General features: G+C 44.5%; 4 protein-coding genes and 1 pseudogene across 8 annotated transcripts; 2 read left to right on the top strand and 3 right to left on the bottom strand.

Moving 5' to 3' along the window:
- Positions 1-19059: 19059 nt before the first annotated feature.
- Positions 19060-47665, bottom strand: Slc13a5 (solute carrier family 13 member 5). 2 transcript variants are annotated; one of them, XM_005337326.5, is made up of 12 exons: positions 47200-47660; positions 41662-41790; positions 41265-41401; positions 38615-38802; positions 37157-37325; positions 35518-35640; positions 31034-31246; positions 30164-30264; positions 28965-29083; positions 26704-26865; positions 23108-23245; positions 19060-21954 (listed from the first exon to the last, which is right to left on the bottom strand). In XM_005337326.5, exons 1-12 carry the CDS (start codon positions 47299-47301, stop codon positions 21823-21825), a joined length of 1713 nt encoding a protein of 570 aa, XP_005337383.2. In that variant the 5' UTR covers positions 47302-47660; the 3' UTR covers positions 19060-21822. The 2 variants fall into 2 exon arrangements, with proteins under 2 accessions (XP_005337383.2, XP_040125454.2); XM_040269520.2 differs by lacking the exon at positions 23108-23245 and having other exon boundaries at positions 47200-47665.
- A 10664-nt stretch (positions 47666-58329) lies between these two features.
- On the bottom strand, positions 58330-58969 carry LOC101958340 (large ribosomal subunit protein uL16-like; annotated as a pseudogene).
- A 20583-nt stretch (positions 58970-79552) lies between these two features.
- Xaf1 (XIAP associated factor 1) lies at positions 79553-95558 on the top strand. Of its 2 annotated transcripts, XM_005337391.5 has the most exons (8): positions 79556-79691; positions 79967-80035; positions 81695-81830; positions 82868-83063; positions 84242-84327; positions 92274-92615; positions 95193-95260; positions 95405-95558. In XM_005337391.5, exons 2-7 carry the CDS (start codon positions 80004-80006, stop codon positions 95247-95249), a joined length of 849 nt encoding a protein of 282 aa, XP_005337448.2. In that variant the 5' UTR covers positions 79556-79691; positions 79967-80003; the 3' UTR covers positions 95250-95260; positions 95405-95558. The 2 variants fall into 2 exon arrangements, with proteins under 2 accessions (XP_077898825.1, XP_005337448.2); XM_078042699.1 differs by lacking the exons at positions 95193-95260; positions 95405-95558 and adding an exon at positions 89982-90051 and having other exon boundaries at positions 79553-79691; positions 92274-92353.
- On the bottom strand, positions 91107-141411 carry Tekt1 (tektin 1). 3 transcript variants are annotated; one of them, XR_013436282.1, is made up of 12 exons: positions 141044-141411; positions 139300-139505; positions 130355-130520; positions 127888-128016; positions 127335-127478; positions 125192-125414; positions 118243-118439; positions 117567-117776; positions 102244-102335; positions 96403-100110; positions 92266-92436; positions 91107-92184 (listed from the first exon to the last, which is right to left on the bottom strand). XR_013436282.1 is itself a non-coding variant. In XM_078042697.1 (8 exons), the coding sequence occupies exons 2-8, from the start codon at positions 139487-139489 to the stop codon at positions 117569-117571; spliced, it is 1257 nt and encodes a 418-aa protein (XP_077898823.1). In that variant the 5' UTR covers positions 139490-139505; positions 141044-141411; the 3' UTR covers positions 117509-117568. The 3 variants fall into 3 exon arrangements, 1 of the variants encoding a protein (XP_077898823.1); XR_013436281.1 differs by having other exon boundaries at positions 96403-102335; XM_078042697.1 differs by lacking the exons at positions 91107-92184; positions 92266-92436; positions 96403-100110; positions 102244-102335 and having other exon boundaries at positions 117509-117776.
- On the top strand, positions 99643-103180 carry Fbxo39 (F-box protein 39). Its single transcript, XM_078042700.1, has 3 exons — positions 99643-100668; positions 101946-102122; positions 102716-103180. Exons 1-3 carry the CDS (start codon positions 99643-99645, stop codon positions 102842-102844), a joined length of 1332 nt encoding a protein of 443 aa, XP_077898826.1. The 3' UTR covers positions 102845-103180.
- Positions 141412-141714: the final 303 nt, after the last annotated feature.

Genomic DNA, 141714 nt, shown 5'->3' with positions numbered 1-141714 from the left:
GAGTTTGATCCTCAGCACCACATTAAAAAATAAATAAAGGTTAAAAAAAAGTGGGAGAGAGGGCTTAAGTAAATTGTTCCATAATATGAATTCATTGATGAGACACCTTTACTGGATTCAAGGCCACTTCATCTATTAGTTACTAGAAGCTGTTATTCTAAGTCCTGTAAAGTTTACAAGGGCCTACAAAAAATAGCCAAGGTCTAAAACTTCATTGGCTTCAAAATACAAACAGGAAACAAAATTGAAATTAATAAACTCCCAATGTGATTAAATTCTAATATGTACCGTATGATAGGGATCAAGACCTCCAAAAATTAGAATGTATAGAATCCAGGAAGGTCTTCAAATGGCTCTGCCAAGGCATCTACACACTGATACCTGGGTCTCAATAGGTGAGCCTCTCTCCAAAACTGGTAAGACTGATAGACTTAGCACAAGTTTGGCCAGTGGTGCCTAAGATGCCACATTTCTTCTCATTGAGGTATTTGGGCAACTATGATTACTGGGTGGCCTCAGATAAATGATCTCACCTCAAGGGGGCTCACTTCCCCCACTAAATTGAGGTGTTTGGAAAAATCCCTAGATCTATGATTCCCCAAGTGAGGAATGGTATGCAAGGTGATTCTTAGGAGGTATAAAAACAAGCATTTTTATTTTGATAGCTAAATATTTATTTCAGTATGCTCTGAGGGGTAAAATATAACTAGCCCTTCAAATCTGTAGTTTTGCCAATATTTTACATAGGCTATATAACAGGCACTTAAAATGTTTAAGTGAATTTGTTTAAAGAAAAGATAATTGATTCTATAAACAATTGGACTTGATGTGACTCAAGGTTTGAAAGTGGTACAGTGCACACTGCCTGAAGTTTGGGAAACTATTGTACTCATTTAGTAACTGAATCAGTATTTTCAAGTTCCAGAAAACCTGGCAATTCGAATCAACATAGTAGATTGCATCTAGCCTTTTTGTTATTAATAAAATCAAATATAAAAGTATAGAAAATACCAGAGTGCTCACTCACAGTAAAGGTGAAATTTGTTCTATGAAATTTTTGTAGACAACATCACAGGGTAAAAATGTGTTTCTTGTTAAGAGTCACTCTCAGGGGCTGGGGTTGTAGATCAGTGGTAGAGCACTTGCTTCGTACATGTGAGGCATTGGGTTTGATCCTCAGCACCACATAAAAATAAATGAATAAAATAAAGATATCGTGTCCATCTGTAGCTAAAGAAAAAAATTTAAAAAAAGAGTCACTGTCAAAAAAAAGTTGGAGAAAAGTGTATCTGTGAAGTGCCTTCCTATAAGTGTTCCCAGGAATCCATGACCATCTTTAACTTTGTGCAATAACAGATAGTGGACAGCAGAGGTCAGCCAAGCGCCACCTGCATTGGCAGCACTTTGACAGAACTCGGAATTCTGGAGTCTTGGAACCGTGGGGTGGGGATAGATATCTACCTGGTAGAACAGAAGCCTGAGTTTGTCAACAGGAAATCCAGCTTGCTACCTCCAGTAGTGACAGTTCTGAATGAGACAGCACAAGTACCCTGGCCTGCCCCAGCATTGTAGCTCTTTTGGGGTCTTCACCCCCAGGTTTGATTCTTGTCTCGAGACTTTTCTGAACCTCCTGGGGATGTTTCAGGTGTCCAGTTTTTCTCAAACTGGATCCTGTGATTCAGGGTTGGGCCATAATCATTGTTCACTTGGAAAATCAAAGCATCTTCGTGGGACATGCCCACCTAGATTTGGAAGGACTCACGTCCTCTCCCAGTTCTTGGGGAATGTTTCAACATTCCCTTCCCAAAGGTGCTTGGGCACCTAAGAACAGTGAACCTGGGCTGAGCACTCACCCCAGCACCACCACCCTCACCCAGCACCGTTCAGAGCACTCTGTATTCTAACTCATGCCTCTGCACATTTGGGTGAAAGGGTCAGGACACTAGGGGTGGAGAGGTTAAGTGCCTTGCCCCATGTACTGGCCAGGATGAAGCAGAGCCAGAATCCAAACCCAGGCAAGCTGGCTCCAGGCCTGGTACTCTTAACCACCAGCTGCTGTTGTGTAAGGGTCAATGCCTTGTCCTCAATGTGACGTATCAATTTCTAAGGACAGTCAGGGTACAGAGCTCTCAAGAGAAATCCTGGGCAGAGGTCATCAGAAGAGCAGGGATGATCAAGCCCAAGACAGAAAGACACTGCTTCGTTCTCTATCGGTAAGGGCTGTCTTTATCAGAGGCAGCCTTGAGAGCAAAGCTGCCTCTGCTCAAAAGATAGGATCAAAAGGTAAAAAAGTCAAAGAGACACGTTTGGGCTCAGAAAAAAAGGAAGTGTTTTAAAAATATATTTATTATAAAATCCTAAATCTACAGACAGACCTAGAAAGCAATACCCATCAGCCAGTTCCATTTGAAATCCCAACCCTATGCCACATGGTGTCAGATCCATAAGGAAATTTTCTCTAAGGGTTGAGCTGTTCTCGTGATGGGCTTGGCTGCTTCCTGACACACAACAGTGAGCGCACTCCATCCCCTTCAGCAAGAACAGACAAAGGCTGGGTAACTTACTGAGGAAGACAGGCACAGAGGGAATTTATGTTGTCATTGCCTGCGATGCCTGGAAGATCCCCAGCAACTCGGGGAGGGAGAGAAAAAGGAAGCCCTGGGTCACATCTCCCTGGCCAGTCTTTGGCCTGTCCCCGTCCTCCTACTTCCTCACGAATGGCAACACAATGCTTCATCACCCGCTCTGCCCAAATTGGAGACCCTTTTCTGTACCTCTGGCTAGCCCCACCCCACTCCTTAACCCCAGTTCATTTTATGTTATTGTCTCCCAGATTCTTCAAAGAACTGTCTGTACTCATTGCTTATATGTCCCATCCTGATTATCTCTCTCCCCAAATCTGTCCTCCCTGATGTCTCTTCCCACTAGTCTCAATGTCAGATCCACTGGTCTCTCCTCAGTCTCCATCCTTCCTGAACTTCCTATAGCTTCAGACTTGGGAAATTCCCTTCTCAAAATTTTATCCACCACTGTTTCCGCGAACCTGAACTGTCTGACCCCCTCATCTTTCCATGTTCTCTTCTCCCACCCCAAACCCTGCATATGGCCCCAGAATTCTTGTCTTGGCCTTATTTTCTTATTTTGCACACACTGCCTCAGTCCTCACAGTGTCAACTGCTGCCTGATTGCTGATGTCCCTCCCATCCAGATGCCTCTCTTGAGCCCCAGACCTTCACAGCCCCAAGGTCTCATCCTGGATGAACTAGATTCCAAGAGGCCCAAATGCCCATCTGCTTCTTGTCCCCAACTCTCCACCTTTGGCCCTGTTTCCACATTCCTCTGCCTGCCTTTCCTCAGTAGAACCACCTGTAGTCAGCTACAGATTGCTAGTAGAATCCCGTTACCTTTGACTTCTCTTAATCACCTCATGACCCACAGGAGTCAGCCCGATGGACCTGTCCACTCTGTTTCTTGAAGCCAGCCCCAGAGTCATTGTCCAAACTCAGGGTTCTGTCCTCTCTCTGCCTAGTTTCCTTTCCTCCTTTCCGAGCCATCTCCAAAATGCTTCCAAAATCATGTTTTTAAAACACATGTCACACCTTCCTTCACCCCCTTCCTTAGACACTTTTGAGGCTTTCCTGCCTCCCACGCTGTACCCAGCCTGCTCTTCAGTTCTCTGGCATCGCCCATTACTGGGTCCCTCTCTGCTCTCCATGCCACATGTTGCCAGTGCTCACTTCTGAGGGGCACACTCAGTGTGATCTGGCTTCAGGAACAGGAAGAGGAGAGCCCCAGGCATGGGAGTTGGTGAAACCACAGAAACTACAGGGTCCGGTGTCCTGTGGAGGCAGCATGCTGGGCTTGTCCATTGTCCTTATCTGACCCAGCAGGCACTTCTGGATGAGGACGTGGCCCATACCAGCACCCAGGCAAGCACATCAGTGTACAGAGCCCGGATCCAGTCTCGAGACCTTGAACATAAGGCAGAAGCTGGCTGTGATGCAGGAGGTGCTGCGATTTCCTTGAGCCCAGGAACCAGCCCCGTGGTCTGGCCTGGCTTTCCACTGCTTCTGTTCTCATCACCAGCCACCTCCTCTCCTTCCCCCTTGCCCACTGCTAGAGTGTAAATGTTGAGTACCACCACCCTCAAGGCCCATGGATTAAAGACTCGGTCCTTGGTAGTGGTGCTGAGAGGTGGTGGAACCCTTCAGCAGGGGGGCCTAGTAGGAGGTCCTTAGGTCATTGGAGGCATGCTGTTGAATGGAATTATGGAACTCTGGCCCCTTTCTCTTCCTATTTTGCTTCCTGGCCGCAAGGCACACAGTTTGTCCCCTCATGCCCCCTCCATCATTACCATCTTAAACTCCTTCCAGAGGCCTAAAAGCAATGGGTCCTCTGTAGACTAGAACCTCTAAAGCCAAGAGCTAAAATAAACCTTTTTTCTTCATAAGTTAATTATCTCAGAAATTTGTTACAATATCAGAAGGCTAACACATTCCACTTTGCTCACCTTCATAGAATTCTTCCTTTTTTCCTTCCTTTCTTTCTTTGGTATTAAGGATTGAACTCAGGGACACTCAACCATTGAGCCACATCCCCAACCCTATTTTTGTATTTTATTTAGAGACAGGGTCTCACTGAGTTGCTTAGCACCTTGTTTTTTGCTGAGGCTGGCTTTGAATTCACAATCCTCCTGTCTCAGCCTCCCAAGCTGTTGGGGTTACAGGAGCGCATCACCACATCTGGCTCATAGAATTCTTAAACATGCCAAGTTTATCCCTGCCTCGGGGCCTTTACATTTGCCATGTATGCTGCCAAAAATGTTCTTTCCTAGATTTTTGAATGGTTTGTCTCATCACATCAGGTATCACATCAAATATAGCTTTCCTACCCAGGTTTCCCCTGATTAAATGCTCCCTCTAGGTCTCCCACATTCACCAATCTTATCTCCCAACCCTTATTTTCTTTCTCCATAGCACTTATCACAATGGGGTCATTTCTATTATTTGCTAATTATATAATTGCTGATGGTCTTATGTTCCCCAACAGAGGACAAGGACTTTGACTTTTAACCACTAAATTCCCGAACCTATAATGGTACCTTGTACAGAGCAGGTGTGCAGTAAATTTTGAGGAATGAACAAATGAACAAATGTCCCAGGTGAGTTGCAGGGCCCTTAGCAGTCCAGATGCAGACTGAGGCCACCATCATACTCTCTGCCTCAATCTGGGCCAAACTGGCTGGCACTGAGCCAAGGTCATTGGTGGGTTCGAGGACCAGAAGCTGGGGGAGGCCAAGGTGCATGTAACCCTTGCCCCAGGACCTCCCAAGTTCCTCATGTCTGGTAAACTGCTTGTCCCCAAGGCCCTATCCTAAGAAGCCTAGCCAGCCCTCTGCCCCACCTGAGCCCACACCCTCTGTGTCTACATTCCTGCTGCTGCCACCTCTTTTCACAGCCCCCATGTGACTGTTCCATCAATTATTCTTTGCCATTTACTCCTGTCTCTCCCTTGAGATTGAAAGCACATCAAGGGCAGGGGTTGTCATAAAGCCTCTTTGTGTTCAGCAATTTCCCGTAGAAAGAACGAACAAGGTTGGGCTTGTCTGGATGCGGGTATGGTCACCGAATGTTCCCAACCTCTGTATGGCCAGGGCATCCCTTGGCAGTAAGCAGGGCAGGCACAAGGGGTGTAGCATCCCCAGAACATGATTAGGGGCACATTTGGAAAGCTGGACAGGCTTTGAATAAAGAGGGAATTGTCCGGTGACACATGCTCATTCATGTACTGCAGGGTCTTATCCCCTTTGCCTTTTCATTCACCCACGATTTACTGAATTCCACTGACTGCCAGCTCTTATGATAGATCCGGATGATTCAGGTTCAGAGTCAGTAGTGCCTACTGTTGGGTCAGGGGAGGTGGGGAAAAGTGATGTCTCTTCCTCCCTCTGACTTCAATCTGTACTAAGCTGCCTCCACCCCATGATGGAACAGCAGGGAGGCAGGAGCCCAGGAGGCAGCTCTCAGCCAGCTTAAACAGATTGCTGTGCTTGCAAATAGCAAGACACTTCAGAACCTGCAAAACCACTTTATCCCTTTCCTTTCCTACTGGCACCATGCCTTTTCTGGTTTGGCCTCTCAAGGTGTGACGTCAGCATCCCTCCAAATCCCAAGGGGTCACCATATGAGCTGGCCAGGTGGGCAGGCTCCCCTGAGGCTGACTCCCTCCCCATCAGCCTGAGTTCTGAGGATTAGGCTTCAAGGAGGGGCAGCTCCAGACAGGGAGCGGCAGGGCAGACCTCCCCCCCACACAGGTAGACAGGAGTGTCTGGATAGGCAGCCAGGGGTCAAGGAAGCTCACTGTTCACCAGCAAGGATGCTCCCCCCCCTCCCCATCCCGCAAGCTCCGGATCAACTGCCTTATGTAACTATTAATGTACAGATGCTTTTATTTTCCACTTACTTTCACATAAAAATCCTGAAATGTTATCATGTGGTCCTCGTATTCCCTCTTTTAAAAAATATTCATAAAGGCCGACTCCAGAACATTGGGTGCCTTACAAGGCACTTTACTTACATCTTTATGCACAAATCCTTTATTGTTGTGTTGAATTACTTCCCTGCAACACATTCCCAGGAGTGGAATTACCATGTAAAAAGGTCTGAGCATTTTAATAGCTCTGGAGCCCCATTGCCCAACTCCTTCCCTAAAAAGCTGTGTTGATTCACACTGACACTGGCAGGGTGCTTAGGCTGGTCTTACCACAGCCTCAGTAGCATGAGATGTTATAATTTTGCTAATGTTTGCTAATTCAGTAGGTGTAAAATGGCACATCAGGGTTCCTCTAATTTGCATTTCCCTGATTATAGCTAGGACGAGCCTGTCTGTAGGTACTGATGTGAGTCTGCCCTTGTTGATGTCCTCACCACTTCTCAGCCTGTTTTCTCTGTCTTTTTACATTTGTCAGCCTCTGGCTGCCTTTTGTCATATTCATTCATATTCTCTCTCTCTCTCTCTCTCTCTCTCTCTCTCTCTCTCTCTCTCTCTCTCAAACCTGCCTGTCTCTGTCTCCCACCCAGCTCTTTCTCTGGTTCCTAATTGGCCAGGCATGTGGCTGGTTCCTGGAGGTCCAACCAAGCCCTAACAAGCCACCAGCTAGACCCTGGGCACCAAGCTCTGGGCGCCCAGCTCTAGGCCTGAGGCTCTAGGCTCTGACCACTGAGACCTCCCTCCCTGGGGAGGTACACTGCTGCACTCAGATGGTGCCCTTCCTTCTACCAGGCCTCCTCAAGGTCCTCCTTCCTCTCTCCTGATGGCTTCATCCAGGCTGACCAGCTAGGTCAGACCCAGTGTTTCTAGATTCAAGAAGTAGCTGAGAGTGACAAGACTGTCCTTCTGTGACCCCCTCCAATAAAGTGTTCCAGGTGCTCTACCAATGCAACTTGCTGCTCTATGGAGCTGCATGCCGAGGCAGTTGGGAATATGTGCTCTGAGGAACCAATGGGATCTCCTGAATCCAGAGGTCCATGCAAAGGGGTTTGCAGAGGGGGCAATGACTATGCTCACCTGCCTGCCTGCCTGCTGCACCAACAAGTTCCTTACCTGAAGTGTCAGAAAGCTCACGTGGAGGGCCACCAGCCACCCTTGGAACAGCTGGGGCAGAGCAGGACTCTCATACTGCCCCACTTCCAGTGGCATTGGAAAGACTTCAGAAAGATTAAGGAATGTGGTTGACCTTGAGGGAAGTCTATGCAGATGCCCTAGGTGAGCCCCAGGCCGGGCAAGCTGACTCCCAGCACTGGACCTGCCCTACCGCTACTGGTCAGAGAGGCTGGTGGGTCGTGAGAGTTTGGGTCTCTGCTGTCACCCTTCAGGCCCTGCAGGTGGTCCCAGAGCACTAGAATCAGATTGTTGAAAGTCAGGAGGGAACTCAGACATCAAGTTCTATTCTCATTTAACTTTTAACATGCATCTTTTTTAAAAGAAAATCGTTATTAAGTAATATAAGCCCATTTCTTGGATATTTAGAAAATATAAAAAAAACTACAAAAAAAGAAAATAGCAACCCCCCTTAACAGCTCATTATATAACTGCTATTATATTTCCATCTCAGCTTTGTTCTATGCTCATCTATATTTTTATTATCACTGAGATCACATGGCATATGTAGTTTTGCATCTGCTTTCTTTACCTTACCTTATAAGCATTTTTGACATAATAAAATACTCTGCATAATCACTTTTACTGACCACTTTATAGTCTTTAGCTGACACACTTTACTGTTACCCAGATGCTGGGCAGTTATGAATTCAGGGTTTTAAGAATCTAAAAAGATACTAACATAAACATCTTCACACATAAATCTTTGTCCGCAATTCAGTTTTTCCCTTAGTTTAGAGAACTGCTCATGGGATATAAATATGTTTTAAGACTCTGCATATGTATTTCTATTTTGCTTTCCTGAGAAGTTGAACTAACGCATGCCCAGCTCACCACACACCATCAATTATACCACAAAATACCATTAAAAAAAAAAAAACCCACACATTTACTGATTTGAAAGTCAGTAAGTCTACTGCCTCCTTTTCATGGTAAGGTAGTGGAGGTTTGGAGAGGAAAAGGGACATCTCTAGGGCCACGAGGAAAGTGTTGTCTCATTCAGACTTGATGGCAACTTCCCACCACCAGTGAGAGGTGCCGCCATCCTCTCTAGGTGGAAGAGTTCAAGCACACAGACAAGCAGCCTGCTCAGACTCTCGAGGTTCTTACCAGGTAGAGCCTGGGCAGGATCTCTGCAGTGGGACTCCAGGGCCCTCATACTTCACTCGATTCTATAGCCCTTCTAGTTATGGAGGAACTTAAGAGTTGGGGTTTACCCTACAGACAGAGGTGCACCTTAGTGGATTCTTAAGCATCAAGGCCAAGTTTGACAAGGACATTTCTGGTGGACTGGCCTGGGGGAGATCGGAAACAGGGAGACCAGTTGGAGAGACACCGCATCCAGCTAATGGACTTGACCTAGAGGACTGGCACAGATGCATACGTGTATGTGTGGTTGTGGGCAGGGGGCAGTCGGGAACATTAGGGGTCTGGGGAGGCCTCCCACCATGTCTTCTTTGCTGGGAAAGGGCCATTTTTATCTGCTACACGTCAGGCAAAAACCTACGCCAACTGCCAAAGTCTTCACCTCAAATCTAGCAAATAAGAGAGAAGACGGTATGGATTACGTTATATTTAAAACAAGCCCACACAATGCCTGTAATTTTTTATTCTGACTCCATAATTATAGCTCAAGACCAGTCAGATCATAGTTATCCCCACACCGACCCACTGTTGGGACACATTGAATTAAAGGGTTTGCTGCCCTGGAAGATTCTATTTTGGATGCCAAGCACTGGCAGGTAACAGGGCTCTCACAAGGCCCGTCTTGTCGGAGTCCCTCCCTGGGCAGCCTTCATGAAGGCCAAGTCAGCACCAGGTTTTCAAAAGACCACTGATGGTTTGCGACCTGTTGGGGTGCTGTGCATTGCCCAACCTAAGCCTTGGGCCTCAGGTCTGAGCCAGAGGCCTGGAGGGCTGAGGTGAGCATGATCCTGGGAGCAGGCCTGGGTCAGGCCCTGGAACACTGCTCTCTCCTTGACTCTGATCTGGGTCCCAGGGGTGGGTGGGCCAACCCCTGCTGTTTGGGACAGCGGTCCCAGATAGGCCAGTATTGCCCAAAGAGACTAGTTCACAAAAGAAGGAAAAGAAGGAAAGAAAGGAAAGAAGAAAGATCAGGGGAGATGGGAGAAATAAAGATAGAGACAAGGAAGAAAGAAAAAAACAGAGAGACTCAAAGAGTTAAGCTTATGTGGACAGCCCCTGTGACTAACCATACCTGGGCCAACGAAGGTTCCCCTCCTGATGCAGGTCCATCAGAGAACACCAGCTCTCAGCCCCACAGTGACACTCCAGACAGAGTAAGGGTGGGATTGGGTCCCACACATTGACCTGGAGCAACAGAGAGGTCAGTAGGACATACTGTCCTTCCACCTGGGCCTCCCAGGAGAGTCCGGCCCCACCCTACATCCCTGCAAGGAGGTAACACGCCTCCCATCCATCCAAAAGCTGCAGGACCCTGCTCTGCCCAAGGCCACCGGCATATGCATTTTCTCACTTACTCCTCACACAGCCCTGCCAGCTAGGTGTGACCAGTGTCACCTCAGTTTCCATTAGAGACATAAGGACATGATGCAAGAAGAGAAGTGTGCTGCTTGAGGACACACAGTTCACATGTGAAGGAGCGAGGCTGGGATACAGTTGTCCCAACACTCCCAGCTCATCCACAGACTGAAACCACCAGTCCTGCCCCTACTGCCCCTTGGCTGCCCCCATGCTAAGCACTGGGACCTAACAAAGTCCAATCCAGGATCTGTCTCCCAGGGTGACTTCTCCTGGTACTTACTGTTCCCTTGCCCTATCAAGCCATAGGACAAGCCAGCACCCAAACAGGCCCTTGCTCTCCACATGGAGTGGTGGTTCCTTCTTCCTCCTCAATGCAATTTACACACACACCTACTTTTACCCAGACAACATCATATCACCACCATTTACATGACTATCTCCAGCTAGACTTCTCAAGGCAGGGTTTGCACCTGTCTCTTTGTGACGAGGTCAATACATGGCACACGTTATATGCGCAGTAACTATTCTTTGCAAGAAAAAAGGAAAGTCTGAAGAATGAGTCATCTTCAAAATTCTGCTTGGAATCCATCCAAGGAAACCTCCCTGGAGTCACAAGATTGACCTTGGCCTCCCCTGTATGATTCAATCCATAGAATGATTGTCGACTTAGGCATATCCTCCAGGGCAGGGACAGAGCCTGCTTCTTCTCTGTGACCCCCATCCCTCAGCACAGCCCTGGCAATTAGCAGGGATCAGTCAAAGTAGAACTGAATTGTTCTTTGCAATTGCAAACACTTTCTTTCTATGTCTCTCTCTCTCTCACACACACCCTCACATAGGTTCACATACACACTCATATGCATCTACCATCTCACACAACCACATATGTACATGCACACACTCATACACACTGCCTCAGATTAAGGGCACCATGACCCGAATCAGCCAGCTGCCCGTGTCACTTGACTAAAACCACCCCAGAGGCACACCGGGGATGTTTGTGGAGGAAAGGAACACTGAAATAAATCCTGACTTTAAAAAAGACACACACACACCCCATAGGTATTCTATTTATGTGACAACCTTCTCCATTTTTAGGTCACAGCCCTCTGGCCTCACCTCCTCAAGGTGGGCCCTGCCCTCCCACAGATCCCTTCTACTCACCACCCAGTAATCATGGCCCTACCTGCCCTCCTTCCCTCTTCATTTTCCCTCTGGGGTTTCCCTGGATTGCAGGGTGTGCGCTTCCAGACATCATCACAAGAGCCCTTTCCTGCCTGGCCCCAGACTCCTTCTCTCCCTCCCTGCCTCTCTGACCTGGGAGTGAGTGAGGAGCAGGTCAGAACCAGGCCTGGGGCCCTGGGGCAGATGGGGCAAGCGGGGACAGGGGAGAGTCAGGCTGCAAGGAGAGGTGTCCTCCACTGACCCAGAGCAGGCAGGGTCATGGCTGGGTGCACAGGAGTAGCCGGGCCTGCTTCTCCCAGCTCTCAGGCCAGTTCAGACAGCACACAGTGGTACAGAAAAAGGAAAGGGAACTCTGGAGTCAGGGTTATGTCCCCGTCCTGGTTCTACCATGGTTGCCAGAGGACTCCTCTACCTCCCTAAACCACCCTGAGTCTAGGACTTCTCTATGATCGATGATCGATGACCAATGATCGAGGAGTGTCACCTGCTGAGAGGACCAATTGAGTCATATTGGGAGGCAGGGAAGTCACAGGACTGGCCAGTGGCAGGAAAGAAACCTGGACTGGAGAGCAGCAGCTTTAGTAGCTGGGTCCTCATCTTGATGTTTCCTGATTTTTCTCAAAATCTAAAGAAGCTCAAGTATGAGGTAATCAGCCTTGGTCCCGTGAGCCCCATGGTAGCCCACCCTGGCTCCTGGAAGCAGACAAGGAGCCAGTGACTCTGAAATCAGCACTGGCCTTGGCACTATGGGGGCCAAGTGGCCTTCTGTCACTGGCTCCTTCTTCTCCGCCCATAAGCCCTTGGGTTCAAATGTCCCCCTGGGGCTAAAGGGGCATCCTGTGCTCCGGCAGAGTTCCTACTTCTAACAGAACAGCAGATAGGGAAGGGGTTCCAAGGGACCCTCAGGATGCTGACCGTTTCCACCACCCTCGGCAAGGACCTAGGAAGAGACCTGGGCAAGCCCAAGGCTGGGGGCTGGGCTCTCCAACCCAGGAACATTTTGAGCCCCCCTCACAGCTCAGCACTTGGACAGCCTCCCAACAAACCACAGCTGAGGTTTCTAGAGAGCTAGGTCTCCCACCGCAGGGACAGGAAACTGAGAAGCTCTGTAGCTATAAATGTGAAGTGGCGAACCGCCGGACACTGCCGCAGCCCAGCAGTGGGTAGGAGCCTGCTCCCAGCCGCCCTGCAGGCTGCAGGCCTGACCTGCCAAGCCTCCCAAACAGCCCAGACCGCCTACTAGGTCCTCAGCAGGGCTACTGGGGTTCCTGTGGAAGGGGGGGTCCCGGAGACAGAGCAAGGCCCAGCTTGGGGTACAGCAGACAGGATGCCAGACAACAGTTTCTACACCAACCGTCAGTGACAAGGATTCACCTCACAAGCATCATCTTGCTTTCTGTCGACTTACCCAAAAGAAGGGGGTGAGGGTCCCATTTTGGTGCCCAGTGCTTCTCAAGGTCTCACTACCTCCCCAGGAGGCACCAGGTCATAGCTTCAGACCTATATCTCTGGTGCATGGGGCACAGTCAGGGTTTCTTTGGTGGGCCTGAGACTCATGTAGCCTTAGCAGGCATCTCATCTGGACTGTAGAAAAGGAGACCCTGGGAGGAGCAGCCATGAGAATGCTCTCAGAGCCTTTGAAGTAGCCACTTCACAGGTGAGAAACTGCACCCAGAGAAGGATCTTCATCCCAGCCATGCCTCCAGTCTTCCACAACATGTCAGGCCTAGACTTCCACACCATCTAGGGAAGACATTGAGGGGGTGAGCAGTCATCTGGCAGGGCCCCTCCTGTTGGGCTAGGGAGCTGGCCAGGAAAGATGTTCTCCTGAGCCTGTTCATCTCCTGGCCTGCAGAACTCCAAAGAGCATCACAATTTACAGAAGGGAACCCAGGGGTACACCAAGCAGCCCTTCCCAGAGGCTGACTTGCTGAGGCCAGTGTCCTTGGGGAAGATTCTTCAGTAGGATCATCCTGAATAAAGTCTCTTTAGTGTCCCTTGGGTACAGTCCCCTTAGATGGAGGGGTAGAGATGGTTACTTAGGATGGCCAACAGAGGCTGTGAGAAAAGCACTCAGGGCTGAGGAAAGAGAACCTAAGAGGACTCCATACAACAGTCCTGACAGTCACCCAGCTGGGGAATTCACAAGACCTGGCCTCCTGGTAATAGCCCATCCCCTTCCCCAGCTAGTTACACAGTTTAGCAACCCAAATCCACTAAGAGGGAAAATAAAAAACAGAATTGGTACATATTTACTACAAAAAATTCAAAACTTTCATTCATAAGAAATTTTTTAATGTTACAGGGCTAGGGATATGGCTCAGTGGTAGAGCATTTGCCTAGCATATGTGAGGCCCTGGGTTCCATGCCCAGACTGAAAATTTAAAAAAAAAAAATAATCAAAATAAAGCATTACAGAGGAGAGGAAAGAAAACTTTAACATAAGGGGTAGTGCCGTTTTCTTACATAAGATATGATATTGTAAAGACATAATTTCATTATCAGACAGGGACCTGAGTTGGTCCCTCTAAGGGGAAAGTAGGATCTCAACTCAGACTTGGGTTCTTGACTTACACTGTGAAAAGAATTTTAGGATGTTTCAAAAGCAAGTCACAATCAAAGATCAATTCCAAGACAGCAAAGCAAAGATACACACACTCCAAAGGCAACATGTGGATGGAGGCCCCTTTTTTCTCAGAGAAGAGGAGATGAACAACATATCGAGGGTTGACCTCTCCAACTATATATGGGACTTTCTTGGGAAGAAATGTGCGGGTTCTCAGGCAAGCTCTTGTGAAAATCAAATCCCATGTCAATCAAATGATATTTGATATTTCAGAATGTTTCTTCTTGTTTGGGTAGTCTAGCCATAAATCAATTGAGGGCACATTGTGTAAGTCTTTGAATCTGATCACATTTAAATTGATTTTGTTTTTTTCTCATTGATCTGGTTCAAGCATACACTGGAGGTTTTGTTCATCTAACTAAAGACACAGGTGTGGCTGGTCACACTCATAGATCTGGGGCTCCCAGAAAGCCCATCTATCTCAATTTTTCACCTAACAATCCACAATCCAACCTGATGCATTCATTCATCCAATACTGATGGTGTGCTTGCTGATGCCTGATGTATTCTAGGCACAAAAGACCCTGAGGTGGACACAAGCGCCCTCAGGCTTATGTTCTTAAAGACAGGGGAGTCACAGACAAAATACAGAAGAGGTAAATTATATAGCATGTTAGAAGGTGAAAAGGGCAGTAGAGAAAAATCAAGGTCATGATGGAGAATGCGGAGCAGGGAGAGGAGTAACTATTAAAAATAGGCTGAGAAGACATTTAAGCAAAGAATCAAGGCAATGAAAGGACAGGAGTAGATTTCTCCTACTCTTGTGCAGCTAGATCAGAGGGAGTCGGTGGTTCTCAATCATAGGTGGTTTTGTCCTCCAAGAGACACTTGGCAATGTCTGAAGACATTTTTCATAGTTACACCTGGAGTCGGGGTGAGGCAAGCCAGGATGCTGCTCAGTACGCTACAGCGCACAGAACAGCCCCATATAACAAAGAATTATTTGGTTCAAATGTCAGTAATGCTAAGGTCAAGAAACCCTGGAGTGAGTGAGGGGAACAGGAACAGGAAATAGAGCCAGAGAGGTAAATGCCAACTGGAGAATCAGAATTTTTTTTTGAAACCGGAGAAGCTGATTCAGAAATTCTTATGGAAAAATATGCAAGAGTAGCTAGGGGTGGGGAGTGAGAAAGAAGAATACAGAGTAGGGGCTGGGGATGTGGCTCAAGCGGTAGCGCGCTCGCCTGGCATGCGTGCGGCCCGGGTTCGATCCTCAGCACCACATACCAACAAAGATGTTGTGTCTGCCAAATACTAAAAAAAATAAACATTAAGAAAAAAGTTCTCTTTAAAAAAAAAAAAAAAAAAAAAAAGAATACAGAGTAACTAGCATCAGCAGATCTTTGCATATAAAAATTCCTATGATAGACAAATGGCTAATTTCTTTAATACATAAAGAGTTCTTACACATGAATATGAGAAAACCTGTTTTTTTTTTTTTTAAAAAAAAGCTCTTGGAAAAATGAACAAAAGACAGGGAGATCTCAGAAAAAGACCCACAAACAGATCATATACATGTGAAAAAATAGCCAACATTACTTACTTATTTAAACAAATACAGGGTTGGGGATGTAGCTTAGTGGGAGAGCATGTGCCTAGCATGCATCAAGACTCCAACACCACCAAAGAGTAAAAAATAGAACAATTAAGAAATATGAACAAAAGTCACAAGATAACATTTTCAATGAGCCAAGATTAAAATATAACATGGAGTTGCTAAGGGTTGCCAAGATCTACTCTTATGCACAGTTCTTAAGAACATACCTTGGCACAGCCTTTTGGAAAACCATTAGGCAACATCTCTCCCAGAATTAAATACACATCCCTTGGAGCGTCATGTTGTTCTAGGAAATCATTCTTCTCACAAAGTAGATGCACAGCATAACATATGCAAGAAAAATATGCACAGCATCATTTATGATAGCATTAACAATACACTGGAAGCAACCTGAATGTCCATCAATAGGGAACTGTTTATTTTACAGTACATATTTACAATGGAATACTGCCCAGCTTTTAGAAAGACTGAGGCTCCATCTTAGGCACATATCCAAGAGAAATGAAAACCCATGCCCACCAAAAAGAATCGCATAGAGGAATGTATAACAACTTTACCCAGAATAGCCCAAATGTCCACCAATCAGAGACTAGAAAAATTTTGGTATATTCATACAATGAAGCACTACTTAGAAACAACAATAAGAGAAATAAATAGTTATGCACAGCAATAGGAGTGATGTTCAAAAATATTCTGTTAAGCAGGATAAATCAGGCACAAAACACTGTGTACTGGGTGATTCCATTTATATTAGGTTCAAGAGACAAACCCAATCCATGGCAACAAATCAAACCCTACTTGCCTATGGGAGGAACAGATTGCTAGAAGGGACAGGGAGAACTCGTGGGTGGAGGGTGATAGAATTGGAGTATTGCTTGTAAGGTGTACACCATTCATCAAAATTATTGTGCAAGTCACTGATTTGATTTTATCTCAATTTAAACACCAAATTACCTATTGAATGAAAAAAAAAACACTAGCTAAACTTAATGTGTCCTGAGATAGAATGATCTCCAAATAAATATTAAGTGTAGGGTGGAGGGGTAGAAACAAAGACAAACTATATATAATATACTCCCATATGTTATAAAGGGATTATGTGTTTGTTGCATAATCGTGTATATGGAAATTTCTAGAAGGATGTTTAAGAAATTGTTGACAGCAGTTTCCTTTCTGGACGGAGTCTGGGGGACTCAAGTTTTGAGGTGGGAGGGACATGTTTCAATACCTTTTTTTGTAGTATTGGAATTTTTTCTTACATTCATATTAATTTTTTGCTATGAAACTTAGTTAAACCTTCTTTTTTTTTTTTTAGTCGTAATTGGACACGATACCTTTATTTTATTTATTTATTTTTATGTGGTGCTGAGGATCGAACCCAGGACCTCACATATGCTAGGCAAGTGCTCTACCACTAAGCCACAACCCCAGCCCCAGTTAAACCTTCTTGATTGGATAAAAACATAAGGATGCTTTGAGTTGAATTTTGATATGTCTCTACCTTTGAAAGCTGGACGCAATGGGCAGCTGTGTCTCCATAAGGGGAGTGGACATCTGGAAAGGCAGACCAGGGAAGCATGTGGAAGATCCTCTTGGGGCGGGAAAATGAGCGCCAGAGTCCTGCTCAGGGCTCCAAATGAAATACAGAAAATTTCAGATTTCAACCTCAATGGCAACCTTCTGGGTGCACAATGTCAAAGCTCATCCAATGATGTGCAAGATTTATCTGGGTGAAACTTTTCTTTTTTCATGTGAAGAGATCAAAAGCTTTTCTGGTAGATTTGAAGATGAGGCCTTTAAGAGGCCATGGGACTAAGGGAGAGTCTATCTGGAAGAAGAGATTTTAGCCAGGTGTAGTTTTTAACCTAGCAATCCAATATCTGGTTTATTTATTTTTTATATTTTTATTTTTTAATTTTTTGGGTGTATCAGGGATGGAACTCAGAGGCACCCAACCACTGAGCCACATCCCCAGCCCTACTTTGTATTTTATTTAGAGGCAGGATCTCACTGAGTTGCTTTGCACCTCACCATTACTGAGGCTGGCTTTGAACTCATGATCCTCCTGCCTCAACCTTCTAAGCTGCTGGGATTACAGGCATGTGCCACTGTGCTTGGCAGTATTTGGTTTATTTTTTAATGCATTATAATTATGCATAATAGTGGGGTTCATTTTGACATATTCATAAATGCCTATAACATAAATTGACTCCATTTTAATCCCTAGTACCTCTTTTTTCCTCCTCTCTGCCCTCTCCCTGATGCCTTTACTCTATTGGTCTTCATTATATTTATTTATTTATTTTTTATTTGGTGCATTATAGTTATATATAAATTCGACCTTTAGTCCCACAAAAAAGAACCTTCCATCGAGGGTCTTACCAAGAACATCCTTATTCATTTCAAGGACAAGATTCTGCCAGTGAGTTGATGTGCTGCTTGGAGTTTGCAGCCAGACCTCTCTAGAGTGTGCAAGAGATGCCCAGAGGAAAAGAGAGAAGATCTCACCTGTTCTAGGCAGATGGATGGCCCTGCCAGAAGGGGAGGCCCTAGTCCTTCCCAAGAAAGCTCTTGGCTCAGGGACAGACATGTGGCCTGCTGCTCCTAATTCCGGAATCGGAGGGTAAGGAGCCTAGGGGCTTGACATTCTTGTGGAGATGTGAGTCCCGGCAAAAACAAACAAAACAGTCATTCCAGTCAGAATTATGTGCTCAGTTAACCTTGGGCCCAGATGTCTGATTAAGACACCAGGAAGAGAGAATGCAAGCATCTAGAGGTGGAAGTTCTTTACAAAACATTTCAGGCAAAATATAAATGGGAAAAAGGCCCGAGACAGCAAGGGCTGAGTCCCAGATGGGAGCAGGGAGTGGGCCCGTGAAATAGGCTGTAAACTGAGATTTCGTGGCGGGTGGGCATGGGGGTTGAGGGTGGGGAACTGCATCTGGCACAAGCAAAGGGAAGCCAACTGGGATAAGGAGATCTATGGCTCGGGGCAAAGGCCCTTAAAGGCCCTCTAGTTTGTCCCCTTCTGGATGGAAATGGAGTCTCAGAGAGAATGGCTTGCTCATTGTCGGATGTTAGGACTGAGCTAGCCATGGTTCAGACTCTGGCCTCCAAGTCTAGTGGGTCCCTCAGAGGAAGACTGGCCTTTGGGAAATGGAGGCATTGCCGAAGCTCTTAACCAGACAGCCACAGGCTCTCTTGCTACCTGGCAGCCATGGTTCTACTGAATTCCACAAAAATGGGAGCCACTTAAACAACCTAGAGCAGTAACCCCAGGCGCTGTCCATCATCTACCGGCAGCTTCCCCAACCTCCCCTCCTTTGCTCTTCCAGAACCCAGATATTTATTTATTTTTAGTGAATGGAAATACTTTAATTTCAGGAAGCATAGGCCAATTCCCCAACAGCGAGAGACAAGTCTCTATCAGTCTTACAGTGTTCCAACCCTCCTTTGTCAATGCTTGCTGAACGGGTGGGTCTGTGACCTGGTTCGAGCCAAGAAGGCACAAAGAGGAGTCTGCATGGAGCTTCTGAGGAAGGTTTTATTTTCCTAATAAAAGGGGAAAGTGCACCCTGGCACCACCAGGCTTCACTTACACCTCTCTCTTCCTGCCTTGAGGGAACTGAGATGCATACACAGTCTGAGGGTCCAGCCTGAGGGTAAAGTGAGATTCCCCTGAAGATGACAGAGTGAACTATGGAGCCCAAGTTCTTGGTGGCCTAAATAAGCTGCCAGACCATCTCCCTCCTCCAGACTTCTATTAGGTCAACATTAAATGTCGCTATGGTTTCAGCCACTGTGCACAGGTTTTCTCTTATTTGCAGTCAAATGCATTTCTCAATAGCACAGGCCATAATGTTTGGGCAACTCCCGTTGATTGCAAGAGACATTGCTTAGAAATAGCCTTTGCTCGACCTCATCAGCTGTGGGTTCTGCTCTCCTGAAGCCCTCCACCCAGCTCCCTTGTCAGCCCTCAGCCAGATGGTGTCTGGTAGAGTCCCTTCACACCTGGCCATCACTCATTTTTTAGTGACCACCTTGGATGATCTTCACTGACCAACAACTGTGTGCCCATTGAGCATACAGATCAATGACCACTTGGATCAATCGTTCATTTATCAGTCGTATTCATCACAGCCTGCTCTGGGCTCAGCCAGAGTTCCTGGCTCTAGACCCAGCAAGAGTTAAAGTCCTCAGTCTTGTGGGCCAGGCCAGTCAACAGTGATGGTGGCAGAGAAGTGAGATGGGTAGATAAAAAGGAAGCAATAATTTGACTTTGGTGTGTGTGTGTGTGTGTGTGTGTGTGTGTGTTGGTGGCGGGGGAGGTAGCCATTTCTATAACACTCTTCCCTGTCAAATATTTGATGTCTTAGGGCAGGGATCGCCTCTTATTTAGCACAGTCCTGAGCCCATCTCAGAAGAGGCAATATAAAGGAATCATGTTTGGTGATCTTCCCTGGACAAGCAGAGGTTTAAGGTGGACTTGCTCTTGGTTACTCACCCTTCTCTACAAGACCTAGAAAGCCAAAGCCCTTAAAGAATAGAGGGATGAACAGTGGGCACAGAGCCGAAAGATCTTTGCTGTAACCGTAACTGCCACTAACTTGATGCAGGACTTAAGACATATCACTTTGGCTTCTCTGAGCCTTGGTTTTCCTCCGTGACAAACAAGGATAATAACAACTGCATGTCTCACAGGGTTGCTGCAAAGATCAACGAAGATAACTAGTGGATTCACCAGGTACAGGAGAGAAGCGGCGAGGCAGTGTCCATGCATCCACCTCCCCCACCCCCCATCACACAGCAGAAAACCAGAAACCAGTCAGGACAGTGGAACTTTCCATGGGAGATAGAGCATTTAACGAGGGCAAGACCTTGACGGTGTGGTCAGGAATCATCCCTCCCAAGGAACCTAGACACACATTTGGTCCTTTGATGGGGTTTCCTTAGGTTTTTATACGTTTCCCTGCCCTGGAAAATGCCATCCAGGGACCTCATCTATCTGCCCCTGCCCCTCTCCCAGGGCAATACAAGAAGGAAAGAAAATGGAATTGAGGAACGAGAGGTGGTGACCTCTCCTGTCTCCCTCATGGGCTTCTGAGGGTTCTCATGGCCAGTCTAGAGTCATTGCCCAGTAACTTCAGGAAGATTCACTCAAGGGCAGGAGTGTGTACTCAGGGACCTCCAAGCCCTGATCATTTTCAATGGTGCTCTGTTGCTGTCAGGCAGGGCTGCAATGGCCAGTCAACAAAGAGGAGGCTTTCCAGAGTACCTCAGACTTTAGCATGACTAACTCTGAGGTGACCCGGCTATTGGAAATTAACTGTGGTGTCCACTCTGGGTCTGCAGTTGAGGGATGACCTAGATACCCCACTGGAGTCCGCAAAGAGCCACCGCTACCATACTTGGAGTGTGACCCCAGCTGTGTGGGGTGGCAGAAAAAGTATTTCCCAGAAAAGCCAAACTGACCTGCCTGGGAGAAAAGGTGGGGACCCTGAGGCCCTCGCAAGAGGATTTAAGCAGCTTCAGGCCCAGACAACAAATGGACCCAGGAGTTGAAGGAGGCTCATTGGGGAGCTAGGGTATAAATGGTTAGTCAAAATGGAACAAGGTAAGGAAGGGAACAGGTCGGCCAGGAGTAAGCTGCAGAAGGGGAAGCAGGCATCATCCTGAAGTTTTGGCACCTCAAATTGTTCATCCTTTGGTGGTGATGCCATGCAAGAGTCTGAAAGTCCCCAGGAGGTGCTGACTCTCACTGTCACTCCAGCAGTGGGAGGCCACCCAAGACCACACACTCTGTCCTGGTTGGGTGGTGCCCTTTAGAGTGACAGAGATGATCTGAGGCAGCTGAAAGAGGCGCAGGCACTGGCAGGTTATTTTCTCAGCTCCCATCTTGGAGATCTATCTGATTCCCAGGTGGACTACTTGGGACTAAGCAGGTGAGAACCAGAAACCATCATGGGGCCTGCACGGTGGCCACTAGAGGGCGCATGACATAGGAGCCTGCATCCTAGTCTCTCTGTAGCCTACCCAACTCAGAGAGATGATGACAAGCCCTGAGCCTGTGGAGGGGCTCCCCTCACTTCAGAGCCTGCCCTCCAATTGCCCATCACCGTCTCTGAATCCGGGTCTGGAGGAAGAGGTGGCCGGTTGGCTGGGTCTTGCAGGGATGTGGGAATCTCTGGGTCACTTTGGGGTACGATCCCCAAAGCTCTGTGCAAGGCATGCCAGAAGCTTTGTAATCCTCAGGAGGGAAGGGACGGTGGGCTTGGTCTGGTGGCTCTTCCTAAGTCTCCATATGTGTCACATTAGCCCAGTCAGGGAAATGATCCAAGTCAAATAGGGCCCGTCCCCAGGTGTTGACCGCCAAAAACACACACAAGATTCCAATCAAGTTCATCATTAGTCCTGTTTTCACCTGGAAGAAAATAAAAACAGGGTCAGAGTCAGTCCCTTCAGGTCTGCCTGTGGTCAGGACAGAGCGAACGAGACACTGGGAACCAGTCCTTTTGGAGAGGTGTTTGCTAGGCCTCGACGTCCCTGAGTCATGTTCTGAGCTCCCCCCTGCCCCAGACAAAGCAACATCATGTCCACTAAGTGTCATCAAATGCTCACAGTGTCCTTGGGAGGGACGCCAAGACAGATAGATGGGTTCTCTATGTCCAAGTGGGCATTGGAAAATGGCCTCAGGGAGGTGACATGAGGCAACAGCCACTAAGGGAGAGTGTGGCAGAGCCTGGGGTGTGACTCTAGGTTCAGTGGTCACCCCAGTGCCTTAACTGCCCCACAAATGCTGGCTTCCCTGTGGCCCTCCTCTAGCTCTTTCTAATGCTGTCTCTGTGTTCTTTCTTACCATTGCTTGAATGTCCTGTTGTAGACTTTTTACAGGAGACTGGAACCAGGTTTGCAATCCATGGTTTCAGAGATCGACCTTCTTTGTAAAAAATGCTCCATGAAGTCCCAAAGATACCCAATGGAGGCTCCACATTAACTAACAACTGACTGGTCCCACACAAGGACCTTTGCTTCTGATTTCCTTGGTTCACCTACTTGCCCATCCCTCATCCAGAGTTGTGCAAAGCTGCCTTTCCCCCATCAGAGGCGATGAGAGTTCTTCCTGTGACAGAGTTTGCTTCCAATCCGTAGTCTCTCATTCCCCCTACCCCTCACTTCTTCTACCTCTTCAGACACCTCTACAAGTCTCTATCATTGCATTCCCCCCAATATAAGCCTTGCACCTCCCCAACTTTCCCCAGGGTTCTTGCTGGCCTGTGAAGTCCATCCTTGGCCATGTGAGTCCCCCACCTCTTCCAAGCGCTTTGCCAGGGCCCCCTGGTGCCTACACAGGCTTCTCTCAGTGGGAGATTCTATAATCCAACTTGGGGAGAGAACAGCCTATGAAGTTTGAGATCATTTCAAAAAAGAAAAGCTGTATTATAAACACCAATGACAACTATAGATTGGGACATTCGGTGGTATTTCCAAATCACATACCATCCTTTGGAAATTCACATGCCATTCATCATATATACCAATAGCATCATAAAAGTAAACAGAAGCGGCTGTGTTACCATGTCAGAAACCTTGAGGTGTCCATAGGCAAACACGATGGCATTAGGCGGGGTGGCCACGGGCAACATGAAGGCAAACGACGCACTCAGGGTGCAGGGGAGCATGACGTACAGTGGGTGGAGGCCGATGGAACGAGACTGGGGAGAAACAGCACAGAAGCTCACAGCACAGAACATAAAAGCTCCTGGGCCCTCATTCTAAAAAAGCATTCCCTGCAGGCACCGGGTAAGTTCCAACTTCCAAGCCTTTGTCTTGCTGGTTGCTCTGGGTTTTGCCACTTCCTTGGCCAATGACACTATTGAACACTGGAGGCTGAGCTCAAAGGTCCCCCACCCCCCAGAAGTCTGTCTGAGTCTCCACAATTCATTCACCATTTATGCCTTTCACCTCTGCTATGTGCCAGAGACCATGCTGGACCTCTGGATTGCACTGAATCTCACAATGCCATGTGGACATCTCTTTCTGTCCTGTCACAGACTGAAAGAACATACAAGGAAGGGACCGGGTCTCCTCATCTATGGATGTATGTGTTTTTATACACAGTTGTGATCATTTTATGTCTGCAATTTGCTATTCACTTCTTTCATTCTACATTTTAAAATTCAGCTACTCTAAAAGCACAGGAGCAGGCACTCATTAGGTATCTGATGAAGAATGAATGATATAATTATAATATCGGTTAAAATGAACCTTTATCATGCATGTGAGGGTAAATACATAGGCAAAGATGTTCACTGCAACATTGTAACAGCAAAACATAGAAAACAGACTCCATGGCCATCAGTAGCAAGATGATCAAATAAAATACAGTATATACAAAAGATGAAATAACATGCAGATGTAAAGATGGTTTCATGTGCTAATATGGAAAGATATCCAAGACCTATAGTTAGATTCAAAAGAAAAAAAATTAAAGTCTATAACATGTCCATACAATGATCCCATTTCTTTGAAAAGAGTGTGTATTCCTGGTGCAGTGATGCACACCTTTTATGACAGCAACCTTGAGAGGCTGAGGCAGGAGGATCTCAAGTTCAAAGCCAACCTCAGCCACTTAGTGAGACCCTATCTCAAAATAAAATTTTTTTAAAAAATTTTTTTAAAGGGCTGGAAATGTGGCTTAGTAGTTAAGGTCCCCTGGATTCAATACCTGGTACTCCTACCCTCCCCCCAAAAAGATGAAAAGAGTGTCTGTATGTTTGTATGTGTGTAATATACATATGTATAATTTATTCAGAAAAACGTCTAAGAAATTAAGACACCTTGTCTCTTAGGAAAGAGTCTAGAAGATTAGAGTCTGTATACTTTTCTATATCAATTTTGCAATTTTTAGCCCCATGTATATTTTACATTTCAACTTGAAACAATCAAAGCATAATCATGTTCCCAGTTTATTAAATAACCTTCAAAACTGATTGTTAGTGGCTTGATAATATTACATGATACAAACATTTGGTCATTTATTTCACCAACCCCTGATTATTATGAATATATCTTATAAAAAACATTTCAGTGCCACATATTGTAATAATGATGTACTTACAGGCAACTCTGATTATTTTCCTAGGACCTAGTCCCAGATGGGAAATTGCCCAGACAAAGGGTCTGAGCAGGATTAAGGTCACAGCTCCTGTTGGTTAACAGTCCTCTGAAAAGGCTGTGTACCCTTTGAGAATTGCTGAGAGGTCCCAGATAGGGCCAGGCTGTGTCCTCGTCCCCCTCTACATCTTCATTTCCCTTGGCTTTGTGTAGCACGCGGTGTCTGCAGCCCTCATTCCTCGATAACACAGCTGGATGACCACCACCTTTCCCTTTCCCACATGGGCGCCCAGGCAGAGGCATAAGGGGCCTTAGAGGTAGCTCTGGGACACCTAATTCAGGGTTTCTGGTTCTAGACAAGCTTGTTTCCAAAGAGCTCAGCCACCCTCCTTGGGTTAAGGCCTGCATTTGTGTGGCTAGGGCCATTGGTGCTCACAGCGAGGGCTGGAGATGTCAAAGCCAAGGCCTTTCTCGGGGAAAGGAGGCACCCCCAACACACGCCCATCAGAAAAAGACTCTGCACCACACCATCTCCCTCCTTCTCCACCTCTTCCTCCTTGGCATCTGCTTGGCAGCCTGCTTAGGGGGAGAAGAGAGGCCACCTTGCTATTTTTAACACTTTCATCTTCACTTGGAATGGAAGGAAAAAACCACTTAGGTTTGCTTTTTTATGCACATGGACGCCCAGGCAGCTGGATGGAAATTTACCAACTTCAATGGTCTGTTTGGGCCTTTTGTGAGTCTGTCTCCTGGCTCCAGAATAACTACAGCATTTCCTACGCTCCTTCTGCAGTCTACAGAGGCTTTTCATAGCCCCATCTGACAGACACCCAGCACAACTCTAGGAGGAAAGATCTTAAGGGATGTGTTGGGGGAACTCAGGTCTTTTGGCTCCAAGCCCAGGGCTCTTCCCATACCACCCCGAAGGCAGTACTGCTTTGCAATGAAGGACAAAAGAAATGTGAGAAATGATGACAACTGACTTTTCTATTAATTCTGTTTTCATCTCAATTCCAGTTCAAAATCATGCTTGCCCATGAACAGAATGCTCCAGCTGGCCCTCAGGAGGCCCTTTTCCACTACCAAAGACCTCTATGGCTCAGCTCACATGGACCTCTCATCCCTGAGCTCTCTAAGCAAAGCTGTGGGAAGTCCTCAGTCCTGCCATACCATACCCTTCAGAGGCTGCTTAGAATGTTCTCTCCTTCCTACCCATCCCTAAGCCCTTCCTTCTCTAAGGCCTCTTTCTGAGGAGTCCCAGTCAATGATATTCCCAGGGGTGCTCTGCAGTCCTCCTGCGCACCTTCGTGACATACTCAGCAACCACATCCTGGCCCCGCCTCCTGGGCACAAGTCCTGTCTCCCCAACTCGAAAAACAATCCAGTGAGATTTATAAAGTAAAGTTTGATGCTGGGTGCAGTGTGACACTCCCATGACTCCAGCTACTCAGCAAGCTGAGACAGGAGAATTGCAAGTTTGAGATCAACCTCGGCAAGAAAGCAAGTCCCTATTTTAAAATACAAAAAAAAAAAAAAGGACTGGCATGTGCAAGGCCTAGGTTCAACTCCCAGCATTCTGAAAGAAAAGAAGAAGAAAAAGAAGAAGAAGAAGAAGAAGAGGAGGAGGAGGAGGAGGAGGAGGAGGAGGAGGAGGAGGAGGAGGAGGAGGAGGAAGGGGGGAGGAGGAGGAGGAAGGGGGGAGGAGGAGGAGGAGGAGGAGGAAGGGGGGAGGAGGAGGAGGAGGAGGAGGGGGAGGAAGGGGAGGAGGAGGAGGAGGAGGAGGAGGAGGAGGAGGAGGAAAAGTCCATATTTGATGCTTTGACCAACAGACAAAATACAAAGAGGAAATAGAAAACAGTGAGGGCCTCAGGACCAGGGTCGTCAAGGGCACACAAGTCTAGGTCAGAACCAGGGCCAGATCCAGCTCTCTGAGCCTGGTCAAGCTCTGGTGCCTGATTTTACCACCTGTCTAGGGACCCAGAATATCATCATGGGTTGACAGCTTCCTGTGAAATGACATACCACCCTCTCCACCCCCACTGGCATGGCTACTTACCATGGAGGCAAAGATGGGCAGAAACAGGGTGGTGGTGGCCACGTTGCTTGTACACTCCGTGGACACAGCAACAAGCAAGGATAAGATCAAGGTGATGGCGGCAGGAGGCACTGTTTGCAAGGGCTCCATCTGCTTCCCCATCCACTCGGAGAGTCCTGAGGCCTGGGAAGCAGCAGGAGGCCAGTGACTTCAGGGCTTCTGGCTTTGTAGTTCCTCCAGGGCCAGGGTGTGGGGGAGCACAGCTCATTCTCTACTTCCAATCCCTCATGCATATCCCATAAGTGATCTCATTCACCCCCACTTCATCCTCACTCTGCAATCTCCTGAATCTTTATTTTCTTTTCAGCTGGTCTACTATCTGCATTTAAACATCCATATGCCTTCAAGATATTCGCACCCAGGTGTCCTGTGAGCACTATGCTCAACATGCTCCAACCAGAACCGCTTTAGCTCAGAATCCACTTCTCCCTCTGGACTCACCATCTGTTGCTGTTCAACAAGAAGTATGGGAGTCACACAGACAGGTCTCTGTCCCCTTCCTCCTTGCACCCAGTCACCACATCACCCAAAACATCTCACTCACATCCATTCTCCGCTCAATCTCCCACAGTTCTTAGAGCCCAGGAGAATGATTTGGGCCAGAAATTTGGATGTAAATTTAGAACTTTGGGATGAGAAGGGACTGAGCAGGCAGAGAATGAAAAGTAAACAGATCAGTGATACAGGCCAGAGCCTGAGAAAACAATCATAATTCAGGGAGAAAGGAAGAGAAATCAGTCAGCAAAGGAGGCTGAGAGGGAACAGTCAGAAGGAAATCAGGCCAAAATGGGGGAAGGTGTGAAGGAGAGAATGACCTAAGAGTCCACGTTCTCAGATTGAGTTAGGTGAAGACTAAAAGGCATTTGCTTGCCCTGCCCCAACTCCTGCCTGCCCCAAGTCTCCACTTCAAACATCAGAAAGATTTTTCTCAAATGCACATGAGGCCAAGTCACTCCCCTGGCCTCTCCTCTTCAGTGGAACCTCCACTATCTCCACATATGCTATTCTGAATTCAAGACTCCAGGACAAAGGCTTCTCCACCCTCATGTGCTCTCGAACCAGATATCTTGTGTTTTTCCCTTGCTCATGAGTCACTTCCTCCTGAAATGTCCTTCCAGGTAAACCCCCCTGTTTTGGCTATGAGGTGTTAAAAACAGGGACCATGTCTCAGTCTCCTCCATAATCCCTGTACCTAACCTAACACTAGTGGGATGTAATGGGAATGTTTGAGGAATGTAAAAATGATAGATGGAGAAATGAACAGGTAGGTGGAGGAATGGTGGAAAGGCGACTTGATGGATGGATTTGCTCATCCCAAAACTATGTATTGGGCTGGGGATGTAGCTCAGTGGCACAGCACTTGCCTAGTAGGCATGGGGCCTTGGGTTTGGTCATATATGTATATATGACGATATACATATATATCGATATCTCTGTGTGTGTGTGTGTGTGTGTGTGTGTGCATCCACTACATACCAGATTCTGTCCTAGATGTTAAAGAAACAGAAAATACAAGATAGACCAAGCCTATCTATTATCTTCCATTCCTGGATAGATGGAAAGAAAAAAGGAAGGGAGGGAGGGAGGGAGGGAGGGAGAATAGCAGCACTGAGCTAGTTCATCTCCCTCTGTCTCATTTCTTCCCCAAGGGGTAAGAAAGAAGGTAGAGAAAGGTACCTTTTGGTGTATTTTTCCCTTAAAAGCTGTTCCTTTCCCCTATATTGTTAAATACTTAGCTAGAGAAAAAAAATTGAAATTTTGAAACCATGGGCAACGAGAGAGTCAGCATATAGAAGAACCAAAGGAAATGCTGAAAATATTCATGAAGACTTGAAGGAAAGATTTCCCTAAGATAATCAAAGCAGAGATTATTATTACCAGACCCCAAAGTGGGCCCAACAGTGTGTTCTTGGCTTGTGCGTGTGTGTGTGCGTGTGTGTGTGTGTGTTGTGTGTGTGTGAGAGAGAGAGAGAGACAACTGAGGTCACTTATCCACTCATTTCTATAGACACTCAAGAGGGGTCCCTCGCTTCCAGGCACTGTCTGTGGTACAGGGTTCTCAGATGACAAGAGAGAGTTCTTGCCTTCACAGCATGTGCAGTTTTGTAGAGGAGACAGAACTACAGGAGCCCAGGGATGGAGGAGTGGAGGAATGTGGCACCTCTGGCCTCCCTCCTGGTAGGAATCTGAGGGCCCCAGGCAGTGGTGGCTGATGAAGTTACCTCGCATCCTTTAGCCAGAGCAAATCCGCCCCCCAGTAGCAGCACGATGCCCCATGGCACCTTCTCCTGGGTCACCTTCCAATCCAACAGTGCCGGGGGATAAAATGGAGTTTCTCTTTCTGAGAAGAAAAAGCAACACACACACACACACACACACACACACACACACACACACACACACACAGCCAAGAACAGTGTTAGAAGACAAAAAAGAGTCATAATCAAAGGAGAATAAAGCTAAAAAGAATAATGAGATACCAGCTTATATCTGTAAATTAGCTAAAATTTACGATAATACTTGTTACCAATGCTGGTGAGAGTTTGGTAAGATTGTTCCATGCTGGCCTTTTAAAATGGAAGAAGCTTTTCGAAAAAAAAAAACAAAAAACATTTGGCCCAACATTTTAAAAGCCATTAAGACATTTATGTTCTTTTAATTCAGCAATATCATGGCTAGAAATTTATCCTAAAGAAAAACACCCCCAAATGAAAAGCTATGCACAAGAAAACATCAATTTATACTAACAAAAAATTGTTAGTATAAATCCTATCGTCCCTCCAGGCATAGGATGCTGTCACTAAACACAGTGAATCTGGAGACCGTGGTCATAGTGAGAAATGTTTCTAGTATAGTACCAAATTAAGACAAAGATCCTAAACAACAAAGAAATAAGGTTCAAATTGCATGTCTTTTTATTAAATCTACATAACTTATATTAACAAAGACAGGCAGGAAGATATGAAAAAATACTGGTGGCATTAAGGGAAATCCAAAACACTTTTTGTCCCTGTGTGACAATAAATAAGATTTTAAATATTTAAAAAGCACAAAAAGAAAAGATTTTGTGCCGGGCATGGTGACACACGCCTGTAATCCCAGCAGCTCAGGATGCTGAAGCAGGAGGATTGAGAGTTTAAAGCCAGCTTAACGAGGCCCTAAGCAACTAAGCAAGACCCTGAGCTGGGGATGTGGCTCAGTGGTTAAGCACCCCTGGGTTCAACCCCTGGTACAAAAGAAAAAGAAGAGATTTTGCTCTAAATAATAATTGGCTTGAAAATCTCATCTCCCTAAGCTTTTCTAACATGATTGGTGGAACAAGATTTTTCTCCCCACTAGGCCCAGGGCTTATCTTATGATAATCGTTTGCTGCCAGGTCCCGATCCTGATGAACTGGGAGGTCAGGACAGAGAGGCCTTACCTTCCTCTGTCTGGCTGCAGAAGTTGAACTTGGGCTTTTGTGAAGGCACAATGAAAAGCAAGATGGCCACAAAGATGGCCACGGTGGCATCAGAGATGTACCTAGGTGGGAAAGAGGACACAGGGGTTTAGCCCAGCTCTGCGGCCGCAGTGACAGTTAACCAAGAAACATGTTTTGACTCTGTCAGTTCTGTGTCTAAATCCTCCTACATGAAGAAACAGGCTCAACTGGGTGTGAAAACTGGAGCTCCCAAAGTCAAGGTCAAGGTGGTGTAGAAGACTTGTGTTCTGGCTAAAAACAAGATGCTCATATTCTTGGGCACGTAATTTGGATGAGTTTCAGGATCCCACTTCCCTCTTTTAGCCTGCACTGCTCCATGGGTGGACTTCTGCACCAGTTTCTTTAGAATTGCATGTTCACTAGGGTGACCACAAGGTCTTTTTGGAATACCCAAGCAGATCAAAATAGAATATCCAGTTTCAGGCAGTCATCTCTCTGCCCATATCTCCTGTCTTTCCTAGGATTTACAAGTTTCTCAACCTTCGCTCTGATGACAACATCAGAGCCAGGAAAGACTCTACATATACTCCCTTTGCTCTAGGAGACCTACTCCTAACCCAAGAAACTCTCAGGCCACTCTGCCTGACCATGCATTTTCTGCTCAGTTCATTGCAGGAGAGGATGCTGAAGAAAGAAATACATCCGCATTTTCATCATGAAGATCCATCAGAATAAAATGACTCATAAAACCCACCATTCCAGAACCAAGAGCCCAACCCTGGACCTTCCTCTGGCCACCTATGATGGAGAATAACAGCATTCTGGTTCTGATGAACGAAGCCAGGGGCTTTAGCCAAACGAACAACTTACTTTTTCTCACCCTCCACCCAGGCAAGCGACAGCCAGCCGGGCATGAAGCCGGGGTCCCGGGAGAACCACAAGATGATGAGCAGGAGGAAGCAGATCAGGACATTGATCTCCGCGAAGGAGAAAGGCCCCAGCTTCTGGTACTCCTCCCGCAGCACCTTGTAGGCGGCCTTCTCCTTAGTCTTCTCTACCCCACAGCTGCAGGAGTTTTTAAAACTAGAGAATGAAAAGATGAGCGTGAACGCTGTGCAGCAGAATATGGCAGAAGGACACATGGTGGGGCAAGCCCTTCCTCCCTCTTTCTATACTTTCATCTGCCTCCCCAGCTTCCCAGGATGTCCTGGGGAAAGTCTGTGGAGAGATAAAGGGCTGAGTTCCCCAGAGCATGCCCCAGGGACACCTCCAGAGCTAGGGTGTGTTCCTAGAGGAAGCCTGAGATGGCACCAATGAGGATGCAGGTCTTAGGGACAGTGGAGGCAGGAAAGGAGAGGATGGCCAGAAGGATCAAAGGCAGAGTGGAACCAGGGGAGTGGACAGGAGAATACACGCAGAAACAAGCAGAGCTCAGGCTGTCACTAGCAAAGGTGCCTGGTCCCCTGGAGACTGCTCCAGGGTCACCAGTGAAGAAGGCCAGAAAAAGTTCTGGAACCTGCCCAGAGTGGGGGCAGGGGTCCCTCACATGCTTCCCAAGCCCTCCTACTCTCACCACAGCCCTTGACAGTCCTGGAATGACAGACTCCATCACCAAGGTGACTCAGGAGGGGACAGGGAGCAAGGAGAGATCCCAGCAGACCAGGCCAGGAGGGGACAGGAGTTGAAGATGTGTGTGGGATTCGGATCCAGGAGACCCTGGAGTTAGTAGCTAACTCTTGCTGGAGCAGGAAAGAAATCACCAGGGACTGTTACTGGATGGCCCGTTGGTAGAAGGGGCCTGCTAGGCTGCCCTGCAGAATCTCCCGTGGGTGGTATTGGTATGGAGGTGCAGAAAGAAAGAAGGATCTGTGGAGGAGGTATAGAAGGTCACTCAGGCGCAGGGAAGGGGTAACTGGGGCCACTGGTGCACTGGCTGCAGGCCCTGAGATACTCTTTGAGGGTTCCATTCACCCATTCCTACCACTGTCGGTCTGAAGGGAGCAGAGAATGTCAAGAGCATTGTCCCTGGAGAGCCTTCTCCATGACAGTCTTCCTAGGGCCTAAGACAAGATTCACAGAAGGGCTGGGGTTGGTGGAATAGATGCTGATTACAAATCCACTGCTGGATGTGAACCACCTTTGAGATCATGAGAGTCATGCTGGCAATGGTGGCATGGCTTGCAGCACAGGGAAACTAGGACGTCAGGACATGGCCTCCTGGGGTGCCCAGAGGTAGGAAAATGGGCAGGAGTGTTGGACTCTCAGGTCTGCAGTCAGCTGGGATCTCCTTGCTGGACGTAGGGCAAAGCCCCAGGTCATGAGATCATTAGGAGTGGGGATGATATAGGAGGGGACCTTCCTTGGCTCCATAGAGTCCATGTTCTTCCAAGCATTGACCTGCTGCCATCTGTCATCCTAGTGACTTTGGAGCTGTGCCAGGGGCCTCAGGTTTCCAGAATAAGGAGTGACCTTGGTATTCCTAGCTGTCCAGCAATAAGGAACAATAAGGACTGGCCATAAGGAGCTGAGCCCATTTGGTTCTGGTAACACATTCCCAACAACACAGTGGCTACAGACTCTGGGGCCGCATCAAATATGCAGTCACTGACCCTGGCCTCCCGTACTGGTGCCACCAAGCCTTCCGATCCTCCTATGTTAAGCAATTTAGCTATTGTTTCTAGGTTAATTTCATCAGGTGTCTGCTGAGCTGGCATGAGAGGCAGGTACATGGGTCCAGTTGGCCTGCAGGAGCCCAGGATTGGGGTGGTGACCACAGCATCCTGTAGCAAAATGGCCTTCACTGTGATGCATCGTGGTAGACGTGGACTGACTATGCTGCAGAGCCAAGGACAGGGCATGAGATCTTTGAGCCCCCATATGCCTCTACATGGCAGGGGTTGGGAAGAGCATTCTTCCCCTTTTTGGCCTGGTTGGAACAGTTGGGTAGCAGCCAGCAGTAATATCCCATGTTCTTGGCAGTCCTGGGTGAGGGTCTGTGGCCCCATTGGCAGAATGTAGCCAGGAAGCTGCCCATAATTTCAACAAGACAGTTTTCCTGGATTAGGCTAGAGGATGAGATCTTGACGTTGTTCTCCACAGCCATGCACATGAGAAACTCGAGTGAGAGTGAGGCTTGCTAGATTGTAGAGGTGGTTCCTGTGGCGAAGACATGCACTCCTCATCCTTAGGTGATATGGTCCCAGAGGCCAACGAGGCAGAAGGGAATCTCCAGGTCCTGGTTTGCACCGGATGTGACCTGTCCCCATCATTCCAGCCAAGAGGAAAATGCTGTCCTCCACCTTCAAGATCTGGAACTGAAACTAGTTGACCTGTGAGCCACCCTCTGCTCTGTGTCCAAGCTAGAGTAGCACATAGGGGAAGGGTGGAATCAGATGGCTGCCCAGCTCCTCCACCACCACCAAGCTCCCAAAGTCCCCATGCTGCATGGTAGCTGCTCTCCAGGCTCCCTGATGGCCCAGAAGAGCTGAGGGAGGCTGCACCAGGCTGGGTGAACTGTAGCATCAGGTTCCTGGCTGAGTTTTCAGGGGCCTGGTATTCACCTCAGCTGATGAATGAGAGGCTGACTATGTTCCTGTGGTCTTGATGTCAGGTCAGTTCCTTCTTCTTACTTGGCCCTTGGGCTTTAGGGATGCCCCCAGACCACTACTAGTGCTCTTGACACCCGGTCATGCTTGGCTTGGTGGCAGTTCAGCACAGCAACCTTTGACCTCCCCAGAAGGAGATGGATGTAGGGTTGTAGGTCAAGGGCACAGACTCCAGAGCCAAACTTCCAGGGTTCCAATTTCAGGCCATCTACTTCCATATCACACAAACTTGCATAGGCCATTTAACCTCTGCAGACCTCAGTTACCTCATCTGTAAATTGGCAATAATAATTATAATAATATTTGCTTCACAGATTGTTGTAAAGATTAAACAAATTCATAAATGCAGAGTGTTTGAATGAGGTCTGGCACATAATAGGCACCGGATTAAACATTAGTCATTGATATTTCTATTGTCCATGAATGGACACAGGTGCCCCCTGCAGAAGGTCCTGGGGACTGTCTGCTGACAGGCCTCCCTGGTTGATATGAGCAAACCAGCTGGACTTTAGTCCTTGCACAGTTTCAGAAAGAAGAGCAAAGAAAGCTGCTGTCAAAGTCAAGTTGTGCAGCAGGTGATCATGGAAGCGCGTCCCTTTCCCAGAGAGTGGGGGACTGGACCCCAGGCGGGGTGGGTAGAATGGAGCCCTGCCTACTATTATGATCATTAAAGTGACTGTTTTGAACATGTGTAGCAAATTTTAAAAGGCAGCTTCTGAACAGGTCCTCCTTCAAAAGAAAACAAAGAAAAACACCTGTTTCCCCCATTAAGTTACAGGCTTGTAGGCACTTCTGTACCTTTACTCTGAGTCCCTTCCCTACGGTCCTACAGGGTCCTGCGTCTCACTTGACTCAAGCTCCCTGTGAAGTGGGGCACAGCACACACGCTTAGCTCCTAGCTGAGTACTTTCATCCTAGAGTGGCATGATCACCTTTTGCCACAGATACATTTGTGTCTTTTAAAATAACAACAACTTTTTTTTTTTTTTTTTTAGGTATTTGTCAGCTGCACGTCACAGTTTCTGTCCAAAGTCTGGCCCCAGTGAAGGTTGACTCCAGGTGAACTTGACAGTGTGCTGGGAAGAGGAAGGTAAACTTTCCAGGATGAGCAATCTGTTGGGAACATCGTAGGCCTTTGGTAAAGGTCTGGGCTTGGATTGATTTAGATGATATCAGGAGGGTTTTTGTTTTTTTGTTTTTTGTTTGTGACCTGGTCTAATGGAGCCAGGTGGCCAAGTGAAAGTTTGTTCACATGGGTCAAATTTCTGCTTTAGCCCAAGTTGATGGCATACTTGCCCTTTCTCCCTGGGCCAGGAGCTATGCTGGGTGCCAGGGTCAGAGAGGTCCTGGAAGAGTTCACGGTCAAGGGTAAGAAGCAGCACTGGAACACAGACAGGTAGCAAAGGATAGGGCCGTGATATGCCCAGGGGCATCTCAGAAGAGAGGGGAGCAAGTGTTCTTCTGAGATGGAATGGAGGTGAGAGGAAGCCTGGGAAGGAGTAGCCGGGGAAGTAGCACTTGAACTGGCCTTGAAGGCTAAGGAGGTGAGCAACTGGGAAAGCAGGAAATGGCTTTCCAGACAGAGGGAACAATGTGCGCAAAGCCACATTGAGCAACTGGGGATGGTGGGAATGGGAGGGCAGCCTAGCTAGAGATAGAGCTGCAGAAACAGGGCCAGAACTGAAGGACATTTCTGCAGGGACGGGGTGGCACAATTGGAATGGCATCTTGTGAGCAGCTCTGACTTACCTGAATCTCAGATAAATGCACTGCAACCACAACCAGGAAAGCAGCAACATTATCAGCATGTTGGGGAAGGCAAATCCAAACCAAGAGGCAAAGTTCAAGAGGTCCTTACTGCCAGGAAACAATCTGAAAGGAGAGATACTGGCCTACACCTCAACCCAGGCTGAGCTGTGCAGAGCAAGCCAGCAATGAGCAGAGGCTGAGCAGTAGCTGGATCCTGAGAGATGGGTAGGATTCAGGGCCACATCCTCCTGAGGTCCAGTCATCCAAGTTCATTGTCTTGTAACACTATGCTCTGATCAAGTGGGGAGGCCAGAGCACAAGACAAGGTTGAAGAATGACCAATAAACATTTCCTATGGATCCCAACCCTGCTAGGCATCTCATCAAGTTATGGCTCCATCCCGCAAGATAAGCCCACTTTTGCAAACATATGCATGTAATTTGATTGACAGCTTCAGGGGTCTGTGTATGCCTGTAACCCCCTCACCCTGTAGGTTTCTAAGCAATCTCAAAAATATTTCCCAGGGTGGAACAAAAAGATGTTCCTTAGGCCCGCCTCCCAACCCAAGCCAGCACTAGTAGCCCCAAGGCCCCCGGTAGCCCAAGGTTGTCAAAGCAGACACAGATTTTTTTTCCCACTCAGCCCAGACAGGCTGTTTTTCCCAGAGGAATTGCAGGGAGAAGCCTAAGGATATAGTTAGAGAAAACCCTCCCAGGATTAAAAACACTCTGGCTGCTGAACCTCAGTATCTGCCCTAAGGACTGCTGTCCTATCTTTTCTGTCTCCCAACTCCTGTGCCAGCAGTTTTCCTTGCCCCTGACCATAGCTCTTGTCTGCATTTATTTTTTATTCCAACACCTGACAATTATCCATACCTCAATTAAGGTGTTTATTTACCAGACCCACCTGTAGCTCCTTGGCATCTGGCACCCTCAGCAGACCATGAAAGCCCCAGGCAGGGCCCAGGCTTCTCTCACTTCCATGATCCCAGCCCCATGCAGCACAAGGCTGGGCACAGAGAGGGAATCCTCATGGCCTGTGTCCCTTTCTGGCCAAGGTTAAAAAGTTCCAAACTACCCTTGCGGTCCACCTGGAGCCTCACAAGGAATATGTCACCTCCAGGACAATGAGTGGGGTTAGAGTGAGTGAGATAGTAAGATAAAAAATGACCCAACCCTTCATACCATCAGTAGAACCTCCATATCTTGGAACCATGGCCATTAACCCCCCTGTTAGTGAGTCAAGGGAGTGGGGGAGACTCTTAGAGATGTCTAATTCCTGCAAATTTTAACTCAGGTATCTGTGACTACACTGTCATCTCCCATGACTTGAGCTGAGAATTCAATTCACAGTCCCTGTCTGAGCTGGAATTTCTGAGCCCAGGAAAGAAAGATGGAACTCACTCCAAGAGAGAAAGCATCCCTGCCCATTAACTCCTTTGGCAACAGGTTCCCACGTCCTCTGAGTGTTTCTGAGTGGTTGCAGTGGTGCTGGGACATAGAGGCTAGATGGGACACATCTTCCCATTCCTCCTGGCCTCCCAGCTCCAAGGGCCCAGCTGAGGTGGGAGAGATGAGTAGGGGTCCCTCCAGCCCCAGGGCCCACTTTGTTTTCCCTGAAGTTGTGGCCAGTGACTCACTCTTGCATCTGGCCCAGAAGCACCACATTGGGTCCGGTCCCAGTCAGGGTGGCCGTGCCCCCAATGCTGGCTGCGTAGCACACACACAGGTTCATGGCCTTGCACATGCTTTTCTTGTATTGGTCCTCCTGCTTCTCCATGGCAGATCCATCAAAAATCCCTTGGTTTCCTGTGGTGAACACAGCAATGTTAGCTGAGGCCAGTCACTGGGGGCTACCTAGCCAACCTCAAATCCTGACTCTGCTCCTAACCTCAGGAAGGGGAGATCCCCCACCCCCTGGCAGGTCCTTCCACATGCATTCCTCAGCTTCCGAACTAAAGTCATGGTCAGGTCCCATCTGCCTTCCCACAGTCATTTCCCAAGACTTCCCTAAGTCTTCTCCATGCTCCTGTCAAATCCAGCAATTTTTTTTCCAGTTCTGGGGATTGAACTCAAGGCCTCATTCCTGCTGGGCAAGCACTCTCCCACTGAACGACACTCTCAGCCCCCAAATCAGCAACTTGAGACGCATATCCCCTCTTCTCTAGTTCCTTGCTGTTGCTCGAGATGCTCCCTGCATCTAGTGGGAGTGTAAATCTACCTCCAGTGTCTTTCCTCCCAACAAGGCTTCTCATTTTTTTCCTGAGCTCCCTCAAGCATCTGGTTTATGGCTTGCCCATGGCTTCTTCCAAGTCACATAATTTGTTTGAGGGACCCATTGATGCCATCCCACTGGACTCCACAAGAGTTGGTGGTTGGAGTGTACCCCATCACCTCGGTAGCCCCAGGTCCCCACCCAGGGTCAGGTAATCAGGACATCAATCATGGGTCTGAGTTCACAATGCAGGGTTTTGGGATAGGCAGAGAAGAGACAGCGTAAGACAGATGCTATCTTATATTCCCTGAGCTCTGAACCTAATACGAAGCAAAGGCAGGACACAACCCCAAGATCTGTGAGAGTAGAGCAGAGGAATTTGGCATGCTCTGGGTCAGAGAAGGTCTCCCTGAGGATGGTAGGAGTAGCAAGGGTTGAGGAGTACCCAGTAGGTGTTCAAAAGATACTCAAATGAATAAAATGAACACTTAAACACTAATTTCTGTGGTTGGAAAGAACTAGGGGTAGGATTTTCTTATAAGCTTTTTTTTTCTTTTTTTGCAGTGCTGGGGATGGAACCCAAGGCCTCATACATACTAGGCAAGTGCCCTACCATTGAGCTACATCCCCAGCCCCATTATAAGCTTTTACTCATGGAAATGAAGTGTTATAGCTCTCCCAGAACATTTATGCAAAAGTGTCAATTGATGCAAAATTGACATTTCTAAAACGTATGAAAACAGTACTTCCTAATATTGTTCTCTATGCATGTTTAGAGTTGGGCTCCAGGAAGGAGGAAAGGATAAGAAGGTAGCCAAAATGTTTGGCAATGGAGGGGAAGGCTGGGACTGTAGCCCATGCACTGACCCAGCCTGGGGCTCACCTGGCAACTCGCTGGCCTTGCCCTTGTCCACTAACTCCAGTGCCTCCAGATTGGTCTTAGTAGCTGCTCTTGTGGCTTCCATCTGCTGCAGCATGGCTTCCACAATGGGTACCATCATGGCCGTGGTGGCTGTATTGCTGATCCACATGGACAGGAAGGCAGTGACGCTCATAAAGCCCAGCATCAGCCTGCAGAGACGGGGCACGAGAGGAAAGCCAGAGAATCCCCCACTCCCCAACCCCTTCATCCCCAGGAGCAACCAGAGGCTAGGTCCAACCCTGCAGGCCAATTCAAGACTGGATATTCCAATAGAATATTACAGTTTGGGTGCTTCTCTCTTTTCCTCCTTCCCTTCTTTCCTCCCTACCCTCTTTCCTCCCTTCCTGCTACTCCTTTCTGTCAAACATGACATCTACTCTGCTGGCTAATAGAACAGCAAGACTCCAGAGGCAGCTGTGGCTAGGAGGAAAGGCATAAACACTCAGAGGGTGTCAACTCAGTATGGAGTATGACCCTAGGGGTGTGCTGGAGCACCCCTGTGTGCAGGCATGTGTATCCAAAAGAGCCACATTTCAGCCTCAGCTCTCCTCTCTTTAGTTCAGAAGAGCTATGAAGAATCTGCCTGGAGAGGTAGGGATAGCGGGGTGGGAGCTAAGGGAACTGTGACCTTCCTGATGGCTGGCCCTCTTCTGGCCAGCTCCCTGTACCTGCTCACTCTGTAGTAAACCAGATTAAACTAGTCTTACTCTGTAGTAAACAAGGTTAAACTAACAGTGTTTAGAAAATATGTTCCCTTTGCTTATAAACCCTCATTCTCCACTGCTGCTCCCTCTCTTCTTTTTACCCCACTGTCCACCTGGAGAGCTCCTATTGGTTCCCCCCAAGTGGACTCAGACAACAACCCTCCTCTGTGGCCACCTCCAAGTGTGTGCCAAGTAGAGCTGTCACACCCTTCTCCATCCTCCCTCTACACTCATCACTTAGTGGCATTTGGAAGATCAGTTTCCATGTGAGCTCTCTGCTTAGGCTATAGTGGGGATAGGGCCTGACTCTTCTCCATGGCTCTACATCCCCCAGCTGCATGATGCAGGAACAGAAGGTTCTCGGGGAGGCTGGCTGAATGGAACTCAACTGCTCTAGGTCTCTAAAGCCCTCTGCCATCAGACTCCTCCTTGGGGATACTAATGTGCCTGAGGGCTGGATTATGAAGAAGGGACCAGGGGACTGAGCTACACTAAGGCTCAAGTTGATGTCCATACAGGTTGACCTCATGGACCCGTAAAGTCAAAGACTGGAATCCAGGCCTGGAGGAGATGATAGTCTGGTGAGTGCAGGTGGTCTCAGAAGGACCACGGCTTCTGTGCAAAGTTTCAAGGCACCAAGAAGACCTCTGCATACAGGTCCACCCCAGGACAGCTGGAAGCCAGGCCCCGAGGAGGATCCAGGTGGCAGGAAGGAGCAGAGAAGACAAAGCTTCCAGCAAAGGCTGCTATGGTGGCTTCCCACCTGCTGAGGGCCCCAAGCTAGCCACTTAAAGTTTCCAAGAGAAGAATGCTGAGGGGACCAAGATCCACTTTCCTGAGCACTTGTGTTTCTAAAAAATACAATGATTTGTGATCTGACCCTATAAACCCATCACCAGAGAAGATCTATGCCACGAAGAAGTCAGCGACTCACAGAGTTCTCTGCTCAGGTGAGTCAGTGGCAGGCACCAAGGGAGACCCAGGCATGGTCACCTAAAAAGCCAGCTAGGATCTGTGTGTGCTCATGGCCCAGGAAAGTCCCTGAGACATGGACATCTCAGGAGGTATTTACTGGGAACTAACCCACAGCTGCCTCCCAAGGGCTGGGTGGAGAATGCACCATTAATTACAGAGCACATCTTTTCAAAAGATGCGCCCTGAGTTCCCTATTTGAGGGTCACAGTCTGTATCAGACATACTGAGTCCAACCCCCATGTGACTGTCAGCAAGTCACTTCCCCACTTTCTGCCTCAGATTCCTCATAATACCCAACACTCAGAGTTGTAATAAGAGTTAAATAAGGTGATAAATAAGTTCCCAAAGTCATGCCTGGGGCCTTGGAGACATCCACTGTGCCATTATGATTGTAATAAGAGTATACTGGCCCCATGGGATGGCTAGAATACCCTGTGTGCTGATTGGAAGGGGGATCTTAGGAGGTACAGAGGGATGTAGGGGGAAGTGAGGTAAGGAGCTACCCATTCAGGTACACGGCCAAGCTTTGAAGGAAAGACCTTTCTGCTTCCCTCTGAGCTGAGTAGCGGAACCATCTCAGGTCTGCTTTCCAACCTCCATCCAACTTGGTCCCTGTGGAACCCCATAGCCACTTCCCTTGGGAAACCTCTGGAACCTGCAAAGGTTCTTGCTAGCCAATCTGCCCTTGGAGGCAGAGAACCTTTGCCTACTGCTGTTCACCATCTGCAACCACCCCTCAGGCACCTGGTCTCCCAGCTAAGATTGGAATGTGCCCCACCCAGAGGCCAGCCTGCCATGTCCCGAGAAGCAGTGGCCAGCCCTCCTGCACTGACTGAGGGTGATCTGGTCTGTGCCACACTCCACTCCTCAGCCCTGGGGGCCCACGCAGAGCCACATGGCCATAGAGAGAGAGAGAGAGAAGACTTAATTACCGTGCAGGCTTGGCCCCTATCCAGAGGAGGGTGCGCAAGGCGATCCTCTTATGTAGATTCCAGCGCTCCACGGCCACAGCCACTATGAGGCTTCCAAGAAACAGCATGTTTGTATCCTTCATGTACTGGACACACACCTAGAGGGCAGCATGGAGGGCCCAGGAGGATTGTTCCACATACTGCTTGGACCCAGGGCTACCTGTCAGCAGGGACAGGCAAGCAGACCAGATGCTGACTTCAGGAGCAGCTTGGGGTGGTATGTTTTCACACCAGGGAGAATCCACCAGTGGGGTTTATCTGGCCACCCCCACCCCCAGGCCCCCCAGAGATGGACTTGGAGAAGGAAGGGGTCCACGAGAGAATTGGGAAGTCACCAGGACCCCCTGAGTTGGCTCACCTGCTTAGAGTCCAATATCTGCAAGAGCGGAAAGAGCAAGACAGGCAAGAGGGAAGTGACAGCCACCGGGATGACATCCGTGCACCAGTAAATGGCCATGAGGATGATGACGTAGGCACACCTGACAAACTGAAGAGACCGCCCTGAGACCTCACGAGCCTCACCGCCCCCACCGCCCTATCCCACCAAAGGGGAAGGGAGCCGGTGGGGACTCCGCTAAAGGGATCCTGTGCCCTGCCTCTGCCAGCACAGCTCTCCAGGCTCAGGACTGGATTTGTCATCAGAAAACTCCAGCCCCACTCCTAACCACCCTATGCCTTCCCCTTCCCAGCTGCATAGTCCCAGGCAAGTTCTTTCATCTTTTCAAACCTTGGACTAGTCACCATCTCTCCCATTACAAAGGTGTCTCGTTTTATGTTTAATTTAACAGATGGTCAAGTCACATTCATTAGCCACTTAGCCACCAGACTCTTAGCTCTGCAGTGAGGCAGAACTGGGTTCCAATGCAAGCACCTGCCATCCTGGTCCTCATTCGCTGTAGGACTTGGAGTAAGTCATTAAACCACCTTGGCCCTCGGTTTCGTCACCTGTTAAAATGTGGACAATAAGTCCTACATCCCTAGCTGTTTCATGTTTCACTGGCCCTCTCCCTCATTCTAGCCCCCTCCACAAAACCAGTCACCAAGGCTTCTATCCCTTATTTGCAGGCCTCGTCCCCTTTTCTACCCTTTATCCTGTTATTTAAAAATTATAGACCATTGTTTTGGACCAGCCTCCTGCACCAGGTCCCAAGAGACCAGACAAAAATCAGACTGGAGTCACTAGCGCTGGGGTTTCATGTCATCAAACCCAAACCAAGTTCTTATCTGATCTTCTGAGAAATCAGGAGAGATAAGAGCCAAGTTTCCCAAACAGGCCAAGTTCAATCTGAATGATAATGAAGTTCCCCTCTCCTTTAGTCCTTACAAAATAGTCACCTGAAATTTACCAATCAGTTATTTTTCTACTGTTCTGTCTCCCTGTCCCCACCTTCAAAGAAAGCATCTTTAAAATGACCAATCTATCTTTGTTCTTTGTTTCTGCTTTGTGCCCTTCCTAGAAGCAACACCCCCTACACTAGATTTGCCTCGTTCACTTCACCTTCTCCCCGCCCCTACCCAGCACCACCATCCAATCATGCCATTTGAGGAAACAAGCAATATTTGTAGATTCAGTCTGTCCTCAGCATCCTGCGTAGTCTCAGCACTTGGTAGATGCTGAGCAGGTGCTCAGAGAAGGAACCAAATAGCATCAGCTGAGAGGAGAAATAAATCTTTCTTCAGCATCCCACAAGCAACTCAGGATACCTTCCTACTGCTCCAAGCAGGAAAGTTTAGGGTTTCTAAACCCTGGCACATTGACTTTTCAAGTCTGATGATTCTTTGTTGCTAAGACTGTCTCGTGAGGTTTAATAGCATCCTTGCTTCCCACCCAAGAGACTCTGGTTGCAACTTCAAAAAGGCCACTCCATCATTTGTCCCTTGCTGTGAGAAGGACAGATGATTGAAGAAGTCCAGAGACTGTCACCCCCAAAATATGGTGCCCTGGCATGCTGATTATTTTAAATTTAAAAAACTCAGAGCAGCAGATGCAGGAAGGGATGCTACTCTGATATCTCCATGTCTACTTAAAGTCCCATCCCACCAAGGAAGAAACAACCGCCTCTGGTCCCTTCCCTGAGTTTTCATTAACTGAACCCATGTTGCAGAAGAAAGGCAGATGGACAGACATTTATCACACAGCATTGTCCTCTATTTTGGTTCCATTCAATATTCCAAAGAGAATCACTTACAACCCATTGTATGCTCTATGGGCCCAATGAACTTTATCTCAGGACATTGTACATTCCTCCAAGCTCCCTGAATTCCCCTAAAAATCATTTACTATTTCCCTAAAAAAACTGTCTACATTCTCTATTGTACCCTTCCCTTATGGAAGAGGGTATATAAGATTCAAAACCATGTTGGGCTAATAGGGAATCACACTTTGTAATTGCCTCCATGCACCTAATGAATTTGTATATCTTTTCTCCTATTTAATCTGTCTATTGTCAGTTCATGGCAATGAACCTTCAGAGCCCAAAGGGAAGCCTTTCCTTTCACCCCAACAGAATCAATGCTGGCTGAGAGCCACTGGACTTAAGTCAGAATAGCAGTACGGTTAGAAGCCAGGCTTTGCCACCAGCCAGCCTGATCAATGTCCAGTGTCCACCATTATCTGACCTTCAGTAGTCACTTAAGTTCTCTGAGCCTTGGGGTCAGGGGTGTGCCATGAATAGAGGGAAGGATTCCCTCCAGGTGTGGGCAAGAGGGTGCATTGTAGAGAATTTTAAAACAATACTACTAAAAAAATCAGTCTGCTTTTATGATCATCACGTGATAGAAATTCTAAACAATATCATTGATAAATTACATCTTTTGCTCCCAATCCTAGCCCCTCTCCAAGGTCATTTCATGTCCTCATCTATAAGTTGGGGATTTCAGAGGGCCTATTCTTAATGACTGGCACTCAGAAAGACCTTGGTAATTTTTTATTATTTAAACTTAGAAGCAGTGGATGACACATGTAACCAATTTTCATTGTGAGCTCCTGGAGAAACCAGAGATAAACATTAGAAAAGAGGTTGGGACACAAGGAAAATTGTTCCTTCACCTCAATTACACTATTAGAAAGTCTAGGAAGTGCCTCAGGCCTGACTAATAATACCAGCAACAAACTTGACCCTCCCTATTTCCAGAAAGCTCCCATGGCATCAATGGAGAGGTAGAGTCTACCTTCAGAGAGGATCCTGGATTTTGGTATACAACTTCAGAACACTTTCCTGCAACTGATAAGGGGCTGGAAAAATCACTAAAGAAGAGATAAAAGTAGGCCATGGGATTTAAAAGTCAGTACTCAGCACCGAGCCTAACACATAGAGGGGCCATGTGCACAACTGAGTGCACATGTGAATAAATGCACAATTGAATAAAAACAGGAGTCATTGTTGATATGATGACAATCACATATTGCCTAGCAATGGGGGCACATTCTAAGAAATGTGTCCTCAGGCAATCTCCTCATGGTGTGAATATCACAGTGTGCATTTACAGAAACTAGAATGAACACGATGTCCCTAGGTGATACAATCTTATGGGGTCACTGTCATATATGTGGTCCAGCATTGTTCAAAACATTGCCATGTGACACATGACTGTATCCACCAGCAAGAGTGTCCTCAATGTGTTGTATTAAATATATATATATATATGCAAAACAATCTCTCTCTCTCTCTCTCTCTGTCAGTGTGTGTGTGTGTGTGTGTGTGTGTGTGTGTGTGTGTCTAATGAGAAAAGATTAATTATTGGTTTCTAGAAAGATTTCTAACAAAATATTAAATGGTCATGGGATTTGAGGACATTTTCATTTTTACTTTATACTTTACAAACTTGTAAAAAAGAATTGTTTATGATTTTAATAAAGTAAATCACTTATTTCATTAAAATGATTTTTTAAAGGGACCAAGAGAAAGAGTTTTAAAAAAAAAAAAAGCAGAACAAAGATGAGCCCAGGAAGCAAACAAGGTAGATGAAAGAAAAGAAAGAAGAAAGCCTGGTGGAGAGGGGCTGGGCAACAGCAGAGGGCGGTGTGACCTGGGAGTCGCCACTGGGTGAAGACAGCGCTGCCCCAGCTGCCAAGCTCCTTCTGTGCCTTGTACCTCTGGATTTCCTTGCACAAAGTGGGAGGTGAGAGGACATGGAGGGTGAGGGAGGGTGAGGGAGCTCTCAAAACAGATGCACACAAAGGGAGAAAACGAGAAGCCAGGGACCCAGGCTTCCAAGCCCCCAGCCCAGCATGGGCTGCAGGGAGCCATGGGAAGGTAGCCTTGGAAGAACTCTCACTGGTGTCTCCTCTCTTCTCTTAAGCACTCACTTCCCTTAAGCCTCACTGCCAGGGCGGTTAATTGACACATGCACATATATCTGAGTAGGGATCTCAGTTCAGAACCCACCTGTGTGTGTGTGTGTGTGTGTGTGTGTGTGTGTGTGTGCGCGCGCGCGCGCGCCCAAGTGGGATCTCAGTCACACTGCCCCGGAGCAGGAAGGTCAATCAAGCAACTATAATTATTCCTGCCAGCAGAACTAAAATCACAGCGCTCCTGCCTGGCTCCCTCCCACGGGCTGTAACAGCCCTAAATCTCTTCAATGAGGAACTATGGCTGCTCACTGATGGTGTACAGAGCTGTCAGAGTTCAATCTACTGTCTTTGGCCCAACCAGGGGCTCTGCTCCACTATACCAAGGGCTCCTCCCAGTCTTTCCTCCTACATCCCGGGAACTAACAATCTCTTTTGACAACCAAAACAAGTGTCAGAATCAAACCACCCCATTATAGTGCACCAAGACCCAAGAACACAGGGTCTTGGCTAAAGTCGTGAGATTAAGGGAATGGTGGAAATCCAGTTCTTTTGCAGGTTGGCTTCCTGATACCCCAATGCACCCCTTTCCTCCAGGATCCCTGCTGGAGCATCCCTTGAGGAGTTCTGTTTCTCAAACCTGCCTGGGGAGGGGACACAGGAACTGAAGGTTTCCTGTCAGGGCTCAGAGTGAAAGGATTGAAAAAAGGAAGGAGGAAGAAGAAGCCAGCAGCCACAAAAGGCTTCAAAGCGCTCGGGCCTCTGCCAAACTGGCTGTGCACAGCACAAGTGAGTCTGGGCCAGGCTGAGCAGGCCACCCTGCCCCCACCCCGCCACCAAGGCCATTCATTCATTCTCTCCCTCCTTCCCAGAAGCACTAGGAGGCCAAGGCAGCTTCTCTGCTACCCAGGACCATGCCACCCAAGGCGTGAGCTCTGGGAACATGTCCCACCTCCTGCCACAGCCACAGCAGGCAGCAGGCAAAGAGACCAACTCTGACCTGCTTTTCATCCTAGAGCAGGACTTTTGAATCAGATGTGGCTTTGCTGGTTTCAGAGATGGAAAGAAATGTGGATCGCAGAGGGGAAAACTGAGGTCCCAAAAGGGGACAGAGAGTGGCAAAGGCAGATCTCAGGAATCACTTAAGTGATGGTCTTTTTGTGTGGGTCCCCACTGAGGTCAGAAGACACTTGCAGCTGGGAAGTGTCCATTTACCGAGGGAAAAGAGAGAAAAGACAGAGGGAGGGAGAGGCAAGGCACTCAAAGTCCCTGCTAACATGAGTGACATCTTGGGGAGAGATGGGGACAGCGGTTATGCACTCTGGGGGAGAGTATGAGCCAAAGGCTAAGCCTCCGACTGGAGTCTGTGTGGCTAAGATCTGTGCTCACGTCTAGATCTTTGTGCTTGCCCGGACGGTTCTTGTGCCCTGGGATCTGGTCTCTGCACCCCTCAGGATTCTTTGCAGTTCACCTCCCATGTGGCACCTGGAGCTCGCCTCAGGGGAGCTGTCCCGGGGGCAGTCCGTGCGTTGCAGCTCAGTGCTCCCGGAATTCCGTGCCCGTTATAGGGCACTGAGCGCCGGGCTGACGAGAGACGTAACTGACCTTGGCGGGCATCAGAATGATGAGTGGCAGCAGCAGGATCGGGGTGAGGAACAAGATCACGAAGGACTTGATTTTGGAGACATAGCTCAGCGCCGAGGCCATCGCGCGGGAGATTGGCAGGAGACACGAATGAGAGGCAGACAGAGGCTCCGAGGTTAAGAAGGGGCCGCAGTTCCACGAGATGGGGGGCGGCGACAACTCCGCCCCCTATGGCTGGCCTCCCGACAGCCACGGGGCGGGGCCATCCCTTGGGGTCCGTGGGGCTAGCCTGCCCCCAACTCTGCCACCCCGCGGTGGCGGGAGGCTTCTGCGGATTCCAGCACTTCAGACTCTAGGGGCTGGACCCCGGCACCTCACAACTTTCCTGCGCTGCCCTGCGCAGAGGCACGCACCCGGGGCGCTAAGCGAGTTGTAGGGATCATTCATTCTACCAGCTTTGGGGTGCAGACTCCTCCCTCATCCACACCTGCTTTTTTCCTGGGCTCTGGCGGCGGGGGGGCGGGGGGGGAACTCCTAGATGAAAGTCTCCACCGGCCTCTGACTTTCGTTATATGTACCAAATCTCTCTCCTTTTCCACGCCGATCCTGGAGGGGGTCTCTTGAAGGGACGGTGACAGCGCGCCTTGCCCTCCGCATCGCCGCCCCCACTCCCCCCCCCCAGGATCCTCTGGTTCCCGTCGGCGTTGGCTCTACTCCAGACTCAAGACCCCATCCCCAGTCCCAGCGCTCACCCAGGGCATCCTGGGCGCTCTCCAGGGAACGCCAAGGGGGGCGAGATGACAGTCTCCAGCAGTGTGGACGGCTTTCGCCCTCCAGCGGACATGCGCGCAGCCAGCGGACTCCCCTCTTGGTAAAGTGTGTGCAGCCTGGAGCGGCGGCATTGAATCACAGAAGACGCTGCTGCGGGCGCATACCGGGTCGCTATTTCCATTTTACGGAAGGATCTAGGGATCTAGAGAGGAAGGGTCACAATCAGCTACGCTGAGTCATTCATTCATTCGTTCAGCTGCCAACATTCATTCAGCCAATGAAGCTGGACTGAGCACCTATTCTGTGAAGGAGACTGAAGGACGCAAAGACACAGCACCTCTATTTCTTCTTTCTGTCTCTTCTACTTTCTCATTCTGGAGCTTTCTTTTGAGGACTCGTATGCCTACACAGGTTATAACCAAAGCCGGCTCCTTAGTGATTACGGGCCACATGCCTGAGGCTCAGATTTCCATATAGTTGGCCCTCAGTGCCCATCAAAATCTTAGGTTGTCGCTGACGTGTGTTTTGTAATTAGACTTAGGATGGTTGTGTCTGTACTGAACACGTACAGATTTTTTTCCATGTTATCCTTTAAACCATACAGTATAACCACTGCTATTTACGTAGCTGTTACATAACATTTACGTTGTAGTAGGTATTATAAGAAATCTAGAATTTAAGTGAAATTAAGTATAAAGTGAATTAAAGTATAGGGAGGATGTGTATAGACTATATGCAAATACTATGCATTACTTAAGGGACTTGGGCATCCACAAATTTTGGTATTCTTGAGGGTTCTGGAACCAGTCTCCCCAACCACCACAGGAGCAGACCACTGTTTGCAATTTTTTTCACAGCGTATGTGTGTTCCAGACTCTAAAACTCAACACATTTTGAATCAAGTTCATGACTCTTTCCCTGTGACCTGAACTCAAGAACACGCATTCCCCCAAGCTCCTCCTTTTGTAATTCACGTTTGTATAACCCCGGGTTCCCCCTCCCTCTTTCCCAAGGGGACACTTAGCACAAGTTGTACCTTTGTGTTTATGGGCGTGATTTTTATTTAATGTCAGATTTATTTCATCAGCCTGTCCAGCCAGCGTCTATTACTGTGCCTGATCCAGGGTGTACACTCAAAACTTGTTCTCTTGATGTACAAATGTGCACAAATGAACCACTTTGGTACATAATACAACTGCTTTAAAAGGGGTATAACATAGAGCAAGTACTCTCAGATTGACTGCCTGGATCCATATCCTAGCCCTGTCTCATTCTGGCTATGTGCCTGGGACAGATAGCCTTCTCTGACCTCGTTTTCTCATAAATGGAAAGAATAGCACCAACTTTGGTTTCAAATGGCTATCTTGAAGACTGATTAATGTTCAGAAAGTGCTTAACATAGTACTTTGGTATATAGTCATTAATCAATAAGTATTTGCTCTTGTAATTATATGCAACATATTCTGGGTGGTAGGGACCTTGGAAGAAAGATCCTCCAAGTCTGCCTAAAGTGCTAGAGGAAGGCTTCAAGGAAGAGTTGGCATTTGAGCTGAGACTTCAAGGCTAAGTAATGATTTGCCAGGGAGCAGTGAAGACCAGTCAAAATCACCACTAAATTAAAAAGAAAGTATTAAGATTATTGAGAAAAATCCTAAACTAGTTCAAGGATGCTGGAAACTTAAGTACTACAACAAAAAGCTAAATAAATGTAGAGGTTATACCAAGTTCATGGATATGAAAACCAAACACTATACAAATATTCATTCCTCTAAAATGAATCTATAAATGCAACTCAATTTCAACCCAAACCACAACAGGATTATTTGATGCCTAAAATTCAAGCAGAATAACAAGTAGCCAAGAACAGTCAAGACACTTCTGGAGAAAAGAAGTGGAGGAAATGCTATCAGACTTCACAGAATTACAAAATTATAATTGATGCAATCATTAACTATTGGGATGAGGATAGATTAAAAAATAGATATGATAGAACCTAGAAACAGACTCATGCTTATAATACAGCCAAGTACACAAACTCTCCAATGACAACTTTCAGCTGCTGAATCATTTAATTTTTAGCAATATAGACATTTTACTTTTATTAAATATGGTTAATACATATAGGGAAAATTTGTTCATGGTGGGGTTTTGTTTGTTTGTTTATTTGTTTGTTTTGTTTTGTTTTGACAGTGCTAGGGATTAAACTCCTGAACACTCAACTACATCCCCAGCATTTTTTTTTTTTATTTAGACAGGGTCTCACTAAGTTGCCCGAGCTGGCTTTGAACTTGCTACTCTCCTGCCTCAGCCTCCCAAGTTGCTGGGGCTCAGACTTCCATATAGTTGGCTTGGCCCTCGGTGCCCATCAAAATCTTAGGTTGTTGCTGATGTTTATTTTGTAATTAGACTTGGGATGGTTGTGTCTGTGTGCCACCACACCCAGCTGATGATGATTTATTGTTAATTAATAAGGTTATTTCTGATTGTATGCATTGAGTTTTATTTAATTATTCTTCAAAACTGAATGTGGTTGATCAGTTTATGTATGCACTTTTATTTACCAAGTTCATGCTCTGCTTTTGGTCCTACATCTTCTTCACAAATAACGTAAAATTTTAATCGAATATTACATTGCATTGTAACAAATGAAATAATTAAGAATATGTTAATTTATATCTTGTATTAATAATTTACCATTAAATGAATTTATTATACCTTTATAATTTTATCTTGTTGTAGTATAGCCATTTTAGCAATCTGTATTTTATTTCTCAATTGTCTTTTTAATATTCCTTAAAATTTGAATCCAAACATTATGGTGTATTTTTGAACTCAGTAATCAATTATTCCCTATTGAAAATATGTTATTTATGTACATGAAATTATTTGGAGATATTTAGTTACAATGGCATATAGTAAATAATTGTGTTATGCAACCTTTACCCTCACCTGAATCAATATCATTTTAATCTTAAAACTGAGTTATTAAAAGTCTACTTTTCAGGGACGGGTTGTGGCTCAGTGGTAGAGCATTTGCCTAGTATATGTGAGGCACTGGGTTTGATCCCCCATATGACATAAAAATAACTAATAAAATAAAGGTATTGTGTCCATCTATAACTAAAAAAAATATTTTTTAAAAAAGTCTACTTTTCAATACAAGAGTTTTAAAGGGTGGTGTGTTTCATCAATTTAACTTCAGTTTTAATTTGCAGTTGTTATCTTCTGGTCAGAGTTAATTGGCATCACATGCAATCAACTTGAAAATGCACCAGTCTAAGGTTGAATTTCTAATACATAGAAATGAGGATGTGGACAAAAACCAAGATGAGAATTTATTCACTTAATTTTCTTGATTTTGATAAGGTGGCAGATGTGATTTCTCAAAAAGCAAACTTCATATGAGATACAAATATAGTAAAAGTTTTTTGATCTTACAAATTTCCAAATACAACAAAATCAAAACATTGATGCTCTGTGGAATCCTACATGCCATCTCACTAGCAAAATCATTAATATATAAAGCTATCTATTGAGAAAAAGCATAATTCACAAAACTGCTTCTAAACTGAACCTGCTATTTTTGTGTTTTCTTTGTTGTTTTTTTGGTAGTTGTAGATGGACAGTATACCTTTGTTTTATTTGTTTATTTTTATGTGGTGCTGAGGATTGAACCCAGTGCCTCACACATGCAAGGCAAATGCTCTACCACTGAGTCACAACCCTAGTCTCCCACTGATTCTTTAATAAGAAAAGCTGAGAGTATTAATAGCAGTCTTAAGAAACTTACTATTTTCACATGATCACCAAAGTGTACTCTGGAAAATGCATACAAATTGGCATTGCTCAGTGTAAAGACTGAAAGCCATAGAATAGCCTTAAAATATCCATAGCTCAAGCATTGTTGATAGATAAATAGATGTTGGATTCCACGTTTGTTTCTTCAGTTAAGTTTGCTTGCTTGTCAGTCCCCACATTTCACATTGATTTAGCTAGGTGAAGACATAGATCAACAAATTTTGTTAAAAATTATAGTACATATACACACCAATCAGCCTGGCTAAAATAAAAAACACTGACAATATCAAGTACTGGCAAAAATCTGGATCTCTCATATATTGATAGTGGAAATGTAAAGTAGTGCAAACGCTTGGAAAAACAGCTTGGCACGTTTCTTAGGAAGTTAAATATACATTTGCCATATGACCCAGTCATTATATTTCTGGATATTTATCCTAGAGAATTGAAAACTTGCATTGCCACAAAAACCTGTATGTATATATTTATAGCAGTTTTATTTACAAACCAAAGTAGAAACGGCCCACATGTACTTAATGAGTGAGTACATCAACAGACTATAGTACATCCACACAGTGAACTATTTCTTGGCAGGAAAGAAATAACATGCTTGAGTGGATCTCAAGGGAATTATGCTGAATGGGAAAAGCCACTCTCAAAAGGTTGCATGTGGCATTATCCCATCTATACAATGTATTGCAAATGACAAAATCAGAGGGAGGTGGAATGGACCGGTGTTTGCCAGGGATGAGATTTGTCATCTCATTAGTCTTTTTTATAAAAAAAGACAACCAGAGTGAGTCTCTTTGTGATAATCAAACGGTAGTGAAGGCTGATTATTGTGATGGTCAACTAAATCTATCATTTTCTTAGACTTCTATAATACTATAAACACACACACACACACACACACACACACATACACACACCAATTATACATTAAAACCTACTAAACCTAAGTAAGATCTCTAGTTGAATTGGCAGTACTATACCAACATCAATTTCCTGGTTTCATGTTATTTTACTTTAAATTTATCTTTAACTGTTACATAAAAATTGTTCTTTTTTTTTTTTTTTTTTTTTTGTACGAGGGATTGATTTCAGGGGTACGTTTTCACTGAGTCACATCCCCAGCCCTTTTTTGTATTTTATTTGGAGACAGGGTCTCACTGAGTTGCTTAATGTCTGGCCATTGCTGAGGCTGTCTTTGAACGTGTGATCCTCCTGCCTCAATCTCCCAAACCACTGGGATTGCAGGCATGAGCCACCACGCCCAGCAAAATTGTTCATATTTCTGGGACAACATGTGATATGATGTTTCAATTCATGTATACATTGTATAATATTTCACCCCCGTTAAGCATATCTAATTTGGTGGGGGAGGTTACTGGGGATTGAACTCAGGGGGACTCGATCACTGAGCCACATCCCCAGCCCTATTTTGTATTTTCTTTAGAGACAGGGTCTCATTGAGTTACTTTAGCACCTCACGGTTGCCGAGGCTGGCTTTGAACTCACGAGCCTCCTGTCTCAGCCTCTGAGATGAGATGCTGAGATGACAGGCATGTACCACCACTCCTGGCTGATAAGCATATCTAATTTTTTTAAGCTTGATTTTATCTCATCTTAAAGGGAGAACAAAGAAAAAAGTCCTTTAAAATTAGATATTATTTTTGATAACATAACTATCATAGAAAAATCAATGTAGTGATAGCATTTCTTAATTAAATTCTCCTTAAACTTCATTTGTTTTCTTTATTGTTGTTGTTGTTGTGGTGGTGGTGGTACTGAGAATTGAAACCAGGGGTACTCTACCACTGAGATACATTCACACTTCTTTTAAAAAAAAAAAATCTTTTTCCCATTTTTTTATTGGTGCATTATAGTTGTACATAATGGTGATATTTACTTTCACACAATATACCATATAATTTGGTCAATGTCACTCCCCAGTGTTTCCCTTTTCCTCCTCTCCTCCCTCCCCTGGTCCCTTTCCTCTAGGCTACTGATCTCCTGGCCCGACATAACCAGTCAGGGTCACTCCAGGTGAACTGGGCTGGCATGAAATAAGGACAGAGAAATACCTTTTTCTTTGGGTTCTGTGACGGCCCCTCTGACCCAGTTCCCACAAAGGAGGCAAGGCAGGCAACAAAGAGAGGGAGCATGCCTCAAACCAGGGTTTCATTAATGGGGGAGCTATCCATGGAACATTCTATCCAAAAAAAGGGAAAAGGGTAAGGTTACAACAAACAGGTGGGTGTGATTCAACCCCATTGGGTGACGCCCACTCCCAGAAGCTTCACCACTTGCATTGCAATGGGTGCAATACCAGTCCGGTACCTCTTTACTCAGGGCTTAAAGGTATGTGCATAGCTCCTGTCCAGGGCGGCCCCTGGCAATCTTCCTTTGATTTTCATGAGATTCCCCCACCTTTCTTTTCCTTTTTCCTCTCTAGCTTTCAAATGAGAGAAAACATATGACCCTTGTCTTTCTGAATCTCACTTGACATAATTTTCTCAAGTTCCACCTACTTCCCTAAAAAAGACAAAATTTCATTTTTCTTTATGGCTGAATAAAACTCCACTGTGTATGTGTACCGCATGTTCTTTGTCGATTCATGCATCGGTGGTCACCTAGACTGGTTCCTCCAGCCCTTTTAAAAAATATTTTATTTTGTTAAGTTGCCCAGCCTGTCCTGGAACTTGTGATCCTCCTGCCTGAGTAGCTGAGATTACAGATGTGCACCACCACACCTGACCAGTGTTATTATTTTTAATAATTCACTGTGATCATTGAGGTATCGTCATTGGAGAAATCAGGGGAATGCTACATAGGAACTCTTTGTACTATTTTTTGTAACTCCTTATGAGTCAAACTATTTCAAAATTTAAAAAAACATTTTTAAATTGTGGTAAATTCAATATATTTTACACAGCTGAATCCAATACTTTCCAGTTCCTAAATAATGATCAATATTAACAGCTAAGAAAATGGCATTGCTGATAAGATTGTGACATGCAAAGACACACAGATGGTATGTAGATTGTCTTAGACTTTGGGTACTTCCATTTGAGCTTATTCACATTTATTTGGGAATAGTGTGGGAATATTTCTATGGATAGGACTGCTACAATGACTGATCACAAGAGCGGTCTAATTATTGTTTTTCATGCTTTAACTTGGGAATGCTGTTTTATTTGTAAACAAACCTTGGTTGCTAAAAAGTCAGGTACTGGATGTTGACATTAACTTCCCCCGGATTTGACTTATGACAAATATTTGCATGTGCACTTCGGATCATCTAGAAGTCTGGAACTCTGCGTCCTGGCTGTGGGTGGATGGTGGGCAGCTCCATATTCTCATTCTGAATGTACTTCACCCAGGCTGAGGAAGCAAATGCACTTGGGAACTCATTGTTCTCACAACAGAGAGTAAGTGCCCGGAGGGCTGATGGGAATTTTCAGTACCTCTAAAAACCTCTGTTGAGGTACATGGTACATATTATTAAGTCTAGGGAGTTGCTTTTGCACATCTTTAGAGGGATGCATGTGGAAATGGGACCAACTTACATGAGTTACACAAGTTCCGTTCTACGAGTTATATATCACCTTCAAGAGCATGCCTCCAATGACCTACTTCCCTACCTAGACCCTACCTCCTAGTTTGTTGGGTTTTTTTTTTTTAAAGAGAGAGAGAGAGAAATTTTTTTTTTATATTTCTTTTTTTAGTTTTCAGCGGACACAACATCTTTGTTTGTATGTGGTGCTGAGAATGGAACCTGGGCCGCACGCATGCCAGGCGGGCTCGATACCACTTGAGCCACATCCCCAGCCCCCTCCTAATTTTTGACAAAAGTGTATTTAAAGTACCACATCACCATAACCCATTCAGCTATGAGTCCATCAATAGATTAATCAATTGATGAGGTCAGAGCCTATGGGATTCAGTCACCTCCCATAGGCCCTTCCTCTGAACACTGCTGCTTTGGGTACCCAGCCTTCAATATATGAGCTTTAGGGGTGCATTTCAGATCTTAAAAACTTCTTACATTCCTATCTATTAATTTAAAATTTTCTCAGGGTTTATATCTATAGCAGAAAATAAGGAATAGACATGGTGCTAAGTCCTGCTTATTCCTAGTAATAAAAAAACACTCACCCATGACTAAATGGAAACACCAAAGCCCTGCTAACCTGACAGAGCTGACTTTCAAATCAAAGGTTACTTTTTTTGGGGGGGGGCACTTTTTATATATAATTATTTGTCAGAATCCATGTTATACTTACACTGCTTTGGTCAAATGTGTACTAATAATTGTTGTTAGAATAGCTCACCCTGGTACGGGGCAGCCCCTTCTGGAAGCTGTCCTTGGCAGGATTGCTCTCACCTTTCCTTCCTAATCCTTTGGTATTCCTCCCTTTTACCTTGTACTTCAAACTCTAAGGAGAGGCCTCCCCTGAATAATCTAAATTTTGAGGACAGGCCTCACCTAAAACGTTTGGGGGTAGAGGGGCACTGTGGATCAGACTCAGGAGGGCTCTACCACTGAGCTACATCCTCAGTCTTTTTAATTAATCAATTAATTAATTAATTAATTAATTTTGAGATGGTTTCACTAAATTGCTTGCCCAAGCTGCCCTCAAACTTTCAATCCTCCTGCCTCAGCCTCCGGAGTCACTAGCATTATAGGTGTGAAATCTCTATATTCACAGAACTCGAATAATCTTCATAATTCCCTTCTGTAGTAGCTAACCATAGGAGGTCCAAATCCCAAGGAACCTAAGCAACTTAGTGAGACCCTGTCTCAAAAAAATAAATAAATAAAAATAAATAATTCCAAGCAAGAGTCTCCTTACCTGAGCCTAGAAAGAGATGGAGCTTGGAGGCACCGCCCCCATGTGTCCTCTTCAGGGCCAGCCGTGAATAAACTTTGAATACTTGAATTGAAGGAGCCCAGAAGCTTGACCCCAGTAAGAAAAGCAGAAAAAAAAAATGTTCATACTTGGAGTTTGATTGTCATAAGAAAATGTAAAATATCAATATTTTAATTTATGCACATAGTTTTATTACAGTAAAATATGATTGGGAAAACAATAGAAGGTTTCTAATTTAAAATAGTTAACAAAGGTTTTCGGGGGGGAGGGGGTGTTCGAAGAATTGAACCCAGGGCCTTGCACATGCTAAGCAAGGCCCTACCACCAAGCTATATTCCCAGCCCTTGCCAGAAGTTTTATAGGTTCCATGAAATGGAAAGACAAGATAAATAAGAAGAAACAACTACATAAAATTTTGGTCTGTCAAGGAAGAGTCTTGGCATTTTTAAAGTGAATAATGGCAAGTATTAAAACAGTGTTGCTTAGATTCCATTGGATACTTTAAAAATTTTTTTATTTGTTCATTGGATACATGTTAAAAAGTATCAACTTCATATTTATTTTTAAATTTAAACTGATATATGAGGTAGTGATATATTATTATATCTGTATACACTGTATATTTAAATCAACTTAACCGTATTTAGCTCCTCAAACATGGTTTTTCAAAAATTGTTTTTATTGTAGTTGGACACAATACCTTTAATTAATTAATTTATTTATTTATGTATTTTTATGCGGTGCTGAGGATCGAACCCAGCTCCTTGAATGTGCTAAGCGAGCACTCTACTGCTGAGCCACAACCCCAGCCCCTCAAACATGGTTTTCTAAATGAGGCTCAAGTCATAAAATAAAGGAAAAATATATCTCAGACAAAATAAGAGCAGCTAATGTCTCACTGCAAAGTTAATTCCTTCTAAAACTATCCTTTTTTTGGGGGGGTGGGGAGAGTGGGAGGCAGTTCAGTTAGAGAGCAGAAATAAAAAGACTGTATTGTGTGTTTATAAGTTAAGCAAGTTTCCTTTTATCGCTGTGTATATAAATGATGTCTGGATTAAAATGTGGACTTTGACTCTTTTCCCTAATTGACATCGAGTCCAAAGTTTAGTGTCACTAAATGGTAATAGTGGCCTTGAATGACGAATCTAAATCCACGGTTTCCTTTGGACTGAATGAGGTTTCAAATTCTCCCCTTTGCTCTATTTATTAATTCTCTTCTTGCTGAATGGCATATATACTGCTCTTCCAAAGTCCTTTTTTTTTTTCTTTTCTAGCTACACTCATCAATAGAAAAGATAAAAATGTGTGTATATGTGAGGGATATCTTTGTATCCACAAAATTTTTATGGTACACTGCACATCATTATTAAAGACACTCTATAAAGTTCTCACCCTCTGAATTTAATTAGTTATTATTATTTTTTTTTTTTTACTGGGGATTGAATTCAGGGGCACTTAACCACTGAGCCACCTCCCCATCTCTTTATTGTATTTTTTCTAGAGTTGCTTAGGGCCTCACTAACTTGCTGAGGCTGGCTTTGAACTTGTGATCCTTCTCCCTCAGCCTCCAGAACCGCTGAGATTACAGGCATGCACCACCATGCCCAGAAATAATTTATTATTGTGATGATGATGATGATGATGATTAACACAATACAAAATTTATTGGTATGTGTGAGAGTAAGAGGGGAGAGCACAGTGGAAGCCCTCAGGAGTGCAGGGCCCGCCCCTGGTCCAGGGGGCCACAATTGGGGATATATGTGACCCCACAGCCATCAGGAATGAGCCCCGCTTCTCAGCCACCATGTCTTCCAATTCATCAGCATTAAACTTGGTAAAGCCCCACTTCTTTGAGATGTGGATCTTCTGGCAGCCAGGGATCTTGAACTTGGCCCTGCATCAGGCCTCAATCACATGTTCCTTGTTCTGCAGCTTGGTGCGGATGGACATGATGACTTGACCACTGTGAACCCTGGCCATTGTGCCCTGGGGTTTCCCAAGGCACCCCGCATACCTATCTGGATCTGTCAGCCACAGCACAGGACAACACTTTGTTGATACAGATGACATGGAAGGGGTGGAGCCGCGCTCGGGTATGAAAGCCATCTTTGCCACAGATTTTACCATGTACTTGTCACAAATACCGACAGCCTCCAAGGCTTCAGAGGATAGCTGCTCATATTCATCAGACACCGTGTGGCCACAGGATGGAACTAATCCACTTTTGCCTTTTTCTGCCCAAGGTCAAAGAGGCGGATTTTGGCATCAGGGACACCCCAGCAGAAACAAGACTTTGGGTACGGCTTGTTTTTACAATACAGGTAGCACCAGAAGGGGTGGTGGCCCATGGTGACACCAGGATCTTTGGTGGCACACCAAAGGAAAAGAGGGGCTCTTATTATTTTTTGGTACTGGAGATGGAACTCAGGGGAACTCTAGCGCTGAGCTACATCCTTAACATTGTTTGTTTGTTTGTTTGTTTACACAGGGTCTCACTAAATTGCTCAGGCTGACTTCAAACTCATGATCCTCCTTCCTCGGCCTCCCAAGTTACTAGAATTAACAGTTCCATGCTACTATTACCGGCTGGTGTAGCTATTTAAAAGAAAGACACTGTTGGAGAAATTTTTTCCCTTTACTGAAAGATTCTCAACAGTATACAAATATTCAGCCACATCTCCATCCCCAGAGAACCTTCTCTCCCTTACACTCTCATCCCTCACCAGGGAAAGCCCTGTTTCCTTGTGGCCTTCATAGCAAAGGTCCAAGAAGAGTCCTCTATACTTCCCATTCCATTCTCTCCCCCCCACACCATTCTCTCTTGAACCTATTCCAGTCTGGATTTCATCCTTGTAATTCTACCTAGATGTCAAGGTCACCATGACCTCTACGTGGCTGGCTCTCATGGCCAATTCTCAGTCCTGACCTCACCTGTTTGCTCTTTCTTACTCAGCTCCTCCACTTGCCTCCCAGAGACCATGCTCCCTGGCTTTCTTTGTACCTTCCTGGTGGCTTCTTCTTGGTCTCTTTTACTAGGTCACTTCACACTCCAAATATTTGGAGTGTCCCAGGGGCTCAGTTCCAGATTTCATCCAGCCCCAGGGCTTTAGACACTATCCCTGGTGACAGCTCCCACATTTTTGTCTCTGGGTCAGTCCACACCTTTCTCGTGAATGCCAGATTTGCACCTCCAATTGCCTACTTGGATTCCTTAGGAACATTTCACACTTAACACGTCCAAAATAACTCCAGGATGCTCTTGCCCAGCATAAACCGCTCTTCTGACATCTCTCCCATCGTAGTAAATAGCAAGTCTGTCTCTCTAATTGCTGAGGCCGAAAAAACATGGAGTTATTCTTGATTCTTTTGAACACCCAGACTCCCAACCCATCAGCAGCAATCCTGTGGGCTCTGCCTTCTAAATATACCCATAAGGTGACTCCTCCCGTCACTTCTGCGGGGACCAATGCAATCATAGACACTGTCCCTGGATTTCTAACTGATCTCCCTGCCTCCACACTTGCCTACCTTCAGGATATTCACAGCACTGTCTCCAGAAATAACCTTTTAAAACAAGCCACATCATGCCACTTCTCTACTAAAATCCTCCCCTGATTTTCTACCCTATGTTCCACAAAGTCAAGGTCCTTGAAATGGTCACAGCACCCCATGATTTGGCCTCCTAATTGCCCTGTCCACTCTACTCCAGCTGCTCTTCCTTTCTGATGCTGCAGCCTGCCATGGCTACTTCCACCTCAGGACCTTTGCAAGTACAGTGTTTTCATCCTAGAACATTCTCTCCATAGATATCCATGTGGTTGTCTCCCTCACTTCCTTCAGATCTCTAAATAATGCCATCTTATGAGAATACCTTTTCTGCTTGCCCTGTACAAATAGCGTCACTGTGCATAACTCACAACCATCTTCCAGGCTTTATTTTTATAACTCCTCCCATGGCCTGATAGAGCATAACTATATTTTTTGTTAGCCTCTTCTCTCCCCCATTAGAGTATAAACTCTATTCAAGCAGAGACCATTTTTGGTTCAGAGCATTGGAATGATGTCTTACATGTAGTAGGTGCTTGCTTTACAAACACTTGCTCAATGAATAAAGGTGAAAGGGAGACGGACAGGCCAATGTGACTTCCAGATTTCTGGCTTGGGTGACTAGTGACTGGTGGTGTCATTTGCTGAGATAAGAATGGATCTGGGAGATGGAGGTGAATGGAGGTAAAGAAGGCAAGTCGGTGAAGATTCATTTTTGACTGGTTGGATCAGAGTCACCTGCTGTCAGAACAATTAATTTCCTCCTTAGAGATCGGGAGAGTGGATCTGCTGGAAATGGGGAGGTAGAAGTCATCTAATAACGATTCCTAGAGGGAGAAGATACACCCTGAAAAAAAGCAGTCTCCAGTAGAGCCCTGGAAAACACCAGCTTCAAGCACACACCTCCTCCTCCTCCTCCTCCTCCTCCTCCTCCTCCTCCTCCTCCTCCTCCTCCTCCTCCTCCTCCTCCTCCTCCTCCTCCTCCTCCTCCTCTCTTCTTCTTCTTCTTCTTCTTCTTCTTCTTCTTCTTCTTCTTCTTCTTCTTCTTCTTCTTCTTCTTCTTCTTCTTCTTCCTCCCCTTCCTTGGAAGGAGAAAGATATGCTGATGGAAAAGAAGAAGAAGAAGGAGGAGGAGGAGGAGAAGGGGAGGGGAGGGGAGGAAGGGGAGGAAGGGGAGAAAGGGGAGGAAGAAGAAGAAAAGGTGTGTCTAAGGAAGGAGGATAAACTAAGCCAGAGGAAACCCACAGAAATCAAAGACCAAAAGGGCATCATGAAGGAGGGAGAGGGCTACAGTACTGATTGGTAGGTGGATGAGTCTGGGCAACAAGGTCATTGTCAGATGACCCGTGTGGTTCACTGGAGTGGTGGAGGCACTTGCAGCAAGGTAAGGAAAAATGGGAGGTGATGCAGAGAAGCAGCACCTAGACCAGACTGCTCTCTTCAGATGTTTGATTACAAAGGGAATATATATATATATAAGGTGGACTTGGAGATTCAAAGGACTTTTGTTGTTGCTGTTGGTTGTTGGTTGGTTGGCTTTTATAATGAGAGAGACATGCCCATTTTTATATGTCAAAGGAAGAAGTGGACAGTTAGGAGGAGGAGGAGGAGGAGGAGGAGGAGGAGGAGGAGGAGGAGAAAGAAAGAAGGGAGGGAGGGAGGGAGGGAGGAAGGAAAGAAAGAAAGAAAGAAAGAAAGAAAGAAAGAAAGAAAGAAAGAAAGAAAGAAAGAAAGAAAGAAAGAAAGAAAGAAAGAAAGAAAGAAAGAAAGAAAGAAAGAAAAGTAGTAATGCTATGGAGGAACATCATGGAAGGTTGAATGGACTTACCCTTGACAGGAAGAAGGGACTCTGGGGCTGTGGGTAAGGGTTGGTGAGGATGCAGAGGGCCAGGTAGGGGGGCAGGAAGATTCACAGCAATAAATTCACACCAAAAGAAAAAAAAAGTAATAAAGGAAAAGCCCTGTGTTCACGTCATGACAAAGCTGGTGACAAGACACTGGTACCTCTGCTGATGCTGGACTCAGGAAAACCCAAAGCCAATAGAAAGCAGAGAAACGCCCAGACTCTGCCCTCTACCTTTCTGGAAAATTTCTTGGATTGTCAGAGGAGCAGCACAAATCTGAAATCCTAGCTGCAGGGGGAATGCAGCACATGGAGTTGAGAATAGAGTGAATGTGGAGCACCAGTTTTCCACATCCAGCCACCTATGTGTGCATATATAATTACATTTTATATAACTTATAACAAAATATGCATTATGATATGCATATAAAATACATGTTGTATTATACAAAATTATTATGTATCTATGTAAAGTTTTGTTGAGGTCATATTTATATATGTAAATATGTATTAGCTTTATTCAGAAAATATCAATATCCTATATAATTCACCCACTTAAAGTTTACAGTCAATGATTTTTAGTATATTCATAGAATATGCAACCATCATCACAAACAATTTTTGAAAATAAAATATTCCAAAAGAAACCATGAACCCATTAGCAGTCACCATCCCCACCCTCTCCAGCCCCCACTCAGCCCCAGGAACCCACTAATCTACCTTATGTCTACAAGTTTTCCTATTCTGGGCATTTTATATAAATGGGATAATATACTAGGTGGTGTTTTGTGATTGTATTTTCAGTGAGCATATTGCTCTCAACGTTTATCCATATTATAGAATCTTTTTTCTTTTTTGGCAGGGCAGGGGTGTGCTGGGGATGCATCCAAGGGTACGCTACCACTGAATCACATCCCCAGCCCTTTTTATTTTTTATTTTAAGACAGGGTCTTGCTAAATTGCTGAGACTGGCCTCAAACTCACAATCCTCCTGCCTCAGCCTCCTGAGCCTCTGAGACTACAGATGTGTGCCACCTGCACCAGCTTCAGTTGGGAACTCTTATGAAAAATGCTGCTGTGAACGCTATGGTAAACTCAGTGGGGATGTATGTGTTTTTCTGTCCAGTGCATGCTTGGGAATGGAATTGCTAGGTCATAAGCAAGGCATGTACATGATTGATTTTTATAGAGAGGTTCCATGGGCATGTATATTCAATGTATATTCTCTATTTGAGAGGTACACAATTCTAAATATTCATCTCTTAAATGGAGCTTATTGACTGTATTATTCAATTCTTAGTCTGAGGGAAGTGTCTCAAAATGTACTGAAGTACTCCACTTCACTTGCATTTCTATCAATATTTTATATTTTGCTACATAATAATTTCTATGTAAAGAACTCGTGACTATTACATTGTGTTTATAATGATGATAAAATTTTACCATTACATAAACTAACCTCTATAAACTCAAACTTGCAATCCTTCTTCTATCTATTTAATGCTGTGTGTGTGTGTGTGTGTGTGTGTGTGTGTGTGTGTGTGTATTGGGAATTGAACCCAAGGAAATTCTACCACCAAGCTACATTCCTAGACTTTTTTTTATCTTACGAGACTAGATTCAGAGGCTAAGTTTCTAACACTGACCTCAAATTTGCACTCCTCCTGCCTCAGCCTCCTGAGTCATGGGGATTACAGGCATGCACCACGATGCCCAGCAATCTGGTTACATTGGACTTTTAACAAAAGAGAATATTTGACCTATTTTTGGCATCCAGAAATCTTACTAACGTCATTTAAATTTTTAAAATAATTTAAGTGTAGATTCTTTATGATTATCTAAATGTATCCTTGGGTACCTACAATTATGAGAGCTTCCTTTTCCCTTTCTTTTGGAGTTTAATACTATGGTCTGAATGTCTGTGTCTTTCTAAAATGTCTATGTTGGAAATCTGATATCCAATGTTATGGTATTAATGAGTTAGGCTTTGGGAAAGCCATCAAGTCATGAGGGCTCCACCCTCTCTGGCCCTTGTCCCAATAGGAGGACCCGGCAAGAAGTTGCCATCTCTGAAGCAGAACAAGCTCTCACTTAGATTTGGATTCAGTTGATGCCCTGATCTTTGACTTCTCAGCTTCAAAACTGTGAGCAACAAACGTCTGATGTCCACAAATCACCCAGTGTAAGGTATTTTGTCCTAGCAGCCCAAATGAACAAGGACACTCAGGCTTCCCAGAAAAGGGAGCCCAAGGAAACACAGGGAACTATTTAATAGAGAGTACAGACCCAGAGAAGCAAAAAAAGGGATGAGGCATTCAAACATTATAAAGATAAAAATTGTGGATTTCTTTGAATGTATCATACTTGGAGTTCTTGGATATGTGGATTCATGTTTTTTAAAATCAACTTTGGGAAGGTGTTGGCCGTTATTTTTAAGTCGTCTTTTAGCCCTTCCTCTCTCTCCTCTCCTTCTGGGACTCCCATTTGCCCTGTTGGTATATCCATGACATTCCATAGGACTCTTACAAGACTCTGTTCATTTTTCTTCGTCTGTATTTCTCTTCCTCAGAGTGGATATTTTCAATTGATCTATCCTCGAGTTCCTACCTTCTTTCTCCTGTCTGTTGTAATCTGCTATGGAAAGCATCTAGTGCATTTCTCATTTTCAGTTGTACTTTTCAGCTCCAAAATTTCTATTTGGTTCCTTTTTATAACTTCTGTAACTGTTGATAGTCTCCATTGTTGAGACATTATTCCCCAACCTTCTGTAGTTCTATATCCAGGTTTCCTTTAGCATTTTTTCTTTCTTTCTTCTTCTTTTTTTTTTTTTTAGCTGTAGATGGAACAATACCTTATTTTATTATTTTTATTATTTTTTTATGCAGTGCTGAGGACAGAACCCAGTGCCTCACACATGCTAGGCAAGCTCTCTACCACTGAGCTACAGCCCCAGCCCTCCTTTAGCTTTTGAAGAATACTTAAGACAGTTGATATCAATGTCTCTGCTCCCTCAGAGAATGTAATGGTCAATTTTGTCTCAGCTTGAATGGGTTTTGGTGCCCAGTTGTTTGGCGGAACATGTCCAGGTGATCTAGATACAATAGATATTTAAATAAGTAGACTTTGAGTAGAGTATATTATCCTCCATAATGTAGGTTGGTCTCATTCAATCAGTAGAAGGCATTAAGAGAAAAGAGGGAGGCTTTCCAAAGAAAGAAATTCTATGCCCAAACTATGTTCAGACTCGAGACTGCAACATCGCCCCCTGCTGGAATTTCCAGACTGTAGGCCTGCCCTGGAAGATTTGGATTTGCCTTCCCCACAATCACATGAACCAATTCCTTAAAATCAATTTTCCTCCCCACCCCCTGCTTCAATCCCACCATAGTTTCTCTCCTGTTTTTTCTTTTTGTATGTCTTTTACTTTATTTGGGGGCAGTTTTCTCAGCTTTATCTTCTAAGATTTCTATTGAATTATTTTTATTTCAGTTATCATGCTTCTAATATCTAAGTGTGAGTTTTGTTGTTGTTGTTCTTTAGTCTTTTTATAGCATTCTCTTGTTTCAGGAAATATCATTTTTCTAATGTCTTTCCAAGTGTATTGTGTCAGCTCTTTTGAAGACCTTTCATTTTGGCATTGTTTTGAATGATGAGAGAAATGGAAAATCTCAACTTTAGTCTCCATTTGTTAAGACATCATTCTCCAAGGTTCTGTAGTTCTATATCTAGGTTTCCTTTAGTTTTTTTTTTTTTTTTTAGTTGTGGATGGAATAATACCTCATTGTCAGATGATCGGATATCTTACAGGAATTAAATTGAATAAACTAGAACTTTAGGTTTGAATGTGAATAAATCTCAAAAATACAAAACTGTGGGGGGAAGCAAGATGCACAGAGATGTACACATTTAAACTCCAACTACATTCAACACTGTGTATGGGCCACATATATGTAATCAATAATTTTAAACCATGCAAGGGAATCATAAACTCCAAGTTCAGAGAGTAAGTTACAGATGAGAAGGCAGGAAAACAGAAAGGAATAACAAACTTTTTCTCCTAATATAATTTTCTAAAGCTGAGTAATGGGCACATATGAATGACATGTCTTTGCTTTTAATTTAAAATTTTTTTTTCATAGCAATATTTTCACTTAAATGCACCAAATGAGGAGACTAGCTCAAAAAGAAAGTTTATAAGAAGTTGAAATATTATTTAAAAGAAACAGAATGGGGACGTGGAAAAAATCAGGTCTATCTTTCGACAAGCTAGAATAAAACATACAAGGATAGCAGAAGAAGATATTCCTAAAACCCCATCTGTCATTGACAAGATGTAAGAAAATGGTCTCGTTGTGCTTAATTTTAACAGTGACCTGTATGAATTGAACAAAAAACAATCAAGAGGAAATTGCAACAGAAAAAAATTATGCAAGCAGAAGGTAAGGCTTCCCAGCGTGCTGAAATGACTTCTCTTATTAAAATTCCCAAACAATGGATATTTGAACTAACTTGAAAATTGTTAGATGCGGTATTTGTCATCTGCCCTGGGTATAGTATAGATAGCTTTGGAAGAATGGGGAGGGGGAGGTATAACTTTGGATGGTATCAAAATTTGCGTGTTCTCCACCTCATGCTCTAGAATGTTTTTTGTTACTCTGAAACCTGGTGTTTGTTTCTACCAACTAGGCTACTGGTGAGGTCAACTAGGCCACTGTGGCCTGATCTGCATTGCCTCACTTGCTTTTCCAGCCAGCATCCCTACATGCAAGTGTCCCTGTCATGAAAGATGACAGAGCTCATTTTTCTAGTGACAGCTCCCATCTGATGGGTAAATAGTGGTCACTGCGGCAGCCTGCAATCTCTTCTGCTTTCCTTGACCCTTGTACCACTTGAAAGGGCTGGGAGGGCCCCAAGAAGGAACCAGAATGAGATGTTCAACAGCACTCAACAGAGATTTCAACAACTAATGAGTCATCCTGCCCACCCGCCCTCTGCCCTCTCATTCCCCAGAGGGCAGCACTTGGAAACAGCAAGTACTATTCCAGTATGTTCTTCCAGCATTCACCTCCACATTTTTCAATAAAATAAACTGTTTCGTCTCTTCCCGATCTTAAAAATATTTTTCTAGATTTCCCATTGTAAAAGATCTGCACATTTCCCCTTTCTTTTCCTTAGGTCTTCTCAATACTGAATATCCACCTGTTGGTTAAACTAGTCTCTAAATTATCAGGACGATGAGATGTTGAGCCAAGCACCCTCCATAAGTTTCACTTCTTTTCTAGCTTTTTATTTATTTATTTTTTTAGAGCTACTGCTCATTTTCCATTGGCTTAAGCTTTTAAAGTACCTCATACTTCCCAAACTCTCTTTGCATTTTCAAATAGCCTCTGACCATCTTCCACATGGTCAAACACAGAAGATCTCCCTTTTTCACCACCAGTAAATTTGACTGTCTCCTTGGACCCTCCGTTCTTCTGCAATTTGAAGCACTCATTCACTAAACCTGCTTATATGGCTGTCACTTGGGATTTCTCTTGCTATCATCCTGAAAATTCTCTTTGTCTCTCTTTTTGTTGGATTCTCTAATTCAATAGCCATCTCTTTCTTGGTTTATGCCCTCATCTTGATGGAATATATTCTTTAGTAGCTTCCCGGAAGGAGACCAAAGTGAATGACCTAACTGATAGTTTGAGCAGGTAATAATTCTATATTAGCATTTCATTGCTATGTCAAAATACCTGAGATAATCAACTTATGAGGAGGAAAGGTTTGTTTTGGCTCCCAATTTCAGAGGTTTCAGTCCATGGTCAGTTGGCTCTATTGATTTTGGATGTGTAGTAAGGCAAAATATCATAGTGGGGTGTTTACAATAGAGCAAAGATGCTCACCTAATGGTGATTGAGAAGCAAAGAGAGAGGAATGGGCCAATTAGTGCCATCAGCTGGGGACCAAGCTTTCAACACAAAAGTCTTTGTAGCACATTTAAGATGCAAACAATGACACACATTCAGTTGATTTTTTTTTTCCCCTAGTGCTGGGGATAGAACCCAGGTATCATGCATGCTAAGTCATCATTTTTAATTTCCACTGAGCTACATCCCCAGCCCTTTTTCTTTTTTACTGAGGGCCTTGCTAAATTGCTGAGGCTGGCCTCAAACTTGCAATCCTCTTGCCTTAGCCTCCCAAGTCAGTGAGATTACAGGCATACACCACCATACCTGGCTTCAGACTTTCTTATGTTGTTGTTTGCTTTTATATACTATCGAGGGTTTTCTTTTATTGATGTAATACCTCCCTTCTCCGAGGATTTTAGTTGTTGTATGTGGCAATTAAGGTGTTTTTTCCCCATAAGTTTTTTTTTCCTTCCCTATCTTTGCTAATTCTAAAATACTTTTATAGCCATGTTTTGGCACTGATGGGGGATTGGTCCTAAGAGCCCCTACGGATAGCAGAATCCTCACATGCTCAAGTCCCTTATTTAAAATGTAGTTTACAGTATTTGCATATAACCCATACATAGCCTTCCATGTACTTTAAGTCATCTCTAAATTACTTATAATACCTAATACAGTGTAAGTGTTTTGCAAATAGTTGTTATTCTATATTGTTTAGGGAATAATGATAAGGAGAAAAGTCTGCATGTTCAGTAAGATTCGATTTTTCCCTAAATACTTTTATTCCATAAGTGCAGAACCAAGATACACAGGGAGCTGTATTTGATTGTGTATTTGCCGATTGCTTTTATAGTTCTCACGAGAGACTTTTCAGTGTGCAGCCAGGTTTGGTGTCAGGCCCTGCGGAGCAGTGCAAGCATGGGTTTGCTCACTCACTGTTGGGGTTGGGTGTCCTATTCGTTTTTTGTCATTGAGAGACTCCCACTGAGAGACTCCCAGGTGTCAGTAACTGTGGATCTACTCTCTTGAGCTGCTCAGGGAATGATCTTGCCTATGCCTGCCTGGCTGCTACAAACCTGAGAAATGGATGGAGAGAAAGATCTTAGGGTCCCACTTGTTCCACATGACGACTTGCGTTTGACCTCCATCTTTGTCGCCAGTGCTTCCTTGTATCTGGTACATGTTCTTTCTACTGACTCTCCAACTTTAACTTCAGCATGAAAATTTGCTCAAGTGTCCCCCAGGTTTAAAAACTCTTGCTTGATCTGGCACCATAGCCCCACGTTGTGACCACATTACCTTCCTCCTACTCTTGAAAAACCAAACTCCTTCTTGAAAAGTATCCTTGTGAGTTTCACAACTCCAAGTCCCTCTCCAGTCATTGCACTCATGGTGACATTTCCCTGTATAAACAGTAACTGTGAATTCTGGACAAAGTCCAAAACAACTACCTGAAATTACTGACAAGAAAAAAGAAGGTTCTGGAGGGAGTCAACATTTAAAAGAAAGGAGTAGCACCACCCAGGACTTGGGAAAACCTGACACTGGTTGGCACTTGGAAGGAGGAAACAGCACTGGGTGAATTTCTGTTTCCACGTTTTCTAGTCTCGGGGCAGGCACACGGGACTCTGCTCAAATCACTGACTGGCCCCTGAATCACACATGCTTAAGGCAGACCCGCAGCAATGGAGTTAGGAATAAAAATCTGAACTGAGATCCAAGATGCAAAGTTTTCATTTGTATACAATCAGTTAAGTATCTTCTAAAATAAAATTTTTTTTTTAAAAAACTCAATCCTTTTCAGAGGAATATAATCGACTGTCTACAACACAGTATCTGCAACATCCTAGAATTGGTCCCAATTTACTTGGCAAGCAAAAAAAAAAAAAAAAAAAATCAGATAAACGTGATCCATTCTCAGAAGAAAGTCCAATCAACAGAGCCCAGCTCTACAAGGGCTCCTATGTTGTAATTCGTAGATAAGGATTTTAGAAATAGCTATTGTAACCACAATTAATGAAATAAAGAAAAATATTTTGTAGTGAATAAATCAATCGAAAATCTCAGCTGATAACTGAAGTCTATAAAAATAAACCAAATGGAAAAAATTCCAAAATTGAAAAGTCAATATATGTAATTAAATATTAACAGCAAATAAAAGATGACAGAGGGGAAAAATGAGTGAGTTTGGAGCTAGATCGATAGAAAATACATAATCTGAAGAAAAAATGGTGGAAAAAAGAGAAGAAGAAGAAAATCTCAGACTTGTGGGAAAATATCAAAATGTCTGACACACATTTAATCAGAATCCCAGAAGAGGAGAGATATAATGAGACAAAAAATACTTGCTAAATAAAAAAATTAAATTAAAAAATGATGGCTAAAAATTTCCCCAAATTTGGCAAAACACATAACAGGACAAGAAGTTCAGGAAACCCCAATCAGGATAAATAAGAAGAAAATTATGCCCAGGCAAATCATTATCAAATTGATGAAAATCAAAGATCAAAACCTGGTGGTTGGGGCTGGGGTTGTGGCTCAGTGGTAGAACGCTCGCCTCGCACATGCAAGGCCCTGGGTTCGATCCTCAGCACCACATAAAAATAAATAAATAAAATAAAACATGGTGGTAGCCAGAAGAAAATGACAGAGTTCTTAGAGGGAAATCACTACTCAAATGACCAAGGACTTCTTACCAGATACTATCAAGGCCAGGCAGCATTTTTAATGTACTGGGGGGGGGGGAGTTCTAAACCCCAAATTCTATATTTGATGAAAACATCTTTCAAGAATTGAGACAAAACAAAGATGCTTTCAGATAAAAGAAAAACTAAAAGAATTCGTTGCCAAAACGCCTCACTACAAAATAAAATGCTTCAGAATAGAAGGAATGAAAACTCAGATCTTCAACAGAAACAAGGCTCAGAGAAGCTCCCTCATTAGTGATCAGCACTAATGTGCTAGGAAGGTGACACGACCCCAAGGATCCATGAAAATGGAATTCTCAAAAATACCTACAGAGGGCTGGGGGTGTGGCTCAAGCGGTAGTGCGCTCGCCTGAGCCTGTCATGCGTGCGGCCTGGATTCGATCCTCAGCACCACATACAAACAAAGATGTTGTGTCCGCCAAAAACTAAAAAATAAATATTAAAAAATTCATTCTCTCTCTCTCTCTCTCTCTCTTAAAAAAAAAAAAATATCCAAAACATCCCAAAGAAGTCAGGGAAGGAGGAACAAAGAAACAAAAACCAGGGGACATATAGGAAAAATGACAACAATGTAGCAGACCTTAAGTCAACCATCCATATTAATAATTGTATAAATATTAACATATTAAAACTAAGCTCCTCGATTAACATGGAATTGGAAGCAACTTCCCAACTTCTTGCTTTCTGGGGACAAAGAATGGATCTTCCACTCCAATTGCTTGCTATACCCATATGAAAGAGCTGGTGTGTGTCCACGTGATGTAATATGCTATTCCATTTTCATACACCTTCAGCCTGGAGTGTCCATCCTATCTCCTTGCACCCTCACCCCCAACATGCAAAACACACACACACATACACACACACACACACACACACACACACACACACTTAGGTCTTACCTTTCCATGAAGTTGATCTCATCTGACCACTTACCCCACACACAACACTCCAATGAAAATACATCTTTCTGCTCACCTGCATGGGAGAGATTAGATCTAGGTATGTGAATGCACAAAATGCTGGAATTTATTTTGCTTGTGACTATAGCCCCTGATCCAGATATATATATATATATGCCATTTGACTATCAATCACATTAATTAGTAAACAAATTCAAGTGATGAATATGATAAGCTACACCTACCCTTGTACACATGAACATAATCATTCAATCCTGACCATGCCCTCTGCTTTGTGAAATAACATCCTGCCGATTTAGCCTGGCATCGTATTTTTTCACCAACCAATATAGACAGATCTGTTCAAACAAATCAACATTCTTTCCTTGATTCTCTTATATGAAGGAAATGAGTTCACGTGTCAATGCAAACGTTGATTCTTTTAACATCCCTCAGATGAATTTCTGACATTTTCATGACGATTATTAAGGAGCAGTGAACTTCTCTTTCCCCAGTGGCCTCCTGGCTTTCTGCACAGACCCCGCGATGGAAAGGAAGAGGTGTGCTGCTAAAGGTTTAACTACCAGCTCTCTGGGAAGTGGTGGCCTGGTTTATAGTATTTTCCAATTTTCACGGTGTAAATTCTCCCACCACAGCCAATTTCAAGTTACCAACATGACCTCATGAATGGAAAATTTGGAAGAGACGGGCATAAGAAGATCTTGGAGCCAAAGGAAGCTGTTGCCGGAAGACCACCTGAGGTCAAGGTCAGGGTAAAAAGAAACACTCATAGAGACAAAGAGTAGAAGAAGACATTATCCTTCAAGATACAAATACATATAAGATTTCATTTTAAAAAATTAAAAGACACTGATCTCTAAAATGAGAGTCCAAGTGACTGCTTAACCACCAAGATTTCGCAATACACAGTTAAGTTTGTCTCAATATGACAGTGAAAACTCTCTGAACCTGAATATTTCCCTTTCGTGCTCTCCCCAAAGAAGGACAACAAAAATATGATATTCATAGTCATTTACCTTGTGTCCCGTGAGATTTGGCAGCGACCAAGGTGGCCAGGGCATGAGTGAGACCTAAGAGCATCACCTTGGCTGGGGTGGAGCTCAGTGGTGGAGTGCGTGCCTGGCATGCACAAGGCCCTGGGTTTGATCCTCAGCACTGCAATAAGCAACTAAATAAACAGCAAATACAAATCAATCAATAAAAATAAGAACGACAACATCAAGTAGGAAAGGGAGACAGCCCCTAGAGGGACCCTGAAATGACCCTTGCCACTTGGGTTGGGATTGCTGATCGGGTAGAACTGGGGGTTGGTGATGGAGTTGGTGAGGAGGTGCATTAACCAGGAGAAAGACTGTGAACTTGTGAAAACAGACTTCCCCCAGGGGGAAAGGAAGGGAAAACTCCTGGTGACCACCGACACAGAGAGAATGCGATGAAGCTTAATGACAAGGTTGCCCATCAGTTTAATGACAAGTTTCCTCCCCTTCACTTGCCAACTAAGCAGGAGCTGTTAGGACATTCCCTGACATTGCTGTCCAGTCAGGCCCAGAGTTAGCCCCAAACGCAATCACAGCTACCCGCAGGCTTGAATTCCATCCAGAGACCAGCCGTCTGATGCAATTGCCTGTGGTCTAAAAAACAAACTCCCACTCAAATGCATTGTACTTTGGGAGGCTGCAAAATCTATAGGATCACGTCTCCCAGAAGTCAGGCCCACTCTGACCACAGAATCCTTCAAGGGCACAGCCAACAGAAGTATGTACAATCCCACCATGTAATTTCTGTCTGGGAAGTGAAATATCTCTGTCGTTACATCATTTTTCTTCGCATGGAGATCTCTTGAAAGAAGAAAGCCTAAATAAGATCCCTCCCGAGGCCAACTATTGAAACAATCTTCTTTGCATATTCTCTTATATTTCACGACCCCCAGCAGCTTTTAATGCTAAATTTTTATATTTAGCTTCAGAACAATGCAACGAGGTATGAGGTATGTATTATGATTCGTGCTTCCTGGTGCAGCCCAGAGTTCCTGGTTCCAGGGAAAGGTACCACAGGGGAGCCAGGCCCCATCACGTCTGCAGGATTGGTTCCCGGTGACAACCTTCGCCACGCCCCCTCCCCTGACCCGCAGGCCTGACACAAAGAGATTGCCGGAAAAACTCCTGACATCTGCCCAGCGGGTAGCCACAGTGTCCTAGAAAGGAATTCTAAGCCCACAACAAAGCGTGTCTCATCTACTTTATTTTTTTAATGGAGTGGGTTTTAGGGGGGGAGGGTTGGCGGCAGGCCAAGGATGGGTGACAGTGATGAAATCATGCAAGCCCACAGCACTGATTCCTGGTTGTAATGGGAACGGGGACAATCTTTTGTGCTAACCAGAATGTGCCTGCACACACACCCTGGTTTAAAATAGCATGGCACAGGAACCGGGCATGGTGAGCAAGAAAGTCTGCTTTCTCTGTAATAGTCTATTTTCTTTAAAGAAAAAAAAAAAAAAGAAAGAAAAAGGAAAAAGAAAGCATATCCATGCATAGTTATGTAATTATGAGTTTTCTTTAGAATCAAAATGAAATGGCCATTACTGTGGTCCTGGGGTTCTGGGGTGTTGCGTGTGTGGCGGGGGAGATTCTTAATACTGCTTAATTGTCCTAAATGTTCGTCCATCCACATCCACTCAGGTCAGCCAACATTTGAATGCCCATTACTGCAAACTACAGTATTTCTCTGTCTCCCGGGCCCAAAGCACATTGATCCCTTCAGAAATACAGAGGGCAGCTGATGTGTGCTGGTGTTGTTCCCCAGCATTCCATCACAAACTACCTGAGATAAACAGCTTATAAAGAGGAAGGGTTTATTTTGGCTCATGGTTTCAGAGGTTTGAGTCCATGGTCTCTTGGCCCTATTGTTTGGGACCTGTAGTGGCACATGGCAGAAGAGGCCTGTACCCCATGACAGCTAGTGAGAAACTGATGTGAATCCGTTTTTAAAAATAAATAAATAACAGCAGCTTCTACCTCAAGGTCTGTCCTAAGGAAGGGGGCGTGACCCTTGTCCTTGGAAAAACCCACAGAACACTCCTAAGCACATACCCACCCTGCTGAGTTGTTTGTAAATAACAGGAGAGGTCTGCAGCGCCAGATGTCCCTGACTCAGTTGGGCTGGGTGAGGTCCCATAGCAACCCCCCCTAGCAACCTCTAATCACATGAGACAGGGAAAATACCTGGGATGCCAGATGACCCCCCAGTAGTTTATGGTGGTTGATAACATGTTGAGAAACCATGTAGTTTAGCATGTACACCCCTCGTGGCCTAAACCAATCAGTTCAAAGGAATCCCTCTCTTGTACTAACCTGTAACCCCTACCCAACTTGTTCCCGCCAGTGAATGTGCTAATCAATGTTAAGAGTTGTTGTTTGACTTTCCCGTGGTATGGAATGATTTGCTGGGTGATGTTGTGACGCATAGAGTATCCCCCCAAAACCTATAAAATCTCAATGAACAAGGGACCAGGACTCACTCCCTGGGACCGCTGCGTCGGGAACGGTTGTGAGTCCAGGCTCAAGATTGCAATAAAGACTCTTGTGTGCTTGCATGGGATTCGGCTCCTGGAGGTCTATTGGGGTCCCACGAATCTGGCATAACACTAGAAAGCAGAGAGAGAGGAAGAGTTCCTGTCCTAATATCCCCTTTAAGGGCACGCCCCCAAACCCCAAATCCCTCCCACCAGGCCACCTAAAGATTCGATCACCTCACAGTAAGGTCATGACCAGGGACTGGGTCTTCATCATGTGGATCTTTGGGGAACACTCAAGATCCAAACTGTGACAGAGCTTCCTCTCAAATCACCTGTGTCTGTGGTTGGGTAGGGACGAATTGAGATGACACAGAAAGACAAGCCAGTATCTATAACCAGAGACAAAGGAGGTAGGTCCTGCATCAGGGATGGCAGAGGACTTGTGTTAAAGGACGGCTGGAATTTCAGTAGGGAAAGGAAGAGAAAGGCTGGAGATGATGGAACGAGAAGAAAATTAGAACGTAAAGGAAGAAAACTCACGGTCTCTTCTGATGCCAGCCCTACCGCCCTGTCACAGATTTCTGTCCTTTATGACATCCTCCCTGGGCATCTCAGCAGGAGACAGTGGGAAGGTTCTTCCTTTTTTAATATCATTGGTATTTACAAACTGCCCAGAGGAAGACAGGAGTGGGAGGCAGAGGAACTTCCCCTTGATGAGGAAGGGGATCAGGATGCCGACTGTGGCCTCTCTGACTCCTGGCCCAGTGCCCTCCCCACCCCAGCTGTCCAGTGAGTCAGATGGGGTCTTGGTGAGGTACATAGAGATCTGAGTCAGATGAACCCATCTGGACCCAGCTCTGAACTTCACTGTGTGCCCTTGAGCTTCACCTCTCTGAGCTTCCTTACCTACATTTGCAAAATGGGGCTAATAATGTTTATAGCAGAGCTGTCCGGTGAATGAAAATAAACATCACTTCTGGGATACAGAAATGTTGACACAGTCACTCACTAGTAACTCCTATCATTGAGATCATAAGATCATAATTATTCCCTCTCTCTCTCTCTCTCTCTCTCTCTCTCTCTCTCTCTCTCTCTCACACACACACACACACACACACACACACACACACACACAGTTTCTTGTTTATTGCCTGAATTTTAGAGTCTATGTGGAGGCTGGAGCCCATGTCTGGGCACTTTCTAATCCTGTTTTCTTCCTCAGAGAGGCTGTTCCCACCCTGTTTGCACAGAATTCTCTGAGCCTGCTTGTTGGCGCATACCTATAATCCCAGGGGCTCAGGAAGCTGAAGCAAGAGAATCACGAGTTCAAAGCCAGCCTCAGCAACTTAGTGAGGTACTAAAACAATGGGGCAAGTCCCTGTCTCTAAATAAAATATTTAAAAGATCTGGGGATGTGGCTCAATGGTTAAGCACCACTGGATTCAATCCCTGATACCAAAAACAAACAAACAAACAAACAAACAAAAAAAAAAAACAACAAAAAAAAACCACCATAGTTTAAGGTGCTTCTGTTAATAAAACCATGCCTGAATCTTGGAAAACTCTAAGGACACCAATAGAGAGCACTCTGGAGTAGCTCTCTTGAGCCAGAGGGGATGTAAACAGCTCAGCATCTTGTTCCCTCATCTCTGTGGCACCCCAACCCCTCTGGCCACCCCTCTTCTCCCCCTGGGTGCTATACTAGGCCAGCTAGATGACAGCATGCCTACTGCCCCTTGGAATAGGTGGGATTCCTCGTGAGCTCACTCACAGGGGGGGCAGCATGAAGGCTTGGTGCTCACTATATCCCAGACACTTCTTGCTTTACTCCTGGGGCTGGCTCCCCTCAGTCCTTGGTAGGTCCACCCAGGAGGTACTTCAGCATCTCCTAGGCCCCCACCATACTAGTCCTGGCTCTCCTCTTTGCAGCAGCACAGGCTCAGTCTTCAAGGGTTTTTAATGGAGTCACAAGTGCAGTCATTCATCACTCAAAAGTAGGCACATGCCCTGAGAAATGAGTCATTGGGGGATTTCATTGTTGTGTGAACTTTCTAGAACATGCTCAACAAAACTAGGCCGTGTAGATCAATTACTCAACGCGCCCTCTCAGTGGAACCAAGAAATGCAGTAAACATGAGATGGGTGAGGCGGCAGCTGGCATAACACAGCAAACTGTTTTACACTAAATTTTTTTTTAAATTTTTAATGAAGTATTTTTTTTTTTGCCCTGCAGGGGATTGGAACACAGGGCCTCACACATGCTAGTGCTCTACCCCAAGTTTTATCGCCAGCCCTCAATGATAATTTCTAAGTAGGAGCACTCTCAAATAACAGTAGAAAGTGTAGCAAATCCATATACCAGTAACCTAGTCATTTACCATCATTATCAAGTATGCACTGTACACAATTGTATGTGTAATACTTGTATACAACTGGTAATTGTATCCACACGGTAGGTTTGTATATACCAGCATCACCCATAAACACAAATAACACATTGTGCTAAGATGTGAGAGAAGCCATAGCATTACTAGGTGTTAGGGGTTTTTCATTTACATTCTTAAGAGACCACTGTCTTGTTCTGGCCCATTGTTGTCCAAACTAACATTTTGCAGCTTGAATATATTTCATTTCTCACTGAGCTGCTAAATATACTCTTTTGTCATATTTATTGAATGTGTGTCTGCTGGGAACAAAACCCAGGGCCTCACACATGCTGGGTAAGCACTCTACACTACTCGATGCCCCCAGCCTTGTTTTATCACTTTTATTGATCTAACTAAACACACCCCACTTCTTCTTTTGAAAAAGAACAAACCCTAGTAGACAAATTTGCAAATGTTATATGGTCACTTAATTTAATTATGCATTATTACTTTGGACATATGTTGCCTTTAACAGAACTTTCTTTCTTTCTTTCTTAGTGGTAGTTGGTATGGTATCTTTATTTATTTGTTTATTTTTATGTGGTGCTGAGGATCGAACCCACTACCTCACATATGCAAGGCAAGTGCTCTACCACTGAGCTACAGCCCCAACCCCAGAACATGGTTTTTTGACCTTCAAAGATTCAAAGACTTGAGGTCAACTGGTCTAGTCATTCTTATTTATTTGGGGTTCTAGGTGCCTCCTCAGGCAAAAGCAATTTTGCATACAATTACTGGGACACTCCTCCCACCATGTGGTCCAATAAACAAGAGAATGTCAACAAAATCTCAAAAAGGCTAAGATAACTCAAGCTATCAGTTAATTATACTGTCAGATTCAAACTCTGGCCTACCGCCCTGCTGGCTGTTCCAGGAGACACACACCTAAGACCAGGTTGCCGTGTTCAAAGCCTGGTTGCGCTGCCTATTGGTTATGTGACTTGTGCAGATTATATAGCCCCTTGGTACTTTAGTTTCATTAGCTGAAAATGGGATGACAATAACAGGACCTTCTCACAATGCCTGCCACTTGGCATTACATCAGTGTTTGCTATGATTACTTTATAATCAAGAAGGACAAGTTTGCTGAGTGTGGTGGCATATACCTCTAATCCCAGTTACATGGGAGGCTGAGGCAGGAGGATTGCAAGTTTGAGGCCAGCCTGGGCAACTTAGTGAGACCCTGTCTTGAAATAAGATTAAAAAGGCTGGGGTTGTAGCTCAATAGCAGAGTACTAGGCCACCATGCAAAGCCCCGGGTTTGATCCCCAGCACTGGGGCCCCGGGGGGCCAGTGGGGGAAGCTCAGGGAGATAGGCACTTTCCCCTGACCACCAACCTGCCAAATGCTATATGTGACTCCATTCCCAAGATGTGACCCAAAGCCTATAGTCTGGGAACACAGTACTCTGCATCCAAATTTCTTCCACCAACCCCATTTTCTTTTTCTTTTTTTTTTCAATTTTATTCTTAGTTTTGCATTTTTTTCTTTTTTATTATTTATTTATTCTAATTTGTTATACATGGTGGCAGAATGCAATTCATTTTATATTACACATGTAGAGCACAATTTTTCAAGTCACTGGTTGTACACAAAGTATTTCCACACCATTCGTGTCTTATACATGTACTTAGGGTAATGATGTCTCACTCATTCCACTGTCATTCCTACCCCCATATCCTCCCTCCCCTTTGCCCTATCTAAAGTTCCTCCACTCCTCCCATGCTCCTCCCCAATCACCTGCATCCTATGCGTCTGCAGCCTCATATCAAAGAAAACATTCAGCCTTTGGTTTTTTGGGGATTGGCTAACTTCACTTAGCATTATATTCTCCAACTCTATCCATTTACCTGCAAATGCCATGATTTTATTCTCTTTTAATGCTCAGTAAAGTTCCATTGTGTATATATACCAAAGTTTCCATTCATCAATTGAAAGGCATCTGGGTTGGCTCTACAGTTAAGCTATTGTGAACTGTGCTGCTATAAACATTGATGTGGCTGTGTCCCTGTAGCATGCTGTTTTTAAGTCCTTTGGGTATAAGCCTAGGAGTGGGACAGCTGCCACCGACCCCATTTTCAAAGTCATGACTGACTGGCACCAGAGCAGGGTGCAGAAGGTCCGGGATTAGCTTCTTCAGAGAGCAGCCCTGGAGTTCAGCATGAAAAGCCACCTCTTCCCTGCAGAGGAAGGACCACAGAAGAGCGGGAGAAGGGGTAGGTGTGGGAAGTCAATGGCAGGGAAAGGGGATGGAGGGAGCAAAGCAGGTGGGGACGTCTGGCCTCTGACTCCTGCTCTTGAGGTTGCAGAAACAGCCTGTGACAGCAGCACAGGGGGACAGCATAGGTCCAGGGAACTGGCAGGGGCTGGACGTGCTGCAGAGAGGCTTCCTGGGAGTCTCTGGGTTCCGAATTCAGAGATTCCCCTCCCTCCCTGGGGTTGTGGGCTGGGCTGTTGTAACACTTTCGGTTTTGTTTTCCTCATCCTCCAGAAACGAAACCCAATAGAGAAACTCCAGGGAGCAGAGCATGGAGGGAGACTTCCAAGTGTGCGGGAACTGGTAAGAAGGCACTTTCTCTAGCAGAGACCACTAGTGAGGGTCAGACCAGAGAAGGCTGTTTTTGAAGTGAGGAGGACACAATGTGATCTTTGCATTCAAACGCCCAGGAGGGTGGGGACTGGGATCCCCTGGGGTTGGGAAGTTGAAACCCTGTAGAGGGGTAGGGTAGTCAGGAGAACTGGAGCTTGAGTACCCTCCCTCAGATCAGCTAGTTCAGACCTTCTGGATCAGGCCTGGAGTGAAAACATGCAGGTGAATTGTCCTGACTGAGCTACTCATACTTGGAACTTAGAAACTGACTTGGAGTTCTGATAATATGGCCTCCACACCAATTTATGAAGGAAAGGGGCCCACGGAGATTCCTCAGGACCATTTCCACCCTCACCTTGAGAGCGAGCTGAGCAGGTACCAGGCCCACACCTCTCTGTGAGTGGCAGCTGCCCGTGGAAGAGCCTCACTCTCGAAGCTCTCTACCAGCGGCAGGAACCAGGGTGGAATATCCCCAGAGAGCTTTGCTCCAACCAGACCTTTCTAGATCTCTGGTCCTCGAAACAAACTTAGGAAGATCTCAGGGAACAGGACAGGCAGAGTAGAGAAGGGGGAACAGAGGAAAGGGAATGTAAAGCCACTCATGTGCCTCTGACCAGGCAGCTGGTTCTAACCAAGAGTAGTGAGATTTGATGGCCACTCCTGGCCCAGTCCCATGTGATAGGGACTTTGACAGGCTCTTCTCTGGACATCTGGGCTGTAGGACTACAGTCTCTATAGAGTTTTCTTCCTCCCAAGCTGCCAGCAAGAATTGATGGAAACGAGGGTGGGAACGGTCCGGGGGAATCTCCATGGGCCCCCTTCTTTCACAGATTGGTGTGAAGATCGTATTATTAGGACTCCAAGTTAGGACCTAAGTTCTGACACGTATGAGTAGCCCAGTTGGGACAGGCCTGATCCAGAATGTCTAAAATAGCTGAGCTGAGAGAGTGACAAAGATTTTTGGGAAAACTGCCCTGCCCAGGAAGTGGGAGGCTCAGAAGCCTTGATTCATTGGGAAGGGCTTTGTGACCTCTCTGGCAGGGAACAGGTGAGTGGCCTCTCACTCTCAGAGACATGGATCACTCTCACATTGGAGATTCTCAGTTGTCATCAACCTTGCAGGAAGCCTGGGACTGGCAGGGTAACTGGCTTGAACCAGCAGAGGCACCAGAAAATGAGGGAAAAAAAACTTTGGAAGAACTAAATATTTGTTATTGCATTTTGATTACAACCTTACTGATGTGTAATTGACCTAGGATAAACTGGATGTCTCTAAAGTACCACTTGGGACGTTTTCATGGATGTCCAATACCTATGAAACCATTCCATGATCCAGGAAATGATTTTATCTATCCCCGGAAAAGGTTTCCCCTTGCAATCCCTGCCTCCTGCTTCTTCACATCTGCTGGGTCCAGCACTGGAGGAACTTTGTAATCGTCCTTAGACTTATTATGAGGTGCTGCATTGTTCTGATTCTGGACCAACATTGGGGAAGGCAGGGCAGGTGGGGTCAATGCCATCATATCTTCAGTGCTGATTGACTCCAAGGAGCTGGCCCTGGGTAGAAAATAAGCTCTGTGTTCTATACCATGACAATAAGCCTGTTTTTCTCCCTCCTGGCTCCCACAGCAGAAGAAGTGTGGCCTCTGCCCACTTCACCCTCCACGAGGCCCACTGCCTGCGGTTCCTGGTCCTTTGCCCAGAGTGTGAGGAGCCCATCCCACAGTCGAAGATGAAGGAGCATTTTGAAAATGAGCACCAGCAGGTGAGCAGGTGGCAGGAGGGATGGGAACCTACGGCTCGGGGGCCAGAGTCCAGTCCTCCCTGGTCCCTGTGGGCAAGCTGTTCAGCCCCTGTTGAGCCCCTGTGTGTAAAAAGTATGTCTTTCTCATACTAGAGTGACTCTGCCCGCAGTTTCTCTTTCTCAGATTCTTTTCCTACAGGTTTGTGGGTCTGGCCAAGACCAGGGAGGTTCCTGTTTCAGGGAAGCTTAAATATTCTTTCAAGATTCCTAACCAGGGAAAGCAAGAAAGGAGGGCAGACAAGCATCGCTTCTTCTTTCCTGCTTTTTTATGTCAGTCTGTCTTGGGGCCCTCTTGTCTGTCTGTCTGGAAGTCCTCAGGCTTGGGCATCTGTTTCAGCTCAAACTCGTCCAGCAAATGCTTCTTGAACACTGGGCTAGGTGCTAGAAGGAGTGAGGTAGCCACACCTGATTCCCCACCTTCTAGAAACACCAAGCACCAAGGTGGATGTGGGGAAGGCTGGAGGTGTGGGGTGAAGTTTCTCTCTCTTGCTGTCTCTCTCTCTCTCTCTCTCTCTCTCTCTCTCTCTCTCTCTCTCTCTCTCTCTCTCTCTCTCTCTCATTCTTTCTCTGTTTAAATCAGGTGTGAGATGTGTCAGTAAAGTACAGAAGCTCTTGCTGGAATTGCATGCAGTAAGAGTCAGGTGCAATTCCTCCTCTACAGTCAAGCAGTCCAACATGGGAGAAGGAGAGCAGAAGGGAGATGCAGCTAGTCATAAATTCCCTCTGAAATTGCCTTCTCACCCAAGTGGGTTCAGAGAGCCATGAAGAACCAGCCCCCCTCAGGAAAACACATTCCCCCCATCCTCAGATGTTGAATAGGAGGGTTTTCTGTACGTCCAGGGGTCCAAGAGAGCTCAGATTCCTCGAAGACTGTCCTGTACTCTGGCCCTTGCCCTCGCCTTCTCTGACTGGCTTCAGTTCCCTAGGGAGATGGATTTGGGTTCTTGACTTGCCGTCCAAGAGGCCAATGATCATGCCCTTCCTGCTGCCTCCCACAGACCGAGGAACGCCAGCAAGACTCCATCCAGTGCAAGTTCTGTGAGCTGACGGGGTCCCTGAAGGAGCTGCAGATCCACGAGTCCCGCTGTGACAAGCAGACAGAGTGCTGCCTGCACTGCGGCCAGTTCATCAGGCTTCAAGTGCTAGCCCGGCACCAAGAAGTCTGTCCGGGTAGACAGGCTCAGCTTAGAAAAGGTGAGCATCAGGGAAAGCCTGGGGAGGAAGCGGGAAGCCTCAAGGGTCAGAGCCTCTCCTGGGCGAGATGCAAGGGACTGGATGTCCTCCATGGAGCAGAGGAGAAGGCCGTTCCTTGTGTGTACCTCAGTTCATCTGCTATTCTAGTTCTGCACCAGGCTCTAGAGGGGTCTTCTTGTGTGTCTGCCGAGGTCTTTAAATGACTGGTCTAGGAAGACCAAGAGGCCTAGGCGGGATGGGGGCGGGGGCTGAGAGTCCTCAAAGTGGGGGGGGGGGTTCTTTGAACTCCTCCAGCGCAATCTTAGCCCGGTGAGACACCCCCCCCCCCCGAATCCTTTTATAAATGAGAAATCTAAGAATGAAGCAGGGCTTTCTCAAAGCAGAAATAAGACTGGACACTCATGCTTCCTGATACAAAATCTTGTTCTTTCTACCATCTGCAATGGCCAGAGGGGAGCTATCTGTAGCTCCTGAACTTCACCAGGCCTGTGTGTTGGCCGCCTGGTATCACCTTCTGTTCTCTTGGCCCAATTCAATTAATTCTTTGTGAAGGTGTGTTGAGGACACAGCTCTCAATGTGGCCGATGTTTTTGCTACCACGATGTGGTAACATGGGGGTGGAGAAAGCCTAAAACCCCTTAGATGATGAATCTCTCCTGGTAAACCCCTTAGATGATAAATCTCTACCCAGGGTCAAAACTGACCCATGAAAACTGGACAGCGAGAGGTCCATGCATGCTTCCTTCATTTCCGTGTGCCTGGGCTTCCACACAACCAACACAACCTGCACCACAACTTCATCCACACAAGTTCAACACAACATGGCTTCAACCTAATGATGTGTACAGTCAACATCTAGTTGGATCACAGATCTTGGAAATGAGTAGAACGAGAGAGTAGCTAGACAGGTGTGGCCCCTGTAGTAATGGCTCCCCTTATCGCCTTAAAAACCCAGCCCTGCTAAATGTCTCTTCCCCAGGGTGGCATGCTGCCCTGAGTGCACAATGTGGCCACATCCCTGTGTGGCTGAGGATGCTGGCAACGCAGGAGACTTAAGATGGGGCCGGCCTGGGGGCAGTTCATGCTCACAGGTACACGCCATGCAGGCAGTCAGGGGAGAGCTGGGCTAACCATTGTCAAGGGCAATCATTTGTGGCGTTGTTTCTGTGCTTATTCAGGGAAGAGAATTTCAGCTCCTGAAAGGAAGATCCCCCGTGATTATTACAACCAAAAGTATTCAGAAAATGAGTCCATCCTCCATAGGGTGAGTAGCAATTAGTCGTTTTATCACGATGCCAATAGCTAATTCATATTCTAAAAAAAAAAAAATGTGACATGAAAGAGCAGATTCTGGCCCAATTTGTCATAGCACATATATAAAGGTTCCCATATTTATTTTTTGCTTGGTTCCAAAAAGGATTTTAGTGAATTCCTTTCAGTGAATTTAGCATACATAATTGACCTTCAAGGAGTACCCATGACCTCCCCTGATATTTCTGATCACCTCTGACCCTCTACAACTTTCAGGACCTGCAGGGCCCTCGGGGCCTTGTTAGTGCATTGCTGTGCCAAGTTGTTCCCTTTTTTTGTACAAGACGGAAAAGTCACCACAGCTTCTCTCCAAAGACCTCAACTTCTCTTTGGACACAGAGCTGTTTACCTTTCTAAATCCTTCAATTCATAGAACTTATAGAATATCAGAACTAATGACATCTTTTTGCTTTTTTTAATCACTATAGTAAGATATACATGAAATTCGCCATTAGTGACATATGTGACTTTCACAGTGTTATGTGACCATCACCACTCTATTTCCAGGGCATTTTCATCACCCCAAAAAGAAACCCTGTGCCCACTGGCAGCTACTCCCCATTCCTTCCTTTTCCCAGGTTCTGTGGACATTTTATATTAGTCAAATCCTCCATGGTCCTCTGTGACTGGCTTCCTTCAGTTAGCATAACGTTTTCAAGGCTCATCCATGTTGTAGCTTTGACATGTGTGGGTACCTTATTCCTTTTATAATCTTTTTTTTTTGTGTGTGTGTGTGTGCTGGGGATCAAACCCAGGGCCTTGTACATGCAAGGCAAGCACTCTACCAACTGAGCTATATCCCCAGTCCTCCTTTTAGGATCTTTTTATAGTCATGCTGCCTTGTGTTTATCCAATCTGTTGCCAGACAAGAATGCTTGGGTTCCTTCTCCCTTTGGCTCCTTGCTTTTTAAACAGCAGATCTGTGGACCAGCAACCGCAGCATCACCCAGAAGTTGGTTAGAAAGACAGACTCTCAGTCCCCTTCTCTAGAAATGCTAAATCAGAATATGCAGGGTGAGGGCTGGGACTGTATCTCAGTGGCAGAGCACTTGCTTAGCACATATGAGACACTGGGTTCGATCCTTAGCATGGTATTAAAAAAATATACAAATAAAATAAAGGCATGCTATCCATCTACAACTATAGGGAAAAAATTTTAAAAAGAATATGACAAGATTTACCGGGTATTTCAAGTTTGAGAATTGCTGCCTCAGCCAAGTGATGACCAGTCTTAGCTGCACATCAGAATCACCTATAAGTTACCTTAATACTGATATTTATCTCTAAGTTGCCTGTGTTTTTTGTTTGTTTGTTTGTTTGATCAGATACTTGTTATGCACCAACATAAGAGTGAAGTTGATGGCTGGGGTTGTGGCTCTGTGGTAGAGCACTCACCTAGCATGTGTGAGGCACTGGGTTCGATCCTTGGCACCACATAAAAAAATAAACAAAATAAAGGTATTGTGTCCATCTACAACTAAAAAAAAATTTTTTTAAAAAAAGAATGGAGATAATTACTCCCCTTCAAAATGCTCCAACCTGTAACCAAGGACACCTACATATTTATTTGAAGGTGGGGGGAGCTATAATAACCATGGCACTGGATTTGTTTGTGGTCAGAAACTCTTTGAGTTTTACGGGACTCGGTTTAGCTGATCCTAATTTTTTTGGCAATATCTAAAGCATCTGCAACTTATTATGTGCACCCTCCCTGAGCTTCTTTCATATTTTGTGGAAAATAGGGACAAAGATTTATCTACTTGGTCATGAAAAGAGGACAGCCACAACCACTCAACACCAGAGCCCCCTCCCTCCTTACCAGCATCTATATTCACATCTGCTACCTTCCCATCCATTATCATAGAAGGGCTTTCTGTGCTCCTGTTGAACACTTATCCTCTCCTGATGCACCACATCCTTCCTTCTTGCCTGCACAAGGTCACTGCTACCCTGTTAGAGCAGTTCTCTCTTCTCTCTTCTGCAACATGGAGAGGTTAAATGCACTGTACATGCAAGCAACGACAAAATCTCAAAACAGTTCTCCCCGCTATGTTCAAACATTTGTTATGAATGTTTAAAGAGGTGATAGTAACACTTCTACCTGTGGTATTCTCTCTGACCTTACATGGAAGGCATCTTTTATTTATTTATTTATTTTGAGAACTGGGGACTGATATAGTGTACATTAGGCAGTTTCATGGTTCTGTCCTTAACTTTAATAGTAACGACCCAAAACCAGAAAAACAAAAAATACTTGTCTTCATCCCATTTCCTGCCAGCCAGCCATCATATTATCTCTTTGTTTCCCTTGGTAGCAAAATATTTGAACTCACTATCTATATTCTTACAAACGCTCCGTTCCAGCTTTTGAACCCACCACTTCCCCCAACTCTGCCAAAAGTACTCTTCTCAAAATCATCAATGACCTTTGCCTGGCTAAATCCAATGCTCATTTCTTAGTCATCAATTAAATATGAGCTTTTAACACCCCAGCTCATCCCTCCCTCTTCCTCGATTCATTTTTCTTGGCTTCCAGGAGACCCCACTCTTCTGGTTTTTCAATAGCCTCAGTGTTGTCTCCACTAGACCCCCCCTAACCTCCTAATATGTGGGAACAGGGCAGAGCTCAGTCTCTTATCTCCTTTTTTTATGGTGAAAATATGTGTCATTGAAATTAACCAGCAGGACTTGGTTTAGCCAATCCTAGTTTTTTTTTTTTTTTTTTTTTTTTTTGGCAACATCTAAAGCATCATAATCAGGAGCCAGTTAATCATGCCTTCTGTCTCCACCAGGTCTGGTCAGGGTGTTGACCTTGGCCACATCGATGTATTAGAGCCTCTTTAAAGTATGTTCAGATGCTTTTTGGTCTTGACACCCACGAAAAACCCAAGTGTGTTGTCATCTCGTACCTTCTTTACCGCCGACCCAGTGGTCAGGTGCAGCGTGATGGCAGAGGGGTGGAGCTGATCTTTCCTATCGGTGCTGTTTGAAGGATATCTGGGTGAACCCGGGAGCCACAGGGCCTGGGGCAGAAGGTGGGATGATGGGCAGGTGTGTGTGTGTGTGTGTGTGTGTGTGTGTGTGGCCACCTTTCAGCATTGCCTTGGGAGCCTTTGCTTTGGCTTCAGCTTTGGGAGGGACAGGAGCTTCCTTCCGCACTTTGAGCACCATGGTGGTCTCTGGTCTCTATTATTCCTACACCTGCTGCCTCAATCATTTCATCTAATCTCCTTTTTTATTTTTTCTTAATGCCATATGTAAACTGACACTCCTAAATTTATATCTCAGTCTGAACTTTTTACCCTAAACTCCAGATTCAGGTATCCTTGCCGATTCAGGCATGGATGCTTGAATGCTGGGCAGGTGGCTCAATCGTAACACATCCGAAATGGCATCCTCTCCGCCACTGCTTTGCCCATCTCCTGCAATGGCAACTCTGTCCTTCCAGCTGCTCAGGCCACGATTTCAGGTGCGTCCTTGACTCCCATCCTTCCATCAGTGTGGGTACCCTGGTGCCAGCCACCGTCACCTCCAACCCCAGATTGCTGCTGTCGTCTCCTCACTGGGCTCCCTACCACCCACCTTGCCCACTGCAGTGTGTTCTCACCACGGCCGTCAACACGAGCCTTTAAAAATACAATGATTTCATTCCTCTGCTCAAAATTCTGTACAGCTCCCGCCCCCATCTCACACAGTCGAAATCTGAAGAAGGGCTTCTGTTCCCTGCGTCTTCTGCGCCTCTCTTTCCTCCTCATCACCTCTCCATCTCATTTCCCAGCCCGCTGGCCTCCTGGTGGTTTTCCTGAGCACACCGTATGTACCTTAGAGCATTTTCCCTGGCTGTTTCCTCTGCCTGAAAGTCACCCCATCACCCCACTCCCTGCCATATTCAAAGAGCTACCTCAAGTCTTTGCTCAAATGACACCTTCTCAAGGAGCATCCCTTGACAAACTATTTAAATCTGCAGCCCCTCCCCATCACATGCCCACCACCCCTCACCTTCCTCTGTATTTTTCATAGTATCTATCAACTTCTAATATATTATCTAATTTAATTATTTATTATGATCCTTATTAATTGCCTCCTATAGCCTCAGTTAAAATTAAAAGAAAATCCCCAGTGCCTCCTTTCCTATTAATTGCTTCATAGACACAAGTACTCTTATTTTTCTCTTTTCCCTGTTTCCTATGATAATTACCTTTCTCTTTCTTTCTTTCTTTCTTTCTTTCTTTCTTTCTTTCTTTCTTTCTTTCTCTCTCTCTCTCTCTCTCTCTCTCTCTCTCTCTCTCTCTCTCTCTCTCTCTCTCTCCAAGGGATTGAACCCAGGGGCACTTATCCACTGAGCAACATCCCCAGTCCTTTTCATATTTTATTTAGAGACAGGGTCTTGCTAAGTTGCTTAGGGCCTTATTAAGTTGCTGAGGCTGGCTGAACTTGATCATCCTGCCTCAGCCTCCTGAATTGCTGGAATTACAGGCATACACCACAGTCCCCGGCAACCTCCATATTTCTAAAGCACTTTCTTTTACTGATTTTTTTTCAATTTTAGATATTATCTACTGACTTATTAGGATTTAGGAATACAGGTTTCATTCAAGTTTCATCATTCCCTCCCCTCAATTTATTGACATCATTCATGCTGGTTAAATCAGTACTGAATATTACATTACTCTGACCATGTAAACATAATAAATGATTTGCCATATGATCAGATTTACTTTTTTCTACAACTCTTTGTTTCCCCTGAAGTTAGTAGTTGCTTCATTTTTTTCATTTGTTTCACTTTCTAGTTACCTATCACTAAATCATCCCTTAAAGATTCTGCCAGATCAGAAATTTTCCCCTCAGTATAATTAAACACACCAGGTATTCTATTGATTTCATGTTGGGAGCATGTTATTCCCTAGCTCATCCTAGGAATTTCTTCCACCTTTTTCCAAAGTTGGAATTCTTTTCTTCAAATCTCAGGTCAGGTCTTCCTTTTTTTCTTGATTTATTACTTATTTGATAGATATGTTCTCCAATTGTCTCTTGAGAAAGAAAGCGAGGGAATAAATTTTTTAGACCTATATATCTGAAAATGGTGCATTAGATGATAATAGAATCAATCATCTTAATTTTTTAAATATTTTTTTTTTAGTTTTTGGCAGACACAACATCTTTGTTTGTATGTGGTGTCGGGCCGCATGCATGCCAGGCGAGTGAGCTACCACTTGAGCCACATCCCCAGCCCTGAATCATCTTAATTTTTAAGAAAATTATTATAAAAACATTCAAATAAAATGAAAGTAGAGGGCTGGGGCTGTAGCTCAGTGGCAGAGAGCTTTAGGCATGAGGCACTGGGTTTAATTCTCAGCACCATATGAAAATAAACAAATAAAATAAAGGCAATTAGAACTATAAAAAAAATTTTAAATGAAAGTAGAAAGCTAATACAAAGAAAACCTATGTATTCATCCCTGAGATACAATAATTAAAAGTTTTCCATATTTACTTTTTCCATTCTTTTTTTTTTTAAGATATCCAAGATCCAGAGGAGAGAGCAATTTGTCTTTTATTTTATTTTATTTTAAGAGAGAGAGAGAATTTTTAATATTTATTTTTTAGTTTTTGGCAGACACAACATCTTTGTTTGTATGTGGTGCTGAGGATCGAACCCGGGCCGCACGCATGACAGGTGAGCACAATACTGCTTGAGCCACATCCCAGCCCAACTTTTTCCATTGTTTTGTATTTTTATTTTTTCTTTTCTTTTTTCCTGAAATATTTCAAAGCAAATTCAAGATATCTTGCTATTTCACCATTTAAAGATACATTTTTAAATATGGTCATTTTTTTTCACTTAACCACGGTGCCCTTAGTACATCTAATGATACGGACAATAGTTCTTTTCACCATCTTTTGGGAGGCCTTCCATTTACCACACTAACTTATTACTACTTCAGCTGCTTTTCCCTCCCCTGCCTTCTGTTAGATTGAACAAGTTTTCTTTCTTATTTTTCTTCTTTTCTATTGATTTGGCAATTTTGCATTTTCTTTCTATTATTTGAGTAGATATTAATAACTTTTAAATATGAAAACTTAATAAAGTCCGCAGTGAATCATTATCTCAACCCTCTTTACAAACATATATGGATTTGAAAATATGCTAACTCTAACCCTCTAATCCTATTTTATATGAAAATGTTTCCATAATTCTAACCTGCTTTGTTTTCATACTACCCCTCTTTAGTCATTAGAGTTATTGTTAAGTTATGCAATTCATGCCTATTTGGGTATGCTCACAAGATTACCCTTCTCTTTGCTCACATTTTTTCTTGGATCACAAGTTTTCCTTCTTGCCATGGTTTCCTCTCTGCCTGATGTATGTATCAGTGGTCCTTTCAGCAAGAACCTGTTCGTAGTAAATTTTTAATTGCCTGAAAATGAGCTTTTTCCCCCTGAATTTCTGAATGATAGTTTAGCTAGCTATAGTTCTGTCATCTGAATTTCTTGGACATTAACACTACTATTTGTTTTGATTTACTCAAGGTGGATTGTTCCCACAAGTGCTTATAAATTTGAACTGTGAGTTTCTATTTGGTGGATCTCTACTTGTGAGAATCCTTTATGATCAATTTTGAAGTTATGTACTTTCCAGAGGTATTATGTGATTACTTGCCGCACTCTGGCTGCAGCAAAATAACGGGGGGGGGGGGGCAGGGGGACAGACGAACAACTTGTATACATTGATACAGTAGGAGTGGGAGCCGTTTATTGTAGGACAGGAGGAGTATATATACATTCCACACAGCTTATCTTAATTAACATAAACTAGATACAGCAGTCAACCAATAAGGAATCTCCATACTTAATAGCTCCCTGGTGTTACTTCTCAAACCACTCTCTCTGGCAAAATGCCAGGCGCCATCCTGACTTGTTTACAGACCTTAACAATTACTTTCCAATTTTATGTTAATTTTTTCTGCTTATGCATTTTCCAAAAATGACTCTAATATAAATATGAACTCTAAGCACTGCAATGGTATGGGCCTGTGATTTTGAGTTTACAGGGACACATATTTTTTTTTTTTTTTTGCTTCTCCACATTCAAATTCTGGCCCAAAATAGGAAAGTTTTTTATCACTTTCCTTTTCTAATTAGCTGATTCTTTTCTCTTAGTCACCACAATTTAGCCTTTAAGAGTCCCAACATTGGGCAGGAAGAGGGGATTGTTACTTCCATTTCCCCACCTTATGGGAACGGGACATTTCTCTCATCCAAGCCCCTATTTACAAGATTGATCCCACATCTCCTCCCAAAACCAAGTGTCTGTTCATTTGCTTAACCCGTGTCATGGTCTGTTTGTGTTGCTAACAGAATACCACAGACAAGAACAGAACAGAAATATAATTCTCACAATTCTGAAAGCTAGAAATCCAAGATCAAGGTGTTAGCATTTGGTTTCTGGTGAGGGTATTCTTGCTTCATCCTACTGTAGCAGAAGGTAGCAGAGCGAGTTAATCAAATGCTGCATGAAGCTGCTTTCATAAAGTCCTTAATTCCATCAATGGCATGCCACAGTGCAGGGCAACTGCAGGGAGAGCCAGATCTCTGAGTCTCCGGCTCCTATGATCTAATGACCTCTTAGAGGCCCTGCTTCTTAATACTATCCCACTGGCCATACGTGGATTTTGGAGGGGACCTCTTCAAATCACAGCAACCATTCAGACCTTCATTCCTGGAACTCGGTTTTCTCTCTTTCATTTAAAGTCAACTATGAACTTCAATTGAATATCTGTCATATTTCATCCATCCTATGTAGGTGCTTCTGGAAGAAAGTTTTCAGATAATCTAATCAATTATACTGTTCAACCAATGAGGTCACCTTTTAATTTGATATGTTACTCACAATTGCAGGGTAAGTGTTGTTCAGTCTCAGAGTCTGGGAAACATCATCCATCTGGAAAGCCAAAAATTCTTCCTCTGCCCCTTCCAAATGAGACTGCTGGAAATCAGACGTCCACCGCTGAGAGAGATGTTCGTCCAAAGACAAGATATAGAAACAAATTTCCTCGTTTTCCTGAAAATTCAACACAGAAAGCACAGAGAAACAAAAACAGAACCATGAACCTGCCTTTGAAGGCTGAGCACAAGCCAAGGACTGCCTTTCCTACAGAAGATGAGGCAGCCTATGACATTTTGAGGAGGTGTTCTCAGTGTGGTATCCTACTTCCCCTTCCCACCTTATGTCAACATCAGGTAAGCAGCCTCTCTTCTCTCCTTACACAGCAGTGAACCATTTGGATAGTATCTTCCAGAAATCCAAGACTTGCAGGATGCTACTCCAGTGTTGCAACTGAACGGGCCCTTCCCTAACTTCTCTGTCTGCCCAAGGTTTATTTGTGTTACTTCCTACCTACTGGATCACCTGAGAAAGTAGAACCAGTTCTCTGAGTCCCCAGCTCCTAGCCCAGCACCAACACATGGCAAAATGCTCTAAAACTGGAGTGAAACCAAGGATAGCCAGTCTCTCTCTTCCTGAAGGTGTAGATCATTGAGGGAGAAATGGACCTGGGATGGTGCAGAAGGGTCAGAGAGCAAACGTGTCTTGCTCCAGATTCTAAGTCAGTTGGTGGTTTGCCTCCAGCAGGTCAAGATTGCTTTAAGCCAGCCGTGGTGATGCACGCCTGAAATCCCAGCAGCTCAGGAGGCTGAGGCAGCAGAATCAAGAGTTCAAAACCATCCTCAGCAAAAGTGAGGTGCTAGGCAACTCAGTGAGACCCTGTTTGTAAATAAAATATTAAAAATAGGACTGGGGATGTAGCTCAGTGGTTGAGTGGCCCAAGTTCAAGCCCCAGTCCTCTCCCCACCAAAAAAAAAAAAAAAAAAAAAAAAAAAAAAAAAAAAAATTAAGCAGATCAGGATTTGCAGCCATCTCCCTCAATATTATGTGTTTTTTTTTTTTTTTTTTTTTTTTTTTTTAGATATCCTACTTCATTGTGTTGTGAGTTGGTATTAGAGGCAGTTAACAATTGAATGCAAGTTACAATGCTGAGCTCTTGAATAATGGTTAATTGTGGGAAGCCATTCTCACTCAGTGATTTTTGAGTTACCTCCCTGGCTGGGTGACAGGCACTCAGGCAAGCTTTGTCAGAGCCTTCCCCACCCTGTCTCAGGTGCAAGGGCTTGTCCGTGTGGGGGTGTGCCTGACCACTGACCTGAAGACCAATCACTGACCCTGACCTTGGAATGCTGCCCGCCTCAACCTTCATTGGATGGAATTTTCCCTTTAGTTTTTTGTTCCCCAATAAAAGCTCACTCCCTGGCGTGTTCCCTCTCTCTCCATGGCCTCTCGTGTTAACCATTAGGTGGCTGGAGGCAGGAGCTAGGAGGAGCCATCTCTGAGCTGGGCAAAAAAAGTAGCTGAGAGTCATGTCTCTTTAATTTAAACTCACTAGTTAATTTCTATGCTTCAAACCTCTATTATGAAGCTAGCGTGCTGGTCGTGTGGCTGAGTTAATCTTCATTGTAAACAATAAACAGATTTTTTGTCTTCATTTTACAGGTGAGGAAACTGAACAGAAAGGTAGCCTACCTTTCCCAGGATTGTGCAATTAGAGAGTGCCAGAACCCAGTCCATAATCCTCGCATATATAGCTCTAAAATTTATGTTCTTAAGCTCTGGACTGGTTTGTTTGTTTGATATTGTTTAAAATACAAAGTACTAAATTTTTGTTGAAACTAGCTGACATAATACCATATTAAAGAGTATGGAATTAAAGGTGATTAATCATTCCCCACTCTTACCCTTCCCCACTCCTATGCCCTGAGATACCAATTTCAACAGCCTTGTGGGTGTCCTTTTTCAAAGCTTTATCTCTTTGCTCACACAAACTCTGACAAACATGTGCATGGCTTGAATTGCTTGGATTTCCCCACATATTAGTTTTATATATTCATTATATTCACATATTATTTTTATATAGTCATTTGCCTTTTCCACTTAATATATGACACATACTCTCTACACAAAGGTAGACCTAAATCTTTTCTTCTAACTTCTTTGTCATCAATATATGCATATGGTTTTTTTAAATGAGCTAATTCGTATTTGCTGGGGGTGCTATTAGGGCTATTTCCCTTTTCTCCATTCCTTTTTTTTTTTTTTCTTTTCCTTCAGGGCTGAGGACTGAACTCAGGGCCTTGCACTAGGCGAGCACTCTGCTACTGAGCTAAATCCCCAACCCCTCTCCATTCTTATACAATAGGATTGCTAGATTGAGCAAATGAAATTCCCAGATGATAATCAAATTTGGATTTCATAGAAACAAAGCATTTTTAAATATACGTATGCCCCCATGAAATGATTCTTGGTTTCTCTGAAATTAAAATTTAACCTGGTATTCATCCTATATATAATATAACTATTGAATAATCTTGTTATATAATCATATGCAAACATGTACATTTGGAGCACTATTATACACATTTCCTTGCATCTTAATATTATGATCCAGCAATACCCAAGTAAAATCCCTTTGAGTCAAACAATGTGGCTTATTGTTTTCAATGGCTACGTAGGAGTCCTTGGCAGGAGAGTCTCTCTTCTGCTCCTTCACCAAGATCACCAGCCTCTTTTAACACTCTCCTAGAATCTCCTGATCCTCTCCTGGCTCAGTGGGGCCTCTTCTATGCCATCCCACCCCATCTTTATCTTGCAGCTCATGCTCAGGAACAGGGGACAGCAATATTCAGAGACATTTCAAAAACCAGCACTTGCCACTGGGAACATACTGAACTTTTTTAAATCCATTTTTTTTTTTTTTTTTTTTTTAGGAGAAATGCCTGCGGTTAGCTTCATGGAAAGGAAAACAAGTGAGAAAGTCCAGCTAGATTTGGAAAAGGTACTAAGAATTTAGATTTCCTACTATGCCGGTGTTCCTGCTTACTTTCCATGGTGCTCTCTATTTATGAAAAGAGATCAATTTTATTCTTTGGGCTTTAGAAGAAAAGCTTTGCACGTTAACCATATTTCTTCTTTTGAACAGAGACATAGGTTTACCCAAGGGATACAAATGACCAGGAAGAAAAAGGATTCCAGTTCTTCTGGCTGAGCATTCTGATTAGTCATCTGTACCCAACAGCTGGGGTGTCTGAGAGACCTCAGCTTTGCCCTGAAGAATAAAAATGTCCTTCCTGGAACCTTCTTGTTCACCTTCTTTGGAATTTCTTGCTGGTTTTCCAGGGCAAGAGATGGCAGGAGCCAGGACAGCAGGATGAGCAGGGGGGGGGGGGGGAGGAGAAAAGAAGAGGAAAGAAAGCAGTAGAGGGAGAAATGAGGCTCAAGGGTCAAGTGACAAAGGGGCAGCTTTGAAGACTTTGGATAGGGAAGGAGGGGGAGTATGGAGATGCAGCCTACCTGGGGACAAACAGTACACTCGATTTTCTTCCGGGGGAGGGGGGGGTCATTGGCCATTGGGGAGGTCTCTTTGGGCACCAGCTCCCTGGCTGGAGTAGGGAAGGGCCAAGGAAGGTGGGTGGTTAGGAAAACCACATCCTGGATAGGAGGCGGGAGGGATTGAAAAGGTGGGGCAGCTCTCTAGCCAACGTTCAAATTTGCTTCAGGCCTTTCTTGGGGGGCCTTGTCCAAAGAGAAGAAAAGGGAACCCCAGGGTAAAGCCTGCAACAGCGACTTCCTAAAGAGAGGCGCAAAAGCTGGGTCTCCAGAGGCTTGGAGGGACCCAGAGGCTAGGTCAGGACCCGACAGGTTGTGGACTGCGCCCCAGTTTCCCAACAGAACCTCTTCCTTGCATGGAAGGGTAGAGTGCATGACCATGTTCACCCCGAGTGCCACCGGAGCCTCCTGCCTCCCAGCGCCGGTAGGGTCCTCTCCTGGGCAGTCAGCGCGGGTTGCTCGATGCCCTGTACACACCATCAACTGACTTGGCGACTCCAAGTGTGAGCCCCTGAGACCTGTGGTGCTGAACAGAGCCGTGCGGGCGGGCGGGGCGTCACAAAGGCGACCCGGAGATGGACATTTATTTACCTGGGCGATGGCAGGGTGCGGACCCCGGGTGCTCAGAGTTGGCGTCCGAGCAGCAGCGGCGTGGGTAAAGCAGGCAGGCACTCGCCATCCCTGCAGCCCAAACCGGGCACAGCCGGAGCGGGGCGCAGCGAGTGGGTAACTGGCGACGGGGCGCGGGTTGCAGGCTGCCAAGTCCCTCCGGGAGGCTCAGGCGGGGTGGCGGAGGGGACGCCCAGAGGTCTGGAGAGCGAGGGGCGGGCTGCCTTCCTCGCCCGCCTCCTCCTGGACGTCCTTGGGAGTCTCCCCAGCCGCCCTGCATCGCCCGATGGATAGGACATCCTTAGGTTTCCTGACTGGCTGTGTGATATGGTAGATGGAGCCCAGCTTGGAGTCCCAGCTTGGGTTGGAATCCAAGGTCTTACCTTCTATTTCCCCATTTGTAAAGTGGATGGATTCATCTCTTTCTGAAGAGGATGGGGCAGAAGTATCTTGGTCCCCTCCTACTTCCTAATGGCAGCCAACATTTGGGTAGGGTTTCCAATGTTCTAAGCGCTCTTCTGTCCCTTTCCCTAACTCAGCTCATTTCATACTCCCAACACTAGGAGAAAGGTACCATTACCCTATTTACAGATGCAGAGACTGAGGCACAAAGAAATTAAGGTAACACAGAAGGAATCAACAGGCCAGAGCCCAACCCACGAAGCTACACTGCCTCTCACTTGTGATGAGGGTCTAGGATTCTCTCAATCATCATATTTGATTTGGGGGTCCCTCAAAAAAAAACCTCTCCAGTTCCACCAAACATATTCTTCTACCCACACCCCAACTGTTTAAATATCTATGGTTCTTCCCACTTTTGACTTTGAGGAGGAGAGAGAGCTAGCTTTGTTTTGTTTTTGTTTGTTTGATTTTGCAGTGTTAGAGATGCAACTTAGGGCTTCACACATGCAAGGCAAGTACTGTACCCCTGAGCGACACCTCCACCCCTTCAGTTTGGCTTTTGAATTGGTTTAGATTTGGGGGCACACCTTTTCAATGTCTTGATCCGTAGTATGGCCTGCAGAGGTTCCCCAACCTTGAGTAGCTTACAAGTGATTGAAGAGACATCCCAATTTTTTCATTTGTTAAATGTTTAAGTACTTACTCGATAGAAGACTGGGGATGGCCCTAGTCCCAAGCAGTGTGGATCCCTTAGGAGAGAAAGACAAGGACATAGATCATACACAGTGATGCACACTGGTAAGAAGGAACAGAGAAGGGAGCACGCTGAACATGCAGGCAGGGACTCTGGGAACCGGCTAGAGCCTGGGGTCACGGGTGACAGCAGGCTACTGTTAAATCCTTCTCAGAAGTCTGTCCAGATCTGAATGTGGGAGGGCCTGCTGCAGGCAGGGGCCAAACTGTTCAGTGAGTAGGAAAGGAACATGATGGAGGAGGAATAATAAAAAGAGAAAGTCACCAGGAAGGCCCACATAGCACTTGCTGGAGGATGCTCATTGTCTGTGGTGTTGATGGGAGCAGGAGGAGACCTGGGCCCATCACTGGAAACAGAGGATGGGACAAAGACAGGTAGACCACCGTGGGTCCTGTTCAGCAGGATGCAATGGGTGAAATATACACAGAGCCACGGAAGGAATTTTACAGACATTAAACACACATCTGGCAAACACACAGACAAAAAGGGGCACATCAAACATACTGGAATAGTCGTCTACCATGTACAGGAGAGAGCAATGGAATGAGATAAAGAGCTAAAGGGAATAAATGAATAAGTAAAACCAAAGTGGTGTCTCGTGCACACAAACAATGTCTATCCCACATTGAGAAAAATATAATTTTACCCTTTGCATTTGAGGCCCCAAAAAATAGAGGTAAGAAAAAAAGTTCAAGAGAAAAGAGTCAGAAAGCCCAGGTTCTCATTCTGGGGTCCTGTTTCTCACTTGTTATGTGAACTCAGGCAAGATCCTTTACCTCTCTGGACTCCAGCATGCACCTGAAACCAATTCTCGGGTCTATTTCCAGTGCTACGATTTTATGAGCTGGGACCAACAATCTTGGGCTTCCTTGATAGAGTAGCCAATAAAAACTTGAACCTGGACATACAGAGGTAGGGGGTTGGGAGAAGCAAGGAAAATTAAGGAAGTTTTGAGCAGGAGAAACTTTGAAAGAAAAAAAAACTTGTGAAAACTTCAGCAGATTCCTTGTATCAGGCAGGGCAGGGAGACCCCCATGGGTCCTGTTCAGCGGGACTCCCAAGGTTGGCTGGTGACACCACCTGCAATCCAACAGCCAAATCAGAAACACCAGTTGTCAAATCATGTCCTCTAAGGCCCTCACAGACCCAGTTTCCACCGTAGTGCCTGGATTTCCCACCACCATCCTTCCTCTACTCCCCCAGTGTGTCCATTCTACACCGAGACTGACCACATCACCTCCACCCAGATGACCCTTCCTCTCCATAGCGCTCCCTGACCTTAGCTGAGGTTCTCTACCACTGTTCTGCTGCTCTACCTCTCGAATGTACGTCAGCAATGCAGCTCAGAGCACACAGAGGCTCACATCCAGAGAAGCAGGCAGACCAGGTCAGAATTCCAAACACTCAGGGAGAAGGAACAGCAGGAATCCTGGCCTCTTGGACACAGTCTTTAAGTCCCCTCCATGCAGGACCTCCTGAAGGTCCTACTGGATCTAGCACCTCTGCCACATGTCCAATATTTTACTTCCCTGAAGGTGAACACATCCTATGCATTCGCAGCCCTGTGGCCTCTCACATATTTATTGTCCCCTCTGCCTGGAATGTATCAGTACTTCCACCACCACCACCAGGCCAAGTGGGTCTGCCTTGCAGATCTGACCTTCAAAACCACGTCACCTATGTCACTTCCTCTGAACAGCCCTCTCTACTTCCTCCCTGCCCAGAGAGAATAAATGGTAGACTCTGGGTCTACCGTGACTATGCCTGGACCTTTTCACTTCTTGCATTGTGGTGAAATTGAGGACCGATCCTCATCCCTGGATAGACTGTGCGATCCTTACAGGTGTGGATTGTGTCGTGGGGTGAACCTGAACCCCCCCTCAGCTGGTACCATGCTAATATAGCACACAGAGGACCACAGAGAAAATTGGTTCAACTGAGTTTAACTTCTGCTGGGCAGGTAATGGCTCTTACTTTGTACTCCCCACAGAAAACAATTGCTTGTCTTTCCTCATTTTTGGAAGCCCTGCTTACCACGCAGCTGCACAACACATCTGGGTTCTTTGATGGATGAAGAAAGTGAACCCATCCAGTCTCAAGACCAGAGTTGCTGGGCCACCCTGCCCGATGTATGCCTGCGACGTGTCTTCTGGTGGCTGGGAGACAGGGACAGGTCCAGGGCAGCCCTGGTCTGCAGGAAGTGGAACCAGATGATGTATTCAGCTGACCTCTGGCGATACAGGACCATCACCTTCAGCGGGAGACCTTCCCGGGTACATGCATCCGAATTTGAGTCAGCTCTTTGGTATGTTAAGAAATTTGGCCGTTACCTGGAACACCTGGAAATCAAATTCCTGAATCCTTACAATGCTGTCTTGACGAAGAAGTTCCAGGTCACCATGCGAGGTCTTCTCTCGTGCCTGGGCAAGAGTAACAACCGCCTGAAGTCTCTTTCCATTCAGCACTTGGAACTGGACCGCCTGGTCTGGAGGAACAGCATCAGGAGCTCTCTCATCAAGAGCCTGAGCTTCTTCCTAAAGAAAATGGGCAAACACCTGGACTACCTCAGCCTGAAAGGGGCCAGGCTCACAGTGGAGCAAGGCTGTCATGTCCTCAACTCCCTGAGCTACCTACGGAACGAGAGCATGGCCTCGGAACTCAACATTGAGGATTACTTCAGCCATCACCTGGCCGTCTACAGCAGCCCCCAGTTCAACAAGACCATGGCCACGTTCCACAACCTGGTGTCCCTGACGCTCAACTACAACTGTATCTCCGATGAGCTGCTCGAGAACTTGGGTGAGAACAACGCCAGCACCCTCTGGACCATGAACATCAAATGCCATATTCACGATCCCCATGGCCAAGTCGTCTGGGGCATGTCCTGGGCCAAGCTGGCCAGACAGGCCAACAACCTGAAGGTGAACTTCTTCTTTGAGCGGGTCATGAAGTACGAGCGCTTGGCCCGGATCCTCCTGCAGGAGATCCCGGTCAGGAGCATCAGTCTGAGAAGCTGCTATTTCAGTGATCCAGACTGGTCCATGCGGCCCACTCTGATGGACCTCCTCCCCACCTTCCGGCACACTCTGCAGGTGAGTGGGAAGTGAGACTCGGGAAGGCTTGAGAAGAGCGACTGTCACTCAGGTGACTGGCTTTCCCAGAGGAAAGCCCCCCTGCCCGCTCTTAGCTCAGCTCCCACACATCTCAAATTGAGGGTCTAGGAAATGTTTCCCAGACCAACTTCCCCTGTGTCCCCAATGCCACAGCAGATGACAAAGACTGCTGCTCATCACAGACTCTTTTCTTATTGCTATTCCCTAAACAATACAGAATAACAACTATTTACATAACATTTACGTTGTTCTTAGGTATTATAAGTCATCTCCAGGTGATTTAAAGTATACAGGAGGATGCACATGGGTTATATTCAAATACTATGCCATTTTATAAAAGGAACTTGAGCATCCATGGATTTTGGTATCTGAACAGGGGGAGTCCTGGAAGCAATCCCTTATACATACCAAGGGATGACTGTAGCTGGTTTGAGCTTTTCCTGAAATACAGGAATTTTCTGGTTTGTTGTTAACCAAGAAAATCCTCTAGATCCTTAGCTCAGAGCTGGGAAGTCAGAGTTAGGAGGAGCCTTCCAAGTGACAGGTGGTCAGCCTTTTCCACCTTCCTACCAGGCCACAACAGAACACAGAGTCCCTGTGGCTCCTGTGGTCGGTGCTATGCAGGGACCTATCTGATTACAAAAGTGCCTGCTACTTGGAAAGATGGGTTGGGAGAGAACCAAACTAACCTAAAAGCTAAATTCAATTTAGTCCACTGAAGAGCTTGGAGGTTCTGGGATATTCTCTAATCTTGCATTTTCCCCCATATATAAAACCAGAATCATTTTTGAGCCTCCTAAGGGCCTCCCAGTGGGTCTAACAATTGACATGAATAACTATAAATAACATTATGAACATGGATGAAGATGCTCATAGCTCATTTGATGTCCGCATAACCCTGAGGCGTGCAGGGCAGACATCACTATGATTTCTCAGAGCTACAGAAAAAACCTGAAGTTTGGCAGCCTGCCCACTGTCACCCAGCCAGTCCATCCCAGGGCTGAGGTCAGCACTTTGGTCTCTGGATTCCAAATGCACTTGCCTCCACCTTCCAAGTTTTTCAAATTTGCATGCAATCACACTTATTCTCAAATCTCTTCCTTTGAAAACTAAATGTCTAGTGTCCCTTATCTAAAAAGCTTGCAAACCACTCCAGCTATCATTGGGCCCAAAGCTGGGCCTTGCAGATAAGGTAGAATGACCCAGCCAGTCCCAGCAACCCTGCCCACACACTCCCCTCTTTGGTACTTTTCCAGAAATTAACTTTTGAGTTCAACAACAACCATGAGTCACTGGATGAAGAGCTGCACCTTCTCATTCTAAACTGCAGGAAGCTGTTTTACTTTAAAATCTGGGCTTTCCTCGATGTTAGATTTGTAGAGCGAATTCTGAAGAGCCAAGAGGAGGGGCAGTGTGCCCTGCGCACCCTCAAGGTAAGAGCCCCCAATTGGTTCTCTGGTCGTCTGGACACCCTTGATGTCTAGACATGGTGATTCTGCTCTGAGATGCAGGTCAGAGATGAAGTGAGGGCTGGGCAGGGGGCAGTCATCGCACCTGAATCGAACAGTTTCACAGAGAGGAATTTGGAGCTGTCTTCCGTAGTACTCAGGCCTCGGTATCCATGGGTTCCACATCTGTGCATTCAACTGAATAAAGATAGAAAATATACTGGGTCTGTACTGAAGATAGACAGACTCTTTTCTTATTGCTATTCCCTAAACAATGCAGTATAACAACTATTTACATAACATTTATGTTGTCATAGGTATTATAAGTCATCTCCAGGTGATTTAAAGTATGCAGGAGGTTGCACATAGGTTATATTCAAATACTATGCCATTTTATAAAAGCATCCATGGATTTGGTATCTGAACAGGGGGAGTCCTGGAAACAATCCCTTATACATACCAAGGGATGACTGTAGCTACTTTTCCTAATTCTGACAGATCCTTTGGATTAATTGTTAGGTCCTGAATGATGTGGTCACTGTGTGTGTGTGGGGGGGTGCATTTCTCTGTTGGTCCAGGTGAGAATTTATACAAACAGATACGAGACAAATGAAGAAGACAGGACCCTCCGGGAAATTTACAGGAAGTACAGAAAGCTGATCGATTCAGAGCTAAACTATTTTGTCATCGCTTATCCCATGATGTGAAGAGCACTCTCCGGAAGAAGAAAGCTAGGAGCACTTTGAACTTGAAAATCCAGTTCTCAGAGAACTATGCTTGTGGCACCCCACCTCCAACCTTCTTTCCTCTCCTTTTTTGCCAGTCCCACACCATCATGAACAGCCCAGCAAAGGCTGGGACTGCTGGGGATGTGAAGGCCCTAGGTGACTTTAAAGTGCTATCTTTACCAACTATCCAGGAGTAATTTCTCTTTTTATCATTTTGGTTTTTTTTGCTTTTTGACACCCTCATTCAGCCACAGAGGGGGAACACACACACACACACACACACACACACACACACACACACACTCACACCCAAAAGTCACCAGAAGTAGCTTCTTACTAGGAGATGCTACCAGTGCTCCTAAAAAAGTGTGTGACCAGCCAGTAAGCAAAAAAGAATCTATGACCCGTGTTGCCAGTTTAGAACTAGATCCTTCATGTCAGAGCCTCCTGACATTGACATGGTCAGGGACTGACCTCACCTAAATGGAAATCCGCCAACCTGTCCTAGGACGAAGCAGGAGAATCCCCCACTTTCAGAAGGAGCCTGTTCAGAGCTGGAACTCCCTCCCCCTGGGAGGAGGAACTCAGGCCCTGATTTTTTCAGTCTTGTGGACTCAGTTCTCCTGCATTGGCTTTGCTATGTCTTTAGTTTTCTGTTCAGGCCCAGCCTGCTGCAGACGCTCAGTCCTCAATGTGGGGCTGAAACAGAAGCAGCCGTTGCACTTGTGTTTATGAAGAATCTGTAATGTCCTAGGGGAGGTGTTCTCAATGCCATGCTAAGTGAAGAAAGCAGAACACAGACCTCCATATTTAGTATGATATCAATCATATAAAACAAATCTAAGGTTTTTTTTTAACCCCAAAATGATAGGTGTTATTTCTGAGGGGATAGAATTATAGGTGGCTTTTATTCTCCTTTTTATGTTTATATTTCTGAATTTTTCTACAAAGACCATTTTTTACTTTTTATCATTAGGAAAAAGTCTAGTGTATCTAAAATGATGAGTAATTTTAAATTCCTGAGTCCATACCATAGACATGTTTTACTTCTGGTCCTTTGAGATTTTTTTTGTGCACATAGTTGCCTGTTATTCTCTTTTTCAGTGTATATAAATAAATAAAATTCCAGAATATTTTTAATAAGTGACTAGTTTCAGACTTGTTGTCTTGCCTTTGTGTGCTGCGTGTCCATATTTATGCTTTTTAACCTTTTGTTACAATTTGTATTTAACCAATGCTTTTTTTTTAAGAGAGAGAATTTTTTTAATATTTATTTTTCAGTTTTCGGTGGACACATCGTCATTATTTTATTTTTATGTGGTGCTGAAGATCCAACCCAGAGCCCCGCGCATGCGGGCAAGTGCGCTACCACTTGAGCCACATCCCCAGGCCCAAACTAGTGCTTTTTAATTCTCAAAGCACTTTCGTGGTCACGATCATCTGGTTCATTCTCCTGCAATGCTGTTTGGTAGACACCGTCACCGTTTCACGAGCATTCAGGAGGAAGCTCCTGAGTCTGATGGGGAAAGACACCTTAAATTATCATAAAAAGCTAAAAGCTAAAGGGGCCAAGGAAGCAATCAGTGGCCCAAAGGAGGTGATTTGCCTGGGGTCAGAGAGGGGCTTCCGCTGGAATCCTGACCACCTGGCATATGGTTTGATGGGTGTGATTTATTTGTACTATGGATGATTCTTTTCATCCCAAACATGGAATCTACATATAGGTAAACTCTTACATGAACAGGTGTTCAAGTTCTATGAAAATTCTCTCCAAAAAAGTAGAAAGTTCATCTTACAGCTTTGCAAATCTGCCATGTCTGACGGAACTGTAGACCCCTGGATTCTCTCCATGCTTCTGCCTTCAGTCTGCTGAGATATCACATACCATGTCACCTCCAGAAACCTCCAGATAAAATGGGAGTAAAAAAGGCACGTAATGTCTTGATGCAATTGTTAAAACAGTTTTAATCTCATGGATCCCTTGAAAGGAGGAACTCGGGGATCCTCAGAAATCCCCTGACCACACAGAGAATTACGGCAAATCAGTCTGGCTCCCCAGAGGAACTGAACCAGGCTCAACAGCAGGAGAGTCACAGTGCAGGAGGTTGCCACATATTTAAACAATATTTAAAATATTAAAGCAAATATCATCCCCCTTTTTTTTAAATTGCCATCTTCAAAGGCCCAGGGGTAAATAGAGTCAGCTAACTGACTTATGACCTCTGTATTCCTGAATAACAGCTTCTTTTTTTATTTTATGAAAACATTAATTTTATTTTAATTTGTTATATATGACAGCAGAATGTATTACGATTCATATTGCACATATAAAGCACAATTTTTCATATCTCTGGTTGAAAGTAGAGTCACACCATTCATGTCTTCATACATATACTTAGGGTAATGATGTCCATCTCATTCCACCATCTTTCCTACCCCTATGACCCCTCCCTTCCTTTCCTTCCCCTTTGACCACCTAGAGTTCATCTAATCCTCCCATGCTCCCCACCACCACCACCAGTCACATTATGAATCAGCATCCTTAAATCAGAGAAAACATTGGCATTTGGTTTTTTGGGATTGACTAACTTCACTTAGCATTATAATCTCCAGTTCCATCCATTTATCTACCTGCAAATGCCATGATTTTATTCTCTTTTAATGCTGAATAATATTCCATTGTGTATATATACCTCATTTTATTTATCCATTTATCTACTGAAGGGCATCTAGGTTGGTTCCACAGTTTAGCTATTGGGAATTGTTCGGCTATAAGCATTGATGTGGCTGTGTCCCTGTAGAATGCTGTTTTTAAGTCATTTGGGTATAGACCAAGGAGAGGGCTAACAGCTTCTTTTTTTATACTTGTCCTTGTTCTCCAATAAAAAGCAAGAAGATGGAGGGACAGATTCCCACATGGCTCACAGGGCTAAGGGTCTGCAAAGAGTACCTGGTTTTTTTTTTTGCAGAAATACATAGGACTGCTCCAATGTGTTCCTGGTCCTATCCTTAGAAGCAAGAGACACATACTGACTTTCTAGGATCTCCTTGGGTTGTTGGCTTATAGCTGAAGCAGCTCTGGTGACAAAGTGACTGGGGTCAATTTCCCAGCATATCCAAGTTGTAATGGACTGAACATTTGTATACTCTCCAAAAATTATGTATTATAAAATGTAATCCCCAAGGTGATGATATTTGGAGGTGGGGTCTTTGGAAAATAATTAGGTCACCAGGGTGGGGTCCTCATGAATGGGATTAGTGACCTTATAAAAGAGGCCCCAAAAAGCCTCTTCACTCTCTTAGTATGATGTGAGGATACAAAGAGAAGTTATCAGCCTGCAACAGTAGACAGCCCTCACCAGAAACCAACCATGCTGGTATGCTAATTAAGACCACCAAGCCTCCATAACTGGGAAACATAAATTCCTGATGTTCACAAGCTACTCAACTCTGTGGTATCTTGCTACATCAGCCTATTTGTGAAACCACAAATATGTATGGAAAGTAGGGATTTGATCAAACTAGAGCGTAAATCATTATCTGCTGACCAACTGACAATATAAGGGTGGATTTTTGCTTTTGAAAAGACTCAGGGATTGACCTTTGATTTTCTGGGCTAGATGAAGCCTAAGGCCTAGATTTGCAGACCGTTTGGGCCATCTGTGTGAACTTGCCCAGAGCCACACAGTCTACCAGTGGCAGAACCAATACTGTACTTTCCTGATTCAGAGCCCAGAGCTTGCTCTTCTACATAAACAATAAAATGGGAAGAATTCAATTCCTCCCTTTCCCTCACTAGCCCGGGTCAGACAGGTAATTAAAGTGATCACCTATTGAGCGGGTACATGCTAGGTGTTAATTCACACAGTTCTATGGAATCCCCACAGCAGCTCTAGAAAGTAGAGACTACCATCACCCCTCTTTTAGAGATAAGGAGACTGAAGTTTTTGCAAGGCTAACCTGCCTGAAGTCTTGTAGAATGTGCTGAAAAGTGAGTGTCAAACCCACCCCAATTCCAGAGCCAACCTCCTAATCACTACATACAGGTTGCATCCCACAGTAAGATTCGGAATCCCTTACTCTGGAATTCCATTAAGTGCAAGAGCATTTGGAAGAGAAGTTCAGTGAAAATTTCTGTTTGATTTCTGTTTAGTCTAGAAATGCTACTGTGTAAAATACAGTAAAATTCTGAGAATTTTATTAAATTAAAGTCCATTTAATTACAAGAGCCAGAGGAGAGAGGAGGGAAAGATTTAAGGAAAATTATTCAGAGAATGGAGTGAGCTTATTCCACACTCCTGAACGGATCTTAAAACCCTGACTTCAGAATCCCAGATTGATGACTCTCTGAGTGCCACCGCATCCTGCTTACAATCTCAACCAATCCAGAAACCATGGCTCCTCTTCCTGTTCCAACCTTTTTCTGCTTCCTGTTATCCTGTCCCTCTCATCTATAGCCATTGTAGATTCAGATATAAATGCCTTGTACTTGCTTCCTCAAATTTTCATTATGAAATTGTTTTTAGCTCTGGTTCCAGTGGACAGTTTTCTAATTACCACTTTAACCCCACTGCTGGTCATTGCAGGAATTGTCCCAGACTTGGTTTATGGCTCAATAAACCCTCTGTATTAGCTGACTTTTCATCACTATGACCAAATACCTGAGAAAAACAACTTAAAGAAGGAAAGATTTATTTTGGCTCAGTTTCAGAGTTTTCAGTCCATGATTGGTTGGATCCATCATTATGGGCCTGTGGGAAGGCAGAACATCATTATGGAGAGGGTATGGTGACATTGTGGTAGAGAGGGTATGGTGGGGCATAGCTGATCAATTCATGGTGGCTGAGAAGGAGAGCGAGAGAGAGAGAGAGAGAGAGAGAGAGAGAGAGAGAGAGAGAGAGAGAGAGAGAATGGAAGGAGCCAGGGACAGGATATAGTCCCCAGAGGCATACCTCCCAAGGACCCACTCCCTTCAACTAGGTCCCATCTTCTATTTCTACCACCTCCCAGCACTCCATTCAACACTGAGTTCTTCCATGGTGAGAGCCCTCATGATTCAGTCACTGCCCAAAGCCCCACTCTAAACATTGCTGCATTGGAGACCAAACCTTCAACACTTGAGCCTTTAGGGAACATTCCAGAACCAAACTATAACACTACTCTCAGAGATCCCTTGGTCTCAAAGAGTTTTGGTTTAACAGATACAGCTCATAAAAATCAAATATATTTAAATAAAACAAATATATGAATACATCTTTAGGATGTCTTTACTATTTGTTATAATTTTTTCTTTTTAACTGACACATAGTTGTACGTGTTTATAGGGTACAATATGATAATTCAATACGTGTATATAATGTATAATCACCAAATCAGAATAATTAACATTTCCGTCTCCTTATCATTTCTTGTGTTTGGAGCCTTCAAACTTCTCTTTTTAAGTTCTTAAAAATAATAATCAAATAATAGGTTGTTGTAAACCATAGTCACCCTACCCTGTTGTAGAATGTTAGAACTGATTCCTCCTAACGCTCTATTTTGATATGCATTATCCAACCTCCCTCCATCTGCCCCCACCCTTCTCAGCCTCTAGTAATCCCTATTCTTCTCTCTTTCTTCTTCAAGACCAACTTTTTTTAGCTTCCACATATGAGTGATCACACACAATATTTGTCTTGATGTGTCTGGCTTTTTTCATTAACATAATGTCCTCCACTTCCATCGATTTTGGTGAAAATTATGACGGGTTAAGAATGATGGATGTCATTGTTTCAGGAAAAAAAAAACACCAACTGCAACTTGAAAGAAGCAATTTTTTATAAACATAAAATATCCCTTTTCTTTGATGGACCTAAATCCTTTATGCATATTACCCAAACAGCTATGGCAGAGAGAGGACCCACAGAAATTTGAATTGGCAATCTGAAACCACAGAATCCTCGATTCATTGGTTGAATATCACACACAGGGAGAGGAATCACATTGTGGGACTTCCCTGAGTAATGCTTAGAAAATTAATCAGATGAATATTTCTCTGTATTTGCAAAAGCACAGATGTTTAAAATATGATCTAGACACACATACACCATCTTAAATGCTCAAGTGGAAGTAACTTCCTTGGAAGCATGAAATTTGACTTTGTTCATTATGAGTCCCCAGGGCCTTGAACTGTTCTAGAAACAATGGCAGCATTCACTATTTGGTTTTGTTGTTGTTATTGTTGTTGTTGTTTTGTCTTTTTAAAAAATTTTCAGCAGGCAGAAACCTTACAAATCATTTCCCCAGGCCCTCTCACCCAACCTCAATGCTTTTTCTTTGCAGATGAGAAAAATAAGGCTCCAGTCAGGGAGGGGACCTACCTACCCTAAGATTCTAGCACAGCTGAGACCAAAACCAGGAATGAGCCCAGGCCTGCTTGCTCTGTGAACCAAAGCCATCCCTAGAGAATTTATCCAGATCCCCTTCCATCCAACCTGTCCCCATCAGAACCTTGTTAGACTCCAATTTAACCTTATCACTAATCCATGTAATTGATAGCTTGCCTGTGGTCGAAGACTAAAACCACCATAGAGAAATACAATTCAGGAAAGAATGACAACGATGTTTACTGAAGGGCGGTTACTAAGAGCAGAAAATGACAACCAATTAAAAGGTTCATCTGCTGGGAATGGGTGACGTAAAAGCTGGTAATTCCCTGTCGTGTGATAAGTAAATGACTAGGTTGGATCTTCGTGTCTTCACTTGAACATCCTTCAGGATATCCAAAATGAAAAAGAGCAAGTTGCAGGACAATACATCTAGATCAATACTATTTATGTTTTTTAAAAACTATATGGAGTTGTATAACTATTAAGCAAAAAAAAAAAAAAAAGCATTATATGAAGTAAATGCACATAGGAGCTGGTGGGCTGGGTGGCGATTGGCAAGATCTGCCCGCCCCACCCCACCTCGAACACATCATTCAGTACCACAGTACCATGAGGTCAGTGTCGTGGTCAGGACTTGACTCTCTCCACAGAACCAGCCAACCAAGGTGTCTCAGGCCCTTCAGGCCTTTGGAGCTCACCATACTCTTCGCCATAGCCCCACCCCGCGTCCTGGCCACCACCACCACCACCCCACCTGAGCAAGGAGAAAGCTGGAAAGCTCTCTTGACAGGTGGGAGCCATTATCTCCAGCTCAAGGGCCACTCCTCCTTCCTTCTCCTTGCAGGAAGAGGATGGGAGGCTGGAAGACCAGGGTTTCCTTTCTGGTTGTCCAGGAAACCGGGGGAATAAAGAATTCCCTGCAGCCCCTACAGGGCTCCTTTCCTGGGCAGGTGGGAGAGGGCATGAAGAGAAATGAGATAGGCTAGAGAGGTCAGGACCCTCTGGCCCCTAGATCTCCCCCCAGCCTCTGATTGGCTAGAGTCCAGGCCTCAGGCCATGCCCCTCATCCTCCTGAGGGTTTTTTGTTTTTGTTTTGTTTTGTTTTGTTTTGTTTGTACCAGGGAATGAACCCAGAGTTGCTTAACCACTGAGCCATATCCCCAGCCATTTTTTATATTTTTATTTAGAGACAGGGTCTTGCAAAGTTGCTGAGGCTGGCTTTGAACTCACGATTCTGCTACCTCAGCCTCCCAAACCACTGGGATTACAGGCTTGTGCCACCATGCCCAGCTCCCAGGAGTATTTGGATCAATGGGCTGAAGGACCCATTCATCTCTAGCTACCTCCAGGAGCTGGCTTGAACTTTTCTTGGGTCTAGATAATTTGACCTCAGTCTACCTCTTTGATCTCGTCTCATACCACCTTCCCTTTTTCTCCAGCCTCATTGGCTGTTCACTTAAAGAGCCCAAAGGAAACAGTTTCCCCCAGGTACTCACATGACCACCTCTTCTTGTTAGTCACCTTTATTTCAGCTTCAGTGTCAGTCCATCAGAAAGGCCTTCCCTGACCACCCAGTCTCAAGTGGCCCTGCACTTGGCCTGCCACCTGCCCACCTATCACATCACCTATTTCCATCTTGGCACTTTGCACTATCTAGAATGGCTTTGTTGTTCACCAGTACGGTCAGCCTCTGGATTGCGTTCCAAGAGGACAGAGAGCTCTCATGCACCCCTGATGGCAGCACCTAGCACAGCCCCTCGCTCTGTAGATAGAAACCGTGTAAATACTTGTGTGTGAATGAATAAACAAATGTGGATACACCCCCTTTGTTAGCCAGCCTTCTGTTACTATAACAAATATCTAAGATAATTGACTTATAGAGAGAAAAGGTTTATTTTGGCTCACAGTTTTTGCTTTGGGTGAGGCAGCACTGGCGCAAGTGTGTGGCCGAGTAAACCTGCTCACCTCATGGCCAGGGAGCCAGGAGGAGAGGGAGGAAGAGATGGAGTTCCACAGTCCCCCTTCAAGGACATGCCTCAGTGACCTAAGAATTTCCCATTAGGCCCCACCTCTTAAAGTCAATTCTGCCATAAGATTTGGTTCAACAAAAATTTCTGGAGTGAAAAAAGAGAGAGAACAAAAATATTGGGCTAGCTGATTGACTTCCAGGTCCATCCTCTGAAGTGGGGTATCAGTCAGAATATACTCCAATCTAGATAAGCAGACTCACCTGTGGCTTAAACAAATGAAGGCTTTTTTTTTTTTTTCCTAATAGGAAATCTAGAGTTGACTGGCTGCTGGTTGACTTTGGGGGCTCCCAAGATTGGCACCAGCATTTCAACTCTATGCTTCTCTTGGCCTTTCCCCATGGTCTCTCAGGGGCTGCTGTAGCCCCAAACATTCATCCACTGTCAAGGCAGGAGGAAGAGAAGGAAAGGACAGCAGCACAGGCTTTTCCAAAATCCCCCAGCCAACTTTTGCTTTTACCTCCTTAGCCAGAACCGAATCTCATAGCCACCCCTGTTTGCAAGGGAGACTGAGAATGAATTTTGCTCCTGTAACATCTACAGTTGTGGTGGGCAAGGGAGACCCCAGAGGCTGCATGGCTGCTGAGTCAGCCATGTCCTCCCCACCTAGGAGATTTGTGTGTGGCTGACCATCCAGAGCATGGGAGGGATTGTGCACTGACAGGATGTATCCCCCAAAGCCACAATCAAGTGCAAGTCCCCTCAGATGCAGGGTGGTTAGGAAATCCACAGACCAAATCAGCTCATGGGATTGAGTTCATAATTTCCATCAACGCTTCTCTTCTGCATTTGGGAAGTGGAGTCACTGATTGCGGTTTCTCAAAAGACCATTTTTGGCATTCATCTGGGACCTGTGGTTACCCAGCCCCTTCCAGATCTTGAGGCAAAGGATAGAGTCTAAGTCATCACAGGAAACAGATTTCCCAAGATTAAGGTATTAAAACCTCAGGACCGATCTGAACACTTTAAGCCTGGTCTCTGTATCTTGACACTGAGTCACTATGAGCAAGTGATTGGCTCTGTGCCTCAGTTTCTCCATAGAACATCTTTCCTTGCTTCTGAATGGTGGGCTGTCATGGTTTTAGAAGTGTGTGAGTTAGCATTAGGCTACTTGGATCTGAATGCTATTCGTGAAGCCTCCAGCTTTCAGTTTCCCCACCTGTACAATGGGAATAACCGTTTGCACTACACTCAAAAGCGCTCAGTGCGTTGGTGGTTGTCATGATTGTCATGATCATCAACATTGCCAACAGGGTACTTGTCTCCTAAGGCTATATAAAAAAGCCCTCCTTGGTTTTGATTTGAGATGGTAACATCCTTTGTAGGGACCGACACCCCGTTCTTGACTGCTCAGGAAACAGATTTAACTGAGACCCCTTGACTTTGTGTATGCTGTGCCACTATTGGGAATGTCCCCCTCTGTTTCCGCCAGGCCAGCATCTGTTTCTCCCTCAAGATCCCCTTGCAGGGATGGTCCTGCTCCCACCTACCCTCAACCCACTCCTCAGCGATGGCCTGTGAGTTGCTGCTCTCTCTGGTGGGAGCCTTGGAAGAACCACTGGGAGTCAGTGAACGGAAAGAGGGGTGCATTCTAAGGATGCTTGAGTGTCACTGCACTCAAGGGCCTCAGAAAGCTTCTGGAGCCAAGGAAGAGGGAGCTGCAGGGGCTTCAGGGGATTCTCCTCTCTTTGTCTTAATGCATTTGGCTTCCACTTTTTCTCTTGTTGCAAAATGGCTCTTTCCTATCCACGTCACAAAGGATGACTATCATCCACGATCCAAAGCTGACATCTCCTCTATTCAAGAGAGCAGCCAGGTAGAAGTGAAATCTCCTAGTCCCAAGTCCAAATTCCTCAGGAGAGGGGCCATTGACCCAATTTCCATTAGCAGCTCACTCCTGACCCAATCAACAGGTGAGGAGGAGAGGGAGCAGGTTGGGCAATATGGTGGCTTCTGCAGAATCCCATAGAGGGCAGGGATGGTCCCTGGGAGGGGACTCTTTCACAGTGGAGTGCAGGAGTTTGAAGATAAGCAAGTCATCCTGCTACCTATTCAGAGTCCTGCTTCACTTTCAAAAGCAATGTCCCCACGTTCTCTTGTGCCAACAGAGCCACCAACTCTCTTTCCTTCAACCTCTATTGGTGAAGGTTCCTAAGAGAACAGAAACTTCTGGAAGCTTAAGCCAAGAAAGGGACAACATTGGGACATTTCATTGGAAGGTTAGTCATTCGACTCTTTGAAAGACAGAACCCAGGCTTCTTCCACTCTAGTAAGGAGATTGTGACCCACCCCCTTTTAGTCACTTCCACCCCCAGTGTGTTTCAATTTCAAAATCCTGTTCAGGCAGAATCAGAACAGCCCAAGTTGGGTCAAGGAGTAGTGGCCAGGGAGGGCAAGTCACGTTATATGGACATGGTTGGAAAGTCCTCTTGTAGTGTGGCTCTCAGAGAAGAAATTACTGGGGCCTGGGAAGTGATGTCAAGCCACAGTGAAAACAACCATGAATTTAAGGCCAAGAGTCCCGAAACTTCAGGGTGACCTGAGACACAGAGCATTCTTTTCCCCATTTCTCTCTGAATCTCTATGACTTCATCAACTCTGACTAAGAATACCATAGACTAATAGGTTTAAAAACCAAACCTTTATTTCTCATAGTTCTAGAAACTGGGAAGTCCAAGACCAAGACATGGTCAGATTCAGGGTCTGGTGAGAGCCCGTTTCCTAGTTCATAGATGGTTCCTTCTTGCTGTGTCCTCACATAGCAGAGAGAAGCTAGCTCTCAAAACACTTATGAGGACACTTAATCCTATTCAGAAGGGCTACAGTCCTCTTGATTGCATTTAATCCTTATAAACTCTTAACAGCATTACACTAGGAGACAGTATTTCGACATATGAATTTCAGAATGACACAAGAATTCATCCACAATGCTGTTTCCTCACTTATAAAATGACCCAGACAGGCCCAAACTTCCTGAGATTTTTTTTCCCAGCATGCCCAATTCTGTGCTGCTTGGGAGAATTTCCACTTGTTGCTGCTAACTTAACCCTGAAGTTGTAAAACTTTGATGCTGTGTTTCTTTTATGTTGGTGATAGACAAATCAACTTTGGTTCTAACTAGAGAAAATCCATGCTTAAATGACTCCCATTTTAAAGAATGACATTTAAAAATAAAAATTTTTATCATCTAGGAATAAGATTTTCTGTTATCTTGAAAGAATATTTGGCTTGCATAAGTTGGAAGGGATGGACTTACTAGCTACAAAGGCTTTTGCAACTATGGGACAGTTGGAGTGCCCTCAATGAAATATGGAGTGATACTATTTCATTAATAAAACACGGAGGCCAAGTGAGAGCTAGGAAGTATGTGAACCAGGTTGCCTATAGAAATTTGTTCTCGTGAAATCTTGATGTTTTGGTACTTGGTATCTACATACTGAGAAACAGCTTCAGCCACCAAAATAATATTTCCCATAAAGATAGCTCATGCCAGATACTGTTGAGAGGCTTAACATATTTTATGCCACAGATTAAGGCTTTGGAGGCAGGTACTGGAGATTAAATCCAGGGTCGTATCACTCATCCCCAGTCCTTTTCTTTTCTCTTTAAATTTTGAGACAGAATCTCACTAAGTTGCTAAGGATTCTCACTAAATTGCCGCGGCTAGCCTCAAAGTTGGGATCCTCCTGCCTAAGCCTCCTAAATTGCTGGGATTACTGGCATGTATCGACATGCCTAGCTCTCAGATAAAGGCTTTATTAAGTTTCATTTTACATATGGGGCAACTGAAGCTCAGGGAAGCTGAGTACCTTGTTCTGGATCCACCACAGGTGATGGAGCTATTCTGAACCATGTCTCATTACAGAACCTGTGAACTAAACTAACCTCGGAGCCTGCCAGGCCCTCAGAGCTATATTCAAGAGGAGGAGTCTCCCCTAGAACCTTGAGGGCTACATCCATTGGGGCAGGCTCACAAGCCACACCGAGTTAGCACAAATTCTGAAATCTTTTCTCCAAACTGAGGAGGGATATTTGGATCCTTCCATGCCTGAGCAGAAGAGCACCCAGAGACTTCCCAAGGGGCAAAGATGGGGTTCCTGTCTTGCTCAGGACATGGGCAGGGCTGCCCATTTGCTCAGCACCCTGAGAGGTTTTTGTGCAGAACCAAGATGGCACAGATCAGCATGAAGCCCATGCTCTTGGCTTCAGAGAGGATTTCTCCACCCCAGGTTGGGAATACTCCTTGCTGACAGCAATGGACACTTAGATTCTAAAATGGGATCAGTGGACGCTTAGATTCCTAACCTCCCAGGTGTTAGGTTCACATCCTACATTGTCCTTGTGTCCCACAACAGCACACCTAGAGCTAGGCAGCCAGATTTAGGGAACATCAGATATGGGAAGGGTTCTGCACCATCGAATCCTAGTCTAATCCTCTTACACTACAGATAACTCTATGAGAGGGAGGGACTTTCCTGGAAGTGTAGAGACTAGAATTTTGATTTCCTGACTTCCAGCTGGTGCTGTGCTCTCATCATCAAGTGTCCAGTAAGCACTAGCAACTAAACGTTGGCACAGAGTATAGGAACAGCTCCACACAAGGCACTGATAGAGAGCTTCATTCTTGGAAAGGGCTCTTTTGCTATGGGAAGAATGAATGAGCAGGGGCTGTGGCTCAGCAGTAGCACACTTGCTTGGCATATGTGAGGCACTAGGTTCGATTTTCAGCATCACATATAAATAAAAATAAAGGTCTATCAACAACTAAAAACATTAAAAAAAAAAAAAAGAATGAATGAGCAATTGCCAACAGCAAAAGGTCTTCCTTTGTCAACCACCCAGCCACGTTCCTGAGCTGCTGTGCTCAGCAGAAGGCAGTTGGCTATAAGCAGAGCTACAGAAACAGTGAGTATATGGAAATAAGCTTAGTGGAAACTTTTAAAGAGGTATGTAAGCATTAAAATAATGACATAGCAACATGGAAAACTGCTTGCAACATACAATTAAGGAAGAAAATAATTATACAAAGTTGAGACTATGCCATGAGAATAACTGTGCAGAAAGCATGCTGGTATAGGGTAGGAACTGTTTCCAAAGGCTCATATTTATTGATCCCTTGTCCATATGACACAGCCCCTGCATGAAGCCCTTCACGTGGATTATTTCATTCAATCCTCCGGTAGCCCTATGAGGTAGGTGCCACAGGGATTTCTCAGGGATTTCTGGCTCCAGAACCTTTAATGGTTTTGTTTTGTTTTGGTGCTAGAGAGGAAATCCAGGGCCTCCACATGTACCAAACAAGCACTCTACCACTGTACTACACACCCAGTCCCAGAATCTACACTCTTAACCACAGATTTGAAGGTGTAGCAGTAACAATAATTTGGAAGGTTTTTTTTCCTTTCTTTTATTATTACTTGATTATTTAAGGGGAAAATATACTCCCAATGATCAACACCAAACACACTCTTAAAAAGAACGTATGTATATAATTCCTTGCCGCGTGGGGGCGCTAAAGGACACGCTTCACCAGTAGAAGACGCCTCCAGAGCCCAGGAACAGTTGTGGTTCTTTTCCAAACCCGCAATCCACAGGTCGGTGCACAAGCCAAGCCCCGCCCATCCCGCAGCAGATGTGCAGAGGGGTCCTGGCTTCCTAGTCCAGAGACGTCCCACTCTTTTACCCATGACTCCAGAACCTCAGCAACCTGGCTCCTCCCTTCTTCATCCTAGATCTAATTTTTAAAGCCTGGAAGGTCCCGTGTCCCTAATCCCTTGTCATTTCATTCAGGCGGGCTCCAGATCCAGGACTGCCCTCATTCACCTAAGTTTTGAGTAGACTTTCCACTGACCAGCCAGGAGGGGTTAGGTCAGCAATCACTACATTGCTTTCTAGGGAAAAGGGATTTTGAGAGCCAAGAGAAATAGTAGCAACCCATCTCCTGAGTAAGAGGGACCTGCCCGGATAGGGCATCCAGCCCAGCCACTCTATTAAAATGAACCTCAATTAAAACATCTTGAACTCCCCTCCCCCACCCTGAGTCCCGTGATACAATCAGCGGCCTGCGCCTGGCATTGAACTGCTAAGCACCCACCACGTCAGCAGCGGCAGAATTGAACCTCGCCACCCACCAAATCCCCCACCCCCACCTCACCCCAGCATCTGGGCCCCGCAAGGAAGCTGGAATCCCTCCCCCACCTCCCCAGAAATTGTGGCAGGCTGACTCAAGTTTCGCAGCCGACCTGAAATCAGAGTTCTTTATAATGTTTAATGATGTAGTTTAATGAAAATCTGAACTGTCCCTACTATTAGCAGACGGCCTCAGGGCAGCTGCCCCCGGACCAGCCCGAGAGTTCATCGCCTTCCCGGGGCGGAATGGACTTCCTCATCTGCATGCACAGCACTTCATCTATGTAGATGGTGTTCTCTTTCACCTGGATTTCCTCCTGCAGGGCAAGCTGTCTGCGATGCAGCCCCTTCAGCTCCACATGAGCTTGGGCCAAGGTTTCCTTTAATCTGCAGGAAGGAGAACACAAAGGAATGATTTCTCTTTCTGCATCATTGTTTGTTTTTTGTTTGTTTTGTTTTGTTTGTTTGTTTTGGTTTTGTTTTTTTTTTGGGGGGGGTCTGGGTATCCAACTGGAAGCCAAATTAGTATGTGCTCTTCCCTTCCCTCTCTCTTTGGAATAAATATTTCTGATTGGTGGCCTTAGGCCAGATTCATGACTTTTCCATAAAAATGCCAATATTTAAAACCGCAGATTTTACCTAAACATCTGGATTTGGAAAAAATCTCAACATGGGGCTCCATTTCCCACATGGCAACAATTTTGGCTGGAGTTAGTAGAGGAAGAAAACCTCTGATACAGAGCAGGTTTCTCCCTGTAAGGCCACTGGCTGGTCCCTGCTTGCCATCCAGGTTAGGGTTCCAATCCAGATTGGGTGGCACTCTGGGCCTCTCTGCCCCTGGCTGCTGCCCTACCGTGCAACATTATGGTTGATCTCCTGAACCTCCTTGAGGAGTCGGTACTGAGCAACATCACGACACAGCTCCACGTTGGGCCGGTAGGTCCTGTTCTCCAGGCGTGTGTGTGCCACTTTGGCAGGCCCCTCTTGATCAAGGATGGCTTTTTCAAGAAGTGCAATGTTTTTCTCCTGGGAAGCAATCTCTTCCATGACCTTATGGAAAGAATTAGGCCAGGTTGTACTCCCCAAAACTCAACAGCGCACAGCCAGACCTGTTGTGATTATGTGGGTTAGGGAGAAGGGAACTCAGATTTCTGTCTGAGCAGAACCCCAAAATAAGGCTGATCTCTCTTCCCCAAAGCAATGATTGCTGCTGGACGAGGTTCTCATCTGACCTTAAAACCTCACCATTGTCACCTCAAAGCCCAACGGTGTGATGTAAACAGCTTCCACCACCAGAGAAGGCCCTCAGCAAAGGCCAGGCCTGCTCAGGCCTCACTACCTGGATACAAAGCACCTTCAGATAGGAGCAGAGACTGTTTCCTATGAACTCCCCCCGGGTTCTGTCTTCCTGAGGCCTGGGGAGAGAGTGTGACAGAGCCACCTGAACTTTGTCAGAGTTCTTGAGGATGGCTTTGTGCACAGAAACATCACTCACAAGTTACTTGGTTTTTTAAGAATACTATTTAGTGGGGCTGGGATTGTGGCTCAGCGGTAGAGTGCTCGCCTAGCACATACGGGGCCCTGGGTTCGATCCTCAGCACCACATAAAAATAAGTGAATAAAATAAAAGTATGTGTCAACTACAACGAAAACATATATAAAAAGAATACTATTTAGTTATAGCTGGGGATGTTGCTCAGTGTTAGAGCATGTGCCTAGCATGCCTAAAGACCCAGTACCACCAAGAAAAAAAATGCATTTCTTCCTTGAGTTAGTTTGTTTGTTTTGTTTTTAACTTTGTACCCCCATGGAAATTTCCAAACATACACCAAGGTAAATAGACTAATGAGTCTCATGTACCCATATCAATATAAAAAGTAATCAATAGATAGCCAGTCTTGTTTCATCCATATCTCCTTCTCCCCAGGTCCTCCATCCATCAGCTTAATTATTTTAAAACAAATCCCAGATCATATGTCATTTCAGTCTCAGATACATGAGTGAATATTTCTAAGATAGAAGGAGATTGAGGGGGAAGGAGGAAGTACAGGAAAGGGGAGGAAATACAGAATTTGACAAAATTATGTGATGTGCATGTATAAATATACCACAGTGAATTATATATATATATATATATATATATATATATATATAAATGAGTGGAAAGTAGACCATTAAAGTAGAAGGAAAAGGGGGTAGGGGGAAGGGAGGGAAAGCAGGGGCACTGGGGACTGAAATGGAATAAATAAAATTCCAAGCATGCATGATTATGTCAAAACGAACCCAACTATTATATACAGTTATAATGCACCAGTAAAAGCCAAAAAAAAAAAAAAAAAAGCTGCTACTAACATGTATAGCAATTTGTGTGAACATGAATTTTCAACTCTTCTGGGCAAATACTTAAAACATGAGATTGATAATGTAAGAGTATGTTTTGTTTTGTAAGAAGAAGCCAAACTGTCTATCAAAGCAGCTGTCCCATTTTGCATTCCCACCAGGACTGCACAAGAGTTGCTATTGCCCCAAACCCTCACCAGCATTTGATGTTTACTCCATATTTTGGAGTTTTCTATAGGCATATAGAGGTATCTTATTTTTTTTTTCAATTTGCAATTTCCTAATGGCATGTGATGTTGAACATATTTCATATGCTTAATTGCCACTGGTGTATCTTTGTCGCAAAGGTGTCTGTCCAGATCTTTTGCCCAGTTTTAGCTGTTTCTTTCCTTATTGTTGAGTTTTAAGAGTCCTTTGTATATTTTGGATAATAGTCCTTTATCAGATAGGTTCCCTGCAAATATTTCACCTGAGACTGTGGCTTATTTTTTATTCACTTAGAAGTTTTACATTTATAAATGGTTGAAACAATCAGAAGCAGAATATTTCATGTCATGTGGAAATTACATAAAGCTCAGTTTTCAGTGTCAATAAATAAAGTGGTATTGGAACCCAGCCATGCTCACTCGTTTATTTCTGTCTGCTTTTGAACTACAATGGCAGAGCCAAGGGGTTGCAACAGACTGTATGTGGTTGCTTTGCACTGTTGCCCAGAGGACTGCAAATCACAGTGACATGGATGTAACTTGAGAGCTTTCCAGCCACGTATCACCACACATACCATGACATCTTGTTTTCTTGTTTTATTTCCAGTATGTCTTAGTCCATTCCTGCTGCTGTTTTTAAAATACCTGAAACTGGATAATTTATAAAGAACAGAAATTCGGTTCTCGTAATTCTGGAGCTAGGGAGTTCAAGGACAAGGCACCAGCAGATTCAGTGTCTGTTGAGGGCTACTTTCTCTGTTTCAAAATGGTACCCTGTTGCAAAGACCTTAAGTGGAGATGAATGACCACCCACCCATGTGGATGGCAGAAGAGCAAAAAGGCCTTACTAGTTCCATCTGGCTCTTTATTAAGGCTTTCATCCCATCCATTGGGATCGCTCCTGAAGTTCCATCTTTTAACACTGTTGATTGAGATTGAGTTTCAAAATAAATTTTGGAACGGTCATTAAACAGTCAAACCATAGCACAGAGCATACCCATCATGTTAAAACAAGAAAATTGGGCTTCATGTGATGCATTTTAATGGCCCAGTGGAGCATAGGTTTTGTTAATGAATTAGATGTCAAATCAGTGCATGTATTAGCCGATGACACTGCAGCTGTGCCGAAAAAGTACAATAAGTTTTCAGACTAAGCATTGATCGCAATAATCTCAACTCACAGGAAAGCAATGATCAGAAAAATTAGAAAATTTTAAAATAGAGTATCTCATCACTGCAGAGCATCTCAAAAATGAAAATGAGGCTACAATCAAATTAAAGTTCCCAATGGCTCATTCGTTAGGCAGGCAAGGAAAGTCATTTGCTAGCTAATGAAATTATGTTTGACTGCAGTGACTAAGGAAATGTGTCCAGAGAATATAAACTTATTTGAGACCATTAGTCTTTCTATAGAACGATTGCAAAGTGTTGAGGGCATAGGGAGTAGATTAATAATCAATTAAGAAAAAAGGCAAGTCATTTAGAGATGGTTCTCCTCAATGAGTTGACAGGTGTTCTGATACTGCCTAGTGACCTTTACTCAGGGAGTCAATGCTGAGTTTGAAGTAAGTAGATAAATAGCTCTATGAATATATTCTGCATGACATAAGTATTTCCAAAAAGTAGAGAAAATGCTAATTAAGTACAGCATGAAGTGGAATCTGCTAAGAAGTGGTGTTGAACAGAAAAAGGCTTGGCTGAACAAATTTATAGAGCGTGCGAAAAATACGTTATTTAGAGCCTATCATTGTATTATTCATCAGAAGGAACTTCTAAGAAAATATTTGGATCTATCCTGTGATATTGAGCCAGCATCCACAACAGTGAGCTTCATTAGCTCTCAACCATTATATTTCTGTGAATTTTTGTCAGAAATAGAAGTTGAATATCCTAGTATGTCCTACCACTCAGTAATTCAATGTCTCAGTAGTGGTAAGATTTTCTTGTGGTTAATTTTAGCTCAGGACCAAGATTGACATTTTAAAAAAAAAAAAAATCACCCTAAAAAAATTTTTTTTAAAAAAAGATACCACAGACTTCATATTTCTTGAGGATTCCAACCTAAGTCATTTCAAAAACTAACCATGATTTTAATTACAAATGATGTCCTGCTTTATGCATTTCCTGTGCTAGCAAATGTTAAAACAAGAAGCAAGACCACTACTCCCACAGAAATCTGCAACAAATATTCTCCAAGTTCCAGTAGTGTTTTCTTGGACCTCACAGCAAGTCCAAAGGAAATTTCATACTTCAAAATCCACTTAACTTGTTCAGTTAAGGAGCTTCTACCTCATCTTCAATGGGAAGTGATTAATCTGAAAGGTAATGAATGATATGCTAAAAAGCAAACACCGGAAGACTCTCACAGCATTCTATAAATGCCTTCCAAGTAATGAATATGTTCAATTAAAATCATATGCTCACAACTTGTTAGCATAGATTGGCAGTACCTATCTGAATGCAAAGATATTTTCAGAGATGGATTATGTCAAGTCTCACTACAGATCAACATTAACAGATGAATATTTGCAAACGAATTTATAGAAAACATTAACTTTGAATCCCAACAAAGCAATATGTTACATTTCTCTCTAAAACATAATTCCCTTCTTCCTCTTAGTAGACCTGTATTACTATATGTTTGTGTTTGTGTCATTATTACTACTCTATTTTGAATTTCACAAATGAATTTGTGGAAATTTGTTTTCTTTCTTACTAAATACCAACATAATATCCTTTATTTTTTTCCTCTTTTCCCAGAAAGCCTAAAATACTTCCAACTTGACCTTTTCATCAAAACAGTTGGCTACCTCAGTGCTACATTATCTTAAAAATTCCTAGACTAGGGCTGGGAATATAGCTGAGATGGTAGAGTGCCTGCCTCTCATGGACAAGGCCTTGGGTTTAATCTCCAGTACCCCAAAAAGAAAAAAAATTCTAGACTTAATTGTAAGTCTGAGGTTAATATACGTTTTGCCCTATAAGAAAACAATTGTGTCATTACAAACAAAGTGAAGGTTATTCTGTGTTTAATTTGGACGTCTCCTTTTGAGCTTGGTGAGTCCCCCATGACCAAGGAGGCTTCTAGCAAGATGACAGCCAGGCAGACTCTTTTCTTATAAAACCTAGGTTGGTGGCCTCCAAATAAGGGTGAAGGGCCTCAGAGTTATTCAAAGCACACATGCCCTAATCCTTCCGTTCACATAACAATGCCACCCCCCTCTAGGTAGCTAAATCTCTTAGTTGGATTTTGAATATTTTAGCTCTTAGGAGGCCTAAGTGATTTCCCCTGTTAACTCCTCAGGCCTTTGCATTTGATGAAATTCAACTTAAAAAAAAAAAAAAAGTGTGTGTGTGTGTGTGTGTGTGTGTATGTATATATATGTATATACATATATGTATGTATATACATATATTATATACATTCTTTCTCTTACACCACAACTGTTCTGAATATTAAAATGATTTCGGATTAAATTTTGATGCCCACAGTCTCTAAGCCCATCCCTCTTATAAGAACCTTCTTACACCCTTCCACAGTGAAGACTAACCTAGCAGCCACTGGTCACATGTGACCACTGAGCGTGTGACATGTGCCTAACCCTAACTGAGCTGTGCTGTTAGTGTCAAATGACAGTCCTCTGCATCCTCAGGTTCTGCATCTACCAATTTCAACCAGCCATGGACAGAAAATATTTGGAAAACAATCATGTCTATACTGAGTACATACAGACTTTTTTCTTGTCATTATCCCATAAACCATACAGTGTAACGGCTATTTACATAGTATTATACCACTATAGATTATAAATTATCTGGAGATGAACTGAAGTGTATGGGAAGATGTATGTATATTAGCTGCAAATACTACACCATTTTTATACAAAACCACTCAGCATCCACAAATTTTGGTATGCAAGGAAGGTCCTGCAATAAGTCCCTACATATATCAAGGGATGGCTATACACCTCTTGGTTTAAAAAAAAAAAAAAAAAAAGGTAAAATAACCAGGCACAGTGGTGCATGTCTGAAATCCCAGTGACTTGGGAGGCTGAGGCAGGAGCATCATAAGTTCAAGGCCGGTTTCAGCAACTTTAGTGAGACCCTCAGCAACTTAGCAAGATCCTGTCTCAAAAGCTAAAAAGTACTGAGGATGTAGATCAGTGGTAAAGAGCCCCAGGGCTAAAACTCCAGCACTCCCCGCCCTACTCCCCCTGAAATTAATATATATCACTTGTTATGTTGATGATATGTTAAAGTAAAAGGGTTTTGTTTGGGTTTTTTTTACATAGTAGGTTAAATAAAACATAACAATTGATTTTACCTGTTTCTTTTTGCTTTTTTAAAAAAGTGGCTACTTGAAAATGTAAAATGACGTGTATGGCTTGCACTGTGTTGGACTCGGGTTCCCTAGACTCTGTTTCTCTGGAATATGCAGAGCCCCAACTCCCGTGTTGGAGTTGAGGCAAGGGGCTCAGAAAGCTTGAGGTGTCTGCTAAAAGGAACCCAGCTAGCTATCACCAGACTGGAGTTTGGCCCCCAACTCTTACATTTGGACCAAATATAGCTCCATTCCTCTAGATGGCTTAGCCTGGGGTGCGGGTCGGGGGTGCTGGTCATCAGGATCCAGGATGGGATGGTGAGGAAGTTGTGCTAGAGCCTGGTTGTTAGGTATTCAGCAACTCTGCCCGCCCATTGTTAAATAGGTAGCTCAAAAACTGACCACAGTGGAAATATTTACACCATGGAAATCTGCAAATTCCACAACTCAGAGCCTTTTTCCCCTCCTGCCCCCAACCCCAAAAGCTAGTTTACGAGCACACCTAGATAATGGGAGGGACAACTGGCCAGAGGCCCAGAGTGACAGCTGGGTTGGGAGAAGCCGGTAGCATCAACTCATGGGAGTTCAGAGTCATAAAAGATGTCTGAGACCAGGCAGCTCATATCTCCATGTCACATAAAAAGGGCTAAAGCCTGGGATGTCAGAGAGCCAGCCGGACCCCCAAGCCTCCCATCTCCTGCCTCTGTGCTGTATTCTTCGTATCTCTGCTTTCTGACAGTGGAGACCCAGAGTGGGGAAAGGTCACACTCCAGTCCCCCCAAACCCAAAGCCTGCTGCTAAGATGAAGAGATGCAAATGACCCTATTTCATGACGTACACCAGGACGACAGTGGCCCAGCCCAGATGGCCTTTTTGGTTCCATGGCAAAACTCCCAAACCCACTCTTCTCTGTCCCCGACCCCCAGGGGCCTCACCTTGGCCAGATGAGTAGCCAGCTTGTCCCTGGCGTCCTTGATCACCTTCAGCCCGTTCTCGAATGCCAAGTCCACCACCTCACACTGCTTGCGCAGGTCGCTGGTCGTCTGGGACAGGATGCTGTCCACCAGGGCCTTCAGGGCCAGGGAATTGTTCCTCTGCTTGTCAGCCTTCTCCACGTTGGTGTTGGAGAAGTCCAACCAGTCTTCCAGACTCACCGAGCTGAAACCAACCCACACACTCAGCCATTCACAGCACGTCGGCACCGGGGAAGAGGGGCGGGGAGGGGCCCGAGCCCCGGAAATGCTCTGGAAGTTAAGTCTACCTTCACCAGCAGAAGCACCTAGCATGTTCTTCCTGTCTCCAGGGAGAGAGAACAGCGGTCTGTCAATGGCAATATCTTTGGGAAACTTCCCACTGGACAGGCATCTTATAGACATTGCCTCATTTAATCCTCAGAACAGCCTAGTGAGCTAACTTTTATAACCCTTTTTTACAGAGGAAGCAAACTAAGTCTTGGAAAAATGAAGTAACTTGGTCTAGATCACACGGCTAGGAACAAATTGAGCATCAGAATAATAAATAGTAATGGGTTGTAACAAACTAGATAACATAGGAAACGATGAGCCCATACAAATACAAAGAGAAGGAGGAGGAGGAGGAGGAGGAGGAGGGAGAAATAATTGCTAGTTTGATGAGGAACTTTGACAGCATTGACGAATCTCAAAACAAAGTTAATTGCAAGAAAACAGATATGGAATATATATATATATATATATATATAATGCTGTGTAATAAAAAGCAGACAAAACAAACCTTTTAGAAGAGAGGAGAGTGGCTATATTTAGGGAAAAGATAAAAGTATTCGTCAGAAGGGGACTGGAAGGGTTTCTGTGGTGGTGAAGGGGTAGAGATGTTTTCTTTCTTGCCCTGGTTGTTGATTACATGAGGATTGTCCACTTTGTGATTGGAGGCAGCCTCTGAGCTGATCCCCAGTGATCCCTGTCTCCTGGTCATCCCATCTTTGTGTAGTCTCCTCACCTGGAGTATGGGAGGAACCTGGCTTATTTCTCACAAGTAGAAAGATGAGATGTCAGCCCTGGGATTAGGGTATAAAAAGAACTGTGGCCTCTGTCTTGGGTTCTCTCCCTCTCCCTCCACCTCCCTCTTTATTTTTTGAGTTGTAGATGGACACAATACCTTTATTTTATTTGTTTTTATTTGGCGCCAGGGATCGAATTCAGTGCCTCATGCATGCTAGGCAAGCGCTGTACCACTGAGCCACAACCCTGGCCCCCTCCCTCTCTTTTTTCTTTTAGATCACTCAATGTGGGAGAAGTCCGCTGTCATGTCATGAGACTGTCATCTCATGAGAAATTTGTGTGGCAAGGAACCCAGGCCTGCCATCACAAGTCATCTTGGAAGTGGACCTTAGATGGGCTGCAGCCCCACCAGCCAGCTTGACCTCAACCCAGCTAAGCAGTGCCTCAGCTTTCAGCCCACTGAAACCATGGGGGAAAAAAAATGTTTATTGTTTCAAGCTGCTAAATTTTGGAGTAAACTGTTATACAGCATAAGATATTATTGTATTGTTATAATACAATCCACTTAACTGTACAGTATTGTGTACTTTTCTGTATGTATAGTTATTTCAAAGTGATTTTTTTAAAATCAGAATTAGTTAAGTCTGTGAGTTAATATTAATTGAAAATTGCAAGTTAGATGTTACAGAAGAGGTATGAAGTATATTTTCATCCTTGCAAACTAAACAAAATATACTTGTGTGGGTGAGTGTGCATACAACTATTTGTATGAGCCCACAGGTTACACTGGTTATCTTGGAGGGTGAAAGATGGAAAAAGAAAGGTAGAGGGAAATTATTAACTCATCTTTTATGTTTTTAGGATCTTTTACTTTTTAAAAACATAAATAGGTAAAAGAAGGTGTAACAGCAGACTTTTTCAGAGAGAGGAGCCTCTGGGCACTGTGTCTGGGTGGGCACTAGTCAGTGCCCATCTTTGCCCTGAGCCTGCCTCTCCCCAGTTCCTGGCTGTCGGTAGGATGCTTTGTCAGGTCCTGCCTGCCTGAAGGGGTCTGGGACATGACCAGCAGGGACCAGGCCAGCATCAGGGCCTCACTTACTTGGGTTCGATCCTCAGGACGTTTTCAGAATATCTGATGTTTGGTGAGTTATTGTTGAGTGAGAAGCAGATGTCATCAATGGTCAAAGCCACAAACTTGTCCTTCAGATCCCTTTCCAGATTGTACTTGGCAGAACGGTTCAGCCTGAAGGGAGAGAATAAGCTGGGTTTCTCCCTCTGGAAAGCCCAAGTGGCACCTACAGCTTCTTGGGACCAGGTCTGCGACAGGGTGGCCACACTTCCATCCCCACCTCCCCATCCCACCAACACACACCCACGTGGCCATTTGATGATTGGTGGCTTGACATAACCAAACCTGGACTTCAAGATCTTCCCTTCCACGGTGACATTTTTTTTTTATATAAGGGGTCAGGCCTGGCAGCAGTGGGCTCCAGTGTCCCCTAGTTCATCACCACCAGTGAAACCAGCCCACCCTCCCCCACCACCCCAGGGGGGGGTGCTGAACCCCAGTCCTCTGGAGCTAGCCTTGGTGGGCACCACTTGTTCTCGAAATTCACAGTGGAGACTCGGAGGGCAGGCCCAGAAGGCGATACCTAATCTGCTCTGTTATCTCCTCAAGAGTACGGGTCAGCAGGGCCATGACACCCCGGATGATCTCCGCCTCCTTCTGCAACTCCTGGTCCACTTCGTCATTCACCAGGTCGATGCCCACACGCTTCTCCCTGGCCAGGGGGAGAGGCCGGTCAGCCAATGCATGCAGGGACAGTTTGGTATCTGCCCACATCAGGACCCTTAAAGGTACCTGGACGACCGACTTGGGTATCACCAGATCCTTCCGTGTGACACACTTGAAGATGGACACTAGTTGGTGTCTGTCCCACTTCAAAATACCCAAAACTCAAGGAAAGACAATTGAATGGGGACTGGTCATTGGGTCTGAAAAATGTCAAATGGACTTTTCCCCCCTTAATTTGGCCATTGATCCTGAAGCCTCATCCTTTTACCTATTCATTGGAAATATTGCCTTTTCGGGGAGGAGTACAGGAGATCTAACCCAGGGGCACTTTATCACTGAGGTACATCCTCAAATTTTTTTTTTTTTTTTGAGACATGATCTCATGAAGTTGCTGAGGGTCTCACTAAATTGGTGAGGCTGGCTTTAAACTTGTGATCCTCCTGCCTCAGCCTCCTGAGTCACTGGGATTACAGGCATGGCCAGCATACACGGAGAGAACATTGTCTTTTGACTTAGGATTTCCGACATGTGTTTCCTTCCTTGATCCTCATCTTTGACGAGGAATTGAATTTAGTGAGATATTTTCTTTTAATAAATATTTTAATAAATATTTTTATAACACTGAGTTTACATTCAATATTACCGCAGTGAGCATGGAGCACAGTGACAGGCACTGGGTTTTTATATAAATATTCCTGCTTAACCTTTTCAAGTACAGATCAGGAAAACTGAGTCTCAGACAGGTTAAGTAATTTACCCAGTGGCACAAACTGGGTATTATACATGCTTTCAATCACCGTGCTATTTCATTCCCCAAACCTACTCCATGCTTTATTCTTTTCTATGTTGCATGATCATGGCTGGAAGGAAAGCTCTCCTGACCACTGGCTGTGTGTCCTGAGGCACATTACATAACTCATCTGTGCCTTGGTTTCCTCTTCTGTAAAATGGGGATAACTATGAGTACTTTGTAGGGGTATGTCAAGGAGCAAATGAGATAAAAAGCTTACAGTACAGTCCCTGGCACATAGTAAGTACATCCTAAATAAATTTAACAGCCTCTAAATTATCATTAGGATTAGACATGAGCAAATTGGGTGTGGGCTTGAGCAAATTGGTCAGCTGCCACTCACCTTTGTTTCACATGCCTCTAAATCTGGCTGGGGGCGGGGGTGGGGGGGGCGGCGGTGGGAGTTGCTGCACATACCTGGATCGTGAAGGGAACAGGGAAACTGTTTTTTTTTTTTTTTTGGTTTGGGAAACTGCAAACGCTCAGCACTCCTAAGCCCCTACTGTGGCCTGGAGAGGTCATTGGGGACCCCATCGCCATTTGTTTGCTGTGATAAGAAGCTTGAGCTTTATCTTGAAGCCTTTAGAGCCTGGGATTCTAATTAAAAGGTTTGAAGCATGGGGGTGACCTATACAAACCTACATTTGGAAAAAGTCACTCGGTAGCCAGTGTGGAGGATATGCTAGATTGACGGGGCTATCCTCACAGCTAGAAGGCCTATCGGGATGCTCCAGCTAGGGCTGCCAACAGGGAACAGGTCTGGAAATCGGCATCTCCCCAGGTTTACAGAAGAAAAATAATAATAAAAAGGTATGCATGTATAGTGATCTCTGGATTACAAAGTGCCTCTGTGTGGCTCCCTGGATCACAGGCAGATTTATTGTCTCTCGAGAGCTATAATATCTGTACTCACTTTGGCAATAAAACCCCTAAATTTTTTTTAACTAAGCACCTGGTTGCCTGAAATAAATACAATCACTTCTTAGCTTTTACTGGTGTGCCCATGTGATTAAGTTCTGGTCAGTGGCATGCAAGGAGAAATGGTGAATGCCAAATCCTACTTATTCCTACCTGCTGGAGAGTGTAGATATGATGGCTGGATCTCCAACTGCCATCTTAAATCATGAAGTAATCTGGGGGAACTAAGGCCATGGGCAGAGAAACAACAATATAGAAAAAAAGCCTGGAACCTTCAAACTGTGGCATATCATCCCAACTTGAACGGACCACCTCTACACCACTTAAATGTAAGACAGAAATTATTTTTGTTTGAGTTTAATGTCATTTTACAGTTTTCTGATATTCACAACCAAATTTAGCCCTAACTTATAATAAGTTATTTAAGAGCAGAATTTAGACATGAACCAAACCCAATAAACTTCTCCCACTGCCCAGCACCATGGGCAATTGCAGGTGCTAAAGGAACACCTGCTCATCTGCATCACTCTAACCCACCACCTGGCACAATCAGCTCTTGCTACCTAGCATGGCGCTTCCCAGAGCAGATGACTCATTGAGGAAACTCCCCTCCTACCTGTAAGCCAGGCACCTCTCGGTGATGAACAAGGGCTCTTTAAAGCTCTCCAGGGATTTTTCCACTCGTATCTTATAATTGAGTAGATCATCAGTTTCATTCACAAGCTGCTCAAGTTTGTCATCTAACTCCTTCTTCCAGAACCTGACTTCCTCGAGTCTCTGTTCTGAAGCACACAGAGAAGTTACCCCAGGGTTAATGGACTCTCAAAAGATCACTTTTCTTCTTTCCCCCTACAGTGGGTAGTATATTTCTCTTGCATATTTCTCTCTGCTGTGAGCTTTTCTGCTTTTGCAAAGATGGAACCCAGGGCCTGCGCATGTGAGGCAACAGGCAAGCGCTCTGCCACTGAGCTGCACCCCGGCCCCAGCCAACCACTGACTTCGAACCTAGAGGACTATTGAGAAACCACCTGAGACATGTTCATTTCTTCTTAGTGCTTCTTGGAGCATTTTTTTTTTTTATCGTTACAGATGCTTATTAACAGAAAGGAAGACAGTCCTTCCCACATTAAACATCAGATTTATCATTCTACGCTAATTCTTCAATGCCCACTGTTTGGAATAACTTTTCATTTTATCAAGGATATAAATGTATATTGCTTGAAAAGTCCAACAAGTATCACAAATTACAATTCTCTGACCCATATGCACAGACTCCCACTCTCAGGGAGCAACCAAGTTAAACACTTTTATTATTTCTTCTAGCATTTGCTTACACTGATATTTATACATTATTAGTTTAATATTGAATCTATTGATTTCCTATGATGAAATATATTGATTTTCTTTTCTTTGTTTTGTTTTGGGGATTTTTTTGGGGGGGGGATTGTTTTGGTTTTGTTTGTTTTTAAATGTACTGCAGATTGAACCCAGGATACTCTACCACTGAGGTGCATCTTCAGCCCTTTTAATTTCTTATTTTGAGACAGGTTCTCAGTAAGTTGCCCAGGCTGGCCTCAAATTGGTGATCCTCCTGTCTCAGACCCCTGAGTAGCTGGAAGTATAGGAATGTGCCACCACATCTGGCATGATTTGCTTTTAACCAACTCAAACAACATGATCCTTCCATCTCCCAATATATTTGCATCATCTTTTCATTAAATAATGACTTATTGTCTAGTCATATTTTTGTAAGTTTGTAAATATCATTTGCACCTGAATCATGTAGTATACTATGCTATAATAAATTTCTTACAATATTCCATTTTTTTTTACTAAGCACTTTAAGTAAAAGATAACTGATTATAGTAGGAAAACCACATAGTACATAATGAGTTCAGAATGAGCAGTTTGCTATTCGAATTGTAAATTCATAGTGTATTGGTTGTAAAACTATCAGTTTTCCTTTCTGTAAAATGACTCTTATTTTTCTTAGGTACATTTTATTGTGTATATTTGAAGTTTACACTGTATTGTGGGATACACAGAGACAGCAAAATGGTTATGGTAATGATTGTTTCACTTTCTATTTATTTATTATTCACTTTCTATTTATTTATTATTCACTTTCTATTTATTTATTATTAACTTTCTGACAGGACCTTAAGTATCCTCTGAATATGTTCCAATCCATTTTGCTTCTTCTTTGGAGGCATCTCTCCCAGAATCCTTTCTGGCTCTCTAGTTTTCTTGTTAGGGGCCAGGCTATGTGGGCAATGACTAAACAGACTCCATTTTACCCTGAGACTCTATGTCATGTAAGAAATGCTTCTCCCATGGCAACACCCCACCTCTGTGCCCATCAACGGTTGCTTAGTCTCGTGTGTTTGGCAACACAAAATGGCAGTTCTTATACAATATGAAATTGTTCTCTTTTGGGTTCCCATTTTTCTTGGGCAATGATTGTCCAGACATTAGTAACCATTCTTTCTCTCTCTTTCTTTATTCTTTCTTTCTTTCTTTCTTTCTTTCTTTCTTTCCTTCCTCCCGCCCTCCCTCCCTCCCACCCTCCCTCCCTCCCTCCCTCCCTCCCTCCCTCCCTCCCTCCCTCCCTTCTTTCTTTCTTTCTTTCTTTCTTTCTTTCTTTCTTTCTTTCTTTCTTTCTTTCTTTCTTTCTTTCATTTTCTCCTCCCAGAATGCCCCTCCACTCTCTGGCTTGGAAATCACTCTCTCATCTTTCTGGTACTTTCTTTTTTTATTATTATTATTAGTTGTTCAAAACATTACATAGCTCTTGACATATCATATTTCATACATTTGATTCAAGTGGGTTATGAACAATCTGTATACGGGGAAAAAATGGGAGTTCATAACCCATTCTTTAACTGTACTCAACTAGGGTCGTTTTGACCCACTTCCCATTCTGCTGATGATTTTAGATCTCGTGATGATTGTTTATGGTCTTGAATCATAGCAACAGCCACTTACACTTAATGTGGTTTGGGACTATAAATGTGTACTCTAACCCTTAGAGGGGTTTGAAGGGTGTAGACTTGCAGCCTGCCCCTTGGCCTGAGAAACTGATGTGACTCAACTTTTGAAAATAAATAAATAACAGCAGCTTCTACCTCAAGGAAGGGAGCATGACCCTTGTCCTTGGAAAAACCCACAGAGCCTTTCTAGGCAGATAGCCACCCTGCTGAGTTGTTTGTCTGTAAATAACAGGAGAGATCTGCAGCGCCAGGTGTCCCTGACTCAGTCAGGCTAGGTGAGGATCCATAGCAACCCCCTACCAACCACCAATCAGCATGAGACAGGGAAAATATCTGGGATGCCAGATGACCCCCCAGTAGTTTGTGGTGGTTAATAACATGCTGGGAAACCATGTAGTTCAGCACGTACACCCCTCGTGGCTTAAACCAATCAGTTCAAAGGAATCCCCCTCTTGTACTATCCAATCACCCCTACCCAATTTGTTCCTGCCAGTGAATGTACTAATCAATGTTAAGAGTTGTTGTTTGATTTTCCCTCTGTATGGAATGATTTGCTGTGTGATGTTGTGATGCATAGAGTATCCCTCCCCAAAAAATATAAATCCTCACTGAACAAAGGACGGGACTCACTCCCTGGGACCGCTGCGTCGAAACGGTTGTGAGTCCAGGCTCGAGCTTGCAATAAAGACTCTTGTGTGATTGCATCGGATTTGGCTCCTGGAAGTCTATTGGGGTCCCACGAATCTGGCATTACAGCCCACCAGCTGATGAATCCGGATTGCCATTTGGTGAATAAAGATGGTTCTGTCTCCTGTCTTCAGATCAACTAGGTGATTTATTGCAATCTAGCCATAACATTCTGAAGGATTACCATCTTATGACTTTGCTTCACACTTCTCATGAGCTGGACTCCCATTTCCTAGATTGCATTTCTCCCTCCTCTTTGAATTACTCTTTCAACTTGCAGAAGCACATCCTTTGGCAACTTCCTAAGAAATGGATGCCTCTACGGTTAAAATATTTAAGAACTTGCAAATCTAAATCCACACGTGTTCTACCCTCACCCTTTGATGATATTTGACTATGCACTGGTTCATAGGTTGTAAATCCTTTCCATTGAGAATTCTGATGGCTTGGCTCCATTTTCTTCTACTTCCCAGGGTTTTTGTTGAGAAGTCTGAATCCAATCTGATTCCTGACTTTTTTTTTATGTAATCTGTTTTCTCCACTCTGAAAACTTTTAGGGATTTCTCTGTTTTCTTGGTGTTCTAAAATTTTATACTAGTGCCAACTTTATTTAGTTGTACCAGACACCAGGCATGAACTTTTAATCTGAAAATTTAGGTCCTTTGGTTCCAGGAAATTGTCTTGTATTCTGTCATAGATGATTTCTTCCCCTCCATTTTCTCTATGCTCTTGCTGGAATTTCTATTAATTATTAAGCCTTCCAAAGGGTTCCTCTAATTCCTTTATCTTTCCTCTCCTGTTATCTATTTTCTTTCTTTTTTCTTCTACTTTCTCAAATTGTTTTTGTTTTTGAGATAGGATTTCACTCAGGTTATTGCCCAGGCTGGTCTTGAACTCTTCAAAGGATCTACCCACCTCAGCCTCCCAACCAGATAGGTCTATAGGCATGTACCGTGCCTGGCCTTTTCCTACCCCTACTTTCTGAGGATTCTTTAACTTTATCTTTCAACATTTATTTGGAGGTCTAAGATTTTTTTTCTGATCTCATGCTTTTAATTTCCAATAACTTTTCACTGAATGTTCTTTTTCAAGATTCCTCTTCTTGTTCCATGCATTGGACAATGATCGTCTAGACGTTAGTAACCATTCTTTAACTTGTATTCAACTCAATATCTTCTCTTGATACTCAAGGAGCTTATAGTATATTTTGTGTTTTGTTCAATGCAATCAATTTCCCAAGTTTCCATCTGCTTGACTGTTTTGGTGTCTGCTCTGTTAAAGAGGTTTTCTTTAAACGTTTAGTGATTGTTATGGTTTGGATTTGGAAATGTCCCCTTGAAAAGCACATGATTTAGGTACCTGGTACCCAGTACAGTAAGGTGCAGAGGTGGGACTTTCAGGCAATGATGAGAACTGTAAACTCATCAGTGGATTAACCAACTTGATGGGCTAATAATCTGAATGGATTCCTGGGTAGTAACTGTAAGAGGTGGGGCATAGCTATAGGAAGGAGGTCATCAGGGGGGTATGTCCTGGGATTATACCTTGTCCCTGGATCCATGACCTCTCTCTCTCTCTCTCTCTCTCTCTCTCTCTCTCTCTCTCTCTCTCTTGATCCATGATCTCTCTCTCTGTCTCAATCCATGATCTCTCTCTCTCTCTCTCTCTTTCTCTCTCTAGATCTATGATATCTCTCTCTCTCTCTCTCTCTCTCTCTCGATCCATGATCTCTCTCTCAATCCATGATCTCTCTCTCGCTCTCTCTCTCTAGATCTATGATCTCTCTCTCTCTCTCTCTCTCTCTCTCTCTCTCTCTCTGGATCCATGATATCTCTCTCTCTCTCTCTCTCTCTCTCTCTCTCTAGATCTATGATCTCTCTCTCTCTCTCTCTCTCTCTCTCTCTCTCTCTAGATCTATGATCTCTCTCTCTCTCTCTCTCTCTCTGGATCCATGATCTCTCTCTCTCTCTCTCTCTCTCTCTCTCTCTCTCTCTCTCTCTCTCTCGATCCATGATCTCTCTCTCTGTCTCAATCCATGATCTCTCTCTCTCTCTCTCTCTCTCTCTCTCTCTCTCTCTCTCTCTCTCTGGATCCATGATATCTCTCTCTCTCTCTCTCTCTCTCTCTCTCTCTCTCTCTCCTTTTGGGCTACCATGAGCTGAAAACTTCCCTCCACCAGACCAAGCCCTTCTGCCATTATGTTCTGCCTGACCTCAGCCCCAGAGCAATGGAGATGGCCATCTATGGTCTGAGACTCCTGAAATCATGAGCCCAAAATAAACTTTTCCTCCTCTAATTTGTCCTCCTCAGGTATTTTTATCACAATGACAAAGAGCTGACTGGAACAGTGGTCCTTATCTGATTTAAGAATGGTGTGCTAAAAGGCTAACCAGGGGCTCCACCTATGGAGGACAGTACTTGTCAACCAGATGCTTTATTGTACAAACCATCAGGCAGAGTCCAGGAATCTCACTGGAGAACGCCCAAAGGTTAGCATTGGTAGAGCTTTCTTTTGGGACCAGTTATTTTCTCCATAGAAAAAACCTTTCAGTTTTCCCTGTCTGGAGGAAGAAGTTGCACTACCGTTGTCCTGGAAGCTAGCAGGAAGAACCACCATTCAGCAGTAGATTCTCATTGAGTCCTTTGGCTTTGAGCTTTCTGTGGAGTGGAGAAGGGGCTTTTGATAAAGACTTTCAACCCATCTGGTTTCTGGTTCTATCTTGAAGCTCCACCTGCAGAAGTAACTTGGATCTATCCAACGGTGAACATTTAATGGAAACCTGGCAAATCGACTGCTTTGAATGAGCTTCTTCAGCACCAATCAGCAACATTCTCACTCTCCTCTACCCCACCTGGCCTTCTGCAATTCCTGAGTGTATCACCCTTGACTTATTGCTTTCTAGCTTCCAAATTCTTCTCATCACTAGGCTACTATTGTTTCCTTCCACCTATCTCCTTGTTCTGGAGACATAGCTTGCATGAATCTTTTACTGCTTTTGTTGGAAGCTGAAAAGGGAGAGGAGACCATTGCCTGCGTTCCATCCACCCTGTAAAAGGAAGTCTCCCCGCTTACTTTGTAGTTTACTTGCATCCTTCACTACCTTCTCTATTAGACTTGTTATCTCCAAGGTCCCCAATAATCTTCAAGTCACCTGTTCAGATTCTTTCTTGTTCAACTCTCCGCCTCCTTGACATTTAGACAGACTTGGATACAACACAAGACTTCCTTGCCCACAGAGCCCCCATCTTTTGTACTTCCTGACCTTGATCTTTTTGTTCTTCTACCCAAGCTCTCATTCCCCAACACTTCCCCAAATCCTTTTCATTCTCTGCCCTCTTTTCTTCTCTTTCAACATCTTCTTTGAGTAGTCTACTTCCTGTCTTAAGGTGATGTTTCTAGATTCCTAATGCTGCCTCCTAAATTCTAAACAGCTACTTACTGAACTGAACCTTCCAAATTCAAGGTCTCCCTCAGCCAGGGTTCAGTCTTGACTCCCACTCAGGTCCACTCATCTCCAGCATGCTGCTCTCCTTCCTGTACTCGGTACCACAACTTGGACCTCTTCTCCTTCCCCATAAATGCACCTGCATCTTGCCTTTATTATTTTGTCCTTGTCTTCCATTGTTAAAATTAATTCACGGATCCAACATGATAATTATTGATCACCTCTGCTCTTCATCTTTCCAACCATTGCTTTAACCCAGGCTAACATGGAATAATTTTATTAACTTATCTTTTGTGTTTTATATCTTACAATTACTAAAATGTGTCTATCTTCAGCTTTATACTCTGGTAAATCTAGCATGAGATGGACCTATTTAACAGATGAAGAAATAAAAGAATGGATGGATGGACGGATGGATGGATGGACGGATTCTGGTATCTCAAAATGGAATGGCAAGGTGAAAGGTTATACAGGTCCAACTTTGGTAGATGCTGCCAAAACATTCTTAAGTGGTCATAACAATTTATACTTCCACCAGAAGAGAGCTCCAGTAAATCCACATCCTTCCTAATGCTTAGATTTTTCTTTTTCCTTTCTTTTGGATCGCCTCTGCTTTTTCAGTTCAGTCACTGTGGGTGTGTAATGACATTTAATCTGTGGTTTTAATTTGCATGTCCTTAATGACTAATGAAGTTCAACCAGCTCTTCCTATGTCTTTGATAAACAAATGTATTCTTTAATTTAATCTCATTTATTATTTTTTGCTTTTATGTTTTTTTTAAATAAGACATCTTTTCCTTTTCCAAGTCATTAAGATGTTTGCTAAAAGTTTTATTAATTTATCTTTACCATTTAGATATGCACTCACTTCAATTTGATTTTTTAATACATGATATGAAGTAGGGCTTGGGATATAATTTTTTTCATGTGAATGTCCAACTGGCCAATTTATTGAAAAGATGATCCTGTGGCTGGGGTTGTAGCTCAGTGGTGCAGTGCTTGCCTAGCATGTGTGAGGCACTGGGTTCAATTCTCAGCACCGAATATAAATAAATGAATAAAATAAAAGTCCATCAACATCTAAAATTTTTTTTAATGTTAAAAAAGACAATCCCTTTCCATCACACTACAGTATTGCTTTTATCATAAATTAGATGAACATAAATGTATAAGTTTATTTCTCAGCTCTCCACTATGTCTCATTGTCTATCCTTGTCAATTTGTTCCTATGTCAATTTGTCTATCCTTGCCTATATTTCATTGCCTTAATTATCATTGCTTTATAAGAATAGGTCTTATAATTCACAGTCTCTCAGCTGTGTTCTTCTAGAACTTAGTCATGTCTATGCTTGACCCTTTGTATTGCCACATGAATTTAGAAGCAGTTTGCCAATTTCATCAGAAATTCTGCTGAGACTTTTTTTTTATTAGTATTGCAGTGAATTTATAGATTAACCTAGGGAGAATTGGCATCTTTAAAATACTGATTCTTCTAATCCATTAACTCATATATCCTTGCTTTTATTTATAACCACTTTAGTTTTTTACAATAATGGGTGGTAATTTTCAGTGTAGAACTCTTGCACATCTTTTGTTAGATTTATTCCTAAGCATGTGATTTTTGTTATTGTTATTGTTGTGTTTTTGCAGTGCTAGAGATCAAACCCAGGGCCTTCTACATGCAAAACACATGCTTTATCACTAAGCTACATCCCCCAGCCCTTGATGTTTTTTAATGACACTATAAATGGCTAAGCTTCTAAATTATTCAATGAATCAATGACATTAAAATTTAGAGCTTGAAAATCAGTTGTCACCACTCACTATGGTCTTACATCCAACCCCTTTGTTACCTACCAGGCCACTATAGATATTTGAGTTGTAGCCTCTGGCCTATCATCTCTTGGTGTTCAGGAGATGTTGCTTGTTTTGCTTTATATTTATTTTTGTTCTTACTTATTTAGGGGTACTATTCTTTAAATACCATTTTTAAGTATGGAATTGTCAAGAGAAAAATTATTCTTCCTTTAAGACCCTGCTCAAATGTTTCTCTCTAGGAAAACATTCCCAGTTTTCCAGTTCCTATCCCATCCCTACCTTAATTTTCCTATTCCAGCACCTATCTGGTTATAGTCTGAACATCAACTTTTGTATCTTTCTCCTCTTTAACCAGGAGCCCCTAAAAAGCAGAGATTCTGATCATTCCCAGGGCTTAGATCCACAGATCTCTAAACTTGTACCAAAATCAATGATGGCTGGCAGATGGCTGAAAATCAGACTGAGTTACTATGTGTCTGTCTGAGGGCAGTGAGCTAAAACACAGAGCCTGGAGAATATACAGGATGTCACCTAATACTTCAAGAGTGCTCCATTGCCACACTTGAATGTGACACTATAGCCAAAACTCCGTAGCCTCATCTGAATATGGGAGGTCTTACCAATTTTCTTGTTCGCATCACTTTGAGATTTCCTTGTGGTCTTATCAATTTCATCCACAAGCCTCTGGCTTTCTGCCACCAGGCGTTCCGATTGGGACCTCTGGGCCTCTGCCCTGTGGTACTGATTCTTATTAGAGATGTGCCACTCTGAGGACAGAAACTTGGTTGGAGATTGTAGTAGCTTAGCCATTTGAGATTTCCAAAACCTGATCAAAAGCAGACATTTTTTTTTAGGTTAAAAAAAGCAACTTTTTTCCTTTTAAAATTATTATTTAAGTATGACATATCAAAAAGTGCATACATCACAAACCATGCACACAAAATGAACGCATCTGTAGCCAGCACCCAGATCAAGGAACATCTCAACCCTCTTTTCAGTCACTAGTCACTGCCTAAGCCCCACAAGGTGACACTAACCTGAACATTAATACTCCAAATTATTCCTCTGGTTTCAAACTTAATATAAATGGAATCATACACTATGCATTCTTCTGCATCTGACTTCTTTCATTCAATATTCAAAAGATTCATCTGTATTATTTGCATAGTTGAGGTTGTTCTTTCTCATTGTTGTGTAGTGTGCCATTGTATAAATACATCAAAACTCATCTTTTTCTACTGCTTTTTTCTTGGCTTGTTCCACTTTATAGTATAATGAGAATGCTATGACTATTCTCATGTGCAGCTTTTGGTAAATGCATATGTTCTTTTTTATGACTCATTAAAATTACTGAGTCATGGAATTAAGTTCTACCATACAGATGAGCCCAGAAATGTTTCCTTAAAAATGAATAAATGTGGGTTGGGATTGTGGCTCAGTGGAGGAGCATATGCCTTGTCTGTGTGGAGCACTGAGTTCGATCCTCAGCACCACATAAATAAGTAAAATAGGGGTATTGTGCCCATCTACAAATAAAAAATTTTTTTAATGAATAAGTGTGATTAGTGTAAACTGACAACTCAGTCTGGAGCCTATTCGACAGATAAAAGAATTGAAGGCTGGGGATGTGGCTTAGTGGTAGAGTGTTTGCCTAGCATGCATGAGGCCCTGGGTTCAATCCTCAGCACCAAAAAAATTAAAATAAAATAAAATAAAATAACTTCCCAAGGCAAAGAACAAGAAGGGAAATTCAAAGGAAGGCAGCCAGCAGAGGCCAGCAGTAACATGTCTCCAACATTGTTTTTCCCCAGTGCTGGGGATTGAACCCAGGGTCTGGCTCAGGCTAAGCAAGTGCTCCACTGAGCTAACTCCTCCCTACCTCCCCCCTCCCTACCCATCTCTAGCAGCAACATCAAGACTAAAAGGTACCCGCCTCTTCAGCACACATCTGTGGGTGACTAAGAGCTGCCCTCTCCAAACAGGGCTGGGCTGTGCCCCCCACCCCACCCCAGCCCCCCGCCCCCAAAATCTGAGCTCCTGCCCTCAGAGACCTCTGGATTTCTGAATCCTTCACACAAAGTTGGAAGCCAAGTCAGATCTCAGCTAGGCTGAGCACCTCAGGCCACCCAGCCCCTCAGACACTTGGGGTCTCCCCATTTCTCCCTAGTCCAGTCCCTCCTATGACCTCTCCCAAGTTTGTCCTAGTGTGAGGCCCAAAATTGACCCCAAGTCTCCTGGCTCCGTCTAGGTAGCCCTCCCTCAGAGGGTGGGGACCTAAAATTAGGGCTGACCCCAACCGGCCCAAGTGTACAGGTAGCGAGGAGCGGTGGGTGGAGGGGAGGGGGCCCGCCTGGGTCTACTTACCTCAGCGCCAAAAAGAACTATTAAACAAGCTCGAGATGGGGACCTCCTTACCCCAACTGGAGCTTCCGGCTCTTGCAAAACTGGGAAACAAGGTGGTCACCATGACAACTGGTGACGCGTCGCCGGGGCAAAGGGGGCGGGTTCCCCCCACCAAGTTGCATCGCCGGGAGACACTGCGCAAGCGCGAATTCCACCGTCCCAGGGCCGGAGACTTAGGGATGCAGCGGACCTCGAGAGCCATGGGGGCAGACCCTGGGCCCTCGCAATCCACCACTCAGAGTGACCAGCATCGAGTTCTGGGTCACCTCGGGCCGCTGTGTCCCTGCGGGGTCTCGGATTCCCCCGTGGTACAGTGGGGTCGGGCTGGGTGTTACCGCCAGGCCCTGGAGAGCGCAGGCGCAGGCGGGTGCAGAACCACCCGCCACAGAGTCAGCCCTGCAGGTGGAGGGGGCAAGAGAGATTCCTGGGGTTATCCCGGGGTAGGAAGAAGAAGCTTCAGACATTCAACTTTAGAAAGGAAGCTTCAGGACCTTGGGGGGATCCTAGCACAGCGCAGCTGCTGGTGTGGGATTATACACAATGCATAGCTAACACCAGTACGTGGGTAGGAATGGATTCCAAGCAGATATGCCCCACAAGGCTTAGAATTTACTAAATGAATGAGCATACAG

Source organism: Ictidomys tridecemlineatus, chromosome 3 (assembly GCF_052094955.1).
Source record: "Ictidomys tridecemlineatus isolate mIctTri1 chromosome 3, mIctTri1.hap1, whole genome shotgun sequence".
Taxonomy (NCBI): domain Eukaryota; kingdom Metazoa; phylum Chordata; class Mammalia; order Rodentia; family Sciuridae; genus Ictidomys; species Ictidomys tridecemlineatus.
The sequence above is the reverse complement of the archived record's forward strand: the minus strand, read 5'-3'. Positions and strand labels throughout refer to the sequence as shown.

Bases quoted from the DNA above. Each gene is read 5' to 3' on its own strand.
- Xaf1 (XM_005337391.5), top strand. From the start codon at position 80,004: ATGGAGGGAGACTTCCAAGTGTGCGGGAACTG. The intron at 80,036-81,694 runs GTAAGAAGGCAC...TGGCTCCCACAG, and splicing joins TTCCAAGTGTGCGGGAACTG to CAGAAGAAGTGTGGCCTCTG. The intron at 83,064-84,241 runs GTGAGCATCAGG...GTGCTTATTCAG, and splicing joins ACAGGCTCAGCTTAGAAAAG to GGAAGAGAATTTCAGCTCCT.
- Fbxo39 (XM_078042700.1), top strand. From the start codon at position 99,643: ATGGATGAAGAAAGTGAACCCATCCAGTCTCAAGACCAGAGTTGCTGG. The intron at 100,669-101,945 runs GTGAGTGGGAAG...GTACTTTTCCAG, and splicing joins CCTTCCGGCACACTCTGCAG to AAATTAACTTTTGAGTTCAA. The intron at 102,123-102,715 runs GTAAGAGCCCCC...CTGTTGGTCCAG, and splicing joins GTGCCCTGCGCACCCTCAAG to GTGAGAATTTATACAAACAG.
- Tekt1 (XM_078042697.1), bottom strand. From the start codon at position 139,489: ATGGCTAAGCTACTACAATCTCCAACCAAGTTTCTGTCCTCAGAGTGG. The intron at 127,479-127,887 runs GTATCGCCTTCT...CTCTCCCTTCAG, and splicing joins GAGATAACAGAGCAGATTAG to GCTGAACCGTTCTGCCAAGT. The intron at 118,440-125,191 runs GTGAGGCCCCTG...TCTTTCCATAAG, and splicing joins TGGCTACTCATCTGGCCAAG to GTCATGGAAGAGATTGCTTC.
- Slc13a5 (XM_005337326.5), bottom strand. From the start codon at position 47,301: ATGGCCTCGGCGCTGAGCTATGTCTCCAAAATCAAGTCCTTCGTGATC. The intron at 30,265-31,033 runs GTAAGTTGTTCG...TTTCCCACCTAG, and splicing joins TGGGTGGAGGGTGAGAAAAA to GTACATCTCTGATGCCACCG. The intron at 26,866-28,964 runs GTAACTTCATCA...GCTGCTTCCCAG, and splicing joins CTCTGGCTAAAGGATGCGAG to GCCTCAGGACTCTCCGAGTG.